Source organism: Hibiscus syriacus, unplaced genomic scaffold (genome assembly GCF_006381635.1).
Source record: "Hibiscus syriacus cultivar Baekdansim isolate YM2019G1 unplaced genomic scaffold, ASM638163v2 tig00110893_pilon, whole genome shotgun sequence".
In the NCBI taxonomy this organism is placed as follows: domain Eukaryota; kingdom Viridiplantae; phylum Streptophyta; class Magnoliopsida; order Malvales; family Malvaceae; genus Hibiscus; species Hibiscus syriacus.
This window is the reverse complement of record NW_024062901.1, coordinates 6,218,723-6,362,901: the sequence shown is the minus strand read 5'-3', so window position 1 is coordinate 6,362,901 and position 144,179 is coordinate 6,218,723. Positions and strand designations below refer to the sequence as shown.

The 144,179-nt window shown below is 34.4% G+C and overlaps 5 protein-coding genes, 1 long non-coding RNA gene and 3 pseudogenes across 9 annotated transcripts; 6 read left to right on the top strand and 3 right to left on the bottom strand.

The window, feature by feature from the left end:
* The first annotated feature begins 4,190 nt into the window (after positions 1–4,190).
* On the top strand, positions 4,191–24,184 carry LOC120145648 (annotated as a pseudogene).
* A 3,828-nt stretch (positions 24,185–28,012) lies between these two features.
* On the top strand, positions 28,013–32,059 carry LOC120145516 (putative axial regulator YABBY 2). 3 transcript variants are annotated; one of them, XM_039159341.1, is made up of 6 exons: positions 28,013–28,220; positions 29,193–29,312; positions 29,531–29,648; positions 30,587–30,635; positions 30,730–30,805; positions 31,723–32,059. In XM_039159341.1, exons 1-6 carry the CDS (start codon positions 28,152–28,154, stop codon positions 31,828–31,830), a joined length of 540 nt encoding a protein of 179 aa, XP_039015272.1. In that variant the 5' UTR covers positions 28,013–28,151; the 3' UTR covers positions 31,831–32,059. The 3 variants fall into 3 exon arrangements, with proteins under 3 accessions (XP_039015272.1, XP_039015271.1, XP_039015273.1); XM_039159340.1 differs by having other exon boundaries at positions 29,528–29,648; XM_039159342.1 differs by having other exon boundaries at positions 28,016–28,220; positions 29,537–29,648.
* A 3,888-nt stretch (positions 32,060–35,947) lies between these two features.
* Positions 35,948–63,053, top strand: LOC120145517. Its single transcript, XR_005518137.1, has 4 exons — positions 35,948–36,053; positions 40,452–40,453; positions 61,548–61,557; positions 63,043–63,053. It is a non-coding gene; the product is annotated as an uncharacterized LOC120145517 (long non-coding RNA).
* LOC120145515 (ubiquitin carboxyl-terminal hydrolase 13-like) lies at positions 35,960–59,675 on the bottom strand. 2 transcript variants are annotated; one of them, XM_039159338.1, is made up of 32 exons: positions 59,548–59,675; positions 59,334–59,400; positions 59,007–59,157; positions 58,735–58,892; positions 58,010–58,275; positions 57,710–57,928; positions 57,514–57,622; positions 57,305–57,420; positions 56,765–56,863; positions 50,716–50,825; positions 50,105–50,179; positions 49,800–49,878; positions 49,529–49,675; positions 43,196–43,276; positions 43,000–43,119; positions 42,761–42,883; positions 41,462–41,539; positions 40,863–40,951; positions 40,671–40,779; positions 40,238–40,306; positions 40,042–40,152; positions 38,831–38,886; positions 38,516–38,693; positions 38,332–38,433; positions 38,171–38,242; positions 38,006–38,071; positions 37,591–37,656; positions 37,320–37,406; positions 37,084–37,200; positions 36,768–36,842; positions 36,528–36,614; positions 35,960–36,356 (listed from the first exon to the last, which is right to left on the bottom strand). In XM_039159338.1, the coding sequence occupies exons 1-32, from the start codon at positions 59,575–59,577 to the stop codon at positions 36,315–36,317; spliced, it is 3,354 nt and encodes a 1,117-aa protein (XP_039015269.1). In that variant the 5' UTR covers positions 59,578–59,675; the 3' UTR covers positions 35,960–36,314. The 2 variants fall into 2 exon arrangements, with proteins under 2 accessions (XP_039015269.1, XP_039015270.1); XM_039159339.1 differs by having other exon boundaries at positions 59,007–59,154; positions 59,548–59,577.
* A 2,899-nt stretch (positions 63,054–65,952) lies between the features above and the next one.
* Positions 65,953–68,859, bottom strand: LOC120145646 (annotated as a pseudogene).
* Positions 68,860–89,400: 20,541 nt separating this feature from the next.
* On the top strand, positions 89,401–91,094 carry LOC120145742 (calmodulin-7). Its single transcript, XM_039159497.1, has 2 exons — positions 89,401–89,570; positions 90,524–91,094. The coding sequence occupies exons 1-2, from the start codon at positions 89,495–89,497 to the stop codon at positions 90,895–90,897; spliced, it is 450 nt and encodes a 149-aa protein (XP_039015428.1). The 5' UTR covers positions 89,401–89,494; the 3' UTR covers positions 90,898–91,094.
* A 1,824-nt stretch (positions 91,095–92,918) lies between these two features.
* On the bottom strand, positions 92,919–102,190 carry LOC120144987 (annotated as a pseudogene).
* Positions 102,191–133,573: 31,383 nt separating this feature from the next.
* Positions 133,574–137,606, top strand: LOC120144967. The gene is made up of 6 exons (XM_039158892.1): positions 133,574–134,008; positions 134,622–134,813; positions 134,927–135,166; positions 135,251–135,468; positions 135,666–135,920; positions 137,205–137,606. Exons 1-6 carry the CDS (start codon positions 133,735–133,737, stop codon positions 137,466–137,468), a joined length of 1,443 nt encoding a protein of 480 aa, XP_039014823.1. The 5' UTR covers positions 133,574–133,734; the 3' UTR covers positions 137,469–137,606.
* A 1,051-nt stretch (positions 137,607–138,657) lies between these two features.
* Positions 138,658–140,615, top strand: LOC120145645 (vicilin-like seed storage protein At2g28490). Its single transcript, XM_039159438.1, has 5 exons — positions 138,658–138,997; positions 139,214–139,395; positions 139,463–139,543; positions 139,628–140,002; positions 140,169–140,615. Exons 1-5 carry the CDS (start codon positions 138,658–138,660, stop codon positions 140,613–140,615), a joined length of 1,425 nt encoding a protein of 474 aa, XP_039015369.1.
* Positions 140,616–144,179: the final 3,564 nt, after the last annotated feature.

Below are 144,179 nucleotides of genomic sequence, written 5' to 3'. Positions count from 1 at the left end.
GACTCGAACTCGAAATCCTAAACTGAAGCTCGTGAGCAGCTCGAAAAGGCTCGAAATGAAAAAAAATTATTAAACTTAACTCGATTAAAGCTTCAAACTCAAACTCGAACATGAACCTTAAATACAAGAAATCTTACTGTATTTTTTTAATAAAAAAATCAATACATAAATATTAATATTATTAATAATTTATTTCTAAAAAAATAAAATCTTAATATATTATATTTTCGAGCTGTTCACGAGCTTCAGTTTAGGCTCGTTAAGAACTCAAGTCGAGCTCGAACTCGATTCAAATCCATTCGATCCGAGTATTTATCGAACTTTGATCGAGTCAATCTCGAGTAGCTCGCGATCTGTCTCGTCTTATTTACAGTCTTAGGAAAGAGTTTGTGGTTGAGCTGAACTCCAATAGGCCCCGTCTTTTAGTTCAAGTTTCCTTTTTTAAGGTTAAATTAACGTTTAATATTTAAATTATTATTTCTTTTCGTTTTGGTAACTAAAATTATTAGGGTGCGATTGGTTCACGAAATATAAGATTATCAGTGAGAATAAAAGATTATCAGGGAATAAGATTACTGGGAATGTTGTATTTTGTGTTTGGTTGGTTTAGTATGAATGTAAGATTACCGTGTTTGGTTAAAGGAATAAACGATTATTGGAATGTATATTTGACCAAATTGTCCTTATTATATATTTGTATAATATTACAAATTGTAAAATATTTATATATTTTAAAAAAAATTAAATTCATAATATTTATCTAATTTTTTTACAAAATTAAAAATATAAAAAAAGTTTAATGAAAGGGTAATTTTTTTAACCCCTGAATTTCATATAAAATTTTAATTATAGATTTTTTTTATAAATCTAAAATAATTTAAGGATAAATTTGTAATTTAACCTTCGTAGAATTTTTATTATTCAATGACAGAAGAATGATATTTTTGAAAAAAATAAAAAATTAAGGGCATTTTAGTCCAAAACGCCGGTAATGTTACAATACCTAAGGGAATGGAGGTAATGACATTCCCGATAATATACCCCAAAAAATCTACTATTGATAATAAAACATTACTGGGAATGAGATTCCCAGCCAACCAAACATGCCCATGGGAATCCCACATTCCCATGTGTTGGTTGGTCGAGAATCTCATTCCCGGTAATGTTTTATTACCAATAGTAGTTTTTTTGGGTATATTACTGGGAATGTCATTACCTCCCTTCCTTTAGGTATTGTAACATTACCAGCGTTTTGGACTAAAATGCCCTTAAATTTTTATTTTTTTTTCAAAAATATCATTCTTCTGTCATTGAATAATAAAAATTCTACGAAGGTTAAATTACAAATTTATCCTTAAATTATTTTAGATTTACAAAAAAAATCTATAATTAAAATTTTATATGAAGTTCAGGGATTAAAATTTTTTTTAACCTTTCATTAAACATTTTTTATATTTTTAATTTTGTAAAAAAAATTATATAAATATTATGAATTTAATTTTTTTAAAAAAATATATAAATATTTTACAATTTGTAATATTATACAAATATATAATAAGGACAATTTGGTCAAATATACATTCTAATAATTTTATTCCTTTAACTAAACACGGTAATCTTACATTCATGCTAAACCAACCAAACACAAAATACAACATTCCCAGTAATCCTATTCTCTGGTAATCTTTTATTTCAACTGCTAATCTTACATTCTGTGAACCAAACGCACCCTTAGGGGTTGTTTTTTTTCCAGGTAATCTGGGATTATCAAGGGAATGAAATGTCATTCTCCCGTTTGGTTGGTCAACATTTCCAGCCCCCAGTAATCTTTTATTACTAACAGTGATATTTTGGGATATATTACCGGGAATGTGATTACCTCCATTTCCTTAGGTATTGTTGGATTACCGACATTTTGAATTAAAATGCTTTTAATTTTTTTCCAAAAATATTATTTTCTGTCGTTGAATAAAATAATCTACGAAGGTTAAATTACAAATTTTTCCTTAAACTATTTTAGATTTACAAAAGAAGTCCATAATTAGAATTTTATATGAAGTTCAAGGGTTAAAATAAAATTTTACCCTTTCATTAAACCTATTTATCTTTTCAATTTTGTAAAATAAATTATATAAATTTTATGAATTTAATTTTTTTAAATAAAATATATAAATTAATTATAGTAAAATTATAGTAGAATTCAACTTGTTAAAAAAACAAATATATAATAAGGATAATTTGGTAAAATATACATTCTAGTAATATTTTATTCCTTTAACCAAACATGGTAATCTTACATTCCTGCTAAACGAACCAAACACAAACTACAACATTCCCAGTAATTTTATTCTCGCCGATAATCCTATTCTTATTGATAATCTTATATGTTGTGAACCAAACGCACCTTTACTCCAATTTGATATCCCGTTGTTAGAAAATTAATAAAATTACTAATGTGATATTTTTTTAATTTTTTAACAACAAAATATCAAAATGAAATATAAACTAAACTTTAAGTATACTTTTAAATATATAAAATTTAAGTAAAAAAATCGAAAATAATAATTTTAAAAAAATCAAAATTAATAATTTAAATACTAAATGTATTTTTTTTAGTGGATTCACAGTCACTATCAGGATTCAAGAGGAGATGGATCAGTCTAACCTAACTTACAATAGCTGAATAAGAAAGTTGACGAGAAAACCGCTAGACTCGATGCCCAATTAAGGAATTTGACGGAGCTATTATCAGTGATAGGGTTCAACCAAATTAGTTCTTCCAACACTGATAAATTTGATGGATGCATAATTTTATTTTATGTAGGAGGTTGAAAATATTATAATTTTAAGCTATGAAATTATAAATTTTTAAAGAATAAAATGAAAAAAGATAAATAATTCGTTTGACCATTTAATTATTGTTTTTTTATTATCGGTTTTGAAATTTTATCAATTAAATTATTTAACTATTTAAGTGTGTGCATGAACCAAGTAATCTCAGTGTTTAAAGGACTTGTTGTTATCATTTGAGGTTCCGAGTTTGAGCATTGTAAATGTTGTAAGTGTTTATTATCAAATGATTGAGAGTTTTTGAACATATGTTGTCTTATATTTCTTAAATTTATATATAAAAAACTATTTCAGTGTGTCAGTCAAACCACATGTTAATTGGGGATGTTCAAAATCAAAAATCCGCATTTTTGGATATCAGAAATATCAAATAATCAAAGTTTTCAAGTAGCGAATGTTAGCCCGTGTCTCAACCCTTTAAATCCAGGTATACGCAAGTTAGGTACCCACATTTTCGGGTTACAAGTACTCGATTCATATATTTTTATTTTTAAATTATATTATTTTCTAAATATATTTACATAAAAATTTAAAATCTATAATACATAATACATAATTCATACATAAAATTTAAAAATTTAAATTATATAATTGAAATTAAAAAATACAATTAAATTTAAAATATTTTGAAGTTGAAAAAATAATTTAGATTATTAGGGTGAAATAATTTAAAATAATAATTTAGAATGTAATGGTGAAATAATTTTAAAAATTAAAAATTTAAGACTATAGTGAAATAATTTGAGAATAGGAATACAAAAATCTAATAGTATCAAATATATAAGAAATCGAGTATCGAGTCGGCGGGTATCAGATTAAAAGATATTTTGTGATCTGGGTCTAACCTATAAATACTCAATATTTTTTAATCAAATTTGATGGGTTGGGTAGTTCTGGTCAGATAGTTCAAATTGGGTCTTTTTGAACACATTCGATACTTAACGAAAATGTTGATGTTATTGTTAACAAAATTGGTATAATTAAACATTCAATCATCAATACTTATATGTTCTAATAATTTAGTCCAATTTATGTAGTCATCTAAATTAAATTTCAGTGTAAATTATGCGTTTAGCACCTAAACTATCGGGTTTTTTCCGTTTTAGTACATAAACTTTCAATTCTTTCAAAACTATATCTAAAGTTCAGTTTTTTTTTCATTTTAGTATCCGTTCAAAAATTTAACGTTAAATTTTGAAAACATTGAAAGTTTAGGTACTAAAACGAACCAAAATTGATAGTTTAGAACGTGTTAAAATTTTTAACGACGATGTATTAAAATGAAACAAATTCTAAAAGTCAGATATGATTTTAAAAAAATAGAAAATTTAAGTACTAAAATGATCAAAACTGATAGTTTAAGCAGTAGATTTAATCGAGACATTTGTGGAGCGTTTCAGCGTCCAGTTGGCTGGCTCTCTCCACTCCACCGTCTCTAAGCTCTCCTATTCTTCCTGAAGAAACAATATTTCAGTGTGACCCTGGTTGTACTTTTCTTTTTTCTTTTTCTTTTTGTTTTATTTCGTTAATTTTTCAGCTTCACTATTTGATTCTTTAAATCTCAATGAATTCATCAAAACTAGTGTTCTCTTATTTCTTCAAATTGGGGTATCTCTAGTGACAAACAGGAATTTTAATCATTTCCATCTTCAGAACTTAACATGTGATTTGCTTTAATTTTTTAATTTAATTTCTTAACTTTCAAATTACTCCTAATTTAATCACTCTAACTTTCAAATTTATTTTTTATTGTATATTAATAAAATAATAATAAAAATGTTATGTCACAAAAATTATTAATAAAATAAATTAGAGTGATTAAAATAAGAGAAATTTGAAACTTGAGTAGTTAAATTGAAATCTTGTAACGATGATGCATGTGGAGTTCTTGGTATTCTGTTTCTGGTGCTTGCAGTATACTGCGGGACGGACCCTTTTAAGCACAGTGGAATCTATGAGTTCCTTGACTTTGTGGCTTACAAGGTGGATATGCCTCCATGGTAACTTGTTCCAACGCTTAGGAATGAAGAGAATTTGCTTGAGAAATCGGAGGTTAAGTTCATGCATGAGGTTCGAGGCCCTAAGAGCATTGCATTTAACCCTTTGGGGCGTGGTCCTTACACTGGTGTTGCTGACGGTCGGATTGTGTTCTGGGATGGTCATAAGTGGCCCAAAATTTTGATTAGGACTAAAATGTAAATTTTGAAAATTCAATGGCCAAAGTTTAAAGATTAGAAAAGTTCAAGGACCAAAATTGAAATTTTCAAAAGTTAGGGACCAAAAGTATAATATTCAAAATTTATGTATTTTTGCCCATAAATGAATAGTTTATCTCAAGAATGATGTTTTGGTGAGAAACAGATTTTTGATCTTGAATTTATGATTAAAAGTCAAAAAGTGTTAAAGTTCTGTAAAATTCAGTAAATCAGATCGAATAGAAATTTGAAAATTTTTGAAAGATATTAAATTAAGCTTAGAAATATTATTTTCACAATTTAAAATGATGGAAAATAATATGAATAATTAGATTTGATAATTTATTTCCATGTTCAATTTGGATCGTTGGATGAAAATGACAAGATTGAAATTTTTAGAAACGTTGCATGGATAAAATAGTAAAGAGTATAATATTTTGTCCATCTTTGATTTTGGAAAGATGATAATAGTTATGTGGCTTGATATGTGTGTAAATATGAGGATTCGTTACTGGTAAAATTGTCATTTCACATTAAATGAATTTTAAATTCATTTAAGCTTAATAAATGACAAATTAACATAAAATTACTTAGAAATTTCATGAGACAAGCTCATCTTCAAGCCTACATTTCGTGAGAAAATTTATTTTTCATTTTTGAACAATTTCCTTTGGATTTTGGTTCGAGCCTTGAAATAGAAAACTGTTCTATTAGAAAAACACTATCATTTGATACCATTATTGCATGCTAATCTTGATTGAGTTCAAAGATCCCAAATTTTAGGGTTTATGTTCATGTTAGGGTTTTAAGAATTGATGATGGATTTGAGGTTATTGAGGTTGTAGATTTATTTTCAAGCTTGATTGATGATTATAATAGCCTATACATGTTTTTTATAAGTTTCGGCCTAACACTAAATTTGGGAGAAGATGTGATTTGATGAAATTAAGTTAGGTGTTTAACTATAGAGGTTTTGAAATGTTTAATAGATGTTGATTTCATGCTCGAATTGAATTGAATCAAGTGAAATCATGAAACCCTACACTCTTGATATTCAACCTAAACTTTATGAAGTTAGAAAAATTATGAAAAAATTATATAAGGCTAGAAATGAATTAGGAAAGATTCTTCAAGCCTTAGAGAGTTATAAGGACCTCTTTGTAATTTTATAAAAGTTAGGGGACCTATTCAATAATTATGGAAAAGTGGTGGGTTAATGTATAATTGTTCAATAGTTGTTGTACTATGTTGGAAATTACTGTTTGAGTGTTGAAATTGATGATAGAATGTGAAATTGGATTATTTTCGAAAGTTGGTAAAAGTTTAGGCTTAAATCACAAATATGAAAAAGTTGGGAACTCAAGTGAAAATGTTATGTGAAATTTGGATAAAAAGGGACTTGAATGGTCAATTTGAAGTGTTAAGGTCAACATTTATGTTGTGACATGGAATTTGTTTCGAATAAACATCGAAAGAATCTTTAGGAATTATTTTCTATTGTGTGCCTATGTTAGTAAGATTCTAATATGTGGTTTGAATTGCATATGTTTTGTAAATGATGCTCATTTATATTGTGTACTTGAAATCAATATCAAACATTATTAAAATTAAAGTTAAGGAGAAGCTTAAGGATGAAATGTGAATCTCTAAGGAAGGTTTACAAGCAAAGGACACCGGGTGAGTGTATATTTAATTTGTATTCATGTTATCGAGCAAACATTGGCTTGCGATGAGTTAGTGACAGAGTTACTTTCGTAAGAAGTGACTCCTAATGTTGTGTGACTTTGTGATTTATGCATATATGTGCATTTGCTGAGCTAATAGAATTAGTAAATAAGTTGAAAATGCAAATTGGTTAAATCTGCCTAGATTTGTGATCTGAAAAGTAAGTTTAGAAAATCATCATATATCCTACATAAATGATTATATCATTATTTTTATACCATTGGATTTTTAAATCATCCTAGTTTCGTTTAAAACAAATGGATACTAATTTCGATGAGTATATAAAAATATATGAATTTTTAATCGAGGATAGGTCAGAAAACAGGGCAGCAAATTCTGCTCAAAATAGCTTTTGTAAGTCAACTTTGAAAATCCATTATAAATTCTACAAATTGAACTGAGAGTGTCGTATATGGTTAGATTCGTATTCGAGTATAGTTTCCAGTGGTATAAACAGAATAATTTTTAAGTGTGTATATTAATACAATATAATATTTCTTTGAATGTAGTTCAAACTGCCATAATATGAAATTGTGATAAATTTGGGATAGAACCAAATCAAAAGCAAAGGATCAAGTTAAAGCATAATGAGACTTATATTTTGACTTGTATATAATGTCAAAGTGAATGCAATGCATTCATAACATTATACATGAATGTTTTATACATCATCGGGTATGACTTGCGATAAGTCTGTCTTGTTTATATTAGCATGATATTTATGTCATTTATCATATATGTTGAAAACATTTTGATGTTTTGATATAACAAATTAATTTAAAAGAATTTTAATTTTGAAAAAGGTTTTTCTAAGCATCTTCGATATATTAAATTGAATATCAAAATATTACTCAAAGTATTTCAAAGTTCATTTTAATTCCTTACTAAAGTGTAAAATTAAGTTTTAATCTTAAAATAATTTCAAAACAATTTTACAAAGTATTTCGAACCGTTTCAAAGCCAAAAATTACAGTTTGTCTAGAGGGAACCGATTCCCCCTAAAGGGGTACCGATTCCCCCTGAATGGTTTTGCTCCGAGAAATTCCATTATGCACGGAGGGAACCGATTCCCCCCCCAGGGGTATCGATTCCCACCACTGTTCAACGGTCGAAATATTTGAATTTTACACTTAGGGAACCGATTCCCCATGAGGGGGTACCGATTCCCCCCACGCTCCAATCTGTTGTATTAATTGTTTTCACACTTAAACGGCTCCAATAACTTCATTAATGATCCCCAACGTTCAGAATTGATTCAAGGAGTATTTAAACAAGCTTAGAAGCCATTGATTAAAAACAACAAACAACTAGAATCAAGAAAGAATCAAAGAGAAAGCAGCAAACCTCAAGTTTGAGCACTTCAAGCCTATTTTTCATTCAATATTCATTTTTGCTTTCAAGAACACTTATTGTGCTCAATTGTATTCATTATTGAGTGTTCTTTCTTTGTTCTAGAATTTTGCAAACATATTTGCCTTGTGAGGTTTTTCTTGTAAGTTTGCAAATTTGTAATCTTCTCTTTGAGAAAAGAGTGTTCTCAAGAATTGGGGTATATTCTTGAGGGAGTTGTAATGTTATCTCTTTGGCCTCAAAAGAAAGAACAAATTAGTGAATTTGTTGGAAAATCCTTAGTGTGGATAGCTAAGGTAGTGGACGTAGACTTTGGTTGATAAAGTCGAACCACTCTAAATCGCTGTGCAATTATTTTCAATTTTCTGCAAAAGCTTCCACCAAAATTTTTAATTGACAATTCACCCCCCCTCTTGGCCTATTCCATCGATCGATTAACTCAACAATTGGCATCAAAGCCTAACTCATTTGAAGGTTTAATCGCCTCTTGAGTCGATTCGGGAAGAGTTACATCGATAATCAAAGTCATCAATGGTCTCTACTTCAAACTTCAACTCCGGTCTCGATTCGATGCCCGTCAACAAGCCTCATTTCTTCAATGGGGCTAACTATTCCTATTGGAAAAATAGGGTTATGTACTTCATTCAAGCAAGTGACATGGGAGCATAGAATGCCGTAGAAGAAGGATACATCAAGCCTCTCACTCATCCAAGATTGTGGAGTGAAGGAGAAACAAGAATGTTCCAGCTCTACTCCAAAGCCATCCATATCATATTTTGTGCTCTTGGATCAGATGAATACGGAAGAGTTTCATCTTGTACAACCGCCAAAGAAATATGGGACAAACTTCAAGTCACTCATGAAGGTACCGACGAGGTAAAGAAATCTAAAATTAGTATTCTAACGCATAGCTATGAAAATTTCAGGATGAAATCAAATGAAGATATCAAAGCTATGACGGATAGATTTTCAACGATTTTCAATGGTCTCAAATCATATGGAGAGATCATTTCAAATGAAAAGCTTGTGAGGAAGTTAGTCTACTCCCTTCCAAAATCGTGACAATCAAAGAAGACAACAATCATCGAGTCTAAGGACCTAACGTCCTTAACTCTTGAAGAACTAATCGGTTCCCTTCTCACTCATAAAATGATGCTTGAAGATGAAGTAGACCTCGATAAAATTGACGAGACACCAAAGGAGAAGGAGAAGAAGAAAAACATTGGAATTGCTCTCAAATCCACAAAAGATGAGAGTGATTCGAATAACGATGATGATGACGAGGAAATGGCATTATTTTGCCAAACGATTCAGAAAGTTGATGATGCTCAACCGAGGAAGAAAATTTAAACGTCATGAAGGCTTTAAAACTGAATCGAATGAGAAAGACCCGATCATTTGTTACGAATGCAAAAAGTCAGGGTATGTCAAATATGATTGCCCACAACTGAAGAAAAAGAGTCAATCCAAAAAGAAGCACAAGGCTCATGGAGCTAAATGGAGCGATGAAGAAGGTTCCGATGAAGAGGAATAAGAAGTTGCAAACTTGTGCTTGATGGCTATCGGGGAAGATTCTAAGGTAACCTCTAACTCATTCGATTTGGATGAATTATCTTATGATGAGTTATTAGAGAATTATAATGGGTTGGCTTCGGATTATAAGACTTTATTTTCAAAATACAAAAATAATATTTCAAAATTAAAAAACGAAAATAGTCTTATACCCAAGACCAACAATGAGCTTGAAAGTAAGATCAAAGAATTGCAAATCAAAATTAATGATTTTGAAAAGAAAAATATTGATTTGCATAACTTACTTTCAAAAGTTCATGATGATCATCAAAAAAAAGATTGATGATCTTAAAACTTCTTTTAATAAGGTTGGAACAAAAAGTTTTAAAAAATGTGAGAATTCAAAATCCAACTTTGTTAAGAAAAGTTTTAGAATCTACAATCATAGAAGTCATCAACGAACCTTGAATGGTAAAATTGTTAGGAGTATATGGGTTCCTAAAGAATTCATTACAACTAAAGATAAAGATGTCCTTTATAAATGGATACCAAAGAGGACAAGGATTTTAGAAACTAATGAATATGAACCCAAAAGAATTTGGGTACCAAAAATTAGAAATTAATCTATGTTTGTAGGAAAAGGAGCATTGCTACAAGGCACGGGAAACAAATCCAAATTCATGGTACCTTGATAGTGGATGCTCGAGACACATGACCGGGGACAAAAACCGGTTCATAGAGTTTAACGCCAAAAATGGAGGAGAAGTGACTTTTGGTGATGATTCAAAAGGTCACATTGAAGGTATAGGTACAATAGGTAATACCTCTTCCATACAAATTAAAAATGTGTTATATGTGAATGGATTAAAGCATAATCTCTTGAGTATTAGTCAATTATGTGATAAGGGATTCAATGTCATATTTGAAACTAATGGTTGTAAAGTCATTGACATTGCATCTAATAGGATTATGCTTGTTGGTCATAGAATAGGAAACATATACATGGTGCATTTAGACTCTATAGAAATGACTAATTTATGCCTAGTTGCTAAGGATGAGCATGATAGTTGGTTATGGCATAGGAGACTAGGGCATGCTAGCATGAGTGTTTTGCAACGGTTAGTTCAAGGAGAATTGGTTCGAGGGCTGCCTAAACTAAAATTTGATAATGATAAAATCTGTGATGCTAGTGCTAAAGGAAAACAAAAGTGAGTTTCTTTTAAATCCATTAATGATGTGTCAACTAGTAGAGTATTACAATTGATCCATATAGATCTTTTTGGGTCAACTAGGACTACTAGCTTGGGTGGAAAACAATATGCATTTATCTTGGTAGATGACTATTCTAGATATACTTGGGTTCTATTCTTAATTACTAAAGATGAAGCATTAGAAAATTTCATCACATTTTCAAAAGTAATCCAAAACGAAAAAGGTTACTCTATCACTAGTGTTAGAAGTGATCATGGCACTGAATTTGAAAATCTTGGATTTAATGAGTTTTGTAATTCTAATGGTCTTAGTCATAATTTTTCAGCACCTAGAACCCCTCAACAAAATGGAGTTGTTGAGAGGAAAAATCGAACTTTAGAAGAAATGGCTAGAACCATGCTTTATGAAAATAATTTGCCAAAATATTTTTGGGCGGAAGCCACAAATACCGCTTGTTATGTTATAAATCGAGTAATTATTAGGCCAATTTTAAAGAAAACTCCATATGAAATTTTCAAAAATAAAAAGCATAATATTAGCTATTTTCATCCTTTTGGATGTAAATGTTTTGTTTTAAACAACGGTAAAGAAAACCTTGGCAAATTTGATGCTAAAAGTGATGAAAGAATTTTTCTGGGTTATTCCTTAAATTCTAAAGCTTATCGAGTATTTAATAAAAGAACTTTGGTTGTAGAAGATTCTATACATGTTGTTTTCGATGATAATCTACTTCCGATGAAGGATTCTTGTTTGAATGATGATGTAGGTATTATAAATACAAATGACGTTAGACATGACATTGGAGAATCATCATCAAAGGAAGAAACGAAAGATGAGGAAACTCATGATCCTCTTGAGAATCCAACCATTGAAGAAAGGGAAATATCTTATCCAAGAGAGTACAACTATGTCAAGGATGGTGAGATTATAGGTGATCCATCCAAAGGGGGTAACAACTCGATCTTCTCTTAGAAATATTTGTAATTATATTGCATTTATTTCATGCATAGAGCCTAAGAATAATAAAGAAGCATTAAATGATGAACATTGGATTATGGCTATGCAAGAAGAGTTAAATCAATTTAAGAGAAGTAAAGTATGGACATTAGTTGAAAGGCCTAGTAATAAATCTACTGTAGGTACTAGATGGGTATTTAGGAATAAGCTTGATGAGAGTGGTAATATAGTGAGAAACAAGGCTAGACTTGTTGCTCAAGAGTATACTCAAGAAGAGGGCATAGACTATGATGAAACATACGCTCCCGTAGCTAGGATGGAAGCAATTAGAATGTTATTAGCATTTGCATGTTTTCATGAATTTAAACTATATCAAATGGATGTTAAAAGTGCATTTTTAAATGGTTTTATAAAAGAAGAAGTGTATGTGGAACAACCTCCAGGTTTTGAAGATTCAAAATTTCTGGATCATGTTCTTAAATTGACAAAAGCACTTTATAGTTTAAAACAAGCTCCTAGAGCTTGGTATGAAAGATTGTCAAATTTTTTAATTGAAAAAGGTTTTTCAAAAGGGAAGGTTGGCACTACATTGTTTTTAAAGCATAAAGGTAAAGATTTATTAGTAGTTCAAATTTATGTTGATGATATAATATTTGGTTCTACTAATGATGTTCTTTGCCAATAATTTTCTAAGCTAATGCAAAGAGAATTCGAAATGAGCATGATGGGGGATCTCTCATTTTTCTTGGGACTCCAAATCAAGCAAAGAAAAGATGGCATCTTCATCAATCAAGCTAAGTACGTCAAATATATGCTCAAGAAGTTTGGACTGGAAAATGGCAAACCTCATGACACTCCAATGAGCTCTTCAAAAAAGCTTGACTTAGATGAAGGAGGCAAATGTGTAGATGTTAAATTATATAGGTCAATGATTGGATCTCTACTTTATCTAACTGCAAGTAGACCGGACATTATGTTTAGTGTTTGCTTATGTGCTAGATTTTAATCATGCCCTAAGGAATCACATTTACTAGCTGTTAAGAGAATCTTTAGATACCTTAAGGACACTCCTAGTTTTAGGAATTTGGTATCCTAGAGACTCTAGTTTTAGCTTGCATGCCTTTTCTGATGCGGATTATGGATGATGCAAATTAGATAGGAAAAGCACCTCCGGTACTTGCCAATTCCTTGGAAATATGCTGATTTCTTGGTTTTCAAAGAAACAAAATTGTGTTGCATTATCTACCACTGAAGCCGAATACATTTCAGATGGTAGTTGTTGTGCACAAGTTTTATGGATGAAACAACAACTTTTTGATTATGGAATTGAAGTAGGTACCATTCCTATCAAGTGTGACAATACTAGTGCTATTTGTCTCACTAAAAATCCCATCCAACACTCTAGAACTAAGCACATTGAAATAAGACATCACTTCATTAGAGACAATGTCACTAAGGAAGATGTAGTTCTAGAATTTTTTAATACTTTGCATCAATTAGCGGATATCTTTACAAAACCTTTAGACAAGGAACATTTTTGGACACTTAGGAGAGAATTAGGTTTAACGAACCTATCTTCTCTAAGTGTTTAAAATAATTTTAGCATTTTAAAGAATAAATGAAAAATGCTTATAATAGTAATTTCTGATTACATTCATTGCTATTAGTTAGGGGGAGTTTATGATTCTTGATGAAAAATTAACTTTATGTTCAAATGTAGTTTAAGGATTAATTTGATTGATTGAACATAATTAATTTTTGATATATGAGTTGCCAATACCACTAGAGAAGATTAATTTAGCATTTTGAGTGTTTAAAATACAGTTTTTTTAATTATAGGGCAGAGGGAACCGATACCCCCTTGAAGGGGAACCGATTCCCCCTAGGGGAATCGATACCCCCCTGGGGTTCTAGTTTTTAACACGGGCAGAACACCCAAAAATCTCAAACTCTCTTCTTCTCTCTTGCTGCCGTTCCTCTCCATGCTCTCTCCATATCTCCTCTTTACTTCAAAACATCTATTTCTAGTCGGAATTTCATCATTTTTCAAATCCTAAACCTGCTAGCATCATTAAAATCGTGCAAACAACATCAAAATCCACTTAATCTCATCTTTCAAGGTAAATTTTTCTAAACTCTCTATTTTATTGATTTTGAACATAGGGCTAGTTTCAATTAGTTCTAGATAGAAATAGTGATCGGGCATTGATTATTTGTGTTTAGAAACTAAATTTTTACAACTAATTTCATCAAAATCTCACAAATTTTCTATTAATTTTTGAAATTTTGAATTAAAAAAACGAAAATCTTTAATTAATTTTAAAATTGATGATTTTTGATGTTATTTACATGTAAACTACACATACTATGGTTTTTAATACATTATTTTCAATAGTTTTTCAAACATTAGGATTTTTTTTAATCTTGAAATATTGAGAACTCAATTGAGTTTTGGGATTGATTGAATTGCATACATGTGTTTTCTAAATTGGAGGTTATCCATTCTATTCTGATTTCCTAAACCATGTCAAATCCTAAACGTGCTAGGTCTTCATCTAGTCGTTCAAACCAACAACCAAATCTACCTCCAAATCCTCCTCCTATTCTTGAAATTCCTATTCCTTATCTCGTTGATCGTAATATGACTATCCAAAACTCGTGCTTCAATCATCCTGATCCTAGAAATCACCGTTTTTGGTATTATCAATATTTTGACTCTTACAAAATTAGAGAAGAACATATCCCTTCTCTTCAAGCTATGATAGATATCGATTTTAGATATCTTCCTCTTTTACAAAAGTGGAAATTTGATAAACTTTCTGACCTTGAACCTATAGTTTACCATCAACTTGTTCGCATATTCTATTCTAATGCCGTTTTTGTTAAAAACAGAGCTCAAACCAAAACCATATCAGTTCGTTCCTATCTCCTAGGATAATTCTTCCATCTTGACTCGGCTTACATAGCTAATGAATTAGGATAGATAATGATGGTATATCAAATGAAATAGTTTTTAGGTTCTCGTTATAAAAGAAGGATAGTGCGAGTGTCTTAGATCTTCATGATCGTTTTCTTCATCTAATGATTTATTGGTGGTTTCGACCATCCGGAGGTCGTTACTCTACTCTTCATGCTTTAGATCTTTGGTGGTTACATTGTTTCCAAAACAATCTTAAAATAAATCTTCCTGAGATTATTTTGCTGAAATTGTTGAAACCGTAACCAAGTTCCAAATAGAAACTCTGTTCATCTCTAGTTTACGGTTGCATTCTGAGTAATCTATTTTCTAAAGTCGGGCTTAGAGTTGGTCTAGATGTCGTCTTTCCTCTCAAGAAACAAATTAATCTTCTTTCTTAACGAGAGCGGGATGGATAAAGAATAAGGACACCGGTGAATGGGTTCGATCTTCTGAAAATACTCCGGGAGCTAGTTCTTCTCAAGCTCCACCAAAGCTGACGATCCCGAGCTTGAACATTAATGCAAGATATTGACGAAGCCGACGATGAGCCGGAACAACACGAGGAACAAGTTCAGCAAGAAGATCATGTGCCTCCATATTTTCAATCATTTATAGACATTTGATTTTTGTTATGCATCATTGGATTCTCACTTCACTTCTATAAATCTCACTTCTCGACTATGGAAGATCAATTGGAAATTCTTCGGGAGATGCGTGCAAACATGAAGCAATCAACGCTCGTATTAATGAACTCACTCATGAAATGGCAGCTATGCGAGCTCATTTCCCTCGTCCCGGTCCTCCTACGGATGCTTGAACTTTGATCTTTGCTTTGCTTGTTTGGATTGAACTTGGATATTTGCATTATTGTTAAAACATTTTGAATGCTTTTGGATTGTTTATTTTTGGTTGTTCGAACTTATGTTTAATACATTTGATTTAGATTTCGTGTTTATTTGCATCTTTAGACATATATGACCAATTATCCATTACATGTTTATGAATATTGATTATGAAACTAATGGCTAACCTCTCTTTTGATTGTGATCTTTAGCAGCTTAAGCTTTATATTAATAAATCAATTGGCTTACGTTTTTCAAAATTCTTGTTTAAAACGTTTGTATAGGGTCTTTTATTTAACAAAAAGGGGGAGAAAGTGTTAAAGTAAGGGGGAGTAGTATTTTCAAAATCAAAATTCATTTTGAAATTAGAAAATCTTAAAACGTTTTGTTATATCAAAAAGGGGAGATTGTTGAAAACATTTTGATGTTTCGATATAACAAATTAATTTAAAAGAATTTTAATTTTGAAAAAGGTTTTCTAAGCATCTTCGATATATTAAATTGAATATCAAAATATTACTCAAAGTATTCAAAGTTCATTTTAAATCCTTACTAAGTGTAAAATTAAGTTTTAATCTTAAAATATTTCAAAACAATTTTACAAAGTATTTCGAACCGTTTCAAAGCCAAAAATTACAGTTTGTCCAGAGGGAACCGATTCCCCCAAGGGGTACCGATTCCCCTGAATGGTTTTGCTCCGAGAAATTCCAGTATGCTCGGAGGGAACCGATTCCCCCCAAAGGTATCGATTCCCACCACTGTTCAACGGTCGAAATATTTGAATTTACTTAGGGAACCGATTCCCCATGAGGGGTACGATTCCCCCCGCTCCAATCTGTTGTATAATTGTTTTCACACTTAAACGGCTCCAATAACTTCATTAATGATCCCCAACGTTCAAAATTGATTCAAGGAGTATTTAAATAAGCTTAGAAGCCATTGATCAAAAACAACAACAAAAACAACTAGAATCAAGAAAGAATCAAAGAAAGCATCAAACCTCAAGTTTAGCACTTCAAGCCTATTGTTTCATTCATATTCATTTTTGCTTTCAAGAACTTATTGTGCTCAATTGTATTCATTATTGAGTGTTCTTTCTTGTTCTAGAATTGTGCAAACATATCTGCCTTGTGAGGTTTTTCTTGTAAGTTTTGTAAATTTGTAATATTCTCTTTGAGAATAGAGGTTCTCAAGAATTGGGGTATATTCTTGAGGGAGTGTAAGGTTATCTCTTTGGCCTCAAAAGAAAGAACAAATTAGTGAATTTGTTGGAAATTATTAGTGTGGATAGCTAAGGTAGGGACGTAGACTTTGGTTGAAAAGTCGAACCACTCTAAATCGCTGTGCAATTACTTTCAATTTTCTGCAAAAGCTTCCACCAAAATTTTTAATTGCCAATTCACCCCCTCTTGGCCGATTCCATCGATCAATTAACTCAACAATATATTTGACATATTCTAAATGTGTCAAAGGTTGAATATAAAATGCATTGATCACTAGTTATTATATGATGTTTATCATGAATATATATGATGTTTATTACGAATGTTATTTCGGGTATGAATTGCCCAATGTGAAACTATACAAATATACTTTGCCATGGATTGATTAAATAATATACTATTGCCCAAGTAAGTCATTGAGGGACAGGGTATAGGTTGCATGCCATAGACTCCCAGCTGCAGGTTCAGATTCAATATTATAGTGTGTAAGGACACTTAGTGCAGGTGGTGGGTACGACCTTATGTCATATCCGAATCAACACTAGAGTGTAAACTTAGTGAAGATTGTGGGCATGACTTTATGTGTCATATCCGGATCTGCCCTAGAGTGTAAACCTAGTGAAGATTGTGGGCATGACTTTATGTGTCATATCCGGATCTGCCCTAGAGTGTAAACTTAGTGCAGGAGATGGGCACAACCTTATGTGTAAGCACTTTGGTGCATTTGACTCGAGTACCCAAGGTCCTCATAGGTTTATATTTTGGGCTATGGTTATTGGTTAAATAATGATATACAAGCAAATAAGCTTATGAGCTTATGGAATAAATGACAAGTATCGGTAAGAAATTTTATATCCGGTTTAGATCATGTTAATATATGGTAACATGGTTGGAATATAGGTAAAGTGATCATACTGCATTAACATTGTTATTCATTTACATTTATATGTTGCATTGACTTAAATATTTTCATGTTTGTCTCCTAATTGTATACTTAGCGCATGATGATTTTTACGCGAAGTAAAAGAAAGTGAAGGAGTTGAGCTTGGCATCAATCACCGAGGAATATTTTCAGGTAACTGTGATGACATCCTAACGTTCTAAATTTCTAGTTGGCATGTATATGTAAGAAGTGTTTGCAAACTACAAGTATGGTTAGTACTAAATGTAACTAATATTATGAATAAATATTATTATACTAAACTATGTTTGAAATATTAATTAATTAGATTTTTAAATTAGACAGCTTTTAGACAATTTTATTTATTATATGAAACAGAGAAGGACTGTGTTATTTGTCTGAAACCGGATTTGAAATAGAAGTCGAAATGTTATAATTTGAGTTTCTCTGATTAGCTATTTTATAATAAATGTTTACAAATATGGAATATGTGAAAGAAACAAAATTTTACGATTTTGGGTTAAAAAATGTTTTGAATATTCGATGTGATATCTTTGACTCGTAATACATGTTTACAAGTTAAGGGTGTTCCCATACTTCCACCAGTTGAATTTTTCGACTTGGTTCCGATTGAGTTTATGTTCCTTTTTGGTTGCGGAATTAGCTTAAAAGTATTACTGTATGAAATTCTCACCAATTTCAAGCAGTTTTTTTAGCATTATGGACAAAATATTTACATTTGTAATTTTGAGCTCAGGTCAGAACTGTGATCCAAAGCCATCACCATCGAGTTACCTGTCAAATGAGAATATCTGCGGCTGACCTTTGAGACTCCGATTCGATAAGAAAACCGGTGATTTGTACATTGCCGATGCATATTTCGGGTTGATGAAGGTCGGTCCGGAAGGCGGATTAGCAACACCACTTGTAACAGAGGCAGATGGGGTGCCCCTCAGGTTTACCAATGACCTTGACATGATGATGAAGGCAACATCTATTTTACTGATAGCAGCACCCAATACCAAAGAAGGTAGGTTTCTGATGATAAGGTTTTTCTTTCTATTATTCGACCAATTCTCTAGGACATGGTGGAGGACCACTTTTGTTGCACACACAAATACATACATATAAGAGGTTTACTCGTAAGACCCCTTGGGTTTATCTGATACTACTGATCAGTGATGGATGCACATTTGTGTTCGGGTATGATATTTACTTAAGATATCTCGTTATTGAATTTATCTAATAGTACTGACCAGTGGCGGATTGTTATGTATGGCTCATAAAAAGTCTCGTTATGGGGTTACGAATTATGTGGGTTGGGGGTGTGGGGGCGCAGCCCCCGCGGTACGGTACAGGGTTGATTTTGTAATTATGTACCAGGGTTTTCTATTATAAATAGAGATGTAACCTAGACCTAAAACATCATTGAATAAAACTTCTAGCGCCGCCTAGGCACCGAGGACGTAAGCACATTGCCGAACCTCGTAAAATTCTCGTGTTCTTTCGTTTTCTTTACCCGTTTTCGTCAACAATTGGTATCAGATGTCAGGAGCAAAATTCGAAGTCGCGAAATTCGATGGTCAGGGTAACTTCGGATTATGGCAAACGAGGGTGAAGGATCTATTGGCGCAGCAAGGGATCTTGAAGGCTTTGCGACCTACAAAGCCGGCGTCGATGGATGAGGAGATTGGGAAGAATTGCAGCAGCGAGCGGCAGGAACCATACGATTATGCTTGGCGGACGAGGTCATGTATCCGTCATGCATCTATCGTCTCCAGACGAAATTTGGAGGAAGTTGGAAAGTCAGTTTATGTCCAAATCCTTAACGACAAACTGTATCTGAAGCAGCGGCTGTATGGGCTGAAGATGCAGGACGATCACGATTTGGCGCAATACGTGAATGTCTTCAATCAAATCGTTTCTGATCTGGCTCGGCTTGATGTGAAAATTGAAGATGAAGACAGAGCGATGATTCTGTTGTGTTCGTTGCCTTCCTCTTACGAACACATGGTGACTACTCTTACATATGGGAAAGAGACTATCAACGTTGAGGAGATTACTGCAGCCTTGTTGGCTCACAACCAGCGGAAGCAGAATGCAGGGGAAAGCTCTCGAGCCGATAGCTTATATGTCAAGGGTAATCGAGATCGTGGACGGAAGCCAGAGAATGCAGGGTCCGGGAAGCGGAATTCCAGATCCAATCCAGGGATAAGAAGACGATTCACTGTTACAAGTGCAAGGAGGCGGGACATATGAAGCGAGACTGTCCGAAGTTGAAAAAGCAGACCGATGAGAACGTGATGGCTCATCCAAGTCTGTGAACGTGGTCGAGGATGATACTTCTGATTGCAGTGAGGGTGATATGCTTTCTATTTCAACGACACAATTGACGGATGCTTGGATTCTTGATTCTGATGTTCTTATCACATCACGCCAAATAGGGAATGGTTTTCGACATACAGGCCGGTTAATTCTGGTTCGGTTTATTGGGTGATGATCGATGTTGCAATATTGTTGGTATTGGTGATGTCAGAATTAAGATGCACAATGGCTCCGTTCGGACGTTGAGTGGTGTTCGACATATCCCAGACTTGAAGAAGAATTTGATTTCCTTGGGCACTTTGCACAAGAATGGTTTTATCCCTAAGGCTGACGAGGATAGGGAAACCATTCGGATTGTTAAAGGAGCATTGACTGTGATGAAAGGCAAGATGACTGCAGGGAATATCTACAGATTGTTAGGGAGTACCGTTGCAGGTGGAGTTCACTCTGTTGAGTCCTGTGATGATACGACAAAATTGTGGCATATGCGCCTTGCTCATCTTAGTGAACGTGGTATGGCAGAATTACACAAGAGAAACTTGTGCATGGTGTCAAAAGCTGTAAGCTTGATTTTTGCAAGTATTGTGTTCTTGGTAAACAGACTAAAGTCCGTTTCAAGACTGCGAAGCACAACTCAAGGGATTCTTGATTATGTGCATTCTGATGTATGGGGGCCTTCCACGACATCGTCTTTGGGTGGATCTAGGTACTATGTTACTTTTATTGATGATTTTTCACGGAAAGTTTGGGTGTATTTTTTGAAACAGAAATCTGAAGTTTTTGAGAAGTTCAAGTTGTGGAAAGCTGAGGTAGAAAACCAAACAGGACGAAAAATCAAGTGTTTGCGGTCTGATAATGGTACGGAGTACACAGATTCACAGTTCCTACAATTCTGTAAGGACATGGGATTCAGAGGCATTTTACAGTGCGCAAGACACCACAACAGAATGGTGTTGCGGAACGATGAACAGGTCGTTGAATGAAAGAGCCAGATGTTTGCGGTTGAATGCGGGGCTTCCCAAACACTTCTGGGCTGAGGCTGTTAACATGGCGTGTTACCTTATCAACAGATCGCCAAGGGCATCGCTGGCTGGGAAAGTTGCAGAAGAGGTATGGACTGGTCATGATGTTAGTTTTGATAACTTACGGATTTTTGGTTGTCCTGCTTATGTGCATGTACCTGCTGATGAGATCCAAACTTGATGCAAATCGAAGGAGTGCATTTTTCTGGGTTACAAGAAAGGTGTCAAAGGATTCAAGTTCTGGGATCCAGTTGCGAAGAAAGATGTGATTAGTAGAGATGTCGTTTTTGATGAACAGTCTATGTTGCAGCAGAAGCAAGACACGACAGTGGTAGATTTCGAGCAATTTCCAGTTGAGAAACCAGAAACTTCTCAACCGACTTCTGGTGGTTCCACTACGGATGATTTGCAGGATTATAGTCTCGCCAGAGACAGGGTGAGACGGACGAATATAAGCCTCCGAACAGATTGGGTTTTGAAGACTTGGTATCTTTTGCACTTACTGTTAGCAGTGATGATCCAGTTACTTTTCATGATGCCGTTACTAGTCAGGAAAACGACAAGTGGATGGCAGCCATGGTTGAGGAGATGGAGTCTTTGAATCACAATCGCACATGGGAGTTAGTTCCCCTTCCTGAGGGTAAGAAGCCGATTGGTTGCAAATGGGTGTATAAGAAGAACCAGCAGTAACAGAAAAAGAGGGGAGAAGTTCAAGGCTCGTTTGGTAGCGAAGGTTTTTCACAGCAGAAAGGAGTTGATTATGATGAAATCTTTTCTCCTGTGGTCAGGCACACTTCAATCCGAGCAGTACTTGCATTGGTGGCTAGTTGGGATTTGCATTTAGAGCAGATGGATGTTAAAACTGCTTTTTTACATGGTGATTTAGAGGAGCAGATCTACATGCGGCAACCTGAAGGTTTCACTCAACCTGGAAACGAGCATTTAGTTTGCAGATTGAAGAAATCTTTGTACGGGTTAAAACAGTCTCCGAGACAGTGGTATAAACGGTTTGACTCCTATATGATCAAGATTGGCTACAACCGATGTGAGTATGATTGTTGTGTCTATGTTAAGAGCCTTGATGATGGTTCTTTTATTTTTCTATTACTGTATGTTGATGATATGTTGATTGCTGCGAAGAACATGATGATGTTATCAGTTGAAACTTTATTGAGTCAGGAATTTGATATGAAAGATTTAGGTGCTGCAAGAAATTCTTGGAATGGAAATTTGCAGGGACAGAGACTCAAGGAAACTGCGGCTATCTCAACGGGGTTATGTTGAGAAAATGCTAGAAAGGTTTGCGATGAGCAGCGCGAAACCAGTTAGCACTCCATTGGCGAATCACTTTAAGCTCTCATCAGAACAGTGCCCTAAGACAGATAAGGAAGCTGAAAATATGGCAAAGGTTCCGTATTCTAATGCTGTTGGCTGCTTGATGTATGCGATGGTATGTACTCGTCCTGATTTAGCTCATGCTGTTAGTCAAGTTTGTAAGTACATGTCTAAACCTGGTAAGCAACATTGGGATGCAGTCAAGTGGATCTTTCGTACTTAAAGGGTACTGTGGGACATGGAATTGTTTTTGGGAGTCAGCGGGATAATCCTTTGGTTGTAGGATATGTGGATTCAGATTATGCAGGTGACTTGGATAATAGAAGATCTACGACAGGGTATGTGTTTACTCTTGGTGGAGGGCCTATTTGCTGGAAGTCTACTGTTCAATCTGTCGTGGCACTATCTACAACTGAAGCTGAATACATGGCAGCGGCTGAAGCTGCAAAAGAAGCTTTATGGCTTACTGGTTTAGTGAAGGAGTTGGGTGTTCAACAAGGTGGAGTTCAGTTGCTTTGTGATAATCAAAGTGCTATTCACTTGGCTAAGAATCAGGTGTATCGTGCTAGAACTAAACATATTGATGTAAGGTTCCACAAGATCAGAGAGTTGGTTGCATCTGGAGAGGTTTTGTTTCAGAAGGTACATACTGATGAGAATGCCGCTGATATGTTCACCAAGCCAGTTACGACAGACAAGTTCAAGCATTGCTTGGACTTGTTGAATGTTTCGAGTTGTTAAAGAAGCAAGGTAACCCAACCCACATTGAAGTTTCCAAGGGGCAGGATATTCGCCAAGGTGGAGATTTGTTATGTATGGCTCATAAAAAGTCTCGTTATGGGGTTACGAATTATGTGGGTTGGGGGTGTGGGGGCGCAGCCCCCGCGGTACGGTACAGGGTTGATTTTGTAATTATGTACCAGGGTTTTCTATTATAAATAGAGATGTAACCTAGACCTAAAACATCATTGAATAAAACTTCTAGCGCCGCCTAGGCACCGAGGACGTAAGCACATTGCCGAACCTCGTAAAATTCTCGTGTTCTTTCGTTTTCTTTACCCGTTTTCGTCAACACGGATGTACGCGTAGTGTCGCCTACATTAGGGTGGGCAAGTGCTCCTCCTACAATCTAAGTTTACTCCGATTAGTGATTTATTTTATTGATTCGTCACTGATACTGACACACATAATAGTTCAGAAACCACGTGCAGCTAGTGTTTTCGTCAGAGAAAAGTGGGAGGCTTCTGAAGTACAATCCACACACAGAGAAAACCACAACCCTTATGAAAAATCTTCAATTCCCAATTGGTGTATCCTTGAGCAATGATACTTCTTTTCTTGTGTTTTCTGAAGGATGCCCTGGCAGATTACTCAAATACTGGTTGAAAGGTGAGAAAGCAGGGACTTCAGAGGTATTTGCCATCTTACCGGGATTTCCCGACAACGTCCGAACAAACAAAAAACGGTGAATTCTGGGTAGCAATTCAGTGTCGGAGATCCATGTACTCTCATATACTAGGATAATACCCTAAACTTAGGACGTTCATTCCCAAGCTGCCTGTCACAGTAAAGGTACATTACCTGCTTCAGGTGGGGGGTAATTTGCATGCACAGATTGTCAAATACAGCCCCGAAGGAAAGCTTTTACGAGTTCTAGAGGATAGTAAAGGGAAGGTGGTGAAAGCAGTTAGCGAAGTGGAAGAGAGAGATGGGATTGGAAAGCTATGGATAGGGAGTGTTCTAATGCCCTTCATTGCAGTTTATGATTTGGATTGAGTTTTGGCTTCTCTTTGCTATTATGAATGTTTTATCTTTGTATTAACCATTGCTTGTCACTGAAATTTTGGACATGTTTTTTAAGATTCGAACCGAGCCAGCAAACTATGATATATTGTGTTTAGTTCTTGGGAAAAAAGCATTATCTACAGGAAAAAGATATATTTCTTTTTTTGATAGGATGTAAGATTGTATTCACTTGGTAGAATATATCATTATTAGGGGTATTTATTGAGCAAGTAGATCGTAAGTTGGGCAGTGCTCAACTCTTGCTCATTAAAATTTTTTGTTGCTCGACTCGTGCTCGTTAAAAAAACTTATTGCTTACCTCATTGTTCGTTAAGCTCACTGAAATTTTTACCTTATTTTCTTAATTATAGTTAAAATATATTAATACTATACGGAGTTTAATACCAAATTAGTGATTTTTTTAATAAAATATTTTTTAAGATAAGTACTAAAAAATTATATAAAAAATTAACGATATGCTTGCGAACTTATCGAGTCGATATGGGATTTGCTTGAATCAACTCGTTAAGTTCTCGAGTCGTGCTTTGACCGAATCAAATTCGAACTGATCACGAGTTATTCAACTCATTAAACGTCCCAAATGAATAAATAAATAAATATTTTATTAAATTATCTTCGTAATATATTTTCTTTTTAACGAGTTAACTTGTAATGTTGAATTAACAATACTTACATTAATATTCACGTACAAAAAAAATTTATAACACATATATCAATCGAGACATTAATGATAGTAAATATTAAGATATCACATCAATACAATTTTCACATATAAATAAATAAATATATATATATATATATAAAGCAATAAAAAAATACAAAGACTATAGCTCATAAAACTAAGGTGATTTTTCCCCAATCTAATTGGATAACCGAAAATAAACCTAAAGTTGTAAGTAACTTTTGAAGCTTATTATCCTATCCTACCTCATTATTCACTTAACTATATCTTCTTTTTTATTTTACTCACTATACTTTTAATTTATTTAATTTACTCAATAAGCTTTCAAATTGATCCGGTTTTGATCACTATGAAATATTTTATTATTATTTTCATATGACGTTTTATTTTTTTATTATTATTTAATATAAACTAATTTAAAATATAAAATAAAACAGAAGGTGATCGAACACCACCGCTGACCGCCATAGATTGTGGTAGTTCGGTCCCAAATTTCATGGGTCGTTTTGCCTCGACACCGTGAGTCTGAAGTTGACCTCTATTTTGTCAGAACTTGCTCCGAAGTCAACGAATTGGAGATTGAAAATGAGGAAGACGAAACGTTTTAGTCAAGATTCACGAGTTTTGGGATATTTTCCGGTGAAACAACCACCAGATTCGGGCTCAAGTTGAATCGACCCATGAAATATGGGACTGAACGGCTACAATCTACGGCGGTCGACAATGGTCGGCTGTGGTGTCTGGCCACCTCATGTTTCTATCTTATATTTCAATTATTTTATATTAAATAAAAAAATATCATGTCATATAAAATAATAATAAAATAATTGACAATGATCAAAAGATGAGTAATTCGAAAGTGCAATGCATAAATTAAAAATATTGAAAGTATAGTGAATAAAATAGGAGGGAGAATATAATTCAATAAAAAATATGTAATTTACCCTTAATTGGCTCATATTTTATAATTATAGAAACTCATTTTACATATAAATAAATTATAAAAAATACAATAAAAATATAGAAAAACGCAACACACAAATCATATAAAATTATAATCTTTATAAAATAAATACACTATAATCATGCATTATCAAACATCGTACATAACATAAGATACATCACGTAACATATTTTTATTGTGTGCTGTTATAGAAGACATTGCGCATGTTGCTACGAATGTGACAATGGATGGGCTGTTGAAAAAGAACATTGTCGCAAGCATGGGGAGCTCGGTTTTTGCTCCCAAGACAATGCGTTATGGGACAATGGCGCACGTTTTGATGGGACGATTGCGCCTATGCTTGGGCCTTCGATCAAGGACGTGGACGCATGCATTGGGGTTTTGGATTCAAATAGAGGATCAGATCTATGGCAGCCCAAATCATCTTTCAACAGTATAAGGCCTTTGGAGAGTCCGAGTACAGAGTCGTTACCTATCAGAACAGTGGAAGAGGGGGTTTTTGTCTAAGTCTCCTGTTATGGATAGTTATGTTCTTTCTAGTGTAAAGGTGCCGACCAATAGGATTAAAAGGAAGCAGAAGAAATTTGGCTCGCTATTAGATATTTAGGACAAAGTCCTCTTGAAAGCTGAGAGAAAAAAAAGAGATCGAGCGTTGAAGATATTCAATTTGCTGAAATATAATATTAATTCCTCTGAACTATCTGGTAGATCTCTATCAGACTCGGATTTGAAGAAAAGGTGGGTTGCTTATCTTGAAAAGGAGTAACACTATCATTAAGGTACAGTGTTGGTAGTAAGTTCGCTGAGACTTTCCAGTCATAACATTTGCTTTGAGTTTTAGTGTGATTGTCAGGTATTGTGTGATGCCTTAGATTGATGAAGTCATGTTGTAATGCATTGATAAGCAGGCCTAGTGATCCTGGTTCCCGATGCTGGTTTCGGACAGTCTCTTGCTGTTGTGGTTGCCTGATTTTAGTTTTTATTGTTCTTTCTATTCTAAGTTCTTTAAGCTGCTTGGTATGTTTGGATGTTTGTGTGTACTTGTTGTGGGTTGGGTATGTATTATTTGTTGCATTGTGATATCCGTGTATTTATCCTCGTCTACCTCTTGGTTCACTCTTTTTTTTATTTAGGATTATGGAGGTTTTTAATGAGGTCTTTGAGGTGATGTACTTTACATTTTAATACAAAGTACCTTCTTTATAAAAAACATATTTTTATTAAAAGACTTGTTAATGTGAATTAACAAATTGTCCCTACAACTCGTGTTGTTTACGCATCGAACAGAGCAGGGGCGTTACGCTGATGATGAATAGTAAATAATGTCATTTTATAGCAGTATATATATGGTTTAATCATGAATTTCATCCCTTTATTTTCACGAAAATTGAGAAGTTGGTTCCTTTACTTTTATTAGTCAAAATTTGGTCATTGTTAAGAATTTAGTCTATTGATTTGGATAACAATGGTAAACCTTGACGTCAAATTACGGACTTGAAAAATCAGCAGATAAACAAATTTATGCACTAAATGGGTAAAAATAAGTAATGAAACAATTATATGTAATAAATGATAAGGATAATACTTTATCACTTTTTATTGATCTGAATTAATTATAAGATAATATTTATTTAAAAAAAATTATTTTCGTTAGCAACGCAAACAAACTTACTAACACAATTGTTCGTATCTAAATTTTCTATAAAAATAATATTTTTTACCACTAATACACTCGATAAATTCATATATAATCATATTCACCTCACTGATATTACATATATATAAATATATATATATAATAATATCAGTTTGAGAGAGATTTAAGTTCAAGACCTCAAAAATTAACATCAATTCATTTAATTGGCACAAAACATAAGAAAGCATTAATATGGTCGTCCGCAAGACAAAACAAGAAGATGGAGATGGGGGGATTTCCCACCCACTCATTGCCTCCATCATAACACCTCCTTTCCCTCTCTTCCTTTCTCTCTCTTCCTTTCCCTTTGCTTTCCTTCTGCCTTCCTAACCCATATTTACTGCACTACTCTCTCCCCATTTGCACTAGACTTGTCATATCATATGTTTGTACACTTTTGAAAATCTGTCTTACAATTAATTCACATAAAAATACAACCAAAACCCAATTATTTCATTTCTTCTTTGTCGTCCTACTGTCTTCCCTTTGTTATTACTACTATTCACCCTCCTCTTCTCTTCATCGGTTCTTCAACCTTGATCCATTTTATGTTTCTTTGTTCTTGGGGAATACTATAGATTTAGGGGAGAAAAAAATGTCAATGGACTTGACATCGGAACGTGTTTGGTATGTTCAGTGCAACTTCTGCAACACCATTTTAGCGGTACAGCACAGAATTCCATTACTATAGATATATTTTTCTATCAATTTATGCATTCTTTTTCTAAATGTGTCTTTCTTTTTCTCTGATTTAATTTGGAAAATGCCCTTTTCCCTGTAAAAAGAGAAAGATCCACTTTACCCGTCATGGTTCAGGGTTGATGGGATCGTGAGGTTTTTCATGATTTAACTCGGTACTCATATTTATGAGAAATTTTAGTCTGGTTTTTAGCTCAAAGTGTCCAACGAATGACCCTGAATTCCCATCTAAAGCAATCACAAGTGAACATAATGAAAGCATCATGGAAGCTAGGCCAAATGATTTTAATTGAGGTACAGGTAGTAGGTTTGGCTTAGGGTTCTTCCAGGTCAGTTCCAAGTCAAAAGATACAAGAGTTTCTTTTATCTTTTTTCAAGATCCTAAGCACTGCAAAAATTAAGTAATCAGTAAATCAATCACCGTTCATGAATTTTATCTTTATCTTTGTTCAATTACATGCTTTGATAGCTTTGGCCTGCCCTTTATGGTTTCCGCTCCAGTCACGTTCTTTTCATCTTTCTCTCTCTCTCTTTTTCCTCCTCTGGGCTTAAATATATATATAGCAGTGTCAGGCTGAGAAAAGTCATGTGCACCGAAAGGAAAGCAGATATCGAGAGAATTCCTTCTATATAAAAGAGACCCTTACAATGTTTTCTATTATGCTTAAGACATTATGAAACTTTTGTGTTTGGTATTGGTGGATATGGCAGGTCTAGGGACTTTGAAAGGAAAATGTATGGGATCTATTCTAAAGAGAGATGAGGGTCGGGGCTTTGGATTAGGGTTTGTATTTGTTCTAGCAGTAGCAGATTCAACTCTTTGAATGACCAAAAGATAAAGATAGGGTTGGCTTCAGACATTTTTTGCATGTGATCATATCAGTGTGTCTATAGTAGTAAGCATTAACATTTCCGAAATGGTTAACCTTTTATGTAGGTTAGTGTTCCATGCAACAGTGGGTTCAATCTGGTGACTGTTAGATGTGGGCATTGTGCCAATCTACTGTCTGTAAATATGGGGAACTCTCTTCAAACACTTCCCATTCAAGATGCTCAGGTATTTTCAGGTTCTTTTTGGCAGCCCCCCAACCCTCTTTTCTGGGACATTCTTGTGAATATTAAATTCAAAAAGAAAAAAAATAATAATAGTCTAGTAAAGAATGGTAGCATTTAAGAAAAATAATATAATACAGTGTCAGAAAAAAAAATAATAGTCTACTAAAAAAATGGGATTTTCTTTGGGTAATTGACTTGTTTGCTTTGTTTTGAGAGGAGTTGCAGAAACAGCAGGTAGCCAATGATGAAGATCATTCAAATAAGGAATGTGGGTCGTCTTCCAAATGCAACAAGTTTTCTGCAGAGCATGAACCAACTAGAATACCCCCAATTCGCCGTTAGTTTCTCTGTCAATCTCATATGATATACATGATTACATACTCATGTATCATTCACATGCGTTGAGATAGGTGCCCTTAAGTAATTGCTACATGCATAGCCGATACCAAAGGATTAAATGCCTGAACCTACAACCAAGGCCTTTTTAATGCTGGATAAATCTCCCCCAAACACAAATGGACATAATCTAGTTGTTGATAGGAATAAACTGTTCTTTTCTGTTGTTGATGCTTCATCCCTTGTGATTTAAGTGAAGTCACACCCGGTGAGGGTAATTTTGTAGGGTAGAGACTTGATCATAGGGATGAAGAAGAAGATAGTGCTGACTGCTGAGGGGTATTTATAGTGACTCTAGTCAGGCAATGCCAAGCATAGAATAATTATGGATAACCACATTTTGTGATACAGGTCCACTCGAGGAGCCTTTCATCTATAAGAAACGCCTTAGGCAACTCATTTGATCTCCCCTTTCAAATCCTACCCCTTCCCAAGATGGTGACCTTACACACAAGTTCAACTCATTAATTATTAGCAATTCCATGGAGAACCCTATACGTTAAATGTATCATATCACAGTTTGATAATGTATGGTAGAATTCATTTTCTTTTCTTTTTTATCATCCCAAAGAATTCAATGCAATGCTATTTGCCTTTATGGGTTGCTTTGCATGTTGATAGACCATTATTGAGTAGAGAGTACATCCCAGGCTGGTGTACCATACCTATATATACCTGCCTATCTTCGTGAAGATTTCACCTGACAAATAAAGTCGATTGCCTATCCCACTAGAAAAATTGTCACCCTTTTCGATTGTATGGTCCAACATATGTCAGCAAATTTCCATGGCCATACAATTATATGCATTTAGCAAATGTTTTGTTTGATTGAAGCTTGTTTATAAGATGTTTAATTAAACTACATGATATAAAATGCAGCACCTGAAAAGAGGCAACGTGTTCCTTCTGCTTATAACAGGTTCATTAAGTAAGTTTTAACTCAATTTTCATGGTTAATTGCTTTGATGAAGGATCATATATCTCTCATTCACTTTCCTCTTCTGGGTTCTTACTATTTATAGGGAGGAAATCCAAAGGATCAAGGCTACTAATCCAGACATCAGCCACAGGGTAGCTTTCAGCACAGCAGCAAAAAATGTAAGCTTTTTTTATGTATACAGGTTCTGCAAATAGACATATATATATCTATATATGTATAGTCACTGCTGCTTTTATATGCAATTAATAATTCCACTACATGAAATTAATCCATTTCATTAATATGGATATGCATGCCATGATTCCTCCCCATGTCAATTTAGTTCTACATATGCAGAGACATTTTCTTAGGTTGTTACTAGCGTGATAGCACAATATTAAGCCTCTCAACTACCCTTAATTCAAGGCCTGCGCTGTTACTTCCCAAGCTACAAACATATTACTATTGTTTTTCTATTATTTCATGCTTGATTTGATATTACTTAGGTAGTTTGGTCATGCTAAAGAATTAATGTTTAAATTTTCGAAACGTTAAGAGAGAGAATTTGATTATTAACTATAAAACTGATGAAAAAAATTAATGAATTTTGATGGAAAACTAGTGTTGCTAGGGATCTATCTAGTTTGATTTCAGATTTAGTCACAGTCCAATGTGACTTGCATACCAAAAGAAAAAAGCACTCCTAAAAGTTTTCATTTTATCTTGTAAAAATCCATTGAAGTATCAGAAATTTGAATTCTATACCTTATGTCTTAATCAAGTTGTGAAGATACCATCTTTTAAGGGTGACTTTGACGAATTAGTTGGGTTACTGAGAGCAAGGATGGACCGAAGGGGCTAGAAGAGGCAGTTGTTCCCTTGAAAATTTCAAATTTCCATATATTTTAGATATATTCTTTGTATTTTTTATTTATGGTCTGTTTTTGCCTTTTGAAATGTTATGAATTCGTGCTCTTAAGATATTATAAGTTCGCTCTTAATATAAAATTTTAAGCGCAAAATAAGCATATACTTAGAGCAATCCTTTCCCCAAGTAATACTGATAGTGTAATTAACCGTACAAGTATTTTTGCAGTGGGCACATTTTCCTCGCATTCACTTTGGGCTAAAGCAGGATGCGAACAAGCAAGCAAAAGTTGACCAGGGATTTGCAGATCCTCAAAAGTCTAATGGGTATCACTGAACACACAATGCCATCCCTCATCATCGTCGTCGTCATAATATGTTTAATTACTAAATGTGTGTTGCTTTTCACATTCTATCCATTACATGCAGTTTCTCTCTACTCTACTGAATGCACTTATATATGTTTTATTCAGGTCATCTTTTTCAATTAAACAAACAATCCCATGGAATAATTGTATTGTGTAATTTCATTTAGTAACAATAATGGTAGTCTCAACCCTTTATCCCTTTGCTCTTTTATCTGTTTCTCTTCAGACTGGACCACTTAACCAATATATGACATTTCATTGATTTGCACAAAGGACAATGGCTTTCCCCCACCTACATTTCAAATGCATGCTTTTGGCTTAGGGATGAACCGAGTGTAGGTTCAGATAATCCTTCCTTGAAAATTTTAAATTATTGATAATTTATTTTTATTCTATTAAAATTTTATAAATCGACCCATTCTAGAATTTTAAAAATATATCCTTCAACATAAAATTTTGCATGGTCTCTGTGATTTGACTCATTGTTCTTTGTTCATATATAATATTAGCATATGTTGCAATGGCATGGATGGATCACAGAATGATGTACAGTTATTTCACGTGCTAATCGGTCATGCTTCAGAGCTCAAATCAAATCGTTAAAAAATATTTGATCAGATGAACAAAAATAATTACAGTTTATAGTATTTTGTTGATTTCTTTTTGTTTTTTCACTGAATTTGATGGCACAGAAATCATGCAGCAGTGTTTATCACAACACAAGCATTAAAAACAACCACCTTGGGATGCTCAAACACATTTTTTTACAATTCTTTTAGGTTTATCCAACGAAACCCTACAAATATTCTTCAAGGGACTGATGTCTGCATGCTCTTCCTTCACTGAATATTGCAGAGTCGAAAAACCTTTTCCCTTTTACTTGATTTTTATAGTTAAAACCATAAAAAAAAACAATAAAATATAGTTAAAAAATAAATAAAATCATGAACCCTAATTTAACATCAAACAATATCTCATTAGGTTAAAGGAAGTCAAACTAAAAGAAATGCTTAAGTTAGCCATTAATGATTTTGTATCTTTTCACTTTCGTGTATAACCCTAACTTCTAACTTAACATGAAGAGGAATAAGCTCAAACCAAAACCACTTTGTATATGGTTGATAGAACAATGTAATCTTGTGGTCGTTGACGGTTCATTCCTTCTAGTTTGGGTAGAGAATCGCAACCGGTGTTGATCTGTTTGGGGAGAGAAGTGAAGGTAGAGGGAGATAAACAATGTAGGCTTGTATGAGTTGGAGTCGAGAGATTCTTCTTCTCAGTCATGCTTAGGGATATTTAGTGTCAAACATAGTTATTATTACTTATAGGTAGTGAAAGATCCAAAAATTTAAAAGCGGTAATAAAAATTTTAGGGTGAATTATACAAATGGTCCATCGACTACAGGGTATTACTTTGTTGAGTCCATTGACTATTAACAGTTACAAAATGGTCCTCCGACTATAGGATGTTACTTTGTTAAGTCCCTCAACTATTAAAAGTTACAAAATGGTCACCTAACTATTTATTATGTTTTAAATTTGTCATTTTCCATTAAAAAATGATGACAATTTGAGTTGTGTATTATCTGAGATATGATAAAATTTGATCATAGAATCTCAAACGACTATCATATCATAGACAACAAATTATCATCTAATTCAAATTATCGCCATTTTTTGTTGAAAAATGACGATTTTGGAACATAATGAATAGTCAGATGATTATTTTGTAACTTTTAATAGTTGAGGGACTTAAAAAAAGAACATCCTATAGTCCGGAGACCATTTTATAACTTTTGATAGTCGATAGACTCCACAAAGCAACACCCTATAATCTCATATTCCCACAACTTTCCTTTATTTCTCTTTCCCTTAATATATTGAATTATATTTAATAATTTATTCAAAATAATGCATATGAACTTGGCCTTACTCATAAGTCAGTAGACTAAATAAATCTAATTGTCAGATATTAAATTTTACTCTAGTATATCATGTGAGGCTATTAGAGGTCTAATCATAAGATTACGACTATTTAGAGAATATAAAACCTCGAGTTGAACCGGAGATACTATCTTTAGAGTGTATCTCCGGAGGATAGTTGAAGATATAACAAGTATTCTTATGTCCGACTGAGTTAATGAAAACCCTAGCGGTGGCGGATGCATATGGCCATATAGGGGGCCAAATGCACACCCATTATTTTGAATTAGATATTCAACATAATTCAATATATTAAAAGAAGAAGAAAATAAGAAAATTTGCATACCATTATATTGAAAAGAAGAGTAATAAAATTTTTGGACCCCATTTATAAATTTCTGGAACCCTAGCAACAGCGAGTGAAAAAACAAAGTGAATGAAGCAGGACCATTATCCATTGTTGAAGAAAACGGGGGGGTCTCTTTTGCATGGTGCAATCCCCACTGGAGCACACAATAGTACACTTGATGCCCTCTCGTCCTAACCAGCTGATCCAAGCCACCATAAAGTGGATCCATGAATTCACCACCGAAGTTTAAAAATTGGTTTCTAACATCCGTGAAAAGAAATTTTGAATTCGGAAAAAGGTTACTGGTAATGTGGGGGTGTAAATGAAAGTGTGGGGTTTGTCTGCTGGGAAAGAAGCTAACAGTACAGAATCTGTAATGTCAAATCATCAACTTTGGATTTTGGATGTATATAAATGGTGGGTTTTTGGAAAAAAAAACACTAGGCTGTCATGTCACAGATAAGAGCAGCTAAGCTAAAAGCTTATATCAAAATTAATCAAAGGCAGTAGTTGAGTCAGTGAGTCATCAGTGACATATCCTTTTCTTTTTTCTTTTTACTTTTTTTTTTTTGTCTTTCTCGTTGCCAACATCAATGCTCTGAGAAGATGCTTTGAGATTTCCCACTTTATGTCTTAATTTGTCACTGCATTTTTTGTATGATAAAACCATATAGGTTATGCCCCCACACCATAATAGAGGATGAAATCAAAATTTTAATGTTTTTGGTGTTGAGATAAAATCAAACTATAGATGTTTATAATTAAAATGCATAACGATAATATTAATTTTTAATATTTATATGAATAATTATTTTCTTTTTTTAACACTTTAGCTTTAAATATTTTATTTTTTTTATTAAACTAACTCATGTTGGATAAAAACCATTAATTAACAAACAATCAACATATAACATGACATTTTCACATAAGTTTAATTGATGATGTGATATGTGACACATCATCACTTTAATGACATGAGACATAACATATCATCACTTTAAGTGATGTAACACTTAACATGTCATCTAATGACAGATCCAGAAATATTTTTTAAGGTTGACACACATTAATTAATAAATTTTTTCGTATAAAATGGACACAAATAAAAATTCAGTGTAGCCACCCATAGTAAAATAGACTATATAAAAAATTTGAATTCTAAAGTGGGCACTTATCCACCCTAGATATGCTTTGCATCCAGTGATTTCATCGTATTTTCATCCAATGACTATATTAATTATCCTCACATTATCAATAGTTCCCACCAACGTCTTTGTTCCATGTGTCCATCTTCTTTAATCCAATGCATGTAGACATAAAAGACGAGTGATATAATAAGCAATCACTAAAACCATGTAATGGAGTGAAATGAGAACCACATAAGCCCTGAGGAGACCGAAAATGTGGTCCAAATTAGCCCATGGTAACATGTTCATACTATTATGGATAGAGTCTAGTCACATCCTGCACACAAAAGCGAATAGATGAAATGTCACGTGGTCACTACACCAATAACAAAATATCACAAAGAGAACATCTCTTTTGCCATTTTCTCTCTTTTTCTTATTTGTGAATTTACTTAATCCTCTCTCTCTCTCTCTCTCTCTCTCTCTCTCTCTCTCTACTACAAATACTAAAACTCGCACATACATCATAAATAGTATACAAGTAGGAATAAGCTTTGTACCAAAAGAACAAATTAGAAGAGGTGGAGATTGACATTGAAAAGATTTGAGGCTTCAGAGTTTGGCAAAGTTGCATAATAAATAGGCTTGAACAAAAAAACAAGGGAAACCAAACCAAATGGAATAGCAAAAATAACAATCTTCTCCCAAACTATACTGTGTATACATAAATTCACTAATAATCCAAAATCTTTTTTATGTACTAACAAATTACACGGGCAACTTGCCCCCCATTGTGATAGAACCAAGATCGAATGTAGTAGCAAAAACCTCGGTGGATCGTATTCGACATCTGAAGACACAAACTTTGCTTACTTAAAAGGAAGTCGTTCGATCCAAAGAATTACATTGTCCGATAAAAATTAAGACGAAAATGTCAACAGATGCCATTTCAGTGCTAACTTCTTGTCGCCCCGCATTCTCATTTGCTTTTAGCTTATGTAGTGCAACTCTATGGTGAAATATCATCAAAAGGAGGTAAAATCTAAAATAGTCCCTAATTGTAGATTTTAACAGGCTTCTCAAACGTGTGCCGGTTCTGCAAAGAAGCGTGATGTCATTTAAGTAGAGTCGAATGTTTGTGGCATCTCGAAGGCTAGACATTTTTATGGACTCAGAAAAAGCAGATTGATTAATCATGGCCTTAAAAGAATATCTTAATCCTTAGGGTAGGAGTCTTATTAACTCAATTTTAATAAAGTATTGTTACCTGATTAGCAGCATAAGATCTTTTTGGAGCATTGTCAGTGTGTTCCAGCCCAAGGTACTGCTCCCAAGCACCATAAACATCTCGTCTCTGAAAATATGTAAAGTAAAATGTGAATGAAACTTGGACAAATGTTTCAAATGTCCATACAAAAAACAATATGCTCTGAATATATGTAAAGTAAAATGTGAATGAAAGTTGGACAAACGTTTCAAATATCCATACAAAAAACAATATGCGCACCTGAAAACGACTAGATACAATATCAGAATCTTGAAGGTATTCTGGCCGACCAAGCGAGAGGAATGCAAACTTCCACTGAAAAGAAAATAGGTTCATATAAATAAAAAAGAAAAGGATATTGAAAAACAGAGACGGAAGAGAATGAAAAATGGCAACTTCAAAAATTATTGACAGAGGATATGCCACCGTCAAAGTTCTTACTATACATTAATTTTCATTTACCCAGCCAAAAGAAGAGAAAAGCCGTTGAACATGAGAAGGATTAGGGTAAATCAGTGAGCACAAGCTCACATAGCATTTAGGAAGTACAACAAACCTTAGAAAAATCCTCATCTGGAACTTGCAACTTCTTCTGTAATCGGATTTTTATTTCAGCCAAGGTTTCACCTTCATGAATCACCAAGAAAAACGGTTCTCCAAAATTCAGAATTTGCTGTAAAAACACGACAGTTAAATTGGTAAGGAAACATGATAGTGATAAAGAAGCAATCATAAGCAAAGCAAAATGGAAACTGAAAATAAGACAATGTGTAATAATATCAAGATTGTTACCATTTGATTCTGAGCTGTTTCCTTAGTAAAGTGGTAAACATGAATAAGACGATCATTTGGACCAAGATTTTTCTCTTCTTCTGGAATCTGTAAGATTAAAGAACAACAATCAAAACCAGCTCTTCATATCTTAAAGAAAGGGTATCTATGAAATTATATTCATAAAATCAGAACTGGCAAAATACAAGAAAAGAAACTGATCCATTAGATCACAGCATGATGTAGGAGTGCATGCGTGATAGGAACAGAAGGGGGTGGGGAAGGAACTAACCTCTTCTGCCCTTAATGTCCAGTATTGGTCATTTATATTCTCAATCTTCTCACTAGGCGGGAATATCTGCAGAAATGTATAGAAACAAAATTTTGTAATTAGAGGGAAGGAAAAGGTACAATAGCCTAGGTAATAAAGGAACCTCAAATAGCATACCAGGAAAAGCGAGAAAAACATTAAACACAAGCGGAAATGTAATCAAGAAACTAAACAATGAAAAGTCTTTTCAACAAGCAATGTAAAGTTTTAAACAAATAAGAAAATTTGATGTCATTAGAGGATTATGAAAGAACCAAGACATTACAATCCATCACCTGAGGAAATCAAATAAAGATGTAAAAAGTTGACGCTGCTCATTTCCCACTTTCAGGGTAAACACTAAAAGAAAACAACAATGAAAAAATGACATCCAGACCTTGTAGATCTTGTGATAGAAAACTTCAAGCAACCGCAGTTCTGCATCAGGATGAGACAACTCCACCTGTTTCGGAATAATGATTCACCGAATTTATTCTATTATCCATAAAAATACATGTCTTCAACATGATCATTTTGACCCAAGGAATGAAATAGCACTTACCTTTGTCTTAAGATAGTTAATCACATCACCCACAGTGCTCTGTTTTGGAAGCCTAATACTATGAATAACAACCTGGGATAAAAAAGAACCCAATTTTATTGTACTAAAACAGAAGTTTAACTTCATTCATTAGAACTCTTAAATATGATTCACATACTCACTTCATCCTTAGTAGCATAATGAAATGCTACCTTCAAGGTTTTCAGACCTTGTAATTCAGGTAGAGGGATATCTAACACTTCATAGTATAAAATATCAGAAGTCTGACAAAAAAAAATTGGTTAGCTCTTAGCTTTTCATCATTTGGCCTTTCAATATGCACTACCAAGGGGATTTGATTATTACCTGGTTGTAGTGGACCAGCATGTCAGACAAATGATCCACCCCACGATACTTAATAGGCTGAGGTTTGGGTTGTTGAGAGTAACAGTTGTGAGATGTAAGCCTGATTTTGGACGGATCATTCAAGCCAAGTTGTTGAGCTACTCTTTCAACAACATCATCATAAGTATAAAGCCTTGACCTAAACATTCAAAAGAGAGGAGTGTGAAGCTTGGACCATCTCATTCATATAAAAAATAGAAGAAAATATCAGTAAATAAAGATCATGTCAATTGCAAAACTAAAGGAAGTCAACTTCTACCAAAATCTTGAACTTACATCTCCAGACAAAAATCATCTTCCTTGGGTTTTTCCAAAGACCGAAAATGTACAATCTAACATAAAGAAAGAATAAAAAATCAAATATTACTTTTGCTCGTGAAGCAAAAAAGTTTATTCGAGCATGTATATAAGTGTATAACTGAAGGGTTAAAGATTGAAAGTGTACAATCTACCATAAAGAAATATGTCTCTACAGATAGGCTAACAGCTTAACAAGCAAAGGCATGGGTAATATTTGGAAGTGAGCTAAAATAGTTCGAAAACTATGGATACATAGAGCTTTTACTGTATCATTAATAGACAAAAATATATCCATACACCTTACTCCTTTTTTGGGCAATGAAAAAAACATAATCCATAAATGTATCTAATGAAAAAGGCTGCATTCATCATCACAATCGAAAAAGTGATACTTCTCGTAGCATTTTTCTCTTCTATTTAGTTCTTGCATACTAGACTACTAGTCCTGTTAACTTTTATGTTTAACATAAACAAATCGGAATTAATTATGCTTATACATAATTTTCTTTAAATAGAAAATGCAGAACCAAATGTGATTTTACCATTTTCATTCATCAAATGAATTTTTCAAGGAGAGAGATTTAATTCTTTCAAATTAGGAAAATTAACATAGAAATAGATGGTGTTTTCTGGAATCAACCAAACACTATAATTGACAATTTTAGATATCATGATCTTATCAACCAGACTATAAGGCCTATTGAGACAATGAACAGTGCAAATGCAATAAAAATAAGTTAATTTGTTTCTGCTTTGATCGATTAGCAATGATGACAGAAATTGATATGTGCGACCACTATCCTACGATGATAGAACAAAAACTGCTCACAGAATTAATGAAATGTGTCCAGAAAAGCATACAAAACTCTCCAGCTAATCAAACTAATCAGAGAGAACAAAGTGCTCAATCAGATGCACATTAGCTCCTGACCAATCAACCTAACACACCATCAATTGCAAGAAGAATTTCTAAAAGCAGTCATATAATAAGCAGCCACATGACAGACAGATCAACACTAGCACAGATCAACAATCGCAAGCAGAATTTTTAAAAGCACCAATATAAAAGTAGCCACATGACAGACAGGTCAGCGCTCGCATCAAGACGTCAGATGAAAATGCAATGGAAATAATGGAATAAACTCACTGCAAGGAAGCTGCATATATAAAGGATAAAGAGAATGTACTTGACGATTATGCACATATTCCAAAAATGAAGGAACATCTGGATAGCGGAATTGTTCAATGCTTTCAACAGGGAGAGACTTTTGAAAGCAAACTATGTCGCCATCCTCAAGCTGCAGTGGAAAATGATATATAAACAAAACACTTAAATAGGATCAAACAAATAGCAATTATTCGAAAATGAAGGGCAATGCATACCTGGCTAGTTCGGAATGTTATTTTCTTGTCAATTGGTTCACACATAACACTGGGCTCAAATTTAATTTCCTGTACATTAAAGCATACTCAAGGTATTATTCCTCATCGGAATGTCAAAATTTATGCAAATGTTTGGACAAATTAACCAGATGGAAATGATAACAACTTCACAGTCAAACGCAAAAATACTGTTATATAGTTACTACTAAACAAGTAGTTTATCAACTGTCCAAGTGAAAATAACTTCGAACATGCCTGAATAATCCCAACTAAAACCACTGCAGGGGGTGGGGCTCATTACTAGAACCATACATTAGCTTCAATTACTATCACCAAATGAATGCAAAAGAGAAATAGATATGACAGGAACGAGTTGCAAGAGAACTGAAAATACAACCATGAACCATTGTAGAAAGAATTATAGGAAGCAAACCTCGTAAAGGTTGATCTCTTCATCAGGAGCATACCCTGCCATTTTGTTTAATTTTGATAATATTTCTATTGGCTTGCCTGTGCTTTTCACAAACATCCTTCCAACAAAGCTGACACAACAGAAAGATAATCCCTCATACGGTTTCACATACCTTACAAGAAGAAGAGGAAAAACAAACATGAGACAACTTACCGAAGGTCTTCTTTCTCAGGATCATAGTGCTTGAAGAAAAGTAAAATGTCTTCCTTTGTCTTATCTGGTGGAGCAATTGAGCGTAAATCCTGAATAGTAATGTTTAAGTCATAAAGCAAATACAAGAAAACCAAAAAATCATCAAGGAGGGAGCAAGACTGAATTGAACATTCATTTTTATAAGATTCATACAGAGCACTGCCTGAAGAATTCAGCAAAAGGGAGCAAGTTACAAATCTCACTAACTTGTATTTCAAGGACAGGCAAGTAATTCTACAGTGGACATGAGTGAAGCTTAAAACTTCAAAATCTGATGCCTAACTTTTTTTTATAAATTTGAGGTTGCCAAGCTTAGATCCATGGACTCGCTTCACTCGGACTAAGAGTTCAACAATCTACCAATAAATGACAAGGCTTGTTGGCAATGCCTAATTTCTACTCTGACAAAACAACCTTTTGCACTTGGAAGCTCTTAGAATCTCAAAAAATGCCAATTCGTTTGAATCTCTTATTCTTATTTTGGGGCCAATAATGAAGATCCTGAATGAGTTAAATAACATCACTAAACAGAAAATTTAAGAAATGGAAAACCATACTACCAGTCCAAGTTCAACTTCCAGGAACAACTTTAATTCTGCATTATGGACCTTATTTGATACCTCCCGCAGTGTTCCAACCTACGTGAGGAAAGTCAAAGTTAGCACATAGTTTTAAAAAGAAGGTAAATTCAGGATGCTTTCAACATTTTCCTGGGGTTTTCTCTATATTTTTTTAAAGAGAAAAACACACACACATATATATATATAGTTGATAAGAAAAAGAGCCTCGTTAAAAACCCTCTTCATAACCGTCACGCTACGAAAGTAACTTAACGGACATTGAAAGGAGGAAAAGAGTGCCCCATATTTTATTACTACTGAAAAATACACCAAGGTTAAAACCTCAAATGGATACAGCCAAAACCCACTAGACTAAGAGTATCCCTTAATTTAAACACACCAACTCCCCAACATACAAAATACAACCCAAATTACCCTATGCCAGCCTTTGCTAAACTATCAGCTTCCCAATTAAAACATCTCTGTCTATGCTTAATAATCACTTTACGATCCAACACATAATCAGCAATTTCCTTGACCATAAGATCATAAGAAGCTGGACTCGCTCCTGGATTCTTGATCCACTTCAGCGAATTAACCGAATCGCTCTCCAATATAAGATGACCCTTAACACTCCACCCCGATTCCAGAAAAAGAGACAAAACAACTTGAATAGCTTTCAACTCAGCTAAAATAGGAGGGCCAGGGCCAGAAGAAACCGAGAATGATCCCAGCAACCAGCTCTCGGCATCCCGAAGAAGACCACCTATCCCACTGAACTTCCAATCGCTGCTTTCAGCCCCATCTACATTAACTTTAAAGAAACCAGGAGGTGGGGAAGACAAATTCTCCCTTAAACCTTTGCAAGAATCAGCAAGAGATGGATCCCTCACAAGACAGTCAAGATGAACAGGGAAATTAGGCACTTTTTCCGTAAACCAAGCAGCCACCCTATATCTAGTTAAGAAAAACAGCCGAGTTTGATCAAGCTTCCCTTTCTGAAAGACCAGTAGGTTCCGACATTTCCATAAAGAAAAACACATTTATATATATATATATATTCATTCAACAGGAAGGGCATATATTTTAAAGAGAAACATATGTATAAATATAAATTCATTCAACGGGATAGGCATAAAACGATACACATGCAAAGGCTATCAGGATAATGAAGACAAGCAGTTAAAGCCAAAGGGCCTGTATCTCTGATGAACAAAAATTGAAGCAAAAACTATACACATACTCCAGAAACAAGGATTTTGAACCAAAACATATATGATTTATGCCAAGGAATATTACAGATTGTGTTTCCTCCAAAGGTGTCAATGGCCGGTTTGGACGGTATGTATGATTTTGACGCTTGGCCCACAACCAGAAACGCTGAAATTGCACTGGTATGCCGAACTCTTTAGCAATCTCTTCCTGCGTGCACCAACAAGATAAATCAAGAACAAGGTAAAACTATTACCCCAAGAGCAAAGTAACACACTGGAAAGAAAGCAACACACAAGGTAAATATCTTCCTGCGTGCACCATACCTTAAACACATTGAAAGTTATTTGCTTCTGAATCCGGAAACTCCTGACCTTATCATGATCCACAAGATCAAAATATATATCCTTCCCAATCTGCTCTGCAAGATCATCATCTCGTGCGACCTAGACAATCATGTAGCTGTAAGAAAGTAATCTAAAAAATGCTCAATATAGTCACTCAAATAATGACTCATACAACCTTTATAATAGTGTAAAGGTGTGCCTCTGCCTTCTCTTTTTTTTTATGCTCCTTCTCTTCTTGTTCTTTCTTCAACCTCTCCTAAGAAAATTAAAAACATTGCATATTAAAATGTGAGAAAGGAAGGATCTGAAATAACCAAATTGGGATACAACTCTTAAAAATCAGCTTGGTAAGAGCTCATTGCTGATTACTCTTGATAAAGCAACCAAGACACAATCAAGGGATGAAAATTCTTGGCGGAGATGGGTGCAGGAGGAGCATCACCGCACATGCCCCGCCCAATTGACATCCACAGCCATAAACAACCCAAGCTCAAATCTAGTTAGGTACTAGCAACCGAATCTCAAACCTAGTTGAGGACTAGTTAACTTTTTCAAACTTAACTCCCTGCCTATCACATCGTTTGAATCGGCTCATGTTCAGCTAAAGGCATAGCATAAGAAGTGTCAAGGAGGCCTTGGCTCCTCAACGAATTTTGAAAAACAATCAAAGTGTATATATATATTCATAAGTAATCATATATTAAATTAAATTAGATTGGACCCTCAATATAAACTTTATATTATTGACAGTAAATTCTATGTACGATAAACTAAAGAAGTTAAAACAACATTTTCAAATTGTATCGTACCCCCAATCTTATTTACAAATTAATTGTTTTGATATTAATATCAAATCAAAATCATGTAAACTTAAACTAACTTCTCTAAATACTAGTTTTTTCTACTATACTCTTACACAAAGTCATTTTTTCTACTTTTGCTGCTGCATGTTTGTCTTCTATTTTCATCTTCAAATTCTGTTCTTGTTTCGTTTTCAATCCTCAATAAGAATCTCTTTGCTTTCTATGCCAATCGGCTTATTTAAAATATTAAGTTTGATATTGTAGAATTATTTGGAGTTTAGTTTGAATGCATATCTGTCTGCATGTTAGAGGGCTGAAATTAAGGAAATCTAGAGTCAAACAGATCAATATTCAGTTCCATATATTAAGGGATTCTGGTAGCTTGTTACCATATCCTTATATATTTATTTCCTGTTTATTTCTTTCTGTTTTAGATAGATTTGATCCTATTCTAGGTAAGTTGTATATATCCCTAGAAATTAGGTGTTTCAGCATATATATTTAGGGAACGTGTAACCTGTTTGATTATTGAAAATAAAAAAAAAAGGTATTCCTCTACTTTCAACATGGTGTCAGAGCATTCTCTGAACCCTAAATCCCTCATATAACCAAATACGGGAGAAGTGACTCAACTGCTTCCGTGTCCCAAATCACCTCCAACCAGGTAGCCATGGCCTCCAATAACAGTAGTGGAGATAGCAATCCCATGCCCATTACAGGACACAAACTGAATGGGAACAACTATCTCCAATGGTCCCACTCTGTTATGATGTTCATATGCGGAAGAGGAAAGGATGATTATCTCAAAGGAGTGGCTGCCAAGCCAAGCCAGAATGATGAGAAGTTCAAAATCTGGAATTCCGAGAATAATATGGTCATGTCATAGCTCATCAATTCCATGACAAATGAAATCGGAGAGAACTTTCTACTCTACAGAACAGCAAGGGAAATCTGGGAGGCTGCAAAGGAAACGTATTCCAACAATGAGAACACATCTGAGTTGTTTGAAGTGGAGAGTGTTCTCCATGACTTCCGTCAAGGAGATTTAACAGTAACCCAGTACTTCAATACACTCAACCGCTATTGGCAACAACTGGACTTGTTCGAGGAGCACAATTGGAGCTGCCTAGATGATGGAATCAGGTATAGACAGATCATTGAACGGAAGAGAATATATAAGTTTCTGATTGGATTAAATAAAAATCTAGATGAAGTAAGAGGAAGAATCTTGGGATCCAAACCTCTACTTAATATCCGGGAGGCTTTTTCTGAAGTCAGGAGAGAGGAGAGTCAAAAGAAAATCATGATGGGCTCTCAAGAACCAATGACAAGTCTTGAGAGATCAGCCCTTGCTGTTAGAGGGAACTCCTACAACAACAATGACACCAAACCAAAGAAAGGACGCCCTTGGTGTGATCACTGCCGCCGACCTGGTCACACCAGAGACACTTGCTGGAAAATTCATGGTAAGCCTGCAGATTGGAAGTCTTCTCGGTCTGCCAACGACAAAGAGGGGCGAGGCAATTTTGCCTCAATGGATGACAAACCTTCACCTGAACCCACTCCATTCAGCAAGGAACAATTAGAGGTTCTACAGAAGCTGTTCAACCAGTCTTTGCATGCCCAAACCTCCACTGTGGTTGGTACTGGGTCCTTAGCCCAAAAAGGTAATTTTTTAAGCGCTCTCAGTGTTAAAAAAGAGACGTCAAATCCATGGATTATAGATTCTGGAGCTTCAGACCATATGACTGGAAATGAGGACCTATTTTCTACCTACAGTCCATGTGATAAACACTTAACGGTCAGAATAGCCGATGGTTCACTCTCAAAAGTGGTTGGTACAGGTTCTATTAAAGTATCAGAGAATATTACACTTGAATCAGTCCTTCTTGTGCCAAATTTGAATTGCAATTTACTGTCCATTAGTAAACTTACTCGAGACCTGAATTGTGTGACTAAATTTGGTTCAACCATGTGTGAATTTCAGGTCTTGGACTCGGGGAAGACGATTGGCAGTGCTAAAATGTGCTCGGGACTCTATCTTCTCGAGGTTACAAATCCTCCTCAAGGCACAACTTATCAGTCCGATTGTCTAGTGTCTGGTAATCCTACTTCTTTTTCTGTCAGTTGTTCTAATAATGATAGTGCAATCATGTTATGGCACTATAGATTAGGCCATCCGAATTTCTTGTATCTTGAGAAACTGTTTCCTTCTCTATTTCATAATAAAAATCCGAATGAGTTCAAGTGTGAAATTTGTCAATTCTCTAAACATGTCCGTAATTCTTATCCCAACCAATCTTACAAAGAATCCCATCCTTTTTCAATGATTCATAGTGATGTTTGGGGGCCATCTAAACTAAAAAATGTGACTGGTTCCCGTTGGTTCATTACATTTATTGATGATCACACTCGGCTTACATGGGTCTTTCTCATGAAAGAAAAATCAGAGGCAGGTCAGATTTTCAAAAACTTCAACACCATGATACAAACTCAATTCCAAGCCAAAATCCAAATTCTGAAAACTGACAATGCCAAAGAATACTTCAAGTTCATACTCAATGATTATCTCTTGAGTCATGGCATCATTCATCAAAGCTCATGTGTCAACACCCCTCAGCAAAATGGAATTGCTAAAAGGAAAAATCGGCACCTTCTAGATGTTGCAAGATCTCTTATGTTTTCTACTCATGTACCGAAACATTTCTGGGGTGAAGCTATTCTCACTGCAGCATACCTCATAAACCGGATGCCATCTAGGATTCTCAACTTTCAAAGTCCTTGTCAAACCTTACTTCAGTTTTTCCCAAATACTCGTCTCATCAACACTATTCCCTTCAAGGTTTTCGGGTGTTCAGCCTTTGTTCATGTCCATCAACATAAAAGGGATAAATTTGATCCTAGAGCACTTAAGTGTATCTTCCTTGGGTACTCTCCAACTCAAAAGGGGTATAAGTGCTACTCTCCGGTCACTAAACAATACTACCACTCCATGGATGTTACATTTTTTGAGCACCAGCCCTACTACCCCAAATCTGATATTCAGGGGGAGACCAATTTTACCCAGGAATATCAAATTTGGGATATTGATGAATCAGTTTGGGATATTGATGAATCAGTTCAGCTCTCTCCAAATTCTAACTCTATTTCTCCTCAACAACATCTCTCCCTAGAATCTTCATACCAAAATCTGGACATTAGTAAATCAACAACTAATAATGAGTTGATTACCTATTCACGGAGGAGAAAGAACCAAAAGGATATGGAACCTCCAGCACCTCTGCAGCAAAACCAAGAATCTGATCCTAGTCCAAGATCTTGTGAAGATCCAGCACCTCTGCAGCAAAACCAAGAATCTGATCCTGGTCCAAGATCTTGTGAAGATCCTTTAGGTAATCCTAATCCTGAGCCCTCACAGAGTAAACTAACTGGTGATGACAGTGACTATCCTATTGCCGTGAGGAAAGGGGTTAGAACTTGCACAAAACATCCTATATACACCTTTATATCATATGAAGGCCTGTCACCAAAATTCAAGTCGTTTGTTGCCAACCTCGACAGCACTCAGGTCCCAAATAACATACAAGAAGCTCTTGGATCTCCTGAGTGGAAAGCTGTTGTGCTTGAAGAAATAAATGCACTGGAAAAGAATGGCACCTGGGAAATATCAAAATTACCATCGGGAAAAAGGCCAGTAGGATGCAAATGGATATTCTCAATCAAGTACAATGAAGATGGAAGTGTTAATCGTTTCAAGGCACGGCTAGTGGCAAAGGGATTCACTCAATCATATGGAATCGACTATGAAGAAACATTTGCCCCAGTAGCCAAGTTAAACACAGTTCGGGTTCTCCTATCACTAGCTGCAAATCTTGATTGGCCCCTTCACCAACTAGATGTCAAGAATGCTTTTCTAAATGGGGACTTAGCTGAGGAAGTTTACATGGAAATCCCTCCAGGATTTGAGACACCGAAAACTGACAACAAAGTTTGCAAACTTAAAAGATCATTATACGGGCTCAAGCAATCACCAAGAGCTTGGTTTGAGAAATTTACCAAGGTAATAAAGAATCATGGCTATTCTCAATGTCAATCAGATCACACCTTGTTTGTCAAACACTCATTTGCAGGAAAACTGGCTATCCTCATTGTATATGTGGATGACATTATCCTAACAGGAGATTATGAGGAAGAAATCAACACTACCAAAGGTCTTCTAGCTAAGGAATTTGAAATCAAGGACCTTGGACAGCTCAAATACTTCCTAGGCATGGAAATTGCAAGGTCAAGAAAGGGAATCTGTGTTTCCCAAAGAAAATACGTACTGGATCTTTTAAAAGAAACTGGGATGCTTGGATGTAAGCCAGCGGACACACCTATGGATTCAACAACAAAATTAGGCACTAAAGAAAATTGTGCACCGGTGGATAAAGGCAGATACCAAAGGCTAGTAGGTAAACTAATCTACCTTTCTCACACACGACCAGACATTGGTTTTTCAGTCAGCATGGTAAGTCAGTTTATGAACAATCCAAATGAAGAACATATGGAGGCGGTGTATAGAATCCTAAGGTATCTGAAGCTAACACCAGGGAAAGGATTATTTTTTGAGAAGAATCAAAGAAGAGACATAGAGGTGTTCAGTGATGCAGATTGGGCAGGATCAATACAAGACCGAAGATCAACTTCAGGGTATTGTACTTATGTGTGGGGAAATCTAGTCACATGGAGAAGTAAGAAGCAATCAGTGGTGTCAAGGAGCAGTGCAGAAGCTGAATTTCGGGCAATGGCCCATGGTATTTGTGAGGGAATATGGCTAAGAAGGGTACTAGAGGAATTAAGAATTTCTAGTGGAGAACCTATGAAGATGTTCTGTGATAACCAATCAGCAATCAGCATTGCCAAGAATCCAGTCCATCATGACAGAACTAAGCATGTGGAGATTGATCGGCACTTCATAAAGGAGAAGATAGAGGAAGGGATGATCAAAATGCTATATGTACCCACATGTCTTCAAACAGCCGACATTCTTACTAAGGCTCTACCAAGAAAGACTTTTGATGATCTAAGTTCCAAGCTGGGGTTAATTAACATTTACCATCCAGCTTGAGGGGGAGTGTAGAATTATTTGGAGTTTAGTTTGAATGCATATCTGTCTGCATGTTAGAGGGCTGAAATTAAGGAAATCTAGAGTCAAACAGATCAATATTCAGTTCCATATATTAAGGGATTCTGGTAGCTTGTTACCATATCCTTATATATTTATTTCCTGTTTATTTCTTTCTGTTTTAGATAGATTTGATCCTATTCTAGGTAAGTTGTATATATCCCTAGAAATTAGGTGTTTCAGCATATATATTTAGGGAACGTGTAACCTGTTTGATTATTGAAAATAAAAAAAAAGGTATTCCTCTACTTTCAACAAATATATTCAGGATAGGAAGTTCAAAAGGAGTTGCTGAAGTTGGGACAGGAATTAAGATAGCATAAATAATATATATTATATATAGGAAAATATACTGGCATGAAAATATTAGTAAATAAGCATATCAGTTTGCTAGAACCAAAAAGAAATAGCAAATAGAACATATTCGACAAGATTGCAATTTTCTTTTCCCAATATAGTATTTCAATTGGCACCCTCAAAACTAAATGTCAAGATCCACCACTGTTTTCAGCTCTAACATATAACAATGAAATCTTACCCTAAGATGTTCGGCAATATCCTTCTCATCCACATTACATATTATCTTGTCTTTGTCACTTTCACGTATATACACCAGCATGTATGCATTTGAATATTTGGTAAATTTAAAAGGAGTATTATTGAATCCTGGATTTGTCTGTGGTAACTGGCACACCACAAGAAAATAAATTTTGTTAAAACCAACAACCCTGAAGATACATACAGTTCAAAGCAGAAAAGCTGAAACAAGAAGTTAAAAAAACAGTGCACAAAACATACTAAGATAGTACCTCTTCTTCACCACCATACTGCTCCTCTAATGCCCTTTTCATATCTTCTTTGGTTACTCTTTCATCATCAAATTTATACCTGAAAAGCACACAATATCAATATGAAAGAAGTATCACCTTCAAGACTCCAAACCATAGCTGGCATATGCAAGCTGCAAATAGAGTACCTTAAATACAATCTGCATTAGCTAATTTAATAATCATGCACCAGACTAAACATGTGGTAATTCATTCCTTTTTTATGACAATAATTATTATACTATTTCTTTTTTAGTATAAATTTTACGTATTGATATGATCTGTACCATTGATCAGAAAGTGTCGGCCTGATAAATGCATAATAATGTCCACCATGCACTCCACCACTGTGAACGAGGACACTGTAACCAAACTAAAAGATGTAAGCACCATATGTTACTATAAGCATTAAAGAAACACAAAGTAATATGTACTGCCCGTAAAAATTGTGCAACAGCAAAATTGACTCGTGTGCATACACCATCTTTCATAGTTTCATTAGAGAACCCAAGTGCATGGTCACTTTCTAAATATAATGTTATTATAAGCATTAAATAAACATTAAGTAGTATGTCTTGCCCATAAAAACTATACACCAACACTATCAACTTGTACACGCTTATGCAACCTTCCTTAACATCATTAGAGAACCTAAGTACATGAGTGGTATCTTAACTTTTCTTTTGTTTATATCCAAGATATCAAAAAAGTTATAAAAACGTCTAGAAGAAGTATTTTCACCATAAACTTTATTTGAAAAAAATAAAAAATAAAAAAGTTAAAAGGACATGGGAAGTTATAAATTTTTGGTTAATCCTTCAACTTACTAGCTACTGATTATAAGATAGAAATGAAAGAACACAGCTGAGACAGCGTAAGTGCTTAATGTTTCAGGCACCTATGAAGTGTGTAAAGATTGCGGACTCTCCTATCAGCATCTGGTGATAAGTATTTTCCACCATCTCGGTCAAGGTCAAGTTGCAATGGGAACTCATAGCGATCATTAATCTACATAACAAGTGGAAATATTAATATAACCATTAGAATCAAGGATATAAACACACTGAACAACTTTTAGCACAAACCCATAAAAGCCAGCCAACAAGAACCCGATATCTGTCAGATGACAGAACTACAAAACGTCTCACTGAGATAAAAAAAAGTCATCATACACTGAAAAAATATAACAGTCATGATGGTGCCTCTTTTAAGTCTTTAAAGCAAATTAGTCATTGCATTCTGTTCTCTAATCAAAATGAAGAGAGGCTGGAAAGTCTATGAAGTTAGTGTTAACACAAAAATTTATCAACACCAACCAAAATTGCATGGATCAATACCACATATTCAGGACCATTTTAAAGAGGCTTATAATTCAAGCAATACGTTAGAGGCAGAGGAGGTTAAATTGGACTTTGTTAAGATTGGTCCAGATTTGGCTCAGAAGCTGGAATTGGAATTTTCAGAGGAAATTTGGGGCATTGTGTCTGAGGCGGATCCGAATAAAGCCCCTGGGCTGGACGGGATGAATTTGGGGTTCTTTAAAAAAAATGGCCTTATATTAAGGAAGATGTAATGAGATTTTGTAGGGACTTTTTCAATAGAAAACAATGGGAGAGAGGGATTAATCATTCTTTTATTACGTTGATTCCTAAGAAATTGGGTCCTAAATGCATTGATGATTTTCGTCCCATTAGTCCCGTGGGGGTCTTTATAAAATCTTATCGAAGACATTAGCTAGAAGACTTAGAGAGTGCATGGAGTTTTTAATTGGGTCTTCACAGTTCGCGTTTATTCCGGGAAGACAAATTCTGGATTGTTCTTTCATGGCTAATGAGGGGATTGATTATTAGAGAAAAAAAGGGTTAGCCGGTGTGGCATTCAAAGTTTATTTTAGGAAGGCTTATGATTTGGTTGACTACTCTTTGCTTATTAAGGTCATGGAGCTAATGGGGTTTGGAGAAAAGTGGATTTCATGGATTCGATAGTGTATTTCAACTGCTTCAGTTTCGGTTCTTGAAAATGGTTCACTCACGGAGGAATTTAAAATTTCAAAAGGTCTTCGACAAGGATGTTCCCTATCACCCTTGCTTTTTAATTTGGTGGGAGAGCTTCTTAGCCGTATGATGTCAAAAACAATAGATTTGGGGTTGTTTTCTGGTTTTTCCATAGGAAATCATGGATAAGCTTTTAATCTTTTCCATTTACAATTTGCTGATGATCTTTTGGTATTTTGTGGAGCTTCGATCAACCAATTAAAGAATGTTAGGAGGGTATTGTTGATTTTTGAATTATTATCGGGTCTCGAGATAAATCTTGTTAAAAGTAAGATTTTTGGAATTAATGTGGAGGAGGGGGTGTTAAAGGAATGGGCTGATTCTATTGGTTGTTCAGTAGGTTCTTTCCCATCCGATTATCTGGGTATTCCTCTAGGTGCTAAGAGAAATTCAGCAGCCTTGTGGGAACCAGTGGTGACCAGATTTAAGGCCAAATTGTCCAGTTGGAAGGCTTCGTCGCTTTCGTTGGCTGGCAGAACCGTGCTTGTTAAGTCTGTTTTGAATATGGAGGATTGGGGGTTTTGGATTTGAATCTAACTAATCAGGCGTTGTTGGGAAAATGGATATGGAAGTTTGCAAACGAGAAAGATTCCTTGTGGAAAAATTTGATCTGTAGCAAACACAATGAAGACAGACTGTCTATGTCAGTTAGTCGGGTGTATTCTCCCCATGACTCTTGGATATGGAAAGGAATTGAAAACAACTTCTTAAAGCATGATCCGACTGGAGAAAGTTTGAGATCTCATTCAAGGCTTCAAGTGGGGAATGGTAAGTCAATATCCTTTTGGAATGATGTTTGGGTTGACAATTCCCCGTTGAAAATTCAATTTCCTAGAATTTTTGCATTGTCTTTAAATAAAACAGGGAAGGTGGTCGATTTTGGAAGTTATGATTCTAATGGCTGGTCTTGGAATGTTCGAACTAGAAGAAATTTGTGTGACTGGGAATTGGAACAATGGTTGGAGCTAATGATTAAATTGAATAACATACAGTTATCCGAGGCAGTTGAAGATTTCCTATCCTGGACTGGGAATGGTGATGGGTTGTTTTCGGTGAGATCCTGCAGAAATACTATTGTTAAGGATCATCTAGAAAACCCTATTTGGAAAAATCATGTATGGTTAGGGTTGGTTCCTTCTAGAGTTGAAACATTTCTTTGGCAAGTTATTCATCAAAAATTGGTTGTGAAATCAGAGTTGACTAAAAGAGGGGTTCCCTTATCTGATGGTGATCTTTGCCCGTTATGTAATCAACATGAGGAGTCTGCCCAACATCTGTTTATTTTTTGTTCAGTTACTACTGAGATTTGGAATAAGTTTTTCAGCTTTTGGGATATCTGTACAGCTATGCCTTTTGATTTTCCATCATTCATTTGCTCTTGGCCTGATTTGATGGCCAAATCTATGATCTGGAAACTTATCCCGAGTGTGGTTCTTTGGTCTATTTGGAAACATAGGAATTCAATTGTTTTCGACAAAAAAGTTCTTGATAGGTTTTCTCTCTTCTTCATTGTAAGATTTAGATTAGCTAAGTGGTTTCTAGCCAAGTTTCAACAAGTTCCGATCTCAGTTGACTTGTTAATGGCGGATCCTACTTTAGCAGATGGTGTTAAGTGCTCAAAGGTAAAGAATAGAGCAGTACAAAAATGGCTTCCTTCACCAACGGATTTCTACAAATTCAATGTTGATGGTGCTGTCACAAAGGATGGGTTGGCTGGTGGCATTGGGGAATTCTTACAGATTCAAATGGTTCCACTTTGACGTCATTTTCAGAAAGTGTTGGATCTGGTCCACCATTGTAAGAATTGAAGGCAATTAGGAAAGCAACTGAAATTTTCTTTTCCTCAGTTTGGTCTAATAAAGGAAGATTGATACTGGAAACTGACTGCAAAACAACTGTTGATTGAATTCACTCGCCTTCTTCTGCACCTGTGTATTTTAGTAATCTAATTAAGGATATTGAGCGTTTTGTATTGTCTGGGACGTTGATAGTAAAGTTAATTCCTAGGGATTGTAATTGGGATGCTGATAAGTTAGCTAAAGAAGGTGTTGGTTGACTGGGTAGTTATATTGAGGATGTTTTTTGGTATTCTTAGGGGATAGTCTTTTCTATTGTAATTCGAATTCCTCCTTCCGCTAGTTGTTGCTTACCTCTTGGAAAGGATCAATTATGAAAGGGGTTTCTAATGAGACCTCCAACTTTTATTAAAAAAAAAAGCTCTCTGCCTATTTATTTTTTGTCCATATTTAAAATTCCAGCCTCGGTTTTGAGAATTTTAAATTCAATTATGGCAAGATTTTTGTGGGGAGGGTCGGGTGAGAGGAAAAAAATACATTGGGTGAAGTGGTCGTCGGTGTGTTTTCCTAAGAATTGTGGGGAGCTGGGAATTCCTAAGCTACAGCTTGTTAATAGAGCTTTATTAGGCAAATGGATTTGGAAATTTTCTGCTGAAAAGGAGTCAGGATGGAAACAGCTGATCTGCTGTAAATATAAATTGAATACTAATGATGTGTTGTTGAAGGAGGTTCCAACTCAAGCTTCGTGGTTATGGAAGAATGTTGCCCAAAGTTGGATGGTTATAGATTCATTTGGTGAGGCAGCTCGGAATAAATTAGTTTTGAATGTAGGGGATGGGAAATCTTTTTCATTTTGGCATGATGTTTGGATTGAGAGGGTGTCCCTTAAGGTAAGGTTTCCTAGATTGTATGCATTATCAGTGAATAAAGTGGGGGAAAATATCAGAATTTGGTTTCTTTAGCTCTGGAAATTGGAGTTGGAATTTAAAATGGAGGCGAAATTTCGCAGATTGGGAAGTGGATATATGGATTGATTTTATGTCATTATTGGATACTGTTAATGTTATTCATAATCGTATGGATTGTTTATTATGGAAAGGTAGTGGAGATGGTGTATATTCGGTTAAGTCATGTTTAAAGAATTGGTTCGAGATAGTGGGAGTTAAACAAGTTTGGAGCCCGATGGTTTGGAATGGACTGGTTCCTCCGAGGGTAGAATCTTTCCTATGGCAGGTCTTAAACAAAAAGTTAGCAGTAAAGTGCGAGTTAGAGAAGAGAAATGTCCCAGGTTTAGTGGATTCGCTGTGCCCGTTTTGTGGGTTGCTTCCAGAAATGATATCACATCTATTTTTTACATGTCATGTTTCATGGCAGTTGTGGTGTAGATTTTTAAGAATTTGGAATGTTCAATCATGTTTACATTTTAACCCTGATTCTTTCCTGCAAGATTGGTGGGGATTGGTTCTGAAATCAGATATTTGGAAAGTCATTCCTGGGGCTGTTTTGTGGTCTATTTGGAAGTATAGGAACAATAAAGTGTTTGAAGGTGGGTCGTTGGACCAGATCAATCTATTTTTCCTAGCTAGATACAGACTGGTGACATGGTACACTGCTAAATATAAAGACTTCTTGGGGTTCTTTGATTATCTTATGGGGGATCCCTCACTGGCGGATAGATGTGGAAGTAAGGGGAGTAGAGTGATCAATTGGGTTCAGTGGGTTCCTCCCCCGGAAGGTTTCTTCAAATTAAATGTGGATGGTGCTGTCACGGATGATTGGATGAAAGGTGGTATAGGAGGGATTATTAAAGATTCAAAGGGTTATACGTTGGCATCATTCTCTGAGGTTGTTGGTAAAGGACCTCCTACAGCTGCTGAAATGTTGGCCATTATTAAGGGTTTGAATCTTTTCTTTGACTCACAAAGGAGTGGCAAAGGAAGACTTATTGTTGAGTGTGATTGCCTTGTTGTGGTTAATTGGATTAAGAATTTGGGGGTTGTCCCAATCAACTGTGTTTGTTGTTGAATGGAATTTTAGAGTTTATTAGGGATAAAGTTGTGATGATCAGACATATTCCTAGAGGGGCCAATTGGGAGGCAGATAAGTTGTCTAAAGAAGGCATTGGATGAGAGGGGTTGTTATTATGTATGGTTAGGGGGGGTTTTGTTTTTCTGGTTGTATGTTTCTGGTGTATTCTAAGTTGTAATTCTCAATGGTTCAATAAAATTTATGACACTTTTCCTCCTTCCAATGCTCGACGAAACTTTCATATTTCGTTGAGTACGAAGGGGTTTTTTTAATGAGGTCTCCCTAGTCTATAAAAAAAATACCACATAAAACTTCATAAACAAAATTGCATCACATTACAACATCTAATGAAGATATAGAAAATTAGTCGATGTATTCTGCCAGATGAGTTGGTCAGAACCAGAGTTTCAAAAAACGTTCCGCGACCGCGATTTCGTCTGCGATATAGCGGTTTTGCCGCCGCCCGAGTTACCCGCGATGGCCATAATCACGGTAAACCTGAAATGACCGAAAACGCGACCGCGATTTGAAACCCTGGTCAGAACCATGTGCTTCCAAACCAAATAAAAATTAAATAACTTTTTCATATTTGACTAACACAAGATATGAGAACCAGTAGGGGCAAGCCCCCCCCCCCCAAGGCCTCTATTCTTTTACAGTCTTGGGACCGGTCGTCTATTTTGCTTTGACTATCATGTTTTTTTCTTAAGTACATCGTCTGACATATTGATATGGCAATATGACCACCAAGGTCCTTCCAAATAAATGAAAAAACTTTAGAAAAATTTGACCATATATGTGTCGACACACACTGTATCCAATACCCACCTAGGTCTTGATTATCATAGCTGGTTAGCAGAAGAAAGTTCGAGCTCATGATATCTGTTTATATAACAATTGTTTGCATATATTAAGAGCTAAGCATGAACATGGAACTAACTTCTTGTATACTTTCTGCAAAAGGAAAATTATCGTCATGTTTTATGCACTAACATAGGAGACCACTGGACTGCACATGTACCATTGACTAAGAAGAACCAAACAGAATTAAGATGTTATAACTGCTAACCTTGACCATAGTGTCTCGCATAAAATCATATTCAAATCGTTTAAGCTGAAGTTGAAGTACTGGAGGGAAGTCGATGAACAACACACCCTTCTTAGCATCCTGGAATAACATCATCAAAAATTCAAAATGCAATTATTTAAGTATGAAAAGCTATAACACGGTATGAGAAATAATGCACCAAACACAAAATAAAACAACTAAAAGAAAAAAGAATGCTCGTGTAAAGAGTAAACTTCCAAAGTAATCCAGTTCCAGAAGTGCACAAGATGACAATTTGTTACAGCCACAGCAAAATTAGACACATGCTGTGCACCCAGGCCAAAATAGCAACTCTTATGCAGATGTTTATTACTGCACAATGATCTAACAAAAGGAAAAATCTCAAGCAATCAAGTAATTTGTGATGTATGCATAGATCATCCCATTGGTATTGTCTTAGAAGCATGATAATTTATTGATAAAATTTTACATATACTTTAATCATGTAATTACAAATATCTTTTAGAATCTCACGTTTAACAAAATACAACAGAAGCTTACCTGCAATCCATATTGCTCAGCATGATATTTATTATCACCTTCGAGGCGTTCAACTTCTACATACTTGTCAAAAGAAGCATATACATCATGACAGCCTTTAACATCCAGCTGAAGATCTGGTATAGGCAAGAAGTAAATTAGCATCAAACGGATTACAGGACTCGTGACATCCCAAGCAGTAGTTAAAAAAATTTGAAAGAAATAGATACCATAAAATGACTCCTTCCTTGTAGATTTATAGTCCACGTTAATACACTCAATGTAGTTCATATGGTGCCCCTCAAACAACTGCTGTATAGTTCCCTCCACAACAGTTCCCTGGTGGCAATAATAGAAGCAATCATAATTTACTCCGGATTCACATAAGAATAAGCTCGTGATTAAAAGATCATCGATGTATTTCACCTTCATTTTATCTTCAAGTTTTTCACAAAGAACCCTATTAAGTTCCTGAACGTCATGCTGCATGAAAGAATCATGTGTGTCCCATCCAAAAGATTTGGTCAGCTCTTTTGTTGCAACACTGCTGTCACTGTACTGGAGTTTGTAAAATAAACTCTGCAGAGCGAGAGGGATGCTTCCAGATGGCATATCATTCTCTGTTGTAGGCATATGATACACTGCCTGAAATATAACATGTGATGCATTAGCAAAAGTAACCCAACAAAACATCATTTCAGCAAAATATGGAGCATCAGTACTTACCTTCCTGAAGTAAGGAATGTGATACAGAGTTTGGAGCAGAGAGTTCATGTAACATGTTGCTCCTTGATTTTTAAGTCCAACATAACCAGTTTCCTTCTTTGAGTCATATGTCCAGTAATCAACAATTCTGCGGACAACAACCTCTGCTTCAACAATCAAAGTGTCATTCACAAGAAACCCTCGGCAAGGATCGTATAACTCGCCAAGGGGCATAAAGGATGTAAAACCCCAATCACTTTCTCGTGCATTAAACTGGTGTTGCGTCTCTGCAAAATCCAAGTCAGGTAAGTGCAAATTTTAATAAGCTTAAATTATACTCTCCAATGTTATGATAAGATCCACATCAAATAACAAAAAATATTTGATAAAAACCAAGACTTGAACATATTACTAAGAGCTAAGCTAGTGCATCACAAAGGCTACATTTTCTTTTTAATTTGATTAATAATAGGGCATCATAAAGGCAGCATTTTCTTTTTAATCTGATTAATAATCAGAGATGACTTTCATTGCATCAAATCCATATTAGACTACATATAAAAAGGGTGAAAATGTATAACTCTTTGAAATGATGAAAGTGTAGCACAAATGAGGACTTTCTTGACCTGGCATTGATTATAAAAATGAAACTGCCGCAGCAAAATAGCAACAAACTATTTTGAGTTTATAATACCAAGAAAATAATGCTTAAATGGTGTACATATAATCTACTTAAAGGATAATACCTTTTCTAATAGAATATTTGCTATGAATTTGATTAACTACTGCCAAACTGAACTGCGCATATCTACTCCACCCATAGGGTAAGCTTGCTGAATCAGCAACGTCCAGATACATAGACAAATGATCCACATTGTTTCCCTTTGGAAATAGAAGTATTCGCCTAAGCAATTAAAACCAAAAGTATTAAAATCATCAATTATCATCGCCAAAAAAAACGAGAGAGAGAAAAAATAACAGTAGCACTATCAACGAGAAAGGAGAGAGATATATATACCATTTATAACCACCAACAACAAATACTTCAGAATAATGCTTCTTAGCGTTTAACCTAGAGAAGTTCTCAATCCTCCAAGTGAATCTCGATGAAGGAGGATCCTCGACTGGTTGATTTTCCGCAATATTTGAAGTCTCCGGTTGCGCTACTACTAACAATCAAAGATACAAATCACGAGGATCGCAATCAGATTAAACCCCCTCTCGTTTCAGTGCTATCCAAAAGACAGCTAGAATTTTATTTATTTTTTAGAAACTTGCATTGATGTAAGCGAATAAAAGTAGTAAATTTCCCGAAAGGAAAGAGAAAAAAAAAGGAGAAGAGTACCTTCCATTGGCTGGTGATTGTCGTTCAAATCAGACTGCGGGACGAGCATTTCCTCGTCTTCTTGTTGCTAAAGAAATCGAAGAAAATTCCAGAAAAAAAGTAAACTAAATCAGAAGAATCAAATCCATCAATAAACGGAAATTGCACAAAAAATCAATTAATAAAAGAAAACAAATCATAAACAAAAAGGAAGTAAAAGAGAGAGAGAGAGTACATCAACGGTTGCAGGGGTCATGACAGTCATAGCTATGAAATTGAGAGGTAAACTTCGAAGTTTACGAAGAAAAAATAGAAGGGGAAACTTAGAGAGAAGGTTTTTTTTTTTGGATGATTTCTATTCCAGCGAAGAGAAGCGAGGGGAACGAAAGGTCTTTCGATGGTTATTTGGGAAATGGGGTATTTTCGGTATTCCGAATGTTCTCTTCACTTCCTTTTTGTTCATCGGACACGAATTGTTGGCTACGGTCCAATTCATATACTATACAATACCAGTATTCAAATATGGCGTATAATTAGAAAATAAAATAACAACAAATTGATCTAGTAGGATGAGGTACTAGGTTCTTTAAACAAAGTCAGGAGTTTAAATCTTGAAGTTTGTGAATATAGTAAATTAGGTTAGGAGGGTCACCCTCGACTCTGCAGTACATGATCTAAATTAGCCGATAAACAGATCGAATACAAGTGATTAATTAAAAAAAAAACTAAACTTCCATTTTAATCCCCTTACTATGTAATCTCTCTCTTTTTTAGGCCAAGTAAATTAAGATTTAAGCCTCATTTGCTGAATCTTATGAAAAAATCTACCACGGCATATTGCAGGGTTCCATCACTTCATATGAGAAAGAGTAAGCTCTGGTTTTATTATAATAAATTTCTATCAATCACTTCTTTACTAATTTAAAACTTATTAGTATAATATTTTAAATTATTTTAATTATAATATATCTAATAATTTGATTACTTTATTTTTTAAAATTCTAATTTATTTTCAGATAATCAATTTTACAAATTAGGTTAGTTTTTTACATCCATACTTTTGAAAAAGTAAGACAAACAAGCGAAATTTAATTCGTTGCATCAATTTCTACTTGGGACGGTGGTCTTTGTTCCCCACTTATACAACCTGGTTTACAAATCTGGTTTGGTTTTCTTGCTCCAAATTTTTCTGGATTCTGATTTTATTGCGTTATCGGTTATCTGTATTTGTGTTCTTAGGGTGTATACCTCAATTATCATTCACAAACCTCCGAGATCTGTTATTTACAAGGCCAGGTTTCACAGATCAAAGATCTACTTCAGACATCTAAAACAGTTCCGTTTTGTTGACCTCAGCTTTAAAGCGTTCAGCTTCTTTGAGGTTTGGGATTTTGGATGTTGCTTTATGTTATGGTTCACAGATCTGGGTTTGGTATTGTTAATCGCTTTGATTTGCTCTTCTGTTTTGATTTGTTTCTTCGCTTCTTCTTTTAAATTTCTGTTTTAGATCTTTCAATTTTTTTATTTTTTATTTTTTAACTTCAAATTTTCAAGATTATCGTCATTCTCAATAGACTAGCCGTGATCGCCTATCGAAACCGATCTTCAATTCTTGAATCTTGATTTGTATAGTTTTTGTGCCTGTTTCGGAAAACTTTGATTATGGTGGGGATATTTTATCTATCATTTTTTTTACTTAAATTGATTCTTTAATTTTAATGACTTTTACTTTGTGTTTAAATTATAGAATCATTCATCGTCTTTATTATTAAAAGAATATTGATTCTTTTAAGTTTCTAAATTGGGAGTCCAATTGGGGAAAAAACATAAGCAAAAATAAACTGTAAATTTTCGTTTTATATATATCCCAACAATTTCAGTTGTTTTTCCCCCTTACTATTTTGTTAGTGTTTGATAGTAAACTCGGGTTCTTGGTTTTGAATAATATGATTCTATGTTATTCTAGTGAGATCTGCCTGTTAGAGTTTAACATTTGATTGATTTCTTTTGGCTTATATTTTTAGTTTGTTTATGGTAGCTAGAAATTTATTAAATCAAATCTGTTGATGTTGTATAAGTTATAGATCTGTATCTTACTTTTACATATTTAAGTAAGATATAAATCCAATCATTGGATCCTAGCTTTTGGCCTAAAGTTAATTAAGATAGTGTTAATTTGTTTTAAAATTCTATTAAGTAATCAACTAGGCTTCTTAGTACCCCTCAATTCTCTAGCGTTTTATTGGTGCACCTTCTGTCTTCTTTGGATTCCTTTTTCATAGTTCCTCATAGCTTCGGTTATAGATGATTACTTGAGGTCATGCCATTCTTTTAGATCCCATAGGACGTATAGGGGGAGGGCTCGACAGAGTGGTGTCAAGGATACTAGACTTAGAGTTTGTTCATTGAATGTAGACACATTGAATGCTAGGCTACTGGAGCTGACCGACGTACTTAGTAATTGAAAAATAGATTTTGCATGTATTCAGGAGACTAGGTGGATAGGAGCTTGTGCAAGAGAGTGTAATGGGTACAAGTTATGGTATTCAGGCATATATAACGCTAGAAATGGGGTGGGTATCTTGGTATCCTCTAAGCTCAAGGAAAATGTAGTTGAAGTTTGTAGATACCGGGATAGGATCATGATGATTAAGGTTATTATAGAAGTGGAAGTGGTGAATGTCCTTTCAGTGTACACCCCACACATTGGCCTAGGGGAGGGGGAGAAATGTTGTTTCTAGGACCAACTAGATGATGTACTTAGGAGCTTCCCGGAGGACCAAAGAGTTTTCATAGGAGGAGACTTCAATGGTCATATAGGTAGTGCAACCGACGGGTATGACGGTGTTCATGGGGGTTTTGATTTTGGTAGTAGGAACGAGGAGGGGCGTACGTTGCTTGAATTTGCTTCTGCACACGATATGGTGGTCACTAACTCCTTCTTTAACAAGAAAGATGTGAATTTGATTATGTTCCATAGCAGGGGACATTGTATCCAAATCGACTACATCCTGGTTCGAAATCCGGATCGATGGGCTTGCATTGACTGTAAGGTGTTTCCTGAAGAGGCATGTGCATCACAACACAGATTGTTGGTTTTGGTGTTCCGCATATGCCACGGGTGGAACACTCATAGGAGGACTAAGCTTGGTAAACCTATGATCCTTTGGAAGAACTTACATGGAGCGACAGCTGATGACTTTAAGAGTAAGATTTTGTCTAATACAGGCTTTGGAACTACAAGCGCAAATAATGCATATATGTTATGGAAAAATATGGCAAATTCCATCAGAGAGGTAGGAAAAAACACCCTTGGGTTGTCGACAGGGAAGGTCAAGGATCATAAAGAATTGTGGTGGTGGAATGACGAAGTCCAAACTAGGGTGAAGACAAAGCAAACTTGCTTCAAGGAGTTTCTGCAATGAAATGACGACGAAGAAAGATCGAGAGCTAAACAAAGATACAAGGAGGCAAAGCGGGAAGCCAAGAAAATAGTGGCTAAAGCAAAGGATAAGGCATACAAGGAAATGTACAAGAGACTTGACTCCAATGAAGAACAAAACTGCATCTTCAGGCTTGCAAAATCCAGGGAAAATAGGAAAAAATATCTAGGTAGCATTAGGTTTATTAAGGACAACAATGGTGTTCTTTTAGTGGAAGATCATGATATTAAAAGGGTTTGGGGTAGTTACTTCTTTGGCTTATTTAATGACGGTGCCTCTCCCTGTAGAGATAGTACCGTTGATGGGCCAGCCGACCATCATACTACGACCAATGACGACACTACAAGTAGGATTGGGTTTGAGGAAGTCAAAATGGCTCTTAGAAAGATGGGGAGGGACAAAGCTGTCGGTCCAGATCAAATTCCTATCACTGTGTGGTTGGCCCTAGGAGAAGAGGGAGTTAAGTGGTTGACCAACATCTTTAATATTATTTTAGAGACTGCCAAGATGCTAGAGGAATAGAGAGAGTCTACGGTGATACCAATCTATAAGAATAAAGGAGATCTCCAACGTTGTGGCAACTACAGAGGTATTAAACTACTCAGCCATACCATGAAGCTATGAGAAAGGGTGATAGAGGCTAGGTTGAGGCAGGTTACTAAGGTTTCGGAAAACCAATTTGGCTTTATGCCAGACAGGTCTACTACGGAGGTGATTCATCTACTTCGACGGCTTATGGAGAAATATAGGGAAAAAATAGAGATATTCACATGGCGTTCATTAACCTTGAGAAGGCGTACGATAGCGTCCCCCACGATACGATCTAGAAGACCTTGGAAACGAGACGAATCCCAAGTGCTTCTATCCGGGCGATTCGTGATATGTACTGTAGATCTACTACTTACGTCAGGACTACAGTTTGTGACACCAAGGCATTCTCGGTGGAAATCAGACTCCATCAAGGTTCAGCTCTTAGCCCTTACATCTTTGCCTTGATTATGGACGACATCTTTTGTGTGATACCAGACGGTGTTCCATGGTGTATGCTTTTCGCTGACGACATTGTCCTAGTTGCTGAAACAAAAACTGAGATGAATAGTAGACTGTCTACCTGGAAGACTGCTTTGGAAGAAAAGGGTCTAAGGATCAATATTGAAAAGATAGAGTATTTATGTTCAAACTTCAGTGTGAACCAAAACGATGAAGATGTAGAAGTATGCATAGAAGGACACGTTATCCCCTCAAAGGATTGTTTCAAGTACCTAGGGTCTATGATACATAAAGATGGGGGTATATATTATGATGTTACATATTGCATAAAGGCGGGATGGCTAAAGTGGAGGGCTGCTACTGAAGTTTTATGTGACAAGAAGGTGCCTCTAAAGCTTAAGGGAAAATTTTATAGAATGGTAATAAGACCAGCGTTGCTGTATGAATCAGAATGTTGGGCAATCAAGAAGGATCATGTAAGGAGGATGGAGGCCACAGAAATGAGAATGCTTCGATGGACATGTGGTAGGACTCTGTGGGACATGACACCAAACTCTACTATTAGGATGTCTTTGGGGGTGGTGCCTGTATCCGAAAAATTGAGGGAGGGAAGACTACGGTGGTTTGGGCATATCCTTAGGCGACAACCGTCGGATGCGGTCAAGAGGGTAAGAGTCGATTACATTCGACGGTGCCAGAAGGAGAGGATGACCAATGCGGAAATGGGAAGACTGCTTGAGATCTGATTTGAAGGATTTAGCCCTTACTAAGGACATAACCTCTGATAGGAAAGTATGGAGAGTTAAGACCAGGGTAGCCGAGTAGTGCGGGTCACAGACATAGGGTGTAACATCTCTATCTTCTTTTTAATGTCTTTGTAGTAATTTACATGACTTCTACTTTATATACGTTATTGTCATTGGAATTTATAAAGGCTTAGAACTAGAGTAGGGGAGTAGTGTTGCCTTAGTTTAGGTGTTAACCCATTTGACTTTATTCTTTCCCGTAGCTTGCTATCATTGACTTCTGTGTATCATTCTCTTCAGGTTACCTCTTTTTTTAAAATTTAGCTGGGTCTTACTTTTCTGTCTATATGCAGAGATTTTTACGCAGAGATTTATTTGTAGTGATTACTTCCCATTACAGACGCATATATGAAGATTGTTCAACTATGTATTTATTTATTTATTTATTTATACATGCATTGCATGTTATCTTTATTTTTAAGTTTCTAACTGTCAGAGGTCTCCTACGAAAGTTGCTGTCAACCTGGCGTTAGGGGCATCCTACTATCCTATCTCCCTCTTACCCTATTACATATGAGAATAGGGTTTTATTGTTGTTGTTGTTGTTGTAATTTATTTTCAGATATAATTCCACTTTTTACTCATATATTTATGTATAAAATAATTAATTATAATCATAATTATATATATATATATATATGTATTGATTGAAATTATAATTTTGTATATATATTGTTTTGACTGTAATTATATTATGTTTTTATTATAATTGTTATAGTAAACTTTAAAAATGTTTAATAAATTAATAAAAAAATCATTTAATTGAAAAAAAACATATTTGGTAATCATATCAAATTTTTATTTAATAGAAAATAATTTAAAATAATATGTTAAATATAATAAATAGTTAAGCATCTATTTATCACATGTTAAGTATATTTTAGAAAATAATTCTAAAAAATAGGTATTCAAATAATGAGGTATGCACAGGGTGCTTGTTCATCCTGTTCCTTAACTGTGTAGTTGAAAAGTATTCATAAGGAGAATGGTTTACACAACAGTAAATTGTTATATCAAAAGATATCCAAAGATTAAAATTATGTATAATATATAAAGGAATTGTATAATATAAGATTTAATGGTGATAAAATTCAATTCTTTATTTTTAATATATTAAACAACCAAGGATTAAGCAATAGTCAAACCAAAATAAATCTAACAAATTCACTTGTTTCATCCAATTTTAGTCTTATAGGTTTAACCTTCTTACCAGTCAGGCTATCCTGTTGAAAGTCGTTTCTGAAAGCTGTTGCATGTGCAGCTGTGATGTTTGTTTAGACATGAACCAAAACCCCATCAATAACAAAATTGATCTTAGGCTCTTTTTGGGAGCCTGGTCGCGAAAACACCCGCCGATCGCACCAGGTGCACGACATAAATTACGACAATGGAAAAGTTTCCCTACATGTATCCATTCGGTTTCTCTCCACTCTGTGTGGATCTCTTCTGCATGCTAGCTTCATAATGTTGAATAGCGGCACCTAGAGCCTGTACAAGGGAGTGAACTTCAGAAAAATAGTTATACATAATAAAACCTACTTCGAGTGATAATATGCCGTAATAGGCATTGCCTGATGGCACCGCAATGAATGTATTGTAGCTAATTTCATGCCATAGGACACGAGTCGTGACTGCAACTTCATGTGCTGCTAATACCATCTGCTCATGAGACTAATGCAAGTAGAACAAACCGATCCCAAGACTCAACCGATGTCCAAAACCATCACATGGGCAAACATCCAAGCCAGTAGTAGAATTTTGAAGCCCAAAGTTCAGGAGAATAAGTGAAACTACTACTGCCTGCAGTTTAGTTCCTATATTTCTTTGTATTCTCCCTTTCATTTTTCTGGACTTGGACTAAATATTAAGAGAAGTTCTCACCTGATGCCGAAGCTCCGATGGGACAGAACCCTTAATCTCCTGGAATTTTATGGCAGGCTTATAAATGATATAGCTAAACTGGAAAAGCTAATATTATCAACAGCAGGACATAAATAAATAAATAAATAAAGCCAAAGCATCTTCGACTAATCATCCAAAACAAAATCACTGCATAAAGAGTAGAATCAAATAGAACTGAGCTTATGAAATGCTAGTTAAAGAAAACAATAGCATTAATTTAGAACTACAGGGACTATAATGTTATCGTCTCTGAACAAACGACCATGAAAACAGGTACCGAGACAGAAACCAGAAATTTTAAGAACTTTTTTGTGACAAATTTACTTCTAATTGTGGATAGATATTTGACATGGCATCCTTCAGTCTGTTAACCTGCATAGAGCAGCTGAATGAAAACTTCGGATGATAAATTCTAAAAAGTAGAGATTTTTAATCAAGAAAGTCAATCATATTGAGATTTAACATAGAGAATGCTATGTTAGAATGCAATGCTTTCAGTTTCATCTGCTTTCAGTACAATGTTCAACAGACAACAACTGAATACACAGCTTTTCCTTGAAAAATACACAAAAACAGAGTTGCTTCTTGTTTGAATAAAGCGTTTTCTTTTTCTTTTTGTAACTTAATTTTTCCCCCATTTTGAAAAATTATATAAAACTTGAATCTTCATCCATTGGGAGGAAAAATCATCAACATTCATTCGTAAGGTATACCAGCTCCAGGTTTTGTACAACCTTCACATAGAGGTAAGAGGTGGTGATAGGATATGATGACCAAAAATGTTTGAGTAGTTCAATGATTGAAGTCCAATGCTGGAAACATAGAGAAGTTTCTATAATCGAACTAGAAACAAAATTATCAAATTAAGTAAAATAAAAATGCACAACCTTAATGGAATGCAGAACAGATAATGTTCCAAAATCCATGGAATAAAAACAGCTATATTACTCTAATGAAGAAATCTCACATGCAATAGGTCCTCCTTAGTTTTCCTTGGTAGCCTGTCCAGAACACTCTCTTGAGGATTTTTCCCAAAATATTATGTTTGGTATTGGAGATACTATAAGTCAAAGCATCAAAAACCTGCATCATAAAGTTTCACTGTTAGTTATTATCCACCACTTTCCATTTTAACAAGCACCATGAAGATATTGCTATTACCTGATGAGCAACTTCGGGTTTGACAATAGGCTCATTCAACCCCATAGCTTTGATCGATGAGATAAAAGCCCTTAAAGAACCATACACCTCCGGGATGCTCAAACTACATTTTATTTGTTCAGTTCCACCAAGTGCGTCTCCAGAAGTTCTAAGTGCATTGGCTTGTTGAGAGTCAAAATAATCCTGAGGATCCTGGTTTGGGGCACAAACAATCAAGACATCTACAAAGAAGTGATCTATCAAAGCCACAAGAGCAGAGGAGTCACCTTAATGCAAAGTGGTGCTAATGGAAGACTATTTGATCCCTGGAGATATTCTATTTCAGTCATCCTTGATAACCTATCCAACCTCTCACGACTTGTATCCCCATCAGATTCTCCCTTCTTCGATGATTCTAATGCAAAGATAGAATGTAAATATCCATTCTAGGGCATAAATCACAGTAGTCCGATGAATTAGGACAAAATCGATACAAACCCCGTTTTGACTGAGCAAGTGCTTCTGCTACAGCCTTTGTGTCTTCCAACTCTATCTACATTTAAATTCATAAAATAGATGCAATTATCCCCAAGACATTACTAAACAATGCATATAAATATCGATATATATATATATATATATATATATATATATATATACATGCAAGAAGAAAAGAAAAATAAATAAATTCTCTGGTGGTATATAGCTTAAATTCAAGGGATAGCCTTTACCTACAGCTCTTCCCTCGAGAACAACTGCAGCATGCCGGTTAATATCCTAGGATAGAGTTCTTTTGTATAGCTCATTCTGTGATTATGCCATTTCCTCATTACCATCGCGAAAGAGTCCATGACCTTGCAGATTAAGAAACAGAAACATATATGATTAGACATGTTGCCTAAAGTTGAGACTATAAAACTCATCCATTACAAACCTTAAACAAATATATATATATATATATATGAGCCAAGGGTAGATTCAAGAGATTGAAATGAGGTGTCCAGTGTGTTTCCACAAAACCATAAATAAATGTGAACATAGTTTAAAAACCATAATAATAGCTTATTTCATAAAAGCATATTTTTAAAGTCATTGAAATACCCTCTACCTAAACATTTCATATGCAGTTCCCCAAAACTGCATCCATAAGGACTTATTCTAGGCCCATTGGGCGTATGAGCCAACCTAAGGGAGTATCTTGGGTCCATAAGAACTTACCTTAACCGAAGCGTAGGAGCCACTTGAGAAGAGTGCCCCCAGTTCCATAAGGATTTACCTCAAGCACAAAGCAAAAGAGCAACCCTTAGGGTCTATAAAGTCTTACCACAAGGCTTATTAGGCCTAGGAGACCACCTCAAGGGTCGCCTTAGGCTTATAACAGATCCCAGATAATACCCCATTATAAAGTAGGTTAAACAGTAAACGCTAATATCAAAATCCGAAGCTAGATGTATATATTATCAAAACCCTCTACCTAAACATTTCCTATGCAATTCCCCAAAACTACATCCATAAGGACTTATCCTAGGCCCATTGGGCGTAGGAGCCAACCTAAGGGAGAATCTTGGGTCCATAAGAACTTACCTTAACCGAAGCGTAGGAGCCACTTGAGAAGAGTTCCCCTAGTTCCATAAGGATTTACCTTAAGCACAAAGCAAAATAGCAACCCTTAGGGTCTATAAAGTCTTACCACAAGGCTTATTGGGCCTAGGAGACAACCTCAAGGGTTGCCTTAGGCTTATAACAAATCCCAGATAATACCCCATTATAAAGAATGTTAAACAGTAAATGATAATATCAAAATCCGGAGCTAGATGTATATATTATCAAAACCAGATATTAGAAAACAAAGATAAAAAACCATGTTTTTATTTCAAATATTTAAGAAACACTCTTAAAAAATCAGAGAAAATATTTATGTGCAGAATGAACATACTAGAGGATTCATATATCTTCTGGAGGCACGTGGTGATTATCGGGAATAGAAACATGAACTTCTACAAGTTGATTAGATTTCAAAAATGAGGTTCTTAATGAAAGGGTTCGATTATTAACGGATCTAATCAGACATAAAAAAATTGATGCTTTTGGAGCATTTAGGATTTCGAGGGCATCATAAAGGTATTTCAGGCACCTTATATCCGAATTATTAAGATTCAAATATAACATGAGTGACTCTATTACTCAGACCATCAGAGGTGTTTTAGTCATTACAATTCTTAAAGAATTCTAGTGATTTAATCCCAATAATGGTAAAATGATGATTTACGATACATAGGATTTATATCGAGTTATCAGAATTTTGAGTCAAATTAGACTAGTTAGATCCCAACAGTGTGATACTTGTCAATCATTCTAACCAAGATCCTTCACGAATATCCACTTCTTAATACTAACTATACTAGTTGAATTGATCGCCTTTAGAATCATCATTGAACGAATCTTCACGAGACGAAAAGATATATGGGTGGTATTATTTTATTTCTACTTTACAACATTTTACAAGAAAGATCGACATGCTTGGGCTGTGTTCCAACCTTTAAGGGGCAATACAACACTTAGGTTTATCGATGTTTCAAAAATTTATCCAATGACATCCACTTATTTCCAGGTCATGGAGGTACTTAGGTTATTTTAGTACTCAGAGTTATTTTAGTCATTTCGGAACTCCAGAGTATTTTGGTCGTTCAAACAATGAGATACTTGCAACACTTCAAATAAATTGGTCTTCAGGTGATTGTTCAAGAATCGAAATTAAAAGTCTTTCGCTATCTCAGAGGTCAAGATTTTTTCAAAATAAAATAAGCATTTAATGCATCAGTAACTTTATCGGACTGAGTATGTCTTTTCAGGGTTATTTTCACTTTCAGTGACAATCCTTGTCTTTTTACATCCTAGGAGTATTTTCGCAATTTTATAACCAAGTATTTTTGGCATTTAACCTTTATTGGAAGAAATCAGAATTTACGAATTTGAGGTTAATTGATTTATTTATTAATCGTTGAACTTGAATTTATTTTATTGGTCTTCCAATTTCTTATGCGAGTCTGCCAAGTGTTATACAATTTACCAAACTTTTACTGAATTCAGTTCGAGTTCAACAATGATTAACTATACAAAATTTTCCAATAATATTCATTCATGCAATATCCAATATCAAAGTTTTCCGTAAAGCATGTAAATAGTAGTAATGTATCACATTGATTTTAGTGACATATTGATTGACCAAATTAACTCCATTTGGTTGCCCTTAAACTTGAATTCGACGACCCATGAAGTCTCAGATACACAACAAAATAAACCACGTTAAAAAATTTAATCAGGAAAAATAAATTGAAACAAACATCAAATTCAAACTCAGGACGTCGGAAAACATAAAATAAGATTTTTTGGAAAATTTTAACTTTTTTTATCACAACGGTCAACGTTGGTCAAAGTTAACAGTTTGGTCAACATTCAGGTCAAAGTTAATGGTTCGATCAAAGTCAATGGTTCAAACTGATTTAGATTGACCCAGACCAGTTTGAGTTGACTCGATTTGAGTTGGCTCGATTGACTTAGTTTCTAGAAGATCCAGGTTGGCCAAAAAGCACCACGCGTAAGGGTAGCGCTTGGCGATGCGTGCGGTGACGACGGAGGTTGTTGAGGTCGGTCGAGCATTTCCCGAGTGTTCCCTCAACACAATTAACTCAAATCAGTCCAAATATCAAGCCACAATATGATGAAACAACTTAAAAAGTAATCGGAATCTTACCCCACGGTGAAAGATAAAGGTAGGACGGTGGAGCGACGGACCCAATTCGTTTTTGTTCAAAATATCATGAAGATGACGATGGTGAGGGCGGTGTGGTGAAACAACAAAGAGAATGATCGAAAATCGTGAAAATTAATGACAGTGCTTAGGTTTTCCGGTGAACCTTCAAATCCATCTCTACCAGAATCAGTGGGGAGCCTTAATGATCGACCACTAGGGTTTTGGTCATCGTGGTCTGGCGCTCACACCGGTACTGGTGGTGATGATCACCACTGACGGTAACAGAGGTGAGTGGTGGAGAACATCGAATGGATTTTTGGTGGTGACGATCACCGCTGATGATCACTTCTCGGGGTAGCTGGAAGTTGAGTTTTATCGGAAGGCGATGCCAGAACCGCTGGTGACGGTGGTGAACACCACTACTGGCCGAAGAAAGTCGAACGATGGTGAGGTACATGTTAGGTAAAGATGAAATTTCTAGATTGAGGCTAAGGGTGTTTTTATAGGGCAAGTGATGTTTAGGACGATTTAGGGGTTATACTATTATTTTAAGTTATGAACAAAAGATATTTCTAGGATTCCATGTTATTTATAATTGACTAGCTTAGATGGATAAGGCTTATACTTGGTTAACAAGAGGTGGTTCAAACCTCGTGAACCTCTATTTTTTCTTTTCTCAACTATTTTTTTATTTCCATTAACCAAGTAATAAAGGGTAAAACAAGGCCCAAATCCTTGAACTTTCCTTAAGTTGCAAATCAGTCTCCAGCGTCACTCAAATACTGATTTAATTCCTAATAATCATTATAGAAAAAAATTATTATCAGTCTGATAAAATTTGAGATGTGACAGTTTAGGTACTAAACACGTTAAACTTTTAATGGTAGGATACTAAAATAAAATGAAAACTAAATGTTAAGTATGATTTTGAAAAATTTGAAAGTTTAGGTACTAAAATAAACTAAAACTGATAATTGAATCATAAGAACAAATAGTTTATTGAATATTGTAAATCAATCTTGGTATTTTCCTTGTCAAGGAAATCCTATGAAGAAGCTCTTTCTCAAGCTTAAAAGACTTAAAATCAGCCTAAAACAGCTCAACAGGGGTTCTTTCAGTGATATTTCTGCTCGGGTTAGGGGGAAACATGTTGAAATTGAAAATCAGCAACTGCTTTCTTTAAGGGGTTTAAAGCCCATTGATAAATAATTCAGATTACAAGGGGAACTAAAATCTTTAGAGGAAGCTAAGGTTATGTTCCTAAAGCAAAAAGCTAAAACTTATTGGCTTAAAGAGGGGGACAAAAATTCTAAGTTTTTTTATTCTGTTATTGCAACAAAGAATAAAAAAGACACCATAAGAGCTCTTATTGATAACCAGGGAAGGAGATTAGATACCTTTGAAGACATGTCCTCTGAATTCATATATTTCTTCAAAAACCTCCTTGGTACTTTCGATCCTAAAGTCTCTAACTGCCCTGTTAGTCTGCTTAAAGACATGCTTCAACCTATTCCAAATTGTGCTATCTATAAAGGACTCTCAAAGGAAGTCACTTCCCAAGAGATTATAGAAGCAATTTTTAGCCAAGGGAACGATAAGGCCCAGGACCTGATGCTTTTACGCCTTTTTTCTTCAAGAAAGCTTGGTTTGTGATTGGTGAAGATGTGATTGAAGCTATTAAGTTCTTCTTCAAGGAGTCTATAATATATCCCGCTTTCAATGCAACTTCCATTGCCTTAATTCCTAATCCTTGCAAAGTTTCGGACTATCGACCCATCTCTTGCTGCTCTGTCATTTACAAGGCTATCACTAAAACTATTATCAAGAGAATTACTTTTTTGCTCCCTCATATTATTTCCCCGAATCAGTCTACCTTTGTTAGAGGGAGAAATATTGTTGATAATACTATTCTTGCTCAGGAAATTATGAGAGGGTCCGGGAGGAAAAATATTTCTCCTTGGTGTGCAATCAAGATTGACCTCCAAAAAGCTTTTGATTCTGTTCATTAGAGCCTAATCCTTAATATCCTTAAGGCTCTTGACTTTCCTCCTTCTCTTATTGACTGGATTGTTGCTTGCTACTCCAATGCTAGTTATTCCATTGCATTTAATGAAAGTTTGATTGGTTTTTTCAAGGGTGCCAAAGGCATTAGACAAGGTGACCCTTTATCCCCTCTGTTGTTTGTTCTTGTTATGAACGTCCTTCCTAAAATGCTCAACTATGCTGCTGCTAAAGGGATTTTCAGTTTTCACCCTAAATGTAAGAAAATTGGCCTTACTCACTTAACCTTTGCTGATGGCCTCCTTATTTTCTGCAAAAGAAACCTTGATTCAGTCATGAGTGTCATTATTGTCCTCAACTCTTTTTATGAGCTTTCTGGTCTTAAACTTAATGCTCTAAAGAGTGAAATCTTCACTACTGGAATTTCTGCTCATGAAATTGACAACATTATTTCCTGTTCGGGATTCAAGCATGGTGTCATGCCAGTTAGATATTTGGGAATTCCCTTGGTCACCAGGAAGCTTTCTTTCAAAGACTGTCAGCCTCTCATTGAAAAAAATTAATTCCAGACTTCATCAATGGTCTAATCTGAAACTTAGTTATGCAGGCAGGATCAAATTGGTCAAAATCGTTCTCTTCTTTGTTGCTAATTATTGGTGCAAACAACTGATTTTACCTCAATTGATCATAAAAAAGATTTAACAAATTTGCTTCAGGTTTTTTTTGGAAAGGTTCTAACATCCCTGCCTCTGGAGCTAGAGTGAGTTGGGATCGTATATGTTCTCCAAAGTCTGAAGGTGGATTGGGGATTAAGGACATTAAGTCCTGGAACAAAGTCTGCATGATCATTCTTATCAAAAACTTTCTGGCTAGGGAGGGTTCTATCTGGGCTGCATGGACTCAAAATTACATTATAAAGCAGCAAAACTTCTGGACCATGGACATTCCTACTAACTCTAGCTGGACATTTAAGAGAATCATGAAGCTTTGATCTCTTGCTTATCCTATTCTGTCTGCAGGATTCAAGTGTACTAAAAGTTTATGGGAAGAGGTTCGATTGAAGAACAGCAAAGTTTCCTGGCAGAAACTGATCTGGTACCCAATGCACATCTCTAAGCACAACATCATCACTTGGATGATAATTCTGGACCGTTTTCCCATTAAAGATAGGCTACAGAAGTTTGGAATCATTACTAATTCTCAGTGCATCTTATGTTCTGAAACTAACGAAACCAGAAATCATCTTTTTGCAGATTGTAAGATAGATGGCTCTATCTGGCACTCCCTTCTTCTTCTTTCTGGTATTCACAAGCCTCAATTATCCTGGTCTAACTTGTTGATCTGGGCGTCTGCAACTTGGAAAGGAAAATCGCTTATTACCAGCATTTTAAAGCTCTATTGATGCGCTTTCAACTATACAATTTGGGAGGAAAGAAATCATCAACTTTTCAGAGGTACTTATAGAACCGAGGAGGAAGTTCTTCTTGCAATCAAACACATTATTAGTACTCACTTAAGTAGCAGAAACATTAATAGATTAGATAGCACTAATTTAGATTTATGTAACAATTGGGGTATAGTCTGATTTGTTGTTCATGTTTACCCTTGAACTTGTTTCCATTGTTTGGATTGGTTCTTTTGTAGCAGTTTATGCTCTCTTTGGATAATAAAATCTTATTTATGCAAAAAAAAATATTTGTAAATTATTTTTTGTTAAGTTTAATAAATTATCTAATAAATACATTAAATTTTAAATAGAAAATATAAAGTAATTTTATTAAACACTCAACGCACATAAAACAAAAGCATGATCCTCTTTTATGAGGACCCAAGTTAGATTTTAATTTATTTCATCTTGTCAAAAAAATAACAAAAGAATAATTAAGTGGAAAGTAAAAAGAAAATTTTAAAATACCATATCAATGTTGTCGTTAATTTTTTAATGACGAGTAACAAAAAAATATAATATTAAATATGATTTTGATAAAAAAAATTAGATGACCAAAATATGTCAAGTATGAATTTATAATTTTGGATCTGGGTAAAAGGGGTGCTGAGCAGGTGCCCTGCCCATGCTCAGGGACGGTCTTATATTAAGGGGGTGTTTGGTTCAAGGATTGTGATATTCTCATGAGATGGGAATCCCACATTCCCATGTTTGGTTGGCCGGAAATCTCATTCCCGGTAATGTTTTATTACCAATAGTAGATTTTTTGGAGTATATTACCGGGAATGTCATTACCTCCTTTCCTTTAGGTATTGTAACATTACCGACGTTTTGGACTAAAATGCTTTTAAATTTTTACTTTTTTCAAAAATATCATTCTTCTGTCATTAAATAATAAAAATTATACGAAGGTTAAATTACAAATTTATCCTTAAATTATTTTAGATTTACAAAAAAAATCTATAATTGAAATTTTATATGAATTTCAGAAGTTAAAAAAAATTTACCCTTTCATTAAACCTTTTTTATATTTTAATTTTGTAAAAAAATTATATAAATATATGAATTTAATTTTTTAAAGAAAATATAAAATATTTTACAATCTGTATTATACAAATATAATAAGGACAATTTGATCAAATATACATTTCAATAATCTTTTATTCCTTTAACCAAACACAGTAATCTTACATTCTTGCTAAACCAACCAAACACAAAATACAACATTCCCAGTAATCCTATTCCCTGATAATCTTTTATTCCCACTGATAAATCTTACATTCCGTGAACCAAACTCACCTTAAACGGTATGTCTCTCCTTTTGTTTTAAATTTAACTTGAAATACTTGTATGGCATAGTGACTAGAGTCAAGGACATGACCTAAGACATGATTTTTCTGAAGTGGCAGACTTTGATATTCTAATCAATTTCTTCTAGAAGATATGAGTATCATCTTAAAGATTAAAATTAAGAATTATTTTTAAGATAAATACTTGAGGTAATTAGAAGTTATCTAGAAGATTCATAATTCAAACTAAACCAAACGTTTTAAATATTTTATTTTATTCTTTTTTGATAAATTTTTAGATTTAAATTTAAAATTTTATTTTAAATATTTTTATCTTTATATTTGTCTTTTAGTTATTTTATCTTTTATAAAATTCCAGGTATAAATACTCGTTAAATTCAAATTTTAAAATTTGTATTCTTTTAATTTTATAGAAGTTTAATTTTTCCTTTCTATCTTTTTACCTTCTTTTATTTTTATTCTCCCATGAAAATTCTAAACATTATCTAATCAATGGTTAATTAAAATTTCACTTAGGTAAATTGGTCTAGTGGAATGAGACACTAGGTCCCTTAATCAAGATCAGGGGTTCGAATCCCGATGTTTGCGAATGGAGTAAATTGAGTTGGGAATGTTACCCTCACCCCTACAGTATCTGATCTGAGTTGCAAATGGAACTCACATGTAAATTAAACTTTCTCATTCTTCTTGATATTTTTAAAGGGATTAGCTTAAAACACCAACTTCATGGAGAGATTATTCTATTAATTCAATGAAAATGCAACTTGCAAGTTGCAATTGTTCAAATTTCATCCATTCGAATTAGCACCATTACAATTTGAGGCCTTACCTGGTCACTCCAAGGCCAACATTATGAGGAAAAATAATAGCTTTATACACATTGTTGTGGCCATGAACCGCATCTATCCCATATATCATCGGAATAGCGAGACGGGTCGATAAAGAGCCATTTTGAATTGTGTTAACCATCTTAACCCAAATCTCAGGAGTAGCTTTTATAGCGGGAACACTCCCTCCACCACTCAAACCAATACCTACAAAAACCACAGAACTCCAATTACCTCAATTCCTACTGCAAAACTAATAGTGGAATTCCCAAAAACAATTAAAGAAAGACAATTATAGAAGAAATGAGACATTTAAACTAGAGGTCCCAGTTCGAGTACGACATCTTCATTGTCAAACGATTAAGAGTCTTTCAAACAATACTGCGTTGAAGTTGCTTCTTTCTAAGAAAAAAGAGATGGTTTTGTTTATACCAATGAAGTATTTGTTCATAACATCAGGGGTGGCAACACTGCGCTGGATCTGAGTCATTTGGCCAATCTTTTCAGCCAAACTCATCCTGCTCATTAAGTCTTTGATTCAAACACCCACCGGCTGTTTTGGGTCTTTAAACTTCACATACCTTGCTTCTGAAACAGCTGCTAAGCAGCATAACTGTAACAACCCGATTTTCAAAATAATATTTAATTAAAATTTGAGGGTTTAATTGTGAAAATTTGGGACTGAATTGAAAGATTTTAAAACTTGGAGCTTGTTTTAAAGTTAAAGAAAATTCAGGGACCAAGCTCTGAATTTAACCATGGAGTGTCGGCAGACAATTGATATATGCGTGATTTCTGTTTTGAAAAACAGAAATCAATTTCCCAAATCCTCTCCCGAACGCCCAACTTCAAACCTCGATCCAGACGCCGTCCGAATTCCGATCGTTGTTTTGAAATCACCGTTGTGTTCATCATCGAGCGAGGAGCAAAACCTTCAAATTAATTGAAGCGAAACGCGGCCAAACGTCGGGAATTTCCAGTCAAAGTAGCGACGGTTTTGTTAGCTCTATCGCGAGAAAATCTTAAATTCACGCTGATCGTTGCTCTGTTTACGACACCTCCCGCACCATCGTGTTCCTTGTGCCGTTCCGAGTTCACCGGTGTCAATCTTGTCCGCCGTAGACGGCGGCGCGTAAGGAGGTGGTGCAGTCAAAGATTCGGCCGATTTGAAATCGAGCTCTCCGCCGTTCAAAAATTTGAACCGATCATTGTAAGTATCTTGAAATCGCTCAAAATAATTTTTAGAAATTTTTCCAGGATTTTTAGGGCCTCGGAGGACGCCTCACGCGCCACACGCGCCACCGCAGGGCGAGTGGCTGCTGGAAACCGGTTTGACCGGTTTTCAACCGGTTCTGACCAGTTTGACCGGTTCTGACCGGTTTGACCGGTTTTAACCGGTTCGAACTGGTTTGACCGGTCTGAATCGGTTTGACCGGTCTGACCCGACCCGACCGTTGACCCGACCCGACCCGACCGTTGACCGTTGACCGTTGACCGTTGACTTTCTTTGACCAAACTTAAATGGCTTTGACCGAGCATTAAACGACCGTTAATCTTTTCCGAGTATACCTATCCTTATAGTTTTCGACGTGCCGAATCCGTTTCCATGGTCTGTTTTGTCAAATTCGAATCCGAAGGTCTCCAAATCTATGGTCAAAGTGGTTGACTTTGACTTTGACCAAGAATCTGAATTTTCAAAAAGTCATACTTTATGTTTTTCGACGTCCTGATTCCGCAGTCCGTTTGGCCAAATTCAGACTCGAAATACCCCAAAATGATAGTCAAACCCGAAAAATGCTTATATACTTAAGAATTCTAGCTTTGAACAATTAAGTAAGATTTGGGGCTGATTAATTATTATTGTTTGAAGGTACAAGAGACTCTCCGGATCGTTCGATAGCTCGACCCAACTCTTCTAGATCAGTTAAACCACGTATACCAGTATTCACTCGTAAGACTCGTAAATTTATGATTTTAGAGATTTATTTATGTTACCCATTAGTAATATAGTGATATTATAAATTAGGTTCGAAAACTGTAGCAGAGCGTGGTGAAACCAGCAATCAGTAGATCCACGATTTGAACATATTATCGAGGTGTGTTCCCTATTTATTACTGAACTGTTTTATTTGTTTTAATATGTGGTACACTGAATTCTTTGGTTACCGTATTGTTGATGCACCGATTTAATGTGATGATTTATGGATTATGATTGTTATCTGATATTTGTTTTGAAATGGTATATGATTACCATGTTTATGGATTTATGGAATTTATAACACGGTGCAAATGAATTTTGGAATACGAATTTATAATTACAGCTCTGATCAAGCTGGAAAATTTTACAGACCTAATGTGACTCTTAGGTAGGCTCTGCGGCCCTGAGATCATTCTCGGGTAGGCCCTGCGGCCCTAAGATGTGTTCTTAGGTAGGCCCCATGGCCCCGAAATCTATCTTGGGTAGGCTCTCAGGCCCTAAGATGTTCCCTTAGGGTAACGCTTTTTAAAGAGATTTACTGCAGTAAAATTTTATGAGACTTATTGGACTATGATTTGTTTAGTGTACCTATAGTGATTTTATGGTAATATTGGGACACACTGAGCCTAGCTCACTTTTCGAAAATATTTTCCCCTTTCAGATACTGTTGGTTAGATACCCTGGATTGAGCACTTGGAGGATCAACATATCTCTTGAAGTATATCTGATTGTAATGTTTTACCTTGCAAGTTGACTTTATTTTGTTGACATGGACCTTATTTAAAGTATGGGATTTTAATATGATGACATTTTACTATTACTATTCGGTTTATCGTGATTGATTTTTAAGATATGTTTTAAATTAATTATTACTTATTGGTATTATTTACAAGTTAGGTTTTGATAGTATGATTTATTATAATTTCATGTCATTTATAATGTGATTTTACATTGTTTGAATAACAGTTTCGGAAAATGTCTTAAAGAATCATAATGTGATCCACTAGACTTAGTCGAAACGCATAGGCCGGGTCTAGGGGGTTACATTTATGGTATCAGAGCTTTTGGTTTTTTAACCCTCGGACTGTGTATGAGTCCACATGGAAGATACGATTTTGAAATATTTACAAAACAAGATACAAAGGTCATATCACAAAGTTATTAAAAATTTTAACTGTGTTCGAGACTCCAAGTGCTTATCTAACCCTAAGTTTTATCTTCTGTAGTAAACTTGAGATCCATCAAAATGAGTGCTAGACGTGGTCGTCGAACTAGCCGTGGACGAGGTCGAGTGGCTAGATTTGCAGATCCGATCGATGAGATACGAGTAGATCCCCCACCTCCGATAGGTGATCCTGCTCCTACGACCCCAACGAATCTGCCTCCTACCGATGGTATTGGCATGACTTCACCGATCATAGGAGCGACAGATATTGAGTCAGAATCTACCAGAGTTGCTTTGGATGAGACTTTTGGTAGACAATTTCTGCAGTTGATAAAGGGAGCAGTCAGAGCTGCTGGTGTTGTATCTGAGGTTTCTATTTCGCAGACTCTAATTGCTAATGGGGTCAGGACTTTTGGAGGACAGCTTGGAGGAATTCCTACTGAAGCAGAAGATTGGCTACAGGATACAGAAAGACGCATGGATCAGTTGGGTTTGGACTCAGCAAAGAGATATTTGGGGGCAGTAGCGATGTTAGATGGAAAAGCCCACACATGGTGGGAGTCAGTGACCAGTAGTGTTTCTACTGATCGGTTGACATGGGATTTCTTCAAGGAGCGCTTTCGGAGCCGATTCTTGGGTGAGCGCTACTTAGTCCAGAGACGACAGCAGTTTCAGGACTTGGTTCAGGGTGACATGACTGTTTCAGAGTAGATAGAGTTCTTGAAATTGTTAAAGTATGGAATCAGTCTGGTGCCTACCGAAAGAGATCGATGTCGTAAATTTGCCTTTGGACTCAGATACGAGCTACGTAGGCAAGTGGTAGCCCTTCAAGATGAGATTTTGATGTGCTGGTAGCAGAGCTAAGGATGCTGAGGAGATGGAGGCGTTAGCTTCTGGTAGAGAGCGTGTTGATCAGGAGCGATCTAGGAAATCTTTTGGCCCTACTGAATCATCCGCACATTCCGGTAAGAGGACTCGTACTTCAGCCCCTCAGAGGAGCAATACACGCTTCAGGTCTACTGTATCATCACCTTCAGCTGTTAGTAGAGGTGGTTCTTCGGTTCCGGTTCTAGTGCCTCAGTGTGACTTTTGTGGGAAACGGCACACGGGAGAGTGTTATAGGAAGACCGGAGCATGTTTTCATTGTGGATCTAGTGGACATTTCGGAGGGATTGTCCTCAGCTAGCTTCGTCTGAGAGGATCGCTACCCAGACTCCTGTGCGTTCTCAGACTACAGTACATACTCCAATTAGAGATCGTAGCCAAGTAAAGGCTCGTGGTTCAGCGTCCAGGACAGACAGTAGAGCTCGACCTCAGCAAAATAGAGGGCCAACAGTTTCTGAGGCTAGACAGCCAGCCTTGGTTTATGCCACTAGACGTCGGGATGACAGAGATGAGCCTGAGGTTATTGCAGGTACATTTACTATTTATTCTATCCCATACTTTGCATTACTGGACAATGGCTCCACTCACTCCTATGTATCGAGCTCAGTATCTCGAAACCTTCAGATTCCGATAGAGAACACTGAAAATACTGTTACAGTTACGAGTCCAGTAGGACAAGCGGTATTAGTGAATAAAGTATTTCGGCGTTGCCCTCTCGAGGTTCAGGGAGAAATTTTTCTCGCTGATCTTATGGAGCTTCCTCTAGAGGAGTTCGATCTAATTCTTGGAATGGATTGGTTGAATAAACACAAGGTAAAGCTGGATTGCGAATACAAGCGGGCTACTCTGAAGACTTTAGATGGTCGGACTGTGTGTTAATTGGTGAACGGCGTGGCTATCTCTCCAATATAGTTTCAGCGATGGAAATTGATCGTATGATCGAAAGGGATATGAGACCTTCATTGCTTGTATTTTGAACACCAAAGGTGCATTGTCCACAATCGAGGAGATTCGTACAGTTAGCGAGTTTCCTGATGTTTTTCCTGAGGAGTTGCCTGGGTTACTCCTGATAGAGAGGTAGAGTTCGAGATTGAGACTTATCCGGATCTTCACCTATTTCTATGGCACCTTATCGCATGGCTCCAAAGGAACTTAAGGAGTTGAAGGTCCAATTGCAAAATTATTCGATCGAGGATTTATCCGACATAGTACTTCACCATGGGGAGCTCCAGTTCTATTCGTGAAAAAGAAGGATGGGTCGCTAAGATTATGTATTGACTATCGGAAATTGAACAAGATGACGGTCAAGAATAAATACCCATTACCCAGGATTGATGACTTATTTGATCAATTGTGAGGAGCTACTGTATTCTCTAAGATTGATCTTCGTTCGGGGTATTATCAATTGAAAGTTAAAGGATCTGATGTTGCAAAAACGGCCATTCGCACTAGATATGGTCATTATGAATTTTTAGTGATGCCTTTTGGTTTGACGAACACTCTGCAGCTTTTATGGATTTGATGAATCGGGTGTTCCGACCATATTTGGATCAATTGTGGTGGTCTTCATTGACGATATTTGATCTATTCTCGTACTGAGGCAGAGCATGACGAGCATTTGAAGATCGTTCTACGGACTTTAAGAGAGCATCGTCTATATGCCAAACTAAGCAAGTGTGAGTTTTGGCTTCAAGAAGTGTCATTTCTGGGCATATTATTTCTGCGCGAGGTGTTCAGGTTGATCCCAGCAAGATAGAGGCTATTATGAATTGGAAACGACCTAAGAACGTATCTGAAATCCGTAGTTTCTTGGGCTTGGCTGGTTATTATCGACGTTTTGTTGAGGGCTTCTCGATCATTGCTTCTCCTTTGACAAAGTTGTTAAGGAAGAATGTGTTGTTTGACTGGGGCGAGGCACAACAGGAGAGCTTTGAGAAATTAAAGGCGGTTTTGACTCAAGCACCGGTGTTGATTCAACCGGAGTCCGGGAAGGATTTTACAGTGTATAGTGATGTTTCACATTCAGGACTTGGTTGTGTTTTAATGCAGGAAAGTAAGGTGGTGGCTTATGCATCCCGTCAGCTGCGGCCGCATGAGAGTAATTATCCTACTCATGATTTAGAGTTGGCAGCAGTAATTTTTGCCTTGAAGATTTGGAGACACTATCTTTATGGAGAGAAGTGTTACATTTCACAGATCATAAGAGCTTAAAGTATCTTCTGACCCAGAAGGAACTTAATTTTAGACAGCGTCGCTGGTTAGAGCTTCTAAAGGATTATGATTGCGTGATTGATTACCACCCTGGTAAAGCTAACATTGTAGCGGATGCTTTGAGTCGAAAGACGGTATCGGAGTTGAGGTCTTTAATGGCCAAGATGAATTTATATGACGATGGCACTTTGTTAGCAGAATTGCAAGTTAAGCCGACCTTAGTTGATGAGATCAAAGCTAAGCAGCCCCTTGATAGCTCCTTGCTTTCCATCTTTGAGCAAGTAGAGCAGGGGACAAACACAGATTACGCAATTGATCAGGATGAAGTTTTATGCTTTAAAGGTAGATATGTGTGCCTGATGACGCTGAATTGAGGCAGACTATCCTTACTGAGGCTCATAGTAGTCCATATGCTATGCACCCCGGAGGAGATAAGATGTACCGGAATCTGAGAGAGAGGTATTATTGGACTGGTATGAAGAAAGACATATCTGACTTTGTGGCTAGGTGTTACTATGGATTCCTGAATGGAAATGGGAGCGTATTACTATGGATTTTGTTACTGGCTTGCCTATGACTCCTTTGAAAAAAGATTCAGTTTGGGTGATTGTTGATAGACTTACAAAGTCAGCTCACTTCATTCCTGTGCGAGTAAATTATACTTTGGATAAGCTGGCAAGATTGTATATTTCAGAGATTGTCAGATTGCATGGTGTTCCATTGTCTATTATTTTGATCGAGATCCGAGATTTACTTCGAGATTTTGGAAGGCGTTACATACGGCTTTGGGAACAAGATTGGATTATAGTACATCCTTTCATCCACAAAACTGATGGTCAATCTGAGAGAGTAATTCAGATTCTGGAGGATATGTTGCGGGGTTGCGTAATCGATTTCATGGTAGTTGGGAGAACTTTTGCCGTTGGCTGAATTTGCTTACAATAACAGTTATCAGACCAGTATTCGTATGGCACCCTATGAAGCACTCTATGGGCGTAAATGTCGCACTCCGATCTGTTGGACTGAGTTGCGTGATAGGAAAACGTTGGGACCTGAGTTAGTGCGAGAGACGGAGGACACAGTCAGATTAATCCGTGACCGTCTGAAAGAGGCATTTGATAGGCAGAAATCTTATGCAGATCAAAGAAGGAAGGATATACAGTTTGAAGTGGGAGATCGGGTCTTTTTGAAAGTTTCACCCTGGAAGAAAGTATTAAGATTCGGGCGTAAGGGTAAATTGAGTCCAAGATTTATTGGACCATTTCGTATCTTGAAGAGGGTAGGACCTGTTGCATATCAGCTTGAGTTGCCTTCTGAGCTAAGTCGTATTCATGATGTCTTTTATGTATCAATGTTGAGGAGATACCGTCCAGATCCAGGTCACATTATTCAGGTTGAAGAAGTAGAGCTGAGACCTGATTTGTCATATGAAGAGGAGCCCATTCAGATCTTGGAGAGAGATGAACGAGTTTTTCGGAATAGACGAATTCCAATGGTCAAAGTTCAGTGGAGGAATCGAGGCCCCTCAGAAGCTACTTGGGAGATATTGGAGTCAATGGAGGCTCAGTTTCCTCAACTATTCTCATAAGGTAAATTTCGAGGACGAAATTTCTTGTAGAGGGGGAGAATTGTAACAACCCGATTTTTAAAATAATATTTAATTAAAATTTGAGGGTTTAATTGTGAAAATTGGGACTGAATTGAAAGATTTTAAAACTTGGAGCTTGTTTTAAAGTTAAAGAAAATTCAGGGACCAAGCCCTGAATTTAACCATGGAGTGTCGGCAGACAATTGATATATGCGTGATTTCTGTTTTGAAAAACAGAAATCAATTTCCCAAATCCTCTCCCGAACGCCCAACTTCAAACCTCGATCCAGACGCCGTCCGAATTCCGATCGTTGTTTTGAAATCACCGTTGTGTTCATCATCGAGCGAGGAGCAAAACCTTCAAATTAATTGAAGCGAAACGCGGCCAAACGTCGGGAATTTCCAGTCAAAGTAGCGACGGTTTTGTTAGCTCTATCGCCGAGAAAATCTTAAATTCACCGCTGATCGTTGCTCTGTTTACGACACCTCCCGCACCATCGTGTTCCTTGTGCCGTTCCGAGTTCACCGGTGTCAATCTTGTCCGCCGTAGACGGCGGCGCGTGAGGAGGTGGTGCAGTCAAAGATTCGGCCGATTTGAAATCGAGCTCTCCGCCGTTCAAAAATTTGAACTGATCGTTGTAAGTATCTTGAAATCGCTCAAAATAATTTTTAGAAATTTTTCCGGGATTTTTAGGGTCCCGGAGGACACCTCACGCGCCACACGCGCCGCCGCAGGGCGAGTGGCTGCTGGAAACCGGTTTGACCGGTTTTCAACCGGTTCTGATCGGTTTCAACCGGTTCGAACCGGTTTGACCGGTCTGAATCGGTTTGACCGATCTGACCCGACCCGACCGTTGACCCGACCCGACCGTTGACCCGACCCGACCCGACCCGACCCGACCGTTGACCGTTGACCGTTGACCGTTGACTGTTGACCGTTGACTTTCTTTGACCAAAACTTAAAATGGCTTTGACCGAGCATTAAACGACCGTTAATCTTTTCCGAGTATACCTATCCTGATAGTTTTCGACGTGCCGAATCCGTTTCCGTGGTCTGTTTTGTCAAATTCGAATCCGAAGGTCTCCAAATCTACGGTCAAAGTGGTTGACTTTGACTTTGACCAAGAATCTGAATTTTCAAAAAGTCATACTTTATGTTTTTCGACGTCCTGATTCCGCAGTCCGTTTGGCCAAATTCAGACTCGAAATACCCCAAAATGATAGTCAAACCCGAAAAATGCTTATATACTTAAGAATTCTAGCTTTGAACAATTAAGTAAGATTTGGGGCTGATTAATTATTATTGTTTGAAGGTACAAGAGACTCTCCGGATCGTTCGATAGCTCGACCCAACTCTTCTAGATCAGTTAAACCACGTATACCAGTATTCACTCGTAAGACTCGTAAATTTTATGATTTTAGAGATTTATTTATGTTACCCATTAGTAATATAGTGATATTATAAATTAGGTTCGAAAACTGTAGCAGAGCGTGGTGAAACCAGCAATCAGTAGATCCACGATTTGAACATATTATCGAGGTGTGTTCCCTATTTATTACTGAACTGTTTTATTTGTTTTAATATGTGGTACACTGAATTCTTTGGTTACCGTATTGTTGATGCACCGATTTAATGTGATGATTTATGGATTATGATTGTTATCTGATATTTGTTTTGAAATGGTATATGATTACCATGTTTATGGATTTATGGAATTTATAACACGGTGCAAATGAATTTTTGGAATACGAATTTATAAATTACAGCTCTGATCAAGCTGGAAAATTTTACAGACCTAATGTGACTCTTAGGTAGGCTCTGCGGCCCTGAGATCATTCTCGGGTAGGCCCTGCGGCCCTAAGATGTGTTCTTAGGTAGGCCCCACGGCCCGAAATCTATCTTGGTAGGCTCTCAGGCCCTAAGATGTTCCCTTAGGGTAACGCTTTTTAAAGAGATTTACTGCAGTAAAATTTTATGAGACTTATTGGACTATGATTTGTTTAGTGTACCTATAGTGATTTTATGGTAATATTGGGACACACTGACCCTAGCTCACTTTTCGAAAATATTTTCCCCTTTCAGATACTGTTGGTTAGATACCCTGGATTGAGCACTTGGAGGATCAACATATCTCTTGAAGTATATCTGATTGTAATGTTTTACCTTGCAAGTTGACTTTATTTTGTTGACATGGACCTTATTTTAAAGTATGGGATTTTAATATGATGACATTTTTACTATTACTATTCGGTTTATCGTGATTTGATTTTTAAGATATGTTTTAAATTAATTTATTACTTATTGGTATTATATTTACAAGTTAGGTTTTGATAGTATGATTTATTATAATTTCATGTCATTTATAATGTGATTTTACATTGTTTGAATAACAGTTTCGGAAAAATGTCTTAAAGAATCATAATCTGATCCACTAGACTTAGTCGAAACGCATAGGCCGGGTCTAGGGGGTTACAATAACAGTAGAAATCCCAACTTGGGTATTGAAAATCTACCCATTTTGTGAGTTTCCCAGATCCACTTTTTGCTCTGAAAGCCTGAAGATATGAAGATCGTAGGGATCGTTGTAAGCTAAAATGTATTTTAGCATGAAAATCAAATATTGGCGTTACAAAATGGCAGAAAACATGGAAATCAAATACGAATACGAAAAAAACTAAAGAAAGGGAGGGTTTGGAGTTCAAAAGCTACTAGGAATTGACAGAGAATATATTTTTATCTCTAAGAGTCACATTCTTATAATCTGTGTGGTCTAAATTAATGTTGTAATATTGTTCATTCAGTTAAGTTTGTTAGAATTAAAATTGTGAGCTACTGCATTATATTTTATAATTTAAATTTTATTTAGAAAAAAAATTCGAATTTAGTATGCATTTTATTATAGTTCGAGTAATTTTAATATATATTTAATAATTTTAATAATTTAATTTTAATTGTTAATTTATATTTTAATTTTTAAAATAATTTTATCTTTTTAAAAAAATAAAAAAAGTTTCTAAACTTTTTTAAAAAATTAATTTGACCCTTAAACAAGATCAAAAAACCATTTAGTACATTTGTCATGTCATTAGTTAACGTGGATTCTCACCTTAGCATTATGAATAACTATGTTAGTACTGTGAATTATCATGTCAATACCATAACGTTTAGGGGTGTTCAAACGGGTAATTCAGTTAACCGATCGAACCAAATTATCCAAATTTCATTAACCAATTTTTTTTCACTTTAACCGTTAACTGAACTAATTTTTTTTCTTCAAAAATTTAACTGAATCAAACTAATTTCGATTAACTGAATTAACCGAAATTTATAAATAATATATATTAAATACTTAATATTTAATATTTTGATTTATTCGATTAATTCAGTTAAAATCAAAGTTTAAATACCCTAAAGCATAATAATATATATAATATATTAAATATTTAATAATTTCAATTAATTTGGTTAATTAACCGATTTTAAACCGAATTAACCGAAATCAAAGTTTGAAAAAAATATTAATCGTTAACTGACCAAACCCAAAATTAACCGACCGATTAATCAACCGAAATTTAAGTTCGGTGGGTTAATTCAGTTTTAACCGAACAATAAACACCCGTAGTAACGTTCAACATCATAAAACATTGGTTAAAGGATAATATTGAGTTTGTTTGTTTGTTTGTTTTTTTGAGTTAGATGACCACATTATTTTATTTTCAAAAGTACAAGGGCCTTGTGTGTTTTTTGCCAAAATTCTTTAGTTAGTCATGTGTTGTTTGATAAATCAAGAAATTAAGTATCGAATATATTTATTTTATTCCATAAAAAGTAATCTTGTATTTTTATTTTTCTAAAATTTAATATTATTTAATATGTTTTATATTACTTTTAGATAAAAATTACGGTAAACGCACTGGTAGTCCCTAAATTTTTAAAAACACTTGCAATTTAGTCACCAAACTTTTAAAATTTACATTGAAATCATTAAACTTTTAATTCAATTAAAAACATACATACATATATACTTAAATATTAAAAATATTATTTAACAGTTGAAATTTAAATTTTAATAATTTTAAGATAAAATCAATGATTTAAAAATATGTATGTGCTATATTTATCTTGAAATGAACTTAGAAGTTAGAATAGGAATTTAGAAATCAAATTTAGACATAAAATGAAAGAATATTTAAGGCTTAATATAAAAATAAGGGTCTACATTTTACTTAAAATTGACTTTTGGTGCATAATTTTTCCTGTTAAAAACATGTGTCTATGTTTTATCTGTTAAATTTTTAGGTGTTTACCGTTAAAAAACCATTAAGTGACAAGTGTGTCATGTATGTATTTTTTATTTTTTTAAATAAAATATTATTTAAAAAAAATTAAAAAAATTAAACGTGACGAGTGTCACTTAACGGTAAACATTTAAAAGTGTGACGGAAAAAATATTAAACATCTATTTTTGATAAAAAAAAACTCTTTAAACATCAAAACTCAATTTTAAGTATAATTTAAACACTTGTTTTTATATTAATTCGATATTTTAATAATGGATGAAAACATGAGAACGAAACGAATGTATTAATATTGGGCCTTAATTTCGGCCCTTTATATTTCCCTCCATTATTTTTCACATTCAATCATTTTTATTCCGCGATTTTCTCTCTCCCCAAACACATTCCCAAAAAAGAAAAAAAAAAAAGAGAGCAGTTTAAGCCAAAGAGAAGACAAATGGCCGATCAGCTCACCGATGATCAGATCTCTGAGTTCAAAGAGGCCTTTAGCCTATTTGACAAGGATGGCGATGGTTTCTTCTCTTCTCATCCCTCTCTTTTATTGCTATTTCTTAATTTTTTCATTTTTTAAAGGATTTTCTTTGTTCGATTCGTCTCCGGTTCGTTGATATATGCGGATATGCCCCTTTACGTTTTTATGTTTCATTTTTTTTTTTAAAAATATTACCGATCCTTTTCTTTTATGATTTGAATGATGTAGCGAATCTAGGGTTCCTATTTACGAATTTATATTTCTTCTTGATTTTTTTATTTCATTTCTTTGATTTTGAATGTTCTGGCTGCTAATTTTGATTGCTTTAAAATTTCCCCCTTGTTCATCATGATAATAATTCGTCTTCATGTTTTGATTGTTAGGCTTATATATTTTATAGATGCAAGCATGCCTGCATAGACCATCATTTTTTGTTATTCGTTGCATATATATTTTAAATGATGCATTTCAATTGTGTAAATTCTAATCTAATTAGCAAAGTTCCATGGATTTTGGATGTGATTCCCTATGATTAAAACGTTCATTTTCAACCTATTTTGGGATTCAGGATCCTTGCTAGTATTTTTTTTGGAATTGCATATATGTGGTAAAGCCATAGGCTCATGGTTCCATCCTTAAATTTTTGAGTAGATATAATCTCGTATCGAAATATGCTTGGTGGGTTTTGTTATGTAATGAAATCTTGTTTTGAATAATTCAGTTTATATTGGGAAAATGATCACGATCCTCTTCTGTTCTGTTTGTCTATGTATATTTATTCCTTAAATGCTTAAGCTACACTTTAGAAAAGTTTGAAAATCATCAACTTGCAAGTTTTTACATGAAATAGTGTCACACCCTTGTGTTTTCTAAAGGTGATGTTACACTATTTTGCTTGCTTGTTTTCTAGTCAAATCTACTTGATTGTGTTTATTATTCGTACCCAATATTGTTGCTTAATTGTGTTGCATTTATTTTTCAACCTTGTGGCAGGTTGCATTACTACTAAGGAACTGGGGACTGTGATGCGATCACTTGGGCAGAACCCTACTGAAGCCGAACTGCAAGATATGATTAATGAAGTCGATGCTGATGGAAATGGGACCATCGATTTTCCTGAATTCCTTAACCTGATGGCAAGGAAGATGAAGGATACCGACTCTGAGGAGGAACTTAAAGAAGCTTTCAGGGTGTTCGACAAAGACCAAAATGGTTTCATATCTGCTGCTGAGCTACGCCATGTCATGACAAATCTTGGTGAGAAGCTTACAGATGAGGAGGTCGATGAAATGATTCGTGAAGCCGATGTTGATGGCGACGGGCAGATCAACTACGAGGAGTTTGTTAAAGTCATGATGGCCAAGTAAGGTTCTCACCAACCATTACTAAGTTTCAAAATTTGATAAAAATGAACGGCGCAGACAAGTTTGTTAAGACTTGTATTTCTGAATAGGAACTTATATGTTTTTAATTTATTAGCTTTTGTTATTTGGTTGTATCTGTTTGTTGCTTAAATTATTATACAGACCGTACCTTAGTATCATTCTTATTTGCTCTGTTTTTTTTGCTAAGTAGTTGTTAGTGTTCTTTTTTCTTTTTGATTGGTTTCATGAAACCTTAAACAATTTGGAAGATGTATGTTTTTGCCCATCTGGAAATTACTGTATTTGAAATCTTACACTATCTATTAACGTGGATACAAGCACGATGGATACATGATTTTATATTAGAGGGACGAACTTATAAAATATTAAGAGAATGAACTTATAAAATTTTAGGAGAAGAAATAATATAAAAAAATATTTAAATTTTGTTAGTCCCTTGATCCATCCCCGTATGCAAGTTAAGAAAAAAGGAAAAATATATAGTAAACTCTTAGGGGGTGTTTGGATCAAGGAATGTGGGATTTCCATGGGAATGAAATTCATATTCCCATGTTTGGTTGGTAAAGAATCTCATTCCCGATAATGTTTTATTATCAATAGTAGATTTTTTGGGGTATATTACCGGGAATATCATTACCTCCCTTTCCTTAGGTATTGTTGGATTACCAGCGTTTTAGATTAAAATGTTTTTAAATTATTTTTTTTCAAAATATCATTATTCTGTCATTGAATAATAAAAATTCTACGAATGTTAAATTATAAATTTATCCTTAAACTATTTTAGATTTACAAAAATAATCTATAATTAAAATTTTAAATAAAGTTTGGGGGTTAAAATAAAATTTTACCATTTTATTAAATCTTTTTAAATTTTCAATTTTGTAAATATATATATAAATTTGGTCAAATATACATTCCAATAATCTTTTATTCCTTTAACCAAATACGGTAATCTTATATTCTTGTTAAACCAACCAAACATAAAATACAACATTACTAGTAATCCTATTCCCTGGTAATCTTACATTTTCACCGGTAATCTTACATTCCGTGAACCAAACGCACTTTTATTTGGTTGGCAAGGAGAGTAGCTAAATGCCCAAGATAAATGCATTATTATTTTTTTCATGATATAATTACTGATATTTGATCTATTAATTAATTAATCTGAGTTAAATATTATAAAGTGAGGTGATCCTCTTAATCTAATTTACTCTATTTACACTTGGATACATGTAATTTTGGTGGGGTTCATGAGTTCCCTCGACCAAGTACTTGGTTGCTTAAATAAATGCTATTTCCAATGACACAAGCTGTGTGTTGTAACCTTTTTTAGGAATATTTTTTTCTCAATAATTGTATGGCAAAGGACATAACAGCTAGCAACAGTCATGAGCCTTGATTATGCATCTGTGACTTGACATTTGGCTAACGAAGTAATCTAGCCAAGTGTTCAATGATTAGAATAAATAAATATGAACAATTTTTTTACGAACAAAGGTATGTTCGAATCATTTACATTCACAAATAAGCTTGTTTATAAGATCGTTTATGGTTTCTTTTAATTTTTCATATTTTAAATATTGGTTAATATAAAGACTAAGTTAAACATAAACTAAACTTTGGATCTCAAAATATGAAGTCTAGGACTACTATCGTAGTTTCACCACTTTTATTTGACTTGAAAATAATTGGATTAAAAGAGTGTTCTGATTACTCAACATTGCTAACGTTAAACAAATATGTCCGTAAATACTTAACGAACAAACACAAATACGATAATGAAATTTTAAACAAAGAATCAAGAACGAACACTATTAAAAATAAATAAACGAACACAAACATAGTTTTATTTATTCAAAATTAATTCATTTACACATCTATAGACAAATGCAAGCGCCTTACAAATTCAATAACAACTTTCCATATTATATTTATAAAAATATAATCATATGAAAGACTTACAGTTTCCATCGAGATGTGAATGCATTAACAACCAACTCCTTCCCTAATCAAAGAAAAAACAACAAAATATCATTTCAAAAATACGACGGAATATTATTCCAGCTCTGTCAGATTATTTTCTCATCTGAAAGCTTGCGAGACGACATTACGGTGGCCTCCGAACTCAGTTACCACTCGCCAGTTTGGTACGGACGAGCTTCGCAGCAGCTACCATGTTGCGAAGGGCAGGCTCCACCTCGGAGTATTTCCTTGTCTTAAGCCCACAATCGGGATTGACCCACAGAACCTTGCTATCCAGGACCTCAAGCATCTTGTTGATACTATCAGCAACTTCTTCGGTCGATGGGATCCGAGGAGAATGAATGTCATAAACACCTGGACCAATTCCGGAGTCATATTTGACTCCCTCTTGGAAGACAAGCTTTTCATCGGATTTCGAGTTCTCAATGGCGATCACATCAGCATCCATGTTTATAATTGCGTTAATGATGTCGTTGAAGTTCGAGTAGCACATGTGGGTGTGAATCTGCCCAAAATATGTTTTGCAGTGTCACGTTCAGAAAACAAACCAAAGCATTTTATAGATAAACATACCATATCCAATTCTATTAACAAATTCCACTAAGGTTCTATAAAGGAAAGCAAATACCAATTCAGTTGTCATTTCGAGTTCTTCGAAGAATCACTTTTTTAGAAACGTTAACAACTAACTACCAAATCTTTTAGTCTTGCTTCTTGTGACATATCATAAATGTTTATAAGACCAATGACATAAAAAGGTTACGGTTTAAGAAACCGGTTCGTTGATGGCTCAGTTACTAAATAAGAGGTTAGGGATTGGAAACCTGAGTAGTGTCTTTGATGCCACAGTTAGTAATCCGGAAGGATTGAACAGCCCATTCCAGATAGAACGGCTGCTCGGATTTCCTAAGAGGCAAACCCTCTCTTAATGCAGCTTCATCAATCTGGATAACAGAAATGTCTGCCCTCTCAAGATCCTTGACCTCGTCCTTAATGGCTAAGGCGATATGGTAGCATGTTTCATGCCTAAGAACAGGCAGCAATACTGAATTAAAGAAAAGAAAATACAAAATCTTGCGTTACAAACGATGTTGGATTTACTCACCTCTCCTGGTCGTTTCTCACAGAGGACCAGTTCAAGATCGTAACAGGGCCAGTAAGCATTCCTTTCATGGGTCTTCTAGTCATACCCTCAGCCATTGTAGACCAAAAGACAGTCATGGCCCTGGTGCGGCTCACATCACCATATATAATAGGAGGCTTGACACAGCGGGATCCATATGATTGAACCCATCCATTCACAGTGAAGGCAAAACCGGACAATTGCTCACCAAAGTACTCAACCATGTCATTTCTCTGCATCGACAATGACAGGTTCAAACTTTATTCCAATAATAAGGTTAAAGCATATGCATACCTAACCATTGTAATCAAGAAAAAAACTCACCTCTGGCTCTCCATGCACCAAAACATCAATACCAACTTCTTCCTGGAGCTTGACAACGTTTTTAATTTCCTCCTTCATGGCATTGACATAATCATAGTCATTGATCCTACAAGTATATGACATAGAGAACAGGTTATATATGCAACAAAAACAAAAACTTGAAAGGGATATAGACCAAAAGCACATAACCTCACTTTTTAGCCTTGTACTCACGACGCAATTTTCAAATTTCACCAGTTTAGGGGAAAGATCCAATAGTGGTGGTAGGAAGAATTGGTAGATTCAACTTCTTCTGCTGAGCAGCCAGTCTAGCACTTACACTTGTGGCACGGCGGTGATCAGAATCCTTCAAGGCAGCAACCTATACAGAAAGGACTGGTATGTAAATAAAAAGAAGGTTGGAAGGTCAGATTAGACCATTTAAGAAATCAATGAATAATGACTTTCTCTTGAAGCTACATACAGCCTTCTGCACATTATCATTTTTCACTCTAGGAGAGGATCTTCTTGAAGCATGAGATGTAGCATTGGAAGCAAAAAAGATAAGATGCTAGGCCATATCACTAGATATCGAGATCATACACAACATATTTTGAAGCTACAGAGCATTGTCATTTGTCTGCCTAGGCGATTGACAATCAAGAGCAAAAGAGTAGAGAAAGGTGCAAACCTGCAGGTTGAGAGGTCATTAGTGGCTTAAACATATGGTTTCTATATCAATAGTTGGTGATCAACACTTAAAACTTGCAACAGTTACCATTTACTCAGCAAAACTAGAAAGAAATACCTGATCCTTTTGCCCAACCTATGCTTTGGCCAAGGCATTTACTTCGACTACTTTTTGTGCCGCAAATGCAAGCCAGGACTTGATCTCTTTTCCCAACTTAGTTTCATTCCCAAGGTCCACCGCAGTGTGGAGGAGAGAGCATGATGTAGAGACCACAACTTTCTGTCAGAGTGCAAACAAGAATTGTTCTCAACTTTCAGTAAATTGCATACTGAAATTCCAAGTAGAAAGATTATACGAATCCATATATACCTTTGCCAACAATATCCTCAAGAACCTGCAGTATACAAAGTGAAGCAGCAAGATCATTAGCCCAAACGTTTCTTCCGTCAACCACTCCAGCACACAAATATTTATCAGAAGGAAACCCACTCTTTAACAAGTTAATTGTTCTTGTTCCACGGACTAGATCAAATCTAAAACCAGCTACAGATTTTAATGAAGTAAGTGCCTTGTACGTCTGGACAGGAAAGTCAGCAAAGTAAGTTTCAATAAGAACATTCAAGCCAGAAAAAGATGACTCTAGCTCTGAGTAGGCATTTGTAAATGTTTGCAGTTGAAGCACTTCAAGATCCATCACAAGGCCAGGTTCATCAAACTGAATCCATGTTGCACCAGCTTCCTTTAGCTCAGCAACAACTTCTCTGACAAGTAACAATTATTAGAAAGCACTTAAGACAATATGCCTGCACCAATTTCAGAATAGCTTAGTTGGATAATTTGCAGATTAATAAAGAGAAAGCAAACGTATCAGTGCCTTACTTGTAAACGGGAACAATCTTTTCAATTAAAGAAAGAAGAGAGAAGGATTTATCCACGCCCTTAGCTGGTTTTGATAACAATATGTAAGATAAAGGGCCTAAAAGGACAGGGACAGTGTCAATTCCGAGCTGCACGTAAAAAATGCCAAGAAAATTTAACAATTCAACAAATATAGTTAGGTAGAGAATTTAATTTTTCCAACACCATCAGTAAAGCAAGGGAAAAAAGGCTAAAGCATCTTGTCAAAACAAATAAGCAATATCCCCAAGTAAAAACACTGCAAAGTCCTAAGAGGTCATTATCATTTGTCGATATGGATGTCATATGATGGAGCTAAAACAACATTCCTCTTAAATCACAACTTTCATCTGCATAGCTGATACCATAAAAGTAAAGCCATGAGGTCTGAATCAATGGGTGTCAATCCCACTCTGATATATGAAATCCATTTAAAAAAATTACTGAATTATCTGAAGCTTCAAACATGTAAAAGATGCACATGAAAAAATGGATTTACGCAAAGTACGATTTAGCTAAATTCTAATCTTCCTGGTTTAAATTTTGGGACTTGTTTATATAGTCTTCCACCATAGAGCCTCAAAGGTACAAAAGTTTTAGAGAATAAATATGTCAACTCTCAGATATAGTTTGTCCTTGGAGCACTCTTTTTACAATAAAACAACTATCACAAAAATTATACAAGCTTTAGCATTTTTTACAAAAGGAAAATAATGCGGCATTCCTTCAATTGTTAACGGTGTTACTGTTATGAAGCAAGCAGAAAAAGATAAAAATTTGACAGCCTAGGATAATGAACCAAAATTTAATATAAGAAATTCCATGTTATCTAAACAAATATTAGTAAAGCAAAAAGAGCAAATCAGGAAAAGGTTAGCATGAGAAAGCAGCAAACTCACAGCTTTGGCCTCCTTGTATTCCTCAACAGCCTTGTGAGATGCATAGGAGAACTTGACATCCGGCCCCAATTCCGGGACAATATAGTGACCTCAAAAATGAAAAATATCATTGATTTCATCACATATAAGACATTTTGGTTTGCAAAAAAATTACCAGCTACAAAGTATTCTCACTTACTAATTGGTGTCAAACCACTTGGTCATTTCCATAGCAGGTGAAGAGGCATTACCCCTAGCCATCAAGAAATATACCTCGAAACCAATCTCACCACCATTCCATGCATATCTAGGAGGGACTGCACCTAGAATCGCTGTGGTGTCCAATACATGATCGTAGTATGAAAATCTGTTGCTAGGAATAAACTTGATTCCAACCTCAGCCATTTGCTTCCAGATGGATGCCCTGAGATCAGACGCTGCCTGTTTCAAATCCTCCGCGCCGCTTTTACCTTCCCAGAAAGATTCCAATGCAAACTTCAACTCCCTCTTGGGTCCCATTCGAGGGTAACCGACAATGTGGGATGTCATTGCTCTGTTTCAGGAATACAGAATTATCATCAAGATTTCAAATTCAGGTAAAATCAAACAAACAATGGATGATGTAACCCCCTTAACCGATGCAGGTAACCAGATCCGATCCGGGGTGTCACGTTTGGGCCACCGGAGCGACCCATTGTAAAAATAGCGGAAAATTTAAAACTTTATTGAAACGTGTAACTTATAAAATCAGTTTTTACTATTTAAAAATAAAACAGATTTTCAGACTCATATATATAAATCAAAATACAATTACATGCCCCCTAATCACATGTACCATACTCTGCAACATCGCCGGAAGAACTCCCTTACTGAAGTCGATAGATGCACTGGTACAATTCTTTTAACCTGAAAAAGTGAGTAATAGAGTGAGCTTCGAAAAGCTCAGTAATACAGAATTACCAGATGATGCTGAAAAACGTGCAGATACAGATAAACATATTTTCCTTATTGGTTCAGATATTTACAGATCTTTATGTTTAGCAGATATCCTACGGATATTCCAGGTAGTAACAAATAGTATTCATTTCAGATGGAAATATTTCGGATGTCTAGGTTCAGGAGATCAGAATAGGTTTTCTAGTATGTTCCCATAAAACCAGTAAAAAGATATATATATATATATATATATATATATATTTAAAGCATATATATATACACCCCCATCCTTTCACAATCTGTTTGTGTAGGTTCCCCGGAACCATACACCCCGCACAACCAGTAATAGTAAGGCCCTGAGCACACAGCCGAGGAGCCTGCAGTAATCTTCCTCCAACAATAAACCCCCCAGATAAAACATTTCTCCATTGGTAAACGGAGATATCAGAAATCAAAACAGAATTCATATCAGATATCAGAACATAATCCATATCAGAATCAGAACAGAATTCATGTAACGTATCAGAACATAATTCAATTAGGAAATCAGATAAAATATTTATATAATTAGGGAACACACCAGAGTTTACATGTATTATTTAGAGGTACTGTATCATGCAGAGAAACACAGTTATTCAGTATGCCGATAGAATATCGGAATTCAGAATCACTATTGGAATAGTTCAATAACTGACAAAATCATCAATTATTCAGAATATGACTTGAGCTATAAGGAAGAAATGAAGATTCAGGACATTTACAATCTATGTCGATTGATCGGATTATCAAACAACTCCTAAATGAATAGCTCCCAAAATTAATGCTTGTCGATTGATCAATTCATTGTTCTTCCAGGGTATTTACTCTTTAATACCACAAACTCTTGTCCATAGATCATTTTCGGAATCATCACTGAATAGATCTTCTAATGTCTTTATTTTATTTTTACGCTTCCAATATATCATAAAATACTGACGTGCTTGATTTGTAGTTCATGATCTAGAAGAACAATACATTGTGTATGTTCATTAACGTTTCCAGACTCATTCACATCACTTACTTAATCCTTAGTGCTTGAGGTTGCTTAGTTCATTTAGCATTCAAATCTATTCCAGTTACTTCGGAATTTTCCAGAGTAATTCCGTACGTTTCTGAATTTCATATACATATTGTACTTCCGTTCAGTTCAGTTTGGTCTTCGTGGTTGATTTGTCGAACAAATATCCAATTCTTAGTACCGAATGAAATCTAGAGTTGAACTGAGCTGAATACTTCCAAAATTATCATTGAGCTAAACTTGAGTAGACGAACATGCATTCAAGTAATATCTATGTCGTTCAGGTACTGACATATTATTAAGGTTGATCGGCTCACTTAAGTTATGTTCCATAACTTTTAAAGGTAGTCCAATACCTATGCTTATTTGGAATCCTTAATTAATCCAATGTATTTGCTTGGTATAGGTCATGAGGGTATTTTGGTAATTTTGGTGTTTAGTTTTATTCCATTCATTTCAGAGCTCGAGGGTATCCAATCATTCCTGAGCTTGGTGATATTCTTGGGTCAATTCCATTACAAGGGTATTTTGATCTACGGTATTTCAATCTTTTCCTTCCATCCGGTCTTATTATTTAATTAAATATTATCATTTACTTTAGTCCTTTCGAATAATTCTGACAGCAAAATACCCCCATTAAATTATTCTTCAAGTATTTACTCATTATTCGAATATTTTCGAGTCAAGTGTCTTCTCAAATTTTACAAACGGAATATCATGAATTTTCTGTACAAAGACAGGATCTTAACAATTAAATTCTTACTTAATCGAGTTAAGTACAAATCCTCAAAGTACTTTCTCATTCAAGGTCAATTCAGACTATTTTATCTCTCAAGAGCATTTTCGTAATTTCTTAACCAGATAATTTCGATATTAGCTCTTAACGAAAATAATTATAATTTAAAGATCCTATGGTTAATTGCTTTCTCCAACATTCTCTAATCTTGAAAAGATTCCTTAACAGACTTCTAGCATCTTGCTCAACTCCTCTTGGGTTAAAACCCGGTTATCCAAAATATCCAAGTAAAACTAACATTTCTTATGCACCTCAATATTTTTTTATCAGATCAATATGTCTGTAAAAACCTCTTATCCAACTTCCATATTCCAATATTGTCTTTTCATAACACAAGGGTATTTTCGTAATTTTACCCTACCGGAGTATTCTCATAATTTCTCATCCAAATACCTTTAACATTTAACCTTTGATGAAATAAATTATAAGTTACAGATCCAGGTTGATTTCTTTATCACTAAGCACATAACTTGTAATTTAATTCTAACAATCCCTTAATTTCTTATAAAAGTCATCTGAACCATAATCAATTACTGAACCTTTTTACCGTATTCAGATCGAGTGTAGAACTTCATTAATTACACATATGAGACCAAACATTTCCATTCATGCATTTACCAATACCAACATGTTCTATAAAGCATAAAGAGGTAGTAAAGTATTACCTCGATTTCCGTGCAATACTGATCGACCATAAAAATTCCATTCGAATGCCTTTGATCTTCAATTCAACTTCCAATAATACCTCAGATACATATCAACATAAATTATATCAGAAACGGAGCTTAATTGCGATAAACGGATCGAATCGGGTGATAAATCAGTGAAAGATGGCTTACCGGGTTCAATTTTGGCGAAACGGACTTCGGATTCGGATTCAGGACGTCGAAAGCATAACATATGACTTTTCAGAAATTTGGAATTTTCTGTCAAAATCAAAGTCAACGGGTTTGACCGGCAATTTCGAGACCTTCGGGTTCGAATTTCGAAAAACGGACAGCGGAATCGGATTTGGAACGTCGAAAAATGTCAGGATAGGTATACTTGGTCGAAGTCAAAGGTCGTTTAATGCCCGGTCAAAGCTGGTCAAAGTTTTGGTCAACGGTGGGCAACGGGTCAACGGTCAACGGGTCGGGTCAACGGGGGTCGGGTCGGGTGTGCCCGGTCAAACCGGTCAAAACAGTTCCAAAACCGGTCAAATCGGTCACTTTTTCCTTCCCCACGCGCAATGGCGGCGCGTGGGGGAGCGTGAACAGTGCTAAAATCCCGGAAAAAATTCTAAAAATTATTTTTAAGCGATTTTGAGATACTTACAAAGCTCGGTTCACAATTTTGAACGGCGGAGAGCTCGATTTCAACAAATCGGAAACTTTGACCGCTTCACCTCCTCACGCGCCGCCGTCGACGGAGACCAAGGATGACACCGGCAAACTCGGAACGATGCAACGAACACGATGGTGCGGGAGGTGTCGTAAACGGATGACCCGATCGTCGTGAATCGATGAAAAACCAACTAAAACCGAGTTATTACCGACGATACTTCCGACTGAAATTCACGACAAACGGCGATGATTCACGACGAAAGGTTTGAGGGGTTTTGTTCCTCGGTTGACAACGAACACAATGGTGGTTTCGGTTCGTCGTTTGGAGGTCGGACGGCGAGTAGATCGGAGTTGGAAGTTGGGTTGTTGGAGAGGGGAAAACTGGAAAATTTCCAGAAAACATACGGGGAGAGATTTATAATTCTCTCCAAAATAAAAATGGCTAAATCATGAGTTTAGCCACTGAATTTCCTACACTTCTTAAAACGGTCTGTCAACTTTGAAATCTTATAATTTAATCCCCGATTTCTTCAAAAAAATACCAATTAAATTCATCACTTTATAATTTCTTAAATTTAACCCCTAAATTGGGGTGTTACAAATGATTTTCATCAAAATGAGTCACTTAAAAATATATTTAAATTCTTATTGAAGCATAACATAAACCAGTTAAAATTAAGAATCTATTTGTTTTTTTTACCTCAATCAAATGGACAATTGTGGGATAGGGTATTTAAATCCAACTATTCCAATAGGGGCGATACAAACATCTATTATAGCGCCAAATACTCTCAGGTCAAGGTGCCCGTTAAGGTTGACAGTTTTATTTGCCAAGAGCAGTGATTGGAAGTAGCAGATTTTAACATTGAAGGGAATATGAAAATACAAATTCAAATGCACGCAATTATATACGAGACAGAAAAAGGTAAAACAAAAAGAAAAGAGAAGGAACCCACATGCTAATGTGTTTGGTTACTCGGAAATGAAAAGAAAATCAGCGGTGATAGTGGGAAATTATAAACAGATTTTAAGATCCTAAAAAAAGGGAATTCAAAACCTTTTGTGTGCGAAATTTCATTCAACAGAACAGAACCACAAAAAGCTAAAAAAATCCAAATTTTAGGAAACGAAAAAAGGGTTACCTGATGGAGAAAGAAGGGAGAGAGAGAGGCGATGAGGGGTAAATCTAATGGGGGGTTTATGGAGACGAGAAGAGAAGGGGGAGAGTGAGTGAGGAACACTGAGTTGGCCCATTAACAACCACCTTCTCCCTTCTCCCTTCTCCCCTCTCCCCTCTCCCCTCTCCCCTCTCCCCTCGCTATTGCTATTGCTATTGCTATTGCTGTTGTTTTTCCCTTCATTTTTTGATAGAAGGATGCTTTTCCCTTCATTTTTGGATGGAGGGAAGCTTATACTATATAATTCCATATTTGATTTTTTAAAGGACAGAGATAGATATCATTATTAATTTATTTATAAAATATATTTTAAAAATATTTATATTTATTTATAGTATAATTATTAATATTTATATTTGATTATTTTATATTAAAAATAAAAAATATTTTAGTTAAGGTAATTAATCTAGGGCAAATTACACGGGTGACCACTAAACTATAACTTTTTATCATTTTAACCACTAATGTTTCGATTCGAACAATCAGACCACCTAACTATTTAAATTATTCAATCAAGTCACTAGGCATTAATTTTTAACGGATGTACTGATGTGACAGTTAATAAATTTGACAATTATATATTTAGTCTTTAATATTTACACATTTGATCAATTTAGTCACTATTTTAATTCAATTAAATAAATTTAACCCTCCAATCTGGAGGTATAGCATGTCACTATATGATTGGAGGGTGAATTTAATTAATAATTAAAAATAAAACTAAATTTAATTTTTTTTAATTTTTTACAATTATTTTTAAATAATAATATATAAATCATATTAAAATAAAATTATAGTAAAATTATTTAGAGAATGCAAATTACAAAATAAAAATAATTTAATTTAATTTAAAAATAAAAATATTAAACTCATTTTTTGTAAATAATTTAATTTAATTTAAAATGATTTTAATATTTTAATATTTAAATTAAATTATTTTTATTTTGTGATTTAGATTCTCTAAATAATTTTAATACAATTTTATTTTTAATATAATTTATATATTATTATTTAAAAATAATTATAAAGAATTTAAATAAAAATATTACTTGTTATGTATTACATTAACTATAATTTAATATATATATATATATAATTTATTTATTAGATTTATATATATATATGAAATAATTTCAAGCACAACTTGTACAACACTGTACAATCATACTCAAATTGGATGGCTTTGCTGGCTAGTATAGTGGCAAAGGCTTTTCTCCAATGAGCCAATGGGTCATTGGTTTGAATCCCCTTAGGGTGCGTTTGGTTAACAGAATGTAAGATTACCTCCGGGAATAGGATTACCGGAATGTAACATTACCTAACACATTACTGGGAATATTACATTTGTAACATCCCAAAAAGTGGGCTAGTGACCAAAATACAAATTTTGAAAGTTTGAGGATCAAAGTAGAAAATTGGGAAAAGTTTAAAGACCTAAATGGTATTTTTTCCAAAAATAATTTTATTACATAAATGGATGTAGTTTAGTGATCAAATTATAAGAATTTGAAAGTTTGGTGACTAAAATATAAACTTTGAAAAGTTTAGGGACCAAAATGTAATTTTAAAAAGTTACAAATTGGTCACGAAAATAAGAAAATAAAAATATTATTTTCACATTTTTAAAATGTTGGAAAATAATATTAAATGGTTTAATTTCTTGTTTAATTTGAACCGTTGGATTAAGGTGACTGAATTGTAATTTTTGGAAATTGTAAGGGCAAAATGGTGAAGTGGGAAAATATTTTGTCTATCTTTGACTATTGGGAGATGATAAGGTTGTTGTAACTTGGTATTAATGTAAATATCAAGTTCATTAAGGGTAAATTAGTATGGATATTTTGATTTTAAGGGTAAAGTGGTAATTTAATATTTAATGATTTTTTAATTTATTATTAATTAAGAAAGATGAAGAAATATCATGCCAAGATGTTCATCTTCTCCACCAAAGGACGTGAGATAGCTTGGAGGTAAGGAAAAATATTTTTTTTCCATTTTTGAGCAATTTTCTTTGGATTTCGGGTTATGTCGTAAAATAGAAAATTGGTCTACGAGAACAACGCTATCATTTGGTACCAATATTTCTTTCTAATCTTGCTGGATTTCAAAGATCCCAAATCTAAGGGTTTAAGTTCATGATATGATTCATGAAATTGATGATAAATCTTGATGATTTAGAGGTTGTATATTCATTTTCAAGCTTGATTTATGGTTAAAACATGTTCAATCTTTCTAGAAATTATTCTTTAAAATTCGGCCAAATTATAAGTTGTAGAACTTTCTGTTATGATGAGAGTTGATTAGGGATTTTATTGTGGAGATGTTAAAAGGTTGATTGAAAGTTGATTTCATGCTTGAATCGAATCAAAATCGAGCAAAATCATGAAAATGTAGTTTTAAAGGATAAAGTATTCGATCATGATGTATTCGAGTGAGAAAAATTATGGAAAAATTATATAAGGTATGGAAATGATGTAGGAAGTATTATACAGACCTTAGAACAATTTTGGGACCATTCTGTAATTTTTGAAAAGTTAGGGGACCAATTCTGTAATTTTGGAAAAGTTGGGAATGGTTTTATAATTGTTTAATAGTTTATGTACTATGCTGGAAATTGTTGTTTTGAGATTGAAATGAGCATTTAGATGTGAAATATGATCATTTTAGAAGTTTGAAAGGATTGGTGATTTAAGTGCAACATTTACATAGTTAAGGTGCTTAAAGGTAATTGTATCTTTGTAAAAGTAATTGGTTGGTAATAATTCAAGTACTGGGATTTATGGAATTTTTGGTTTTTAAAATTTAAGTGATAAAATGGTGAATGATCATTTTGAGTAAATTGGAAAAGTTAGTGCCAAAATTAAAAAGGAATTATTAAGTGTTAAGTATTTTGATAGAAAATGAGTTTCAAGTATATTATGGATTTTGTATTGGAGATGTGTTTATGTCAGTACAATACTAACATATGTATCATTATGAAATTGTGATTGTATAGATCGTGATTGATTTGTGACTAAGACAAGTCAAGTATAAAAGGATATTTGTGGATTATATTGAGGAACATCGTTTGGATATATAAAGTGCCAAGGTGAGTGCAAATTTAATTTGTACTTATTTTATAGAACAAACATCGGCTTGCGATGAGCCAGTGACGGAGTTATTATGGTAAGAAGTGACTCCTAAAATGTTATTTGATTTATGATGCATGCATAACATGATATATGGATGTTTTATACATCATTGGGTAGGATTTGCGATAAGTCTATTTCCCATGTCGGAATGCATGATTTAATAAGTACAAACATGTGGTTGATATGATGCTTATGTGTGCAAGAGTACATGAAAGTGGGTATATGTGTCATATGTTATTATATGTGACACGATTTACATGATTACATGTATATGCGATATGTCATACTGAACTACATGAATATATGAGAATATGATATCAGCTGTGTGATATGTTTGACATGTTATTTTATGTGACATGATTGATGTGAGCATATGAGAATAAAATATGAGATAAATGAATATAATATATGTGAATACATTCATATGTGAGCAATATATGACATATGTGTTTATATGAACACATGAGAAATGATATAAGCTATATGATACGATCTACATGATTACATGCACATGTGATATATGTGATATGAAATGAACCTATGTGATATGGGTTATATGAAAAGGGATCTATGAGATCATACAAGAATGTTACACAATGATCTATGAGATCATACAAGAATGTTATACAAGCTACATGATAATAAGTTATGAGATTACATGGTTATATGATACAAGTGATGTGAACTGTAATAAATGATAATGTCCATGTTATGTGATATGAGAGTTAGTGGTATAGTTGGCATGCCAAGAGTCGAGGGTTAGATATGTCCTTCGGGATATATGATAGGTCCTTCGGGACACATATTACATCCTTCAGGACACAGATTACATCCTTCGGGATTATAGGTCCTTCGGGATGATAGGTCTTTCGGGACACATATGACATCCTTAGGGAAGATAGGTCCTTCGGGACACAATTTATACGAGCTGTGGTTACAGCATATGTGTGCACAACCTTATAGTACTCGCATACCTTGAGTTCTCAATAATATTCATGGGCTTATAAAAGATATTAATATTGTACATGAGTTAACACATGGGCTAGTATATGAATTATTAAAGAGATAGCATGTATATGCTTTGTTATATGAAGTATATTACATGATTTATATGCAATACTGTGTATATTGCTTGGTGAAATGTATTATATGATATGTTACAAATGTTAAGTATAAGATGACATGTTACAAAGGTTAAGTACAAGATGACATGTTTTAAATGGGTTAATGATAATGATAGAAATCATGATAATGATGTTGATAATGATGGCATATGTGCATATATGTATTATGTTATATGAAATGTTCTATGTTTCTATTACATGTTTTGTATGTCTCACTAAGTCAACGACTTAGCGTGTGATTGTTTCACACGTAGGTTCCGAGAAGAAGAAGGGGTAAAGTTAAGCAAAACATGTCAGTTTCTCATTTCCAAAGATCAGATCAGAAAAGATTTGAATGGTATGTATTTTGTAATACTGATTGTGTCGGCATGTAACTAAAGCTTTGAATATGTTATGCGCTAATCAGTTTTGTAAAATCTTATGATTATATTTTACGTAAATTATTTAGTCGTATTTAGTGAAAGTATTAAAATTATTCACTGTTGTGTACAAGTAAATGTTTTGAAAAGTCAATGTGACACTTCGGATTCGTATCCGAGTCGTGTACGGGTTGGGGTGCTACAACATTACTGTGTTTGGTTTGTTTAGCAGGAATGTAAGGTTACAGTGTTTGGTTGAAGGAATAAAAGATTACTGGAATGTATATTTTATGAAATTGTCCTTGTTCTATATTTTTTAATAAGTAGAATTCTAAATATTTAAATGAAAATATTTATATAAAAAATCATCTAGAATATATTACTTTATTATTTTTAATATATATATTTTTAAAATATATATATATATAAATTTTTTTATAAAATTTAAAGGATAAATGGGTAGAATAAAAGAGTAAATATATCATGTACTATTTTAATTTTAATTAATATTAAATTGTACATAATTTATCTAAAAATATATTAAAATTTTAACATCATCATTTAACTAATTAAGCATATAAACATTTTAATAGATGAACCATTTTACTCCTACCAAAATGTACAAAGATGATTTTATTATAAATGAATGCATTTACTTTTTAAATGTGTATAATTAAATTAAAACTTTATATTTACAATTAAACAAAAATCAAAATTATATATATTATATAAAATTATAAATTAATATTTATGTATTTCTTTTGGTACATAATTAATATTTATGTATTACTTACGCATTTAACAAAATTAATGTATAATTTTAATAATTATCCCAAAAAATCAAAACTTAATTCAAGTGATTCTTAGATAACATATCATCTTAATTTTCTTCTTCCGTCGCAATCAAGCCATCAATGTGGAAAAAATTAAGGCCCCTATTTCTAGTAGCTTATGCATTGCTTTTCTAGCCTTATTATGAGGCTTGGCATCTTGAAGATGTCAAAAGTACATAGAATTTGATCAACTCTACGTAGTACAAGTTAAAAACTACTCGTCCTACAATTTTCCATCAAATTCCCGAGCAAAACATGAATTCCCGAGCATATCTCGGTGGCAATTTCTTTTTCTCATAGCAACTTCAAGATCATCTAAGGTTACTTGTCCATCACCATCTCTATCCAATTCTTCAAAGAACCTCCTCCCTAAAAGAATAACGCAAGAGTAAAATTAGTTAATAGCTATTTTACTGAACTATAGTTGATCAAATTAGGCCATGGTAAATTACCCAACCTGAAATTAATGCCATGAGAACTCAAAGGATATGAACTTGTTTAGCATAAAGTTCGATAACTGAGAAGTCTATTAAAGAGAATGAAAAAGAAAAACTATCAATGACCAGTCTCTCAACCCCTAAATTCATTTTGGAACAAGGGAAGGGTGATATCCCCCAAATGAGAACTCAAATGTGTATATCTATTGCATGAATAACTTGGATCTAACATGTCAAAAATATGAACTGGTGAATATACATCAGACCAAAGCTATCAATACAATGTGCACACATGCTTAGTGCGATACCGATACTATGAGAACTCGGTTAAAACGTTCTAAAGTTAGGACTCATTCAGAATTTGGGCTATAGTTCCGAGGATTTCTGATGCAATTAACACTAAATTATTTCTCATACCTGTAATTCCTTCTTCAGGGACATTTCCATGTATAGTTTATCCAACTGATTCACTCTACTCTTTCTGGCCTCTAATTCCCTAACGAAGCAGTTGTCTTCCTACACATGAAGGGACAAAAAGTATAAAGACGTGTAAAAATGGCAAAAAGATGAAGATAACTTGGGCAGTGATGAGTTAGCATAAGATAGGAAACATCTATAATATTACCAGCAATCGCGGCTTACATATTAAAAAGCAACTAACAATCCCAAGATATATATATATGTATAAAACCAAGAAGACTAATTCACTTAACTGAATAAAGAATCACTTTGGTGATCAACATGCATATAGCCTATCCATATAGTAAAATCACTTTAGAAGAGGATGAGTCGAAGAAGTTTCATCTCAAATCATACCTATCTTCCAATAAAGTGATTGCTTCGATGATAACCTTTTCCAATTTGGAATGACCAATCCAGTTATTTATCAAACCCCAAATAAAAGTCAATTAACTAACCTTTTAATATGATCAGGGACATCACCAGAAAGGGGAGTAACACTGGTTTCAGAAGCTTGTGATAGCAATTCTCTAGCTTCTTCCCTGTAAAACAGAACATACATTAATACATATTTTTTATATTTAACAACAATATATAATATCAACAATTACAAAATTTACTATGATTCATCCGAATATCATTTTGTTTTTTTCCCTGTTTGTAAAGATGAAAAGAACATATAATACTATACTGCTCTATACTTAGGGCTTAAGAACTACATACAAACTAGTTTTACCAGTCCAACAACAACGTCAATGTGTAGCAAACAGAGATGAAAAATCAGAGTAATTGTTCTAATCAACGAAAGCAAAAGCAGGCAATTTCAATTGTCTTTACTGAACAAATGTTAACAGTTGAAATAAAGGGGTGCATGTGCATGGGGATGATTTAGCTGACAATTGAATCCCGCAAGGTTTTGAATTTTGAATAGCGGTGATATGAATTGTTAATATTGGATGCATTAAATTGTATTTCACAAATTAATATGATAAATTTCACCAAATTGAATCAAAGAGCATAAACAATCAAATTCATGATGGATACCATTCAAAAGATGTGGTAGACAACAGAAGATAAGTAGGTGCTTTTTGGGTTGAGCTTAAAAGAGAGCAAAATAAAAATAAATCACGCTTTCACTTAAAGAGCCATCACCCAAGACTATTCTTGCACAGCAACATCTCAAAATTTTCTTTCTAGGAAACAACTAGAGATGTTGAGAAAGGGGGAAAGAAAGGTGATATTAAGAAATCAAACCTGTCCTCAGCATAGTAAATGTGTCTGTTAGAGGGACGCTTTCAACTTTCACTTTGCAACTTCTGCAATATATATCCTATGTCTTGGGTCTTCATTAGCATGAGTTCTTCTTGAGTGTATTTGTTAGCTTGATTCCTATAATAACAAAGAATTTGGGAAGAAAATAAAAGAAAAGAAAAATACCAAATAAGCTTTCTATAGATTTGCAAGCCCAAGTAGAAAACAACATAAACATGAAAGCCATATTATACTCTGGTTTATGAACTCCATCCACAGTTCTTGTTTTTATCATCCAAGTGACTAACATTACAACTTTGGGTGTCTCGGCCGTAACAACTATTAAAAACTTTGGTTTAAGTAACACATGTCACATTTATAAAATTTATAAATTTTTTATTTTTTTAAAAATAAAAATATATTATTAATTAAAAAAGACTTCCCCAACCCGTGTCCTCCTCTCCCTCCCCTACTTTTCCATTACCAAATGACTGACTAAACGGCCGATCAAATGCCCAAACGATCAGCTGTCACAGCCGGTTAAATGTCTGATTATCACGATCGACCAAAAAGATTTACAAGATTAGGTATTTGGGGTTTAGGGGATTAGGTATTTAAGATTTTAAGGATTGAAGTTTAGGGATTTGAGAATTTTAGATTTTGAGATAATAACAAAGGTTATGATCGCGACATATTGGTGGGAAATCGTTTTTTCTTGGTGTCCACCCTCCTTTCAGACCCATAATTATCGTAGATAATGAATAAAATTAATTAGTTATATTTATTTTCAAATAATATTATTACTGCATAATATTTTATTCTGATTGCTTAATATTAATTCTAATTGTTAAACAGATGAATTTTGACTCGTTGATTAATTAAAATAAATAAATTTAATAAGATAGTTGGAAGGGTACTATTTCATTAGTGAAAGATTACTAGGGATAACTACATGTATCTAAAAGGGAAGTCGACATAAAGAGGAAACTACTTTCTATAAAAAAATAAAAGGCAAGGGGTACCTGTGGCCCTCTTACTTTTAAAAAAAAATTAATGTAGTCCTTCACTTTTTTTACATCTAATGTGGCCATCCAAGTAAAAAAAAAATTAATGTGGTCTTTTGAACAACGTTTTCCGTCGTTGATCAATGATTCCGTTATTTTGTGCTGACGTGACACGTTAAGCAGGCCATCGTTCTATTTTTTCTCAATCTGACCTTCCAACTCAAGAAAATAACTCAATCTAACCCTCCTATTTTTTCTCTTATATTTTGGTCATTAAAAACTTTAAAAATTTTCAATTTAATCACTCAACTTTTGAATTACTCATGTTTTAATCATCATAATTTATTTTTTTTAATATTTATATATGATATGACATTTTTTCTTTTCAACCAAAGATTTGTTTTCTTTCATTATCATATTCAATGAACCTAGATTGAACTTGTAAAAAAAACCAAGGATGAGCTACTTGACCGAGTAATTAAAAGGAAAAAACATCTTTGATTGAAAAGGAAGAAAAATGAAATGAGAGGACAAAGGAGAGTGGAGTTTTGGAAATATATATAAAAAAGGGAATAAATTTTTAATTTAATTATAACTTCGGGAATATTTTTTTTGTTTCAATACAATTTTATTTTTTTTAATTTAATTAATATTAATTTAATATATATTAATAAAATAAAAATAATAAATGTCACATCATACATAAATATTAATAAAATAAATCATAATATTAAAGTAGGAGTAATTCAAAAGTCGAGTGATTAAATTAAATTTTTTTAAAATTTAGTGACCAAAATAAAAGAGAAAAAGGGGTCAAATTGAATTATTTTCTTGAGTAAGAGGGCAAGATTAAAAGAAAAAAAATTGATGTTGACATGCTTAATGTGTCATGTCAGCACAAAATAACGAGACTATTGGTCAACGAAAGAAAAAGTTGATCAAAGAATCACATTAATTTTTTTTACTTGAAAAGCCTCATTGAGTGTAAAAAACTGGAGAACCACATTGATTTTTCTTTAAAATTACGAGAGCCTTAAGTACCTTTTTACCAAAATAAAATAAAAGAAGTATGCAAAAGATAAGGGCCACATTCATAGCCTGTAAACCAAAGGTTTAGAAATCCAAGGACCTGATTATAAATAATAAAATACCTGGAAAAAAAATTAAATTAAATAAAATTTTCCTATCACTTAATCCAATGAAAAAAAATACAATAAATAATTAACACTGGACAGGGCACGTGTTGTTCGGTGGAGCAAACCAAAAATCTTAAATCTAACATCATAATCATTTAGTATCAACCAATCATCTACCAATCATATCATCCATTTAGATTTAAGTATTCAATTTCAATTTCAATTAAAAATCTATTTAACACATAAATTAAATTAAATTATGAATTTGAATTTGAATTTAATGTAAATATAAAAATATCGATAGTTTTAATCATGATGATGATTGTGAATGAAATAAATTAATTTAGAAAGATCGTTATTGTTTCTATAATATAATCGATAAAAAAATTGAATACCAACAATTATATTAAAAAAAATACTACAGCTAAATCGAACCTCGATTGATGAGATTTTGGTAAAGGAAAAAGAAGGTAAAGAAACGAGAAGGGATTACCTGAGCAGAGACTAACAGGAGGAGTAGGAACACGACAAACAGTAGGAAGATCAAGAGCTTTCTTCATATCGATGTTAATCCCAATCCCAGCACTAGTCTTATTATCCAACAATTTGCACAAACACTGTGGACTGCTTTCCACTAGCCCCGCCAGCTCCGGGCAGCACGCTTTGTCCGGCTTCGTCAGATTGCTCCCTGCCTCCACGAACGTCAAGCAATCCGATAAGTTCAACAACGCATTGAAACAATCCGACGCCGGTGCCTCCGTTGATGGCCCCAAGGCCACGGCTGCAGGCTCAGGCGCCGCTGCCTGTCCCGTCGCGCCCCTACAGCATGTTAGGGCAAAGATGGTGAAAGCAATAATTGCTACTGTCTGCTTAGCTGCCACTTCTTGTGGGTTTAGGCTTACTGTGGTGTGGGGATTGGGAAAAGGAAGACAGGTGGATATATAGAGAGAAGATGTGTGGGTGGGAAAGGAGATAATCAAATTTTAGAGAAAAATCCCAAACGTAATTGCAAGCCGAAATGCCGAAATGATAATTTACTGCAACTGCCAAACTATTTTTCTTGGGTATTCTACACCTCGTGGTCATTAAGTTTGAGTAAATTCTCATTTAATTGTGTTATTGTTATTGACTTTGTTCAGCAACTTTCGTTGAATAAAATTAACGTTAGGGTGTGTTTGGTTCAAGAAATCTTACATTATTAAAGGGAATATTTTTTTCGAAATTACATTCTCACGTTTGATTCACATAATCTTACAATATCGGGAATACTCCTTCCCAATAGTAGTATTTTTTTGTTAAAATGTTGAGATACATTCAAATTCTTAAGTAATCTTACATTCTCACCAATTTGGACAAAAATACTCTTGGACTAATGAATTATTTTTTAATGATCTTTCTAAATTCTTATTTTTTATACTGTACTCAAAATTATAAAAATAATAATAATATACAAAGAGTTTGATTTACTTCACGAAGAAGAATATCGTGCTCAATAGATCGACTTAGTGTCACAGCAAACGTGTCATCCACCGACCAGCCATCCTCATCGTGTACGAATCGTGTTACCCCAGATAACCAACCGCCCTCATCACGTAGGAACCATGTTATCACCCTTTAGATAACTAGCCGTCCTCATCACGTAGAAACCGTGTTATCACCCTCAGATAACCAATTGTCCTCATCACGTAGGAACTGTGTTATCACCCTTTCTAAAGATGGACAAGAACTCTTCATCACGTATAGGCAGTGTCGTCCACCCACACAAACATATCAAGTCTACAAAACCAAAATAAAAATCAGACAAAAACTAGTTGTTTTTTCGTCTTTTCCATATTCTTGTTAACACAAGAATGTGCAAAGAGAGTTAACTATAGACACCTGTTTTTCTCTGGGCAAAAAAGAATATTATACTATTATTATTATTATTAATCAAATATTATTAAACATTTGCATGTCTCACATAGAGCCCAATTACAGTCATCCCAGTAGCCCAGTTACAAGCAGACCCAACCCAACTAGGGGACTGGAACCGACTCAAAGATAAGACCCGAACTGACCCAGAACTCAATCCATTCAAAGTAGGGTTTCAAGACCCTTAAGATCCAACCGTCGCCATCAACCTTTTCATCTCCCATCGTCGGCACATGAGATGCACGCGCTCCTCCAAACCCGTTCGTGAGTCATCGCTGAATGATTCTCGAAGCCATCGTCATCATCCACCTGTGAATAGTGCACCAATAAATCCACTAAATCCACCAATCATCCAAATCCACTAACCCAGTAAAATAACAAATAAATCCCGAAAATCCAGATTTGATTCACCTACTCCACTAACCCACATGCAACTACCATTTAAAAAAGGGCATTCAAAGCAAATAGGGGGATTTAAAAAAATCCAAACCAGATAGAGCCATTAGGGAACCAAACACCGAATAAAAGAGGAAATGAGGAAGAAAAACGGGGAACCAATTCGAAAAAAATCAGTTGAAACCAACAAAAAAAATAAAAGAAAATAAAGAGAAACAAAGGAAAAGAGTTACCTTTGAGTGATTCCCCCTCGAATGATCGTCGGAGTAGAAGAAAGCTTCGGTTTCTTCTTAAATCTATGATGTTTGAGTTATTTTTAGGCCAAACGAGGTCCAAATTTTTACTTATGGTTAAAAAAGGATTCGAGTGTGTCTTTATCTTTCTTCACTAACGTCGGCGGACGGCGGTCGTCGCCGGTCAATAGCGGCCGATGCGGCTAAGGCTCGCCAGTTTCTAGAAGCTCTTGAGCTCCGGTGGAGAGCTCTCTTGAGCTCTCCCTTCTTCTTTCATTTTCGTGCAAGAGGCAGAGAAAACAACTGAGGATGGGTGATTTTGCTTGGGCTTGGCCATATATATGGCTAGGGGTGTGTAAAAATATCCGACTCGCCGACTCGAATATTAAAAAACCGGGTAATTTTCTAAAAAAAAATTACCCGGCCCGACATTTCCTGGGTCGGGCCTGGGTCACAAATTGTTTTTTTCGGTACTCGGTTACCCGAGTACCCGTTAGTATATATATATAATGAATTATTTATATTATGAATTATTAGATTTTATATTTCGAACTTTTAAATTTCATGTTCGGATGTTGGAGTATTTAATTCAAAGTCTCGAACATTTAAATTTGTGTATATATTTTTTAAATTAACCTATTTTTCTTGGGTATTCTACAACTCGTGGTCATTAAGTTTGAGTAAATTCTCATTTAATTGTGTGTTATTGTAATTGACTTTGTTCAGCAACTTTCGTTGAATGAAATTAACCTTTGGGTTTTTCAATTTCTCTCGGATCAATATTCTGTTTTAACTCGAATGTTTTATTTCATTTCGTTTAAATGTTTTTAGATCACTTTAGTAGTCTGATATGACATTTGTAAACATGTTAAATTTATAAGGATTAAGTATAAAATAAGTGATCAAACTATATATGTTTTAATGAATAGGTATTTAAATTATTTTTTGGCACATACAAGTGTCTAAAGTTATAAATGTTATTACTTTAGGTGTCTAATGTTACAAACATTATTATTTTAAGTGTCTCGTTTCTAACGACCGTTAAAAAGACTCGTTAAGTGACACGTGTCACAAACATAGAATTTTAAATTTTTTAAATTTTTTTTAAAATATTATTAATTAAAAAAACAACACGCGTGTCCTCCCCTCTCCCTCCCTCCCCTTCGTGATTTAAATTTTTATGGGCAAACAACTAAAATTCAAACGGCTGGCCGACCAAATGGTCAAGGGGTCGGTTTCCACAGTTGATTAAACAACTGATTATCACGATCGATCAAATGAATTTAAGGGATTGGGTATTCAAGATTTTAGGGATTATGGATTGAAATTTAAGGATTTTAGGTTTTGAGATGAAATTAAGAATTGTAACCTATTAATAGGTGTCAATGATGAATGAGCGGCAAATAACCGCAATTAGTATATAGGACTAAAATAGATATTTTAAGAGTTTATTTTTTGACATTTTAAAATGGGTTTTCAAAATAAATATATTAAGTTTTTAAAATAAAATTTTAAAATTACCAGATTGTGACACGTGACACTTAACGGATTTTCTAACGGCCGTTAGCCCGAGACACCTAAATAATAACATTTGTAACGCTAGACACTCAAATGATAACGTTTGTAACGTTAGACACCTGGATATGCCGAAAATACTTTAGGTACTATCAAAACATGTAGTTTGAGCACTTATTATACTCAAGCGAATATATAAATTAGAGACACGTATATAAAATAACTTAGTGTCCACTAGTCTATCTCACTCAATTCTTATACGTCATTGTGCTAAATCTAACACTTAGCCTTAAGTCTTAAGATAATTGTCTCATAAAAATGAGGTTAATACAAAAAAGATTACAATATGGAGAGAGAAGAGACAAATACAAATCTGTAAACAAAAGCCCTGTATTTCACAGGTTTATTGAACATAGAAAGGTATTTCAATTAAAAGAGGATAATTTCCCGCGAGCCGATAGTGCTGATGTGTCTTATAAAAGGGTTGGGCACCTAACCCTAAACCCTAGTTTCTTCCTTCCCAACCACGACCACCGATGCTAACGTTGTCATTGTCATCTCCCTTTTTAACCATCATTGTTCTTGTCATTTCGTCGAATCATACAATGCATTATTTTCTTTGTCATTTGGTTGAGTTTAAATCGTGATTGAGGTTTGTCGGTGGCTATTAATCATATGGTTGGTCGTCGAATAGAGGTGTGATCGGGGGTATGTTTGAGCGACGACAACGACAACAATAAATGACGGTGAGCAACGTGGATATATAGATTAAAATTAGAGTTTTCAAAATTTTGAGTTTTTTTAAGATTTTGAGAAACTTTTGGATTTTTAATAAAAAAAATTATAATTTTAAATTTTTTATTTTAATAAATTTTTTAAAATTATATAAATGCGACATATGTAAGTTAACAGAACTTTTAAACAGTTAGGACCCTTAAAATGATAACGTTTATAACGTTAGACACCTAGTTTGACCAAAAATATATTAGACACCTACATAGAAAATATGATATAATTTAGACACTTGTTTTTATATTAAGTCTTAATAATATAAAATTTTTATATGAGAAATGAATACAAATAAAATTTTAAAATAAATATTAATGAAATAAATAACTAATTAAATGTCCAAAATTTCTTTACCGTACTAATAAAATTCTATTTATAAAGCGTTAATAGATATCATTACAATTCGTTCATATGTTGAGTTGTATCATGCCTAAATACCCAACAAAGAAAATTGTTTATCCAAAGCTTTAAATAAAAAAAATATTACTTATATTAATAGTATATTTTATTAATTAAATTTAAAACTTCGATTTACTTTCCTTCAAAATAGAACCATGTACAATAACATGGAAGAACAATTAAATAATAGAGTAAGGTTTTTAAAAAAAATAAATCCGGGTAAATACAAGGTAATATATACTCAAAGACTCTCAGTTATTTAACTATGAACGCTTATACCCTGACATTTTATGTTATGGGACGAACCTCTAAAATTTTAGGAGGGCACTGATCTATAAAATTTCGGAGGGACGAAAACAGGTTTTCATACGAAACTAGTTAGTTGAAAGAAACAATGTACGCCCTGTACCTGCTTGAACGCTTTGATTTCTCTTTGGTTGTTTAAGTTCGGGGAGCTCCTGGCAGTTGGGGAACCGAATTTGAGCAGGTAATTTAGACATTTTTGGCTCCTTAACAACTGTTTTGTTGTGCTCACATTTGCAGGTCTTTTATGAGTGAGGAAAAGTCAAGGTAACCTCTTCAATAAATCCGAATAGATAAAGAAAACATAAGGAACAAAGCACACCATAATAGGAAGGATATGCAGAAGACATCACAGGCGTTGGACATCGCTACGCTTAGAACCACTTCTATTAACGTCATGAACTGAAAGACATTTTGTTCACCTGTCCAAATTCATATTAACATAATTAAAAATTGCTTTCATTTCACAAAGAAAGAAATTGGAGCTACTTTTATAGGCATATATATGGAGAAGACCTAACTAACCACGTAACGAGAGGCTGCCGTAGGCTACTAACAGCAATCTTCTTTGCCTCTTTCGAATTACTATGATTGCATGGCAACTCTTTAAACAAATTGTTTTCAAGTGCCTGCAAATCTGATGAATGAATCACTGGATAATGACTCCCCGGGCTCTTCTTCTATAGCCAACAATTTCTCACTACTCAACTTACTAGAATTCCCACTAATCAAAGACAATTATGTTGAATTCAAAACACCTAACGCAAAGCAAACAAATTACTTAAAGAAAATTAACTTCATTCTTTCAATTAATGAACCCAAACAAAAACAAGGTGAGAAAATTTGGGAGTACCTTCTTCAGTGAAGAAAGCTCGATCCCAAGCTGAACTTTTTCTCAAATTGTAACCTCCACCTTGCTTTTTCCTCTTCATTCTCTGTGGTTTAAACTTAACTTTTGAAGTTCAGATTTATGCTCAGTATTGTCAATATTCTCTTTATTAACGTTGGAAGAAAAGGAGGTGGGGTTTAGCGCCTTCACATCTGCAAAATGCAAAAGCAGGGTGATTGAAATTCAGATCGAAATCCACCGAAAGAAAAGAGTGAACAACCACAAGGGAGAAAGACGCATAAAAAAACAAAAGAAGGAAGTAACCTGAGGGATTAGATGTAGGGAAATGGAGAGGGAAGCAAGAGAAAAACGAAGGATCAAAGGTGGAAACGGCGTCGGTTAGGGTTTGCTGGTGCTGTAAAAGCAGGGAATCGTTGTCTTCCTCGTAGATCTCAAAGAGATCGCTCTCCATTATGTCTGATTTTCTCAGTTGCTGGGAAATTAATTAGGGAATGTAATGATTGGAACCGGAGGGGTCTACCAGAAGATTTGGGAGTTCAAAGAAAGTTGAAGTTTTCAACTGAAATTCTCAAAGTCTGTCGAATTACAAACGAGGGATTTTGGATAAATATATATATTTTTTGAGTAAAATTTTGAATGGCGAGCGGGAAGGAGGATGATGACAGATGATCACGTGACTGGGCTTTCTGGTAAATGACGTAAATGCCCATACATGTAAACGGCCCAGGGCCACTTTTATCAATGGGTTGCAATTACTTCAAATAGGGTCCGAGTTATATATATATATATAACTTGAGTTAATTGTGTCATACATCCTTCAATTAAGATCCTTATTCCAAAGTAGTCCTTACACTTTTGAAAATTTCAGTTTCATCCCAAAACTATGATACTCATTCTAAATTGGTCCCCAAACTTTTTGAACATTTCAATTTCATCCCAAATTATATGTGTATACTAATCTCATCCCTTGTTAATAAAATTGTTAGGCCAAGTAATATTATTATATGTTTGGAAAAAAATAAAATTTAGGTTAAACTCTTATTGAAACTAATTACATATTTGGATGAATTTGGGGATAAAATTAGAAGATTCAAAAGTTTCGGGACTAATATAGAATGAGAGTCATAGTTTGGGATGAAATTGAAATGTTCAAAAGTTTAAGGATTAATTTGAAATAAAGGTCATAGTTTGAGGAAATATGATGTAATTAACTTTTTAAATTTTATTAATTATTATTTTTCGATTAATCTTGGGTAAATACAAGGCAATATTTGTTTAAAAATAACTCTCAGTCATTTGACATTGAAGGTCCACACCCTCTGACGTACCTGGTGCTCGAACCCAAACGTTAAGGGATAACATCAATTATTTTATCATTGAGGTCGCTCGATTTATACTATATTTTATAAATTATTTTTTATAAATATATCTTATAAATTAAAGTTTCTTAACTGGGGAGCAAATATTTAAGAAAGATTTGAATACCGTCCTTTGACGTAATATTTCCAAAAAGGGGAAGTGATTAATATTACAAAAATTAATAAGTACGCCAGTAACATTAATTTCTTTGACCTAGTCGGTCATCCAAATTTATATATAAAACCCTCATCTAGGCCACTAATAGTCTGTCTCTCACTCAAGACAAATCTCTCTCTTCTCTCTCTTTGTTTCGTTGCCTTCAACAGGGACATCTCCAGGTACAAATTTGTCTTTGTACTCCATAAGCAGTAATACTACTTGTGTTCTTTCTTCTTCTTCTTTTTGATTTCAGATTGACCCACAAATTTCTTATTAATTCATGCAGACATCCTTTAAGTTACTGTAATTGTTTCAATTTGGGCTAAAGTTTTGAATTTTGGGGGGTGAATTGTAATTTATGATGATAATGCAGGAGATGGGGAAGCCTTCAAAAAGACAGGCAAAGCCAAAACCAGAAGAGGCAGTCGAGTGCCCGAGATGCGAGTCCAGCAACACCAAATTTTGTTATTACAACAACAACAGCCTGTCTCAGCCAAGGTATTTGTGCAAGTCTTGTCGAAGGTATTGGACCAAAGGCGGAACTCTCCGGAATATTACGGTGGTGGAAGGCGGCTGTCGGAAAAACAAGAAATCTTCTTCTTCTTCATCATCATCAAAGAAGATCAAAGATCAAACGTTGACACCAAATACCAACCCTCTGATCAATACCCATCACAATCTCATCGACACACCGGTGATCTTCGACAACAATACGACCACCAGATTCCGACCGCCTTTTTTGTCTTGGAAACCCTAGCCTTGACGTTGCGGGTTCAGTTGCGACCCTGTCCTCCTGGAAACTTGGACGATTTTTGGGGTTTCAGGAACGACAACTTTGGTGACAATGGGGGTCGGAGTGTGGGTTTTAATGGGGAAACCACGATGCTTTACAATAACGAAGATATGATTGGATCGACATTAATGACGACGACGACGACATCGAATGTAGGCGCGGTTGCGACGATGAAACATGACAGTACCGATAATATATCGGACTTATGGAGTTTGCCGTGGCAACTCATTGAAGATTCCGGTGGTAATAATAACTACAACAACATGGTGGTGGGTTTTGATCTTGATTCGGCAACAGATAACTGGCATGACTTCTTTCATAGTATTTAAGTTTTAATCTTGAATTTGAACTATTACCCATTTTCCTTTCTGATATTTTCAAATTTGTTTTGTTAAACAAGTCAAGGCAATTAAATACAACAAAGCCGTTGAGTTTGGAAATTTTGAAGTGGGATTAACAAGGGATTTAAATAGCGTTCGCGGATACGTTTTCGGTCGCGTCGCGTTTATCACGTTTACGAACATAATATATGTCATTGCGGTCATTGCATGTGTCGCGGTTGTTATTTTTTTTAAATTTCGCACAACTCACCCTAAAATGACTAAATTAAATAAAATAAAAATGTAAAATTTAAATTACAAAAATTAGATTACTAAAATTAGGACTAAATTAAATAAAAATTAAAGTTTATATTTTAAACTAGGAATTAAATTATAAATTCTAAAAAGTGGGAGGGTGTCAAATTAACATATCCTTTAAAATTATATTTAAAAAATATAAAAAAACAAATGTGTCAACTCACTCTCCCTCCCCTTCCCCGATCTTTCATTGTCTAAAACAAAAAAAAAATTATGCTATTACTCTCAACTCCCCCCTCCCCCTCCCGACCTTTCATTTTTTGAAACGAAACAAAGAAAAAAAGGTTTCAAGATTCATCTTCTACAAAGTGGAAGTCCGTTGTTACTGTTCAACTTCTTCACCGGCAGAGAAGCTCGATGGCATACATAAGGTTTCAGTTTTGCCTCTTTTTTTCATAGTAGCGGTAAAAATTAATTCGATTTAAATAAATATTTAATTCGATTTAAATAAATATTAATTCTTTGAGTTATTAAATTTTGAGTGTGAGTTTGATTTTTCAAAATTCCATTACTTAAAATTAAAAAGAATCGAATACCCGTCGTTTTAATCTTTAAATAAATAATTTGTTTGTTCTATGGTTTTATCCTTGATTTCTTTGTTTTTTCCAATTCTTCTATCGTTTAAGTTTTTTATCAAATTTACATCACATGCTACTAAACCATATAATAATATCTATGTACTTTGAATGATACCTTTTGACAATAAATGTGTTGTTTTTTCAATTTAGTCTCTTAATTTTGTATGATTTCTTGTTTCTTATTTCATTTTAAGTTCATTTTTATCGAATTTGTACCATATCCTCTACCATCAATTTATATTTATTCAATATGACCTTTCGATCGTAGTGTTTTACAAGTTTGTGCGTCCTATCAAATTCTTGACTCCTCATATTCTCATCAATACTTTATTTTTAAATTCAATCTTTTAAAAATAACATTATAAATATATTTTATAATTTTAAATATATTTAATTTATTAATTAACATTACAATATGAAATGAATATGAAATAATTAATGAATAATAATGAATTTCGTTGTGACCATGTATTGATTTAAAAAAAGGATATTGGATGACAAAATATTGAAATGGATGGACAGTTGATAATAGTGAATCCTTCCCCCGTTGAGCCATAAAACCAAAGTAATTATCTTAATTATCGTATTGATGTAAGTTTGATCAAATTTATTATTTAGGCGAGCAATTCATTATAGTGTTGAATATCTACAAGGTCTCTCAATGTTTCTAAACATCCATTTTATCATAACTTTATTATTTATTTGAGTAATGTACACAAATGGTCTCCCGACTACAATGTATCGCTTTATTAAGTCTCTTGAATATTAAAAGTTACAAAATGATCTTCCGATTATAGAATGTTGTTTTGTTAAGTCCGTCGACTATTAAAAGTTACAAAATAATCATCCGACTATTCATTATGTTCTAAACTCGTCATTTTCCATTAAAAAATTAGTGTTGTTTTAAGTTGGATGTTAACATGATGATTGATATGATAGTTGTTTGAAATTCTGAGATCAAATTGTATCATATCATAGTCACAATTTAACGTTCACTTAGAATATCTCCATTTTTTAAAGGAAAAGAATGAGGTTGGAACATAATGAATAGTCGGGTGATTATTTTATAACTTTAATAGTTGAGGGACTTAATAAAGTCGTAACGGACCATTTGTGTAATTTACCCTATCTATTTATAAGATTTATGTTGTGCTAAAAAGTTAATATTAGAACGAATTTTTTCTAATGAATTCCTACCTTAATCAGAAGCTAATTTACTTTTCTCAATCTCTCAGTTTACTTTTATTAAATGGATCACACCACAAACTTTCCAAATTACATCAAAGTGAAACTGACTCATACAACTCTAATTATAAGTTTTTCCCAATCAAATTCATAATGTATATGTATGTGAGCTTTGGGTTACTATTATGGTATTGTGTGATGGAGGGGGAAGAAAGAAGAAAAATGCCCCCTTTCTCTTTTAAAGAGTAAATGGAAGTTGTTTTCAGAATTAAAGGCATAAGTAGGTTGATTTTCATCTGGCATGGGACATACCCTTTGACCTTCCATTTTAAAACCAATGGGGTACATTTCAAAAGTCTTAAGCTACGACAAGTCTTAAACTATCGATTTTGGTAAAATACATCCACCAATAGTCGTTCCTACGAATGGTAGATAATTTGTGCCTCGAGCATAGATGCAATGGGAGATAACGAGATGCAACAAACAATCATTTAGGGAGAAAATGGTAGCTCTATTGTTTCTAAGACACATCTCGGGAGGAAAAGGGCCTTTTTCATTATCATTGTCGGTAAGAGAAAAGTCAAAAGTTTGAGCAATGAAGTCAACGGTAATGGTAACGGCCTGACCCATAAGATGAGAGACAATGGTCCAATAGATGATGCCATCATGAGTAGCGGATGTCACATAAGCATTCGAGTAAAAAGTTCGAACCAAAGTGTGATAAGTAAGGCCATGAAAGTTTAAAAAGGTATAAAGTTTTATATCTTTCAAAATTTGCTTGTAAGGAAAACCCAATTTTTCTAAAAATTTAAAGTCAAATTTTCAGGTTTCCTTGATTGGTCGATATGCAAGAATGAGTCAAAACACTCCCGAGCTTTGGCACTTTTGAAACATTGGTCAATCCAAGAGTCGGTTGAGGATTGTCCCTTTGAAGCCATAGACTTTCTCTTAGACATTTTAAAAAAATGAAAATTAAGTTTGAGCAAAAGAGATGTTAAAAGATGTTAAAATGATTTTGGTAAGAATTAAAACTGAAATTTGGGGTGAAAAATTAGTATGGCTGAATGGTTTGAGGTGGTTTTCGGTTGGGGACTTTTATCGAACACCTTGTGGGTGTTAGATAAAAATTTGGGATTTTCAAAAGTGAGTTTAGGATTAAGCTCCCTACAATCAAACAAGTGATAAACAATTTAAAATTTGTTCTCTAACCACATAATTCAACCCAATTTAACCGAATTTAAAAAACTCAAAAAGTTAGGTTTTGAAAAATTCTTACCTAAATGTGATGATTCCTTCAAAACAATGTTATGAAACGTTGAAATGATGAAGGAGGCTTGATTTTCGCATTAAGCCCACAAGAAATTGATTCAGATTCGATATTTTTTTTTATGAAAAACAATTCTTTGGGTATTTTTGGGGTTTAGGTTCAAAATTTTGGCTTTGTATAGATGAAATGCGCCTAAATAAGCTTAAAAGGGCTCCAAGCAAGTTTGGCCTAAATGGATCGATCTTTCACAAAAAGGGATCGATACTTTTGAAAAAGGGATCGATCCTTTTGGCAAAGGGATTGATCCTTTTTTTGGAAAAATGCAAGGGATCAATCATTTTTCTGGAAAATTACATTTCTATTCCAATGTCTAAATTGGATGACACTAGATTTGAATTAGATGCAACCTAAGTCATATTATTGATTTGGAATTAATTTTCATGACTTAGAGGATACTAAATGTGCATAAATGCCAGCTTAAAGTCACAAATACACAATGGCTCTAAAGATCCTAAACATGCATTTTTCAACTTTGCTACATTTAAACATCATATTCTCAAAATCAACATATATGATCGATACAAAGCATGGAGAACATGTTTTCACATCAAAAATCAAATATTGAAAATTTAAGGCCAAAATTATCATCACAAGCATGTAAGGCCATAAAATTGCAGCTCATGCAATAACAACTCCCCCTAACTAATTGCAATTAAGCGCTATGTGGGGACACTCAATCATGCATAATCACATAAAGGTACAAAATTGCATGAAATTTAAACTTGTTACCACTTGAATTAAGGTTGATTTCTTAGGTCTCCCTTTCTTCAAGTGTTCTTCCTTAGTGTGTTTTAGAGCTTCCAAATACATTTTCATTGCCCAACACCTACATGAAACATTTACTTGGTTTTTGTACCCAAATTGTTTTGGGTCCTTGAGAGTTAGTGTCATTGCCCCTAGTTCTCTTAGGAACTCGTACTTGTCTAATTTTATAAATTTTTCTTTTCTTTATAGGACAAGTATTAGACTTATGACCATGATAATGACAATGTGAACATTTTGCCATTATTGACTTTGATGAATTGTTAGAAATGATTTCTTTTTCTTTTATTAAGTTACCAAGCTTAATTTTTAAATCAAAATTTTTTTTTTCAAAATTTTCATTCTTCAATTTTGAAAGCTCCAAATCCTTTCTCAAAATTTTATTTTTGCTTTCAAAATCCAATTTAGTTTTCAAAAGAGAATCATTTTTGTTTTTAAATTTAGAAATTATTTTCTTATATTTGGAATTCATGGTTTCAAATTTCAAAATCAATTCATAATAAGCATCTTGTAACTCATCAAAAGAATATGAATTTAACTCATTTGAGTTAGAAGATACCTTTGAATCTTCTTGGATGGACATGGGGCAAAGGTCGGCTATTCATCCTCATCCTCATTGGTGGAGTCTTCATCACTTCATGTAGCCACAAAAGCCTTATTCTTTGGCTTGCTTGATCCTTTCTTCCTTCAATAGTGGGCAATCATACTTGACATGTCCCATTTTTTTACAATTATAGCATATGATGGGGATCCTTATCCTTCTTCGGTTCATGCTTTCTTTCTTTTTCTTTAGATGACATGAATCTCTTAAATTTGTTGAAGAGCTTGGCCATCTCTTTATACAAATGAATCAAACAAAGAGAAAACCTCACAAGGCAAATATGTTTGCACAATTTAAGCACTCACCTAATACACACTTGGGAAAAATAAACAAAGTAGCTCACAAGTGTGATTATTATAAAGAATTTGACAAAATAAGCATAAAACAAAACTTTGATGTTAGTAGGTTGGTTCAATATGTTTCTTGATGTCCTTGAGAAGCTTTGACCTTCAATTTATACCTTCTCCATTAATTCTAGCCGTTTGGAGTCATTGATGATCAATATAGCCGTTACTTACAACCAAAAACAACATTTAATGCACAAGGGATTAATCCTTTAGTGAAAGGGATTGATCATTTTTTCAAATAATTCGACCGTTGCAAGAAAGGGATCCTTTAAGGAAGGGATCGATCGTTTTCATCGAGGTATTGATCCTTTTCCTCGAGATCGATCATTTGTACAAGGAATTGATCCAAAAACATTTTCCATCCAATGGATCGAGCCTTGCAAGAAGGGATCGATATTTTAGCCAAAAATCCTTGAAAACTCACCTTTAAAGAGCAAAAACGATCGAGTATGTTTTTGAAAAGGTTCGACTAAGTTGGAAAACATTCAAAACATATTTTTCAAGTTAATTTGGACTTTGAATTATTTTTGATAAATTTTGATAAATTCGATTATGTCTAAAATCTTTTTGATAAATTCAACTAAGTCTAAAATCTTTTTGATAATTTTAATTCAGCCTAAAATCAATTTTACAATTTGTTATATCAAAATCTTAATTCAACAATCTCACATGAGAGCCTTGAAAGATTAGAGTGACTCGCACGGAACACTTAATCATAATTATCTCGACTATCTCGCACGAGAGCCCCAAAGGATTAAAGTGACTAACACAGAAGCACCTAATCATAATTATCCCAGGTAACTTAAAATATAATATAAAAAATAATAATTAAATAATAATTTAAAAACTATATATTATATACATTTTCAAAAATATTTTCAAAAACTATATATTATATATATGTTTTCAAAATATTTTCAAAACTATATATTATATATGTTTTCAAAACCATATATTATATATATTTTCAAAATGTTTTCAAAAACTATATATATATATATATATATATATATTCAAAATGTTTTCAAAAACTATATATTATGTATATTTTCAAAATGTTTTCAAAAACTATATATTATATATATATTTTTAAAATGTTTTCAAAAACTATATATTATATATATATTTTAAAAATGTTTTCAAAAACTATATATTATATATATATATATATATATATATATATATATTTCAAAAACCGATTTTTTATAAAAAAAATTATACGATATATATATATATATATATATAAAGGCTCCAGACGAAAATGAGTGTCTACACTTACCTTTAAGGACAAGGTGTAACCTTACAAACACTTCAATGTTTATACCCCAAAACATTGAATATACATTCTCCCAAAGAGTAAATACAAATGAATCAAACAAAAAGAAAACCTCACAAGACAAATATGTTTGCACAATTTAAGCACTCACCTAATACACACAAAATAAACAATGTAGCTCACAAGTGTGATTACTATAAAGAATTTGACAAAAATAAGCATAAAACAAAACTTTGATGTTGATAGATTGGTTCAATATGTTTCTTGATGACCTTGAGAAGCTTTGACCTTCAATTTATATATTGTTCATTAATTCTAGTCGTTTTGAGTCGTTGATGATCAATATAGACATTACTTACAACAAAAAATAACATTTAATGCACAAGGGATCGACCCTTTAATGAAAGGGATCGACCCTTTTTCAAATAATTTGATCATTGCAAGAAAGGGATCGATCCTTTTCCTCGAGAGATCGATCCTTTGTACAAGGAATCGATCCAAAACATTTTGCCATCCAATGGATCGAGACTTGCAAGAAGGGATCGATCTTTTGGTCAAAGGAATCAACCATTTTACTAAGGGATTGATCCTTTGAGCCAAAAATCCTTGAAAACTCAACTTTAAAGCGCAAAAACGATCGAATATGTTTTTGAAAAGGTTCGACTAAGTTGGAAAACATTCAAAACATATTTTTCAAGTTTATTTGAACTTTGAATTATTTTTGATAAATTTTGATAAATTCGATTAAGTCTAAAATATTTTTGATAATTTCAATTAAGCCCAAAATCAATTTTACAATTTGTTATATCAAAATCTTAATTCAACAATCTCGCACGAGAGCCCTGAAAGATTAGAGTGACTCGCACGGGAACACCTAATCATAATTATCCCGGGTATCTCGCACGAGAGTCCCGAATAATTAAAGTGACTAGCACGGAAGCTCCTAATCATAATTATCCCATGTTAACTTGGACGGGAATCCCGCGGAAAGCTTATGTACCATTCGAGAGTTTTTAGAAATAATACAATATTTTTTTACAGGGCTTACATTATTAGTTGCTTACAGAAATTATATCATATGAATTATTTACAACATTTGTTCATTACTGGGCATATTAGCTCACTCTTTAATTGTTTTCTTCTTAGGATAATAGCCGTAGATATGAACCTCGGAGCGTCATCGCAGTAGGATCCCAACGCCTGTTTTCAGAGTACATTTCTAGATTCATTTGTTAGGCTTATCATTTTTTTAGGATAAGGTGATTTTTATTTTAAAGATTTTAAATCATTTGACAATGAACGTTCAAATATCTCTGCAGATGTTGGTGTTTGAATCCGAGACTTCTAAAAAAATAATTATCCTTTTAACCATTTAGTTAGCTTGGTTCATGCTATATTCAATAATTTCTTAACGAATTCATGATTGTTGGAATTTATGAAAATATTATATTAAGTCTAGGCTTGTAAACGAATCGAACGAACATGAACGAGTGTGTGTTCATGCTCGTTTGTTTAACTTTAGCCAAACAAACGAACCAACACGAACAATTTAACGAACATAATTTCTAGTGTGTTCGTTCTTAAGGAATGTAGTTTGTTCGTGTTCGTTAATATTTGTTCGTTAAAATGAAAAACAAACACAAACGAACGAATGTAAATGAATAAACATAAAATTAATCGGTTTATATTTGAGAAGAGTTTTTCCTTGCCAAATAATTTTTGGGTTTATATTTTATTTAATTGATTTAGGTTTTTTGGGTTAAAATTAATTAGATTTTAAAATATTAAAGAGTTTAAAGTTAAAATTTATTAGGTCTTAATATTTTAAACGGGTTTGGAGATTAGGCCGAATATAAATGAACGAACATAAACGAAAGGATTATCGAACATATATGAACGAACGAGTCTTTTGTCCGTGTTTATTCATTTAATTAAACGAACATAAAATTTTGTTCATATTCGTTTCTTTAATAAATAAATGAACTTCCTGTCAAATAATTTATGAACGGTTCGCTGAAAATTCGATTAGTTTACAAGCCTATGCAGCAGAGTTAAAATCAAAACGGGACAGCTTTGACTCTCCATAATAACTCTGCAATTCTTTATCAGAGTTAAACAATATGCATCAAACTAATAACAAGAGATGGAATAGCTCGGTTGGCTAGAGCGTGTGGCTTATTAGCTTTAGAACGTGATGCTAATATAAACGACGTTTATGTTTGTTCATTTAATTTTTCATCAAATAATTAGATGAATAATTTTTTTATTTATGTTCGTTAATGAAGAAATTTAGCTTGTTCTTATTCGTTCATATTAATTCATTAAAATAATAAATGAACACAAACGAGTGAATATAAACAAACATAAAAGTGAATATAAATAAACAAACATAAATTTGAGAAGATATTATTCTTTTCTTATAATTTTAGGATTTATATTTTCTTTAATTGATTTGAGTATTTTTTATTTGGGTCTAAAATTAAATAGATTTTAAAATATTAATGAGTTTAAGGTTAAAATTTATCAGGTCTTAATATTTCAAACGAATCTAAAGATTAGGCTGAATATAAACAAACGAACATAAACAAACTGATTATCGAACCCTCACGTAGTGGCGAATCTAGAAAAATATTATTGATTGGTCAATTACATATATAATCTTTCAATTTAAAAGTTTAATAACAATTAAAGAGTATAACTAAAAGTTCTAAAAAAAACTTTAAATTTTATGTGAAAAATACATAGTTCAAAATATAATATTTTCACCAATTAAAATTAACTCTCATTTTCATAGAACCAAACTCATCTAGAGATAAAATATACTAAATAATTTTAATTGAATAAAATACGATATGATAAGTATATTTTAAATTTTTTAATTATAATCTTGTAGGTAATATTGAAAAATTGTTAAAGAAACAACTAATAACGTCACAGGTTCAAAAGTAATTAAAGAACAAAATATAAATAAAGCAAATTTTTTTTAAAAAAAAAAAACTGTAGAAGAATATAAAAAAATTCAAAATCTCAGTAAAGATATTTGATTTCTTTCATGTTTTTAAAAGAATTCTTTGAATTAAAAAAGCACATAGTGAAAATAAATAAATAAGACAAATATAACATCATATTATATAAATTAGAAGAGCAAACAACTCTTAATTTAAAATTTTAAAGAGTTAAAATTATAGTTAAACTTGAAATAAAATAGGACTCTAATTAACTTAATTTTGATTACATAAAATTATAATTAAAATTAAATATAATAAAAGTATTAAAAAAATTTCTCTTGGGCATGGGGTCAGGCCTACCTCCGCCCATGCGTTCACAAACATAAATAAAGGAACGAGACATTTGTTTGTGACGAACTTCCCTTCGAACGATTCACAAACGATTCGTCCATCATTAAGTTTGTTTATTTTTTTATACAAAAAAAGTTTACATAAAGGGTGGCTCCCCAGTCTAGGGTCAGTGCATAATTAAGACTCTATTGAGATTTACGTAGGAATTACATGTTACTCACCAAGAGTGAATGTGATAGAATTCAAACTTGACTTTACAAACTAAAATTCCTAAACCTCAACCAATTTTACTAACGATAAAATAACTTCAGTGACCGAAAATGCCTTATAATATACGATTTTAACCAACTTTTTTTAGATTTACGAAAATGACCAACAAATTAGTAACGCTGTTGCTAATTACCGACATAGGTAAACACTACTATCGCAACGCGATTTTCAAATTCGCAACGTTATTTTTACAAATTGAATTCGCCAATTTCGCAACTCAATTACCGATATAGGTAAAACGGTAGAAAAAATCCGGTAAAAAAAATCCGAATTCGACAATTTGAAAACTGAGTTACGAATTTGGTCAATGAATTGAACAAACACGAATGATGGTATGTTCATGTTCGTTCGTTTAACTTTAACCAAACAAACGAACTGCCGAAATGAAATTTTCTTTAAGAGGCGATATTTTACATTTCGCAACACGAATTTGTCAAATTCGTAACTCAGTTTTCAAATTGGTGAATTCGGATTTTTGTCCGGATTTTTTCTACCGTGTTTACCTATGTCGATTATTAATTTGCGAAATTGGCGAATTCAATTTGTGAAAATAACGTTGCTAATTTAAAAATCGCGTTACGGTAGTAGTGTTTATCTATGTCAGTAATTAGCGTTGCGATTTTCCTATTCGCGTTGCGATAGTACTGTTTACCTATATCGGTAATTAGCGTTGCGATTTTGGAACCTGTGTTGCGAAATTGAAGTTCGCGATGCGAATTTGTTGGTCATTCAAATCCAAAAAAATTAGTTAAAATCATATATTATAAGACATTTTCAGTCACTGAAATTATTTTATCTTGTACTAACCCTATCGGACATTAAGTTCGTTTATTTAATACGTTGTAACCTTTAAATACCCGGATGAATATAAACTCAAATTAAGTAATTAGGTTGCAAGGGCAGTTGTTAGGAGTGGGGCCACATGAGCACCTAGGAAATGGTGGCATTCCTCAAATCTGACACCAATCATGTGCCCTTTGGGGATCAACATTGTGTTTTGGTTCTTTCATTTTTCAGTTTTTTATTATATTTTTCTACTTTTAAACGTTTTAAAAGTGACTATATATATATATATATAATCATTTCATTACTTTTTTTCTCTTCATATGATATTTTTTACTTCAATTATATTCGAATTATTTTTCTTTGATATTTGAATCGATTCATGTTATGGTTGTTTTTTTATATATAAATATGTGATACATTTTCATTAAAATTCTATAAATAAAAGATATAAACATATCTTTTATTTAAAAATTCAGCCTTAAATATATTTAATCTAAATGAGTATTAGGTCTCATGATGAAAACGACTTTAATCATGTTCAAAAGTATCAATCATGACGTAATGAAATAATAACATTTTTTATTGATTAAAATCATACACAAAATAATTGAAATAATCGATAAAATAATTTATTTATTCTAAACTTGTGTTTTGATTATTAAAAGAGTTAAGTATTGTAATCATTCATTGAAGGAATAAACAAGAGATCCACGTAATACATAAGAAAAAGACCAAAGTGGAGTATTGATTAGAAAACCCACCAGCTAAAACAAACAAAACTTAATATCATATCAAGCTCTCCTTGTTTAAATATAATAATAATAATAATAATAATAATAATAATAATAATAATAATAAAATTAACCGTCAATGTTTATCAAAAAAAATATAATGATAAATTTAATCGCCAATGTTTATTTTATCCTTTATTCTATATTTCAGATATTTTGGTCTTTAACGTTTTATTTTAAGATAAAAATGCTTTTTACATTTGATAGAATAATCATTTTCTTCCTTATTTTTTTTCTTCCGGGACATTTTAACCCTTAATGTTTTATTTTAGGTTAAAAAAATTATTATTTTGGAGCATTAATAATGTGTTAATTAATAGTTTTTACTTATAGAGGGAGCTTTTTGCCCTAAAGTGAAATGTTGAATGTTAAAATATTCCAACAAAAATATGAGCTAAAATGATTATTTTGATAAACGTGGAGGATTATTTTTAGCACTATACCTTTTAGAAACTTGTGATTTAATTTTTTTTTAATATGAAGTGATTATATGATATGATATTATTTAATTTATTTAATTATTTAATAATAAATTTTCAAACAACTATATAAATGCCGTACTTGAATCTAAAATATAATAATTATCTTTAATTATTGATATCATTTGATTCGATGAAAATAATTTAGTATCTAATTCAGTGAACATGCATATCACACAGACCCTCTCTTCGATTCTAGCCTATTTAAACAACAAAAAATTCCAAGCAAATCAAACATCAAAACTTCAATCTTTGAAAATTGAAAGGAAGTCGAGGCGTTAACAAATGGAGACCCAAAAATGAGGGCTGTTACCAGCAGTAAAAAGTTAAAACAATATCAGACAAAGCTTTTTATCACGATCTTTAAGGTACGACAATCTTAATATACGATTAAATAAAGACGTTACAGAAAATATTAATTTTTTTAATATTTTCGATAAAGTACTACCTAAAATATTATTTTTTATATAAAAAATATTAATATTAGACTTTACTTAAAATATTATTTTTTCTACAGAAATTAAATAACAAAATTAATATTTCTAATAAAAAATAATATTTTAGAAAAATATTAAAAAATATTAATATTTTCGATAATATCGTATATTTACGCTGCCGAGCGAAACTATCCGTTTTTTACCAAAATACCCATTTGTCCAACTCTGTAAATTTCCCACCTTTTTATCTACTTTTCCCTTTCCCACCCAACGCTACTCTTTTTCTATTGATTCCCATTAACTTCAGCGTTACGTTCAAGCTTTTCCATCCTCTTTTTTCGCCAAAAAAAATGGTTGGCGGTGATGGGGCGGAGCAATTCAGAGCAGCAAGCACCGCCGGCATAGCACCGTCGGATAAAGCGGCGAGTTTTAAGGATGTGGGCGCGTGAATTTATGATGGGATTGCTTGAGATGAGCGTGGAATTCGGGAGAGGCTGTAGGGATGTTGTGCGGCAGAGTTTAGTCACAGAGGATTCGTTCTTAGTGAGGAATTTTGGTAAGGATTCTTACATGGGTCGAAAAATCAAGGTTCCTAAAGACAATGTTTTGAGGAGGCTAAGGTCGTTTAATGAGCACTTGGTTCCAGAAGACAAAGATCCTTTGCATGCTTGGTCTGTGATTCTGTCCGTCTTTGTTCTTGCTCTTGCAGGTACTGGTAATTTCTTTCTTGGCTAGATCAATCATGGTTAATAGCAATAATTTCTTTAGATTTAAGATTCAAATTCAATAGTTTCTAAATGTGGATATTGTTCACTTCATTGCCTCGCAAATAGGAATGGACTTAGGATTTTATGTTAGGACCAGGATTTAAATTGCGGTTGTTGTCGTATTTTCTCGGTTGTGTTGTGTTTATTGCAATTGGAGCAATAGCAGGTGCTGTTGCTGTCATTTCCGTTATGCAATGATGGTTTCGAACGCAATATTTACGGCTATATAACGTCCACTATTTGAGTAGCTGACGGCTACTTAAGTGGGCAAAAACATATTATCAATAGAAAATACTAAGAAAATATATAAAATATATGAGAATTTAAAAATTCCAGGGACGGTCCTCTCTCTCTCTGTCCATCACTGCCCGCAAACATGTATAGTCTAGTGTAAATGAAAAACAATTGAACATTATCTGCTACGATGTTTTGCTACTGCCACTGCTCGGCCTATGTTTTCGTTTCGATGGCAGATGATGAATGACCAAGATGATGCATTCCTTTTTATTGTGTTTTTCATTGATCAATTACTGATAAAAGGAAGCATTCTTGCAGTCTTGAGTGCAAGTATAGAGCATGATACTGCAATCCCAGTGGTGAAGAAAGTGTATATACACCCTCCGAGTGCGGATCGAATAATTCTACCGGATGGTAGATATATGGCGTATAGAGAACAAGGTGTTCCAGCTGATAGAGCTAGATTTTTTATGATTGTTCCTCATTCGTTTCTTTCTTCACGACTTTCAGGTTTGGGATACAAAAGTTAGAATATATAAGAAATTGGTTTTATTGAGCCATATGTGTTCATCAATTCACTATTAATTTTCTCCGTTTGTGTCTTTTTGCTACCTAAATAATAGGGATTCCCGGACTTAAGGCTTCGTTACTGGAAGAATTTGGTGTGCGGTTGTTAACATATGATCTTCCGGGTTTTGGTGAGAGTGATCCTCACCCATATCGGAACCTCGAGTCATCAGCATCGGATATGTCGTTCTTAGCAAATGCCCTTGGTGTTAGTGACAAGTTTTGGGTAGTTGGATACTCAACTGGTAGTTTGCATGCCTGGGCTGCTCTCAGATATATTCCCGATAGAGTTGCAGGTACTAATTTTATTTAACTGAAGCAACTTAAGTTTTTACGACTGAGAGTTAATCGTCCTTGATTCACCATGGCTAATTTTGCAGGTGCAGCTATGTTTGCTCCAATGGTTAACCCCTATGATCCACTGATGAATAGAGGGGAAAAATATGGAACCTGGGAAAAGTGGTCTCGGAAAAGGAAATTTATGTACTTTTTGGCTCGAAGGTTTCCTAAATTTCTATCTTACTTCTACAGACAAAGCTTCCTCTCTGGAAAATATGGTCAGATTGATCAATGGCTAGCATTGACCCTGGGTAGAAGGGTGAGTGATTTTGTACACTATGAACTCAGGTTCCAGAAATCGGTTAAGTACAGTGCATCATATACAATTTTTTGTTTGGAAGAGAACTCCATGTTCTTGAATGTGGAAATACATGATATTATAAGCAAGTTACTAGTTTTTTTCAGCATCGCACTTGTCGAACATATACTCTAAAATTTTATTTGTTGTTTTTCCAGGATAGGGCTTTGATAGAAGACCCTATCTATGAAGAATTCTGGCAAAGGGACGTTGAAGAATCAATCCGACAAGGAAATGAGAAACCTTTCATGGAGGAAGCTGTATTGCAAGTCTCTAATTGGGGATTCAGCCTTGCAGACCTCAAATTGCAGAAGAAACAGAGAGGGAAAGGCATCTTGAATGTGATCAGGTCTTTGCTAAGCGGCTCTGAGGAAGAATATACCGGTTTTCTTGGTCCGATACACATATGGCAGGTATATTTTCATCCTATGTTGCTCCGACTCTTCATTTTTCTTGAAGTTCTCTTATTCTTCGTTTGTGTCCAACTCATATTTAGACATGGATATGGGTATATTATCCTCCAAAGACCCTCCAAAGACACGGAAAAACGTTTAGAATATGAGCATACCAATGTCAGAAAATACCGACACGCACTCACACTTGATTCCGAGTAAACATTGATTCCATCCTTTTATTCATACATTGTTGCTGCGTTGAACTGTTCTGTTACACTTTTTCCTATTCCTTGAAGCATCCGTGTTCGACCTCTGTGTCCAACACATGTGGATATGGATATAACCCTCCAAATGTATGAAAAAACTTGGAAAATTTGAATATACTCATGTCAGACACAATACTCGTACTCGACACTCAAACTTGAGTCCGAAAAAACAAAGCCCTTGGAATATAAGATCACCGACGAAACAACATTCAGATATAAACTTCTTATATCTGAAATTGTAGGTGTCTTGGTATGCTTTTAACCTAGTAGCTATGGTTTTATTTTGCAGTTTGAGAGCAAGGCAAGACATGGATATGGGTATATATATATGTTGCCGTTTGACATCTGGATTTTAATTTTATATATATATATATATATATATATATATATATATATATATATATATATATGTTACTTCAACTCTTCATTTTTCTTGAAGTTCTCTTATTCTTCGTTTGTGTCCAACGCATATTTAGACATGGATATGGGTATATTATCCTCCAAAGACCCTCCAAAAACACGGAAAAACGTTTAGAATATGAGCATACCAATGTCAGAAAATACCTGCACGCACTCACTCACACTCGATTCCGAGTAAACATTGATTCCATCCTTTTATTCATACATTGTTGCTACATTGAACTGTTCTGCTACACTTTTTCCTGTTCCTTGAAGCATCCGTGTTCGACCTCTGTGTCCTACACATCTGGATATGGGTATATGGGATATAACCCTCCAAATGTATGAAAAAACTTGGAAAATTTGAAAATACCCATGTCAGACACATACTCGTACCCGACACTCAAACTTGAGTCCGAGTAACAAAGCCCTCGGAATATAAGATCACCGACGAAACAACATTCAGATACAAACTTCTTATATCTGAAATTGCAGGTGTCTTGGTATGCTTTTAACCTAGTAGCTATGGTTTTATTGTGCAGTTTGAGAGCAAGGCAAGACATGGATTACCGTTCTCGAGAAAATTTTAATCGAACTATACATTCTTTTGTCTTCTAAATTTTCTGGTGTTATACAGGGGATGGATGACAAAGTTGTCCCACCTTCGATGACCGATTTCGTTCATAGGGTTCTGCCAAGTGCTGCAGTGCATAAACTCCCGTACGAGGGTCATTTTACGTATTTATACTTTTGCGACGAATGCCATCGACAGATTTTTACCACACTTTTTGGAACTCCTCAAGGACCTCTCGCTCTCGTCGATACTATACAAGTAGAACAAACAGCATTGGATGATGCAGAATTGGAAAACGAAAGCCAGGGTGATTTCAAGACAGATTGAGATACCAAAGTTCTCTACAATAGGTATGAGTTTTGAGGTGTAAGATTGTATATAGCATAGGTTTGTTCCATTGTTATCAGAAAATGGTTAGAGGAATATAATTTTCTTATATGTTTATGTGTCTATGGGATTGAGATCAGAGAAACTTTTTTGAAGATGTTGGCTGCCTACGATGGAAATAAATAGATTAGCCCGCGGTGTTTATAAGGTAGTATCTTTTTATCTTTTTTTTAGTATATTAAAACACATATCTCATAGACGTAGTTGTTCGGATTCAGATTCTTTCTATTATTACGGAGATCATTCGATATCTCTATTGTTATTGGGATCATTCAATGAGTCCATGCAAAAGTATCAACTATTTTAGGTTTTTAGTCTAGGATTACGAATAAAAAAAATTCTTCACGAGAAAGCCTCGAAAACTTCACTTACAAGAAAACCTAGTAGAACTTCACTCACCCTCTAGATTCACATGCATTCATGAAAAAGTAAATAATATATTTTTATTATTTAATTTAAATATTTTTATAAATGTAAAAAGGTGATAATATTCTTAAAGTATCATTTATTATATTTTATAACTATATTTATTTGATATTTTTTAATTTAATTTAATAAATGATAGTATAAATTTTTAAAGATAAGCTAACTCTTCATTTGCTATATATATATATATATATAAAGTAAAACTCGATTTAGAAAAGTTAGAATTTTAAACTTGATGTTGAAAAACTTGACTGGATTTTATTCTACTTTATTAAAAAAATTTAAGATTTATTAACTTTTAAGTATATAGTGGATTAATTTTAAAATTTGAATTTAATTCTTTAAATCTGTGTAATATATGTATATTACAATGAGAAAAATAAGAATATATATATATATATAACTATAATAAATTATTAAAATTAAAATTAATTGATATCATAATATTATAAATATTTATAATTAAATTTAAATACAAAATTAAATATTCGACTGATAAAAAAAATTCAAATAAAATTCGTTAATTCTACTCGTTATATGTCCTAAGTGATAGTATATCTCACCAGATTTAAACTATGTCTAAACTGTAATCCGCCACCTACACCCTCAAACCATGCATGGATTCCACGCGTCTCCCTTCACCCTCTCCTCTCCTCTACATATACCCCCTCCTTTTCAACTCTAAACCAAACCACTGCCAAAAATGGGTAAAGGATTGAGCTTTTTGCTACTAGCCCTTTTTCTCTGCCATGCGTTGACAGTGACAACTGGGTACGAAGGCGAGAAACAATGGCGGAAAGAAAGAGAAAGGGAGGAAAGTGAACAAGAAGAAGAAGAAGGTGGTCGACGCACCGATGACATCTTCTTAATGCGAAGATCAACACGTGTGATTCGAACCGATGCCGGAGAAATGAGGGTGGTGAGAAGCCCCGGAGGGAGGATTATGGAGAAACCACTGCACATTGGGTTCATTACCATGGAGCCTCAGTCGCTTTTCATTCCCCAGTATCTCGATTCCAGTTTGATCCTCTTCGTTCGTACAGGTATGTATCATGTATACCCTTTCCTTGTTTTGTTCCATTGATGACTTGAAAGTCGGGATTTAAATTGTGGTCGTGTTTTCGGTTGTGATTTTATGGTCGTACAATAATGGTTCTGGACTGCATCTGTACCGCTATATAACTGTCGTTTTTAAAATAGCGAATGGCTATTTAAATCCCTGCTTGAAAGTACTGATGGGGGTATTCGAATGGATGCAGGAGAAGCCAGGGTTGGCTGCATTTACGAGGACGAGATGGTCGAAAGGCGACTGAATATCGGCGATGTGTTTCCAATCCCTGCTGGTTCAGCGTTCTACATTTTGAACCCTGGTGAAGGGCAAAGGCTTCACATTATCTGCAGTATTGATCCATACGAGAGTTTGAATTTAGATACTTTCCAGGTTAGATTCTCTTGGTTTCATCCAAGTGATCATCATCAAAATTGTTGAATTTTTTGATTGCATGCAGTCTTTCTTCATCGGCGGTGGAGCGTATCCGGCGTCTGTCCTTGCTGGTTTTAGCCCCGAAACTCTTTCTTCAGCCTTCAATGTAAGCAAAAATACATGTTATCTATATAACCAGCATTCAGAAATCAGATGATCTTTGTGGTTCTCATAATGCACATAATTACAGGTCTCGGTGTCGAGATTGACGGAATTTTTGAGCAGGCAAAAAGATGGGCCAATTGTGCATGTTGCGCCATCTCATGCACCGAGCATTTGGACCAAGTTTTCTCAACTTAAAGAGGAAGATAGACTGAAGAAAGTGAAGAGAATGGTCCTAGGAGAAGTTGAGCAAGTGAAAGAATGGTCGTGGTGGAATCTCTTTGGCATGTTATCTGGGAATGAAGAAAATTTGTTTAAGGATAAAGCACCGGATTCATACAACATCTACAAGAGAAGCCCCGATTTCCGGAACAACTACGGGTGGAGCGTCGCGGTCGATGGTTCGGTTTACAAGCCTCTCAAAGACCATGGCACTAGCATTTACCTTGTCAATCTCACAGCGGTATTGTCTACCTTGAAATCCGAATTTATTGATGTTACTTTTTCATTTTATTAGTTGTGTCCATCCTGTGCGTAATCCCTCACTAATTTTCACTAATATTTTTGGATCGGTCAGTGAAGTGATTATATAAGTCTGATTATATAAGTAAGTTGGTCTACGATTTCAGGGATCAATGATGGCACCACATGTGAATCCAAGAGCAACAGAGTATGGCATTGTGTTAAGGGGAAGTGGTAGGATCCTGATTGTGTTTCCAAATGGGACTTTAGCCATGGATACCAAGGTAAGAGAAGGGGATGTGTTTTGGGTACCAAGGTACTTTGCTTTCTGTCAACTAGCATCACGATCGAGCCCGTTCGAGTTCTTCGGGTTCACGACATCGTCGCACAAGAACATGCCTCAGTTCCTTGTGGGTGCGAACTCCCTTCTTCACACTTTCAACACACCGGAGCTCGCGGCTGCGTTCGGCGTATCGGAGGAGAGGATGAGGCGTTTCATCAATGCACAGAATGAAGCTGTGATACTCCCGGCAGCACCTGGCGGCGGTGATGAGGACGAGGATGTGAAGAGGGCGGTCAAGTTCCGCAATGGTATGACAATGGGGTTTGATTAAAGTGTATTTTGGGTTTAGGAAGTTTCTTGTTCTTCTCTGTTGGTTTCTTGGTCTTTTGTTTGTTGTGTTTAATGTTTTTTATCTCCTACCTTCTCCTATTTAAGTCTTCTTCTTCTTCTTCTTGTCTTTCAATGATGGAATAAAATCAATCACCATGTTCATCCTTCTGCCCTTACAATGATCAGCTTCATTACATATTAGTTTTTAAAAACTACTAATAATCTAGGACTTTATGTAAGCCTATCTTTAGACGAAGGGGATGATAAGGAAACTTAAGGTCAAAATGGAAATCATACAAAACTTTAGGGCCCAAATTATCTATTAAATATTTTTTTAAATGCCTCAACTTATTACAAGTGGACATGTCTCTTTTATAGCCAACTCCATTGTAGAGCTACCCTGCATTAAAAAAAAATTAACAACGGCAAATATACAGGATTTACAAGTATAACATTAAACTAAAATATAATTAGTTTCGTCCATATTTTTTTTATATATTATATAATTTTGAAAACATTTTGAAAATATATGATATATAGTTTTTAAAACATTTTAAAAACATTTATATATTATATAGTTTTAAAATGTTTTTGAAAAGAAATATAATATATAGTTTTCAAAACATTTTTGAAAATATATATATTATATAGTTTTTAAAACGTTTTGAAAATTAATATATAATATATAATTTTTTGAAAAACATTTTGAAAGCATATATAATATGTAATTTTTAAAACATTTTTAAAAATTATATGGTTTTTAAAAAAACATTTTTGAAAATTATATAGTTTTTTAAAATGTTTTTTTTAAATTTATATATAATATATAGTTTTTAAAAGAAACAGTTTTAAAAATGTATATTATATAGTTTTTATATTTATTATTATTATTATTATTATCATTATTTATTATTATTTTTTATTACTTATTTTATTTTATTTTTTTCCCGTTTTAGGTCCAAATGGGTCAACTGTCCAGTCCAACAAGTCACGGTCAGAGTCCAAACACAGATGGCCCTGATCTAGCCTGGTAAGTTTAGGGTTTAGAAACCCTGAATGATATCAGTTTCAACGACGCCGCAAAACCGGGGAGATGAACGGTCAACAGTGCCAACGACCGGTCGAAATCCCCGGGACTGACCCATCCCGGGGTGACCGGCCACGAGCACCCTTATTTCGGAACCGACAGGCCTCCGATGGGGGTATAAATACCCCCACCAAGCCACTGTCATGGGGGGACCCCCGAGCATCAAGTATCACCGAGAACATCAACCAAACACACGGCCAATAGAAAACCAGAGTACACAACAGTTAGCCAAACGGCAGAACCCAAAACACAGAGCCATCACAAACGATAGTACACCGAGAGAAACCATAAAAACAGTACCAAAATACTGCCAACGAATCGAAATCACAAGAGAAATCCAACCTCAAAACAATAAACACAACAAAGCCAAGCAAAACAACAGACAAAGAGCCTCAGGAAGTAGAAAAGCCGTGGAGGAAGGTAAAAACCCGAAAGGTTTTTCTTAGATCTACGCCGGTAGGGGTAAGTTTTGGTGTTTTAAGTTTCAGATTTGGGTGTACGGGGTTGAGGAGAGTTTGTGGGTTGAGTTTGGTTTTGCCGGCCGCCGGAAGTGGCAGTCGACGGCGTTAGGCGGGGCGATCGATCTCCATCCGGTTGAAGAGGGCTAGAGAGAGGCGAGAGAACCTGAGGTTCTCTCTTTTTGTAGAGGGAGAGAGCTATTAGTGAGAATGAAGAGGTGGGACGTTTTGGCCTTTGAAGCATTTATTTATATTAAATACGAAACGGCGCCGTTTTACTGAGGACCATTGGGCAAATACGGGTTTCTTAAATTCATTCCGCAGTCCCTGGTGTTTTGATTCGCTTTACAATATGGTCACTGTATGCAATTTAGCCTTTGGATTTTCGATTTATTTGATTTAGTCACTGTTTACACTTTTTATACTTTGCGAATTAACTCCCTAATTTTGTTTATTTTCTATTGCAGTCCACTTTTTTTCATTTCAGTCCATAAATTTCAATCTCATTCATTTTGATCCTTTTTTGTTTTTATTTATCTTTTTTTTTTATTTTATTGTAGGTATTATACTATCTTATTTATTTATTTATTTTATTTTTCTTCTAACTCATTTTTTGTTCTCTTTAATTTTTTTACTTTTTATTTATTTCACATTTATTATTATTATTATTTATTATTATTATTTAGTTTTTACTAATGTTTTTTTTATTGAAGTACTCCAATCGATCAAAGGTAAGTAATTCGAATCGAATGTTTTAAATTTCAATTCAAATTTTAATTTTCGCAATTAAAGACAACCGGTAAATTAATCGGTATCAAAAGGGCGGTTCAAGGGTGCTAATCCTTCATTGACCGTAACCGACTCCCGAACCCGACACGTTTCTGGTACAACGAAGATCAGGTAAGATGGTGTCCGACCCACCTAAATTCGTTTTAAATTGGTCGGTGGCGACTCCAAATCATTTTTCCTAAGTCGAAGCCCAATTCCGGGGTCCAACCGAAAGACGGCTCCGATAGCTTGGCGACTCCACTGGGGACGTAAGTGAGTCAGGCCAAAATTAATTTTCGTTTGTCTTTTTTAGCGAAAGTTATAAATTTAAATTTAAATTTATTTTATTTATCTTTGATTATTTTTCAAATAAATAGTTGTACTGATGTTTTTTAATGATTTCAGATTTTTTTCAAAATTGTCATCTCTAAACTCTAAACCCGAGCTCCGAACCCATTTTAAGTGGGGGTGAAAGCAACGCATTCGTGTGAATTTATTCACCGCATATGCCTAGCAAGTAGCCTTCGGGATTCATATACCTTACGTCTTCGTGTGAATTTATTCACCGCACAGACATAAGGGAATGTGTCCTCTCGAGTTTAACTTAGTCCATGCAAGCTTGTAATGGGCTTAGGACTAAGGGTCTGGCAAGCTCAAGGGAGCACCGGCAAGGGGAACTCGAGTACCTTTTTAGAACCTAAACCGAGAGAGTACAGGGAATTAAAGCCTACCCCAAGACCTCATTCCAAACCCTAGGATGCTTTGTTTCCTGCTTTATTTTCTGTTCAAAGCATGCGAACTAGACAAATAAACGGTTAGGATTTGTTTGAAATTAGCATGCGGGATAGAGATCATGTCCGGGTAGGAATTAAAGCATGCAGAGTAGATATCATGTGGGGCAGGATTTTTCATTTTTTTTATTGTTTTGATTTACCTCACTAACCCTTTTATTTTTTGTTCTCTTTTATTTTGTGTTCATCGTTTGCATCATTTAAAACGATGTGTTGATCCACCAAAAATGTGTTTGTTAAACATGAATAATTTGTATTAATGGACAAAGGGGTTATAATACAAAGAGATAAAAAGCTCAGAAGTCCAGCCGTGGTTAAAGAATACTCAGAGGCAAAGGTTGCAGGGGCAAGACGAGGAAAATGTTGCTGACCTAGACGCTCCTTTTGAAAACTACGATAACAAGTGGCGGAACCCCAGCTAAGCTGCAGACCATTATTGACGAATTCTAGAAACAAGTCGA

Bases quoted from the DNA above. Each gene is read 5' to 3' on its own strand.
- LOC120145516 (XM_039159340.1), top strand. From the start codon at position 28,152: ATGTCAATGGACTTGACATCGGAACGTGTTTGGTATGTTCAGTGCAAC. The intron at 29,649-30,586 runs GTTAGTTTCTCT...TATAAAATGCAG, and splicing joins TAGAATACCCCCAATTCGCC to CACCTGAAAAGAGGCAACGT. The intron at 30,636-30,729 runs GTAAGTTTTAAC...TACTATTTATAG, and splicing joins GCTTATAACAGGTTCATTAA to GGAGGAAATCCAAAGGATCA.
- LOC120144967 (XM_039158892.1), top strand. From the start codon at position 133,735: ATGTGGGCGCGTGAATTTATGATGGGATTGCTTGAGATGAGCGTGGAA. The intron at 135,167-135,250 runs GTACTAATTTTA...CTAATTTTGCAG, and splicing joins TATTCCCGATAGAGTTGCAG to GTGCAGCTATGTTTGCTCCA. The intron at 135,921-137,204 runs GTATATTTTCAT...GGTGTTATACAG, and splicing joins GTCCGATACACATATGGCAG to GGGATGGATGACAAAGTTGT.
- LOC120145515 (XM_039159338.1), bottom strand. From the start codon at position 59,577: ATGACTGTCATGACCCCTGCAACCGTTGAT. The intron at 50,826-56,764 runs GTTAGCAGTTAT...CTTGTTATGTAG, and splicing joins TGCGAGACACTATGGTCAAG to ATTAATGATCGCTATGAGTT. The intron at 36,843-37,083 runs GTTTGTTGTACT...TTTTCTTTTCAG, and splicing joins CAGATGAGGATTTTTCTAAG to TGGAAGTTTGCATTCCTCTC.
- LOC120145742 (XM_039159497.1), top strand. From the start codon at position 89,495: ATGGCCGATCAGCTCACCGATGATCAGATCTCTGAGTTCAAAGAGGCC. The intron at 89,571-90,523 runs GTTTCTTCTCTT...ACCTTGTGGCAG, and splicing joins ATTTGACAAGGATGGCGATG to GTTGCATTACTACTAAGGAA.
- LOC120145645 (XM_039159438.1), top strand. From the start codon at position 138,658: ATGGGTAAAGGATTGAGCTTTTTGCTACTAGCCCTTTTTCTCTGCCAT. The intron at 138,998-139,213 runs GTATGTATCATG...GAATGGATGCAG, and splicing joins GATCCTCTTCGTTCGTACAG to GAGAAGCCAGGGTTGGCTGC. The intron at 139,396-139,462 runs GTTAGATTCTCT...GATTGCATGCAG, and splicing joins TGAATTTAGATACTTTCCAG to TCTTTCTTCATCGGCGGTGG.